The following is a 144,179-nucleotide window of genomic DNA, read 5'->3' as shown; positions in this document are numbered from 1 at the left end:
GAGAGTGCTATTGTCTCTGTTTTACGCCACTGCCGGTACATCACACAGAACCTGCGTACTTAATGAACACACAAAACGAAAATCTGTTTGTACACAGCAAGCCAACAACCTTTTCGATATCCAGACTCATGCCTGTAACACAGAGCATTTCATTATGATTCCCACACGTGCCTGTCGAGGAATAAAATAGGCAGAATTCTGCAGAAAATTCACTAATTTCCCAAAATCGTCTACAACAGTCATTTTACAAGATAAAATATTTCTTTAAGTATTGAAAACTATTTTATTTTATGCAGCAGACAACATACAAGGAAGTGTCAGAAGAATAAAGCCGATTAAGGAAATGGGACTACAGACGTGTCCGGTTTCTGGGGATGTTGGGCTGATAGGACTGCAAATTTATGCATATATGAAAGCTTGTAAAGGTTCTCGTGTAAACTTATATTACTTCCTGACTAAAAATTCCGATCCAAAATTAATTCAAACAGATAAGTTACATGCTGCATTTCGTACGGCGTTTGTAAGCTCTTCTTGCAATGCCCTTTAAGATAGGGGACATTTTCCTATTTCCAGTTTCATTGTCATGTTTACATTTCACGATATACTTTTCTTGAGAGAAACGTATTTGATGAAGGCGCAGTACCACAATGAGCAAAGATGCATCCCTCCTTCTGGGACTGTTTCACCAGTTCCCAGAGGTTCGTCGTGATTCTCATTAGATGGAATTTTTCTTGAAAAGGATAACTAAAAAACTGCACAACAAGCAAAGTTCAGTCTGGAGACAGACGTTATATAATAGCCCTCACAAATGGAATCAGGAAGCTCTGAAACTCAAGTTTCACACTACAAAAGAATTTAAAAACATTAATACACTCCTGGAAATGGAAAAAAGAACACATTGAAACCGGTGTGTCAGACTCACCACACTTGCTCCGGAACTCTGCGAGAGGGCTGTACAAGCAATGATCACACGCACGGCACAGCGGACACACCAGGAACCGCGGTGTTGGCCGTCGAATGGCGCTAGCTGCGCAGCATTTGTGCACCGCCGCCGTCAGTGTCAGCCAGTTTGCCGTGGCATACGGAGCTCCATCGCAGTCGTTAAGACTGGTAGCATGCCGCGACAGCGTGGACGTGAACCGTATGTACAGTTGACTGACTTTGAGCGAGGGCGTATAGTGGGCATGCGGGAGACCGGGTGGACGTACCGCCGAATTGCTCAACACGTGGGGCGTGAGGTCTCCACAGTACATCGATGTTGTCGCCAGTGGTCGGCGGAAGGTGCATGTGCCCGTCGACCTGGGACCGGACCGCAGCGACGCACGGATGCACGCCAAGACCGTAGGATCCTACGCAGTGCCGTAGGGGACCGCACCGCCACTTAACAGCAAATTAGGGACACTGTTGCTCCTGGGGTATCGGCGAGGACCATTCGCAACCGTCTCCATGAAGCTGGGCTACGGTCCCGCACACCGTTAGGCCGTCTTCCGCTCACGCCCCAACATCGTGCAGCCCGCCTCCAGTGGTGTCACGACAGGCGTGAATGGACGGACGAATGGAGACGTGTCGTCTTCAGCGATGAGAGTCGCTTCTGCCTTGGTGCCAATGATGGTCGTATGCGTGTTTGGCGCCGTGCAGGTGAGCGCCACAATCAGGACTGCATACGACCGAGGCACACAGGGCCAACACCCGGCATCATGGTGTGGGGAGCGATCTCCTACACTGGCCATACAGCTCTGGTGATCGTTGAGGGGACACTGAATAGTGCACGGTACATCCAAACCGTCATCGAACCCTTCGTTCTACCATTCCTAGAACGGCAAGGAAACTTGCTGTTCCAACAGGACAATGCACGTCCGCATGTATCCTGTGCCACACAACGTGCTCTAGAAGGTGTAAGTCAACTACCCTGGCCAGCAAGATCTCCGGATCTATCCCCCATTGAGCATGTTTGGGACTGGATGAAGCGTCGTCTCACGCGGTCTGCACATCCAGCACGAACGCTGGTCCAACTGAGGCGACAGGTGGAAATGGCATGGCAAGCCGTTCCACAGGACTACATCCAGCATCTGTACGATCGTCTCCATGGGAGAATAGCAGCCTGCATTGCTGCGAAAGGTGGATATACACTGTACTAGTGCCGACATTGTGCATGCTCTGTTGCCTGTGTCTATGTGCCTGTGTTTCTGTCAGTGTGATCATGTGATGTATCTGACCCCAGGAATGTGTCAATAAAGTTTCCCCTTCCTGGGACAATGAATTCACGGTGTTCTTATTTCAATTTCCAGGAGTGTATGTCTTTGACGCTAAAAAAAAGATTGATATCTGTTGTCCTAATCTTGACTGCGACGAGGAATTTCCTCAGATATTCAGATACTCTCCTAGAAGAGAGCAAAGCATGTGAGCATTTTTACATGTATTTTTACACCATGATTCATATTGCAAACGAAGATTCCTTACTCGTAGGTGTACTGGAATTTCTGGTATACGCTGCTCCCAAGTGAACTATGAAGCCCAAGAATCTAACACAGATGACGTGCAAAACAAGAAGTGATAATTAGCATACTTGGCTAATTTTAAGCTTTAATGTATTTCAGTATCATAATTTGATTAACACATCTCGACGTCCTATAGTTTCCTGATTTATACGCTTGTATTACAGCATATTGGAATAGTTTTAATTACGCCTAGACGAGACATGATCAAAGAATTTGAAACATTAATTATTGAATTCCCACTATACTTCGTCTTTAGTTGAAACTTTCCTTAATAAGACACATCTTTCTCAAAACAACAATTCCATTCACGATATCATTGATCCTTGTCAACAAACTCATTCACTCTGAACCGCAGTTATGTCCGGAAATCAGCAACACATATTTTTAATCACTTGCTAACAATCATAAAGTGTCTAGCTACTAGTGAAGCACCGTTAAAATGGAACCTGGTGGGTTTATTTATGAACTCCTGATACTTCATAGATAATTTTCTTAGAAATACGTTTTTTGCATATGTTGTTAATTATATTGCAGAACACGAAGACCATGTAACACATGAACTGGGATCAGCTTTCTACACTAATTCAGTCTTTCAATATACATTTTTAAACTGTTCTGGCTTCGAGGATCATTTGCTATGACACCATATGAAACTATTTTTCATAACTTTGTGTACGTGCGAGTATAGTTCATCAAGTCTTCAGTCCGAAGACCGGTTTGGCGCAACTGTCCACGTCCGCGTGTCCTGTGCGGGCCTTTTCATCTCCACAAGACTAATGCATACTGCAGACTACGTCCACTTGAACATGCTTACAGCATCACACTCCAAACCTCTCTCTACAAATTCTTTATCCTGACACTTTCCTTCGTTACCAAACTGCTATTCCTTGTTGTTTGGGGAGGTGACCTGTCAAGAAATCCATATTTAGTCACGTTGTGATACAAATTTCTTTTCTGACTAGACCCATTTAGTACGTCCTCCTTGGTTGTCCGATCCACCTATCTCTTCTACACAACTCATCTGTAGCACCACATTTCTAAAGCTTCTGTCCTCTTCTTATCTGAACTGCACATCGACCACGTTTCAGTACCAAACAAGGCTACATTCCAGACAAATACCTTCCGAGAATGATTTCCTAACCCTTAAATTTACATCCTGTACCAAAACTTATCTTTTTCGAGAATTTTTTATTTTATTTTTTTTTTTTTTTTTGCAATTGCCAGACTGTGTTGTATACCCCTTCCAACTAGTAACACTCCTCTACTCCATCTCATGACTCATTTACATCTAATTCCGTCAGCACTGACTGATTTAATTCGACTACATTCCAGCAGCCTTGTTTTCCATTTGTTTTTGTACATCTTCTAACCTTTTTCGAAACACGTCCATTGTGTTGAACCGCTCTTGGAAGGCCATTTCCGCCTCTGACAGAATTAAAATGTCATCAGCAAACGACAAAGAATATTTTTTGTTCTTTTCCTCAACTTCCTCTACTTGATTTCTCCTAGGTTTCCTTTACGGCTATCTCAAAATGCAGAATTGATAACGCTGGGGATAGGCTACAACACTGTCTCTCGCTCTTCTCGACCGTGGATTTCATTTCATTTTCTTTTATGACAGCAGTCTGTTTTCTACACTAGTTATAAATAACATTTGGCGTATTTCTGGTTCACAGCTTTTTCGGTATTCGTTCACTCGACCGAATCTGATGCACTACTGCTCTTGCACGCTCGCTACTAAGTATCGTTGAGTTCACGAAACGACAGTGCGTGGACCGCCAGAAAAGGCGGGAGACTGCAGAGAGTCCTAGAAGTTAAGGCTCGCCAGCTAGTGTCTGCTAGCAACGCTTTCGGTCACGATATGTTTCTCTTCTGTCTAAAGATCTCTTTAATATTCACACAGACGCCAACAACCTTTCACCAGCACCTCATTCGTCCTACAGCCATTTTATTCTATCTAACTTCGTGTTCATTTTCAGCTGCTTTATATGATGTCATGTTTAGTTTCTCCTATTTTATCTAGGAATTTCTACCAGGTTTTGGTTTTTTACCTATATGAGCCCCTACTGGTTTCAGTATTTCATGGTTAAAAGATTCTAGCTTGTCTTTTATTTGCATTCTATACGCAAGTTTCACTTCACCGTCTCGAATTTGTTTGTTTGTTTCAGAATAATCTTTTAAGTTCCCCACTTTTTCGACAGCTCTTCAGACTACCCGACTTTGTACCTGTTGGGGATGGTGAACATGTTACTTATTTTGTGTAAACACTTACATAAAAAATCGGAACACCGAAAATAGTTAATTTAGAGTAATAAAATTTTGTGAACGTACTTGTCTAGGTAACATATTTCAATGAATGGGGATATAGAAGTACTAAGGAGTGATGAGGTTAGCTAGAAGTTCCCTACGGCTATAGATACAGCAGTAGGCAGTACAGTTGAAGAGGAATGGACGTGTCTAAAAATGGCAATCACATAATTTGGAAAGAAAAGTAGAGGTACAAAGAAAGTAACTGCGAAGAAGCCGTGGATAACAGAAGAACTGCTACAGTTTTTCGAGGAAAGAAGGAAGCGTAAAATTGTTCCGGGACGTTAAGGACTAACGAAATAAATGTCACTGAGGAGTGAAATAAATAGGAAGTGCAGGGAAGCTAAGACGCAATGGCTGCATGAAAAAGGTGAAGAAATCGAAAACGAAATGATTGTCGGAAGGACTGATTGAGCGTATAGGAAAATCATAACAACGTACGGTGAAATTAAAAGCAAGGGTGGTAAGAGTGCAACGAGAATTCCACTGTTAAATGCAGAGGAGAGAGCGTATAGGTGGAAATAGTACGTAAGTACCTCTAAGGCCCTTTTAAGGGTGAGATTTGTCTGATTTGATTGAAGAAGAAACAGGAGTCGATTTAGAAGAGAGACGGTATCCGACGTATGGCTCTCGCGCATAACACTGCATCTGCATCAGCAGTTTCAAAAACAGTTGAGACCATAGTGACACAAAGAACTGTTACAAATGGGTTACTTCAAGGACAGCTCAGAGGTAGACGTCCGGATATGTGTATTCCACCGTCATTTGCGACTTCAGTGGGTCGTTGTGAGAGCTCATTTGAGGGCAGGGTGGAGACCAGCTGTGTTTTCTGATGAAAATTGGTTCTGCCTCGAGGCCAGATATTGCTGAGATTTTGTGTTGGTTAGAAGGCCAGTTGGGGGCACTGTAGCTGTACGTTTACCTGGAGTTACGTTCTGGGGTGCGACATCAGGAGCACTCTCGTGTTTATCTCTCGCACTGTGACTGCAAAATTGTATGTCAGTTAGGTGATTGAACGTGCCATTCATGAACAGAATTCCAACAGTTTCTTTTTCAACACGATAGCACTCGACCGTATACCCCAGTTATTACTCAACTTGCTCTACCGTGTGCCGACACACTTCGTTAGTCTACTCAATCACCAGATCTGCTTCCACATGTCTTCACTGGATGACAACTCCTGCGTCATCCACAATCAGCATTAACCGTCTCTTTACTGATCGACCAAATACAACAAGCAAACTGACTAACACCACCTGTACAACAAAATGTTTGCACGTTTGCATGCTTGTCTCCGACATTACACCGTTTGTTGATGCACCAGTATTTCATATTTCCGATGGGGTATTTCCTGCCTACATTAACTCTACAGTTTTTTTCCTCTATAGCCCCCTGTAGTGCAACGGATGTCATTCCCTGACGTCTTAACAGATGTCCTATCGTTGTGTCCCTTCTGCTTTCCATATATTCCTTTCCTCTCCGATTCTCCGCAGAACCTCCACATTCTTTACTTTATCAGCCCATCTAATCTTGAACGTTGACCGGTAGCACAAAGCATCAAATGCTTCGATTCTCTTCTGTTATGATTTTCCCATAGTCAACGGTTCACAACCATAGAATCCTGTGCTGAAAACGTACATTCTCAGAATTTTCTTCCTCGAATTAAGGCCTTTGTCTGATACTAGCAGACTTCTCTTGGTCAGGAAAGCCCTTTTGGCCAATGTTACTCAGCTTTTGATGCCCTCCTTGTTGCGTCCGACGTTGGTTATTTTTCTGCCTAGATAGTAGAATTCCTTAACTTCATCTACTTTATGACCGTCAATCCTGATGCTATGTTTCTCCCTGTTCTCATTTCTGCTATTTCTCTTTACCTTCATCTTCTTATATTTAATCTTAATCCATATTCATGCCCATTATACTATCCCCTAAGCAGATCATATAATTCTTCTTCACTTTCACTCAAGATAGCAATGTTATCAGTTAATCTTACCATTGATATCCTTTCACCTTGAATTTCAATCCTATATCGCAGAAGGAATATCAATCTTCTAGTAGCCCTGTGACACTACGTCGGTCAAGCTCAGGGAGATGTTGATAAACGCCTCTTTGTCACCATAAAGGCATACTTGACTAACATCAACTCACCAAGTCCATTCTCAAAGACAGCTAATTCTAAAATCCATTACAGAGTGTATTTAAAGCACACCTGATATGCATCCTGATAGCAGTGGCACTTTGTGCAACTAGCGCGAAATCTGAATCTGAATAGACATTTTCTTTGAGATGTAGAAACATGCTTCCATAAGTGTGTATGTTATACGTTGTTACTGTGGTGGTTATCCACTTAACATATTACTTTTCGACATTTTTTACATGCAATATGCAATAATATGCTTTTAAAACTAACAGTATCAATAAAGAACTAAGTTCTGTTCCGCGATGACTGTGAAATAAACCGAATTTTGAAATAACACAAAAATCAGTGACGGAGTGGGTGTGTTCTCAAACTTCAAGACAAATTACAGTTATCTGTCTGACCATAGCTTGAACCTAACACCTTTTGCTGAGAGGGCAGGTTGTGAGCTGCGCCCGGATAGCTCAACATGAAGGGTATTTTCAAGCTAGAAGCAAAGTTCAAAGGTTCGAGCCGCGGTCTAGTAGACAGTTTCCATCGGCCATGAAGTCTCAAATCAGCTCACATCCTCTGTGGACTGAAAATTCATTATGGGTCCGATCTTTTTGAAGAATCGTACCGACATTTCACTAAAGAGATGAACGGAAAAGACAGGACATATACGTGAAGGAACTCTCCTTCTGTAGGATTCAACTATCATAGCCAGTAAATGATCGAATTTGGTGCTAGGCTTGCTGACCTTCATATCTGCACAACATGTTTGCTGCAATTGTGATACCTCATTCTGCATGTAGAAGCAAACACTTCACCACTTCTGCAAAGCTTAAAAATAATGTAAATGATTTTTCCTTCGGCAGATCTTAGAAAAACACAGACTACACGTTGTGCGAGTCCCCAGCAAGTCCCTATAATAAACGTTCACAAGAAAATTGACTTATTAAAACAAAGTAAATGGAAAAAAGGCCAGTACACAAAGTTTATATTCTAAAATTCAGTTATGGACGGACTTAGAAATATCTTTCCATTCATTTAGTTGTTGTTTCGACTTATTATTTCAATTCGTGATGCAGGACAGCCCTCTAAAACCTGGAATAGGTACAGTCCTTGTGAACACTGCAGAAATGAAGGAAACTGGGGAATTACCGCCCCATACTTTGGTTGTCGTTAGAACCCTTACACTAGCGGTGGTGTTTGGACTGGTGCCGTGACGGGCATAGGTTGCTGATGCGTGGCGCCACATTTTTTTCAGCGATGTATCGCGGTTCAGCACTGCTCCGGGTAACCAGTGTCGCCTAGTATGGCGGCGATCTGGTGAGTGGTCTCATTCGTACAATGTTCTAGAGTTGCCAAGCGGTGTTACTGCTTACAAGTTTTACCAGCTCATCCAATTTGGGCTGATTCCAGTAGATTTGTATTCCTGGAATCTGTAAAAAGCTCTTCTCTTCCGATAGCAAAGAATCTAGCAGATTTGTCATCTGCCAGGAAGTTTCATATCAGTGCACACTCCGCTGCAGAGTGAAAATCTCATTCTGGAAGCATCCCCCAGGCCGTGGATAAGCCATATCTCCGCAATATCCTTTCTTTCAGGAGTCCTAGTTCTGCATGGTTCGCAGGAGAGCTCCTGTAAAGTTTGGAAGGTAGGAGACGAGGTACTGGCAGAAGTAAAGCTGTGAGGACGGGCCTTGAGTCGTGCTTGGGTAGCTCAGTTAGTCGCCGGCACGGAAGCTCAGCGTGTTCGGTAAGAGAAAAAAAACTGAGTAAAGGAACGAACGAACAGCTTGAACGGATGTCCTGTGACGTCCACCCAGAACAAACACAACGAACGATACCGAACAAAATGAAAAAAAAAAAAAAAAAAAACAAAGAAGTTGGTAGAGCACAAGCCCGCGAAAGGCAAAGGTCCCGAGTTCGAGTCTCGGTCCATCACACAGTTGTAATCTGCCAAGAAGTTTCAGATTTCTCATATTGTTGCATGTAAATAAAAAACAATCAAATAATTTAATTTACTTAATTCGCATTTTATTACAATATGAACGTCAGAAAAAGACATTCCATTGAGTTAATAATCGAATTAATAATTTGTAAGCACTTTCAGAATATGCAGCTTAATACGTTGTTCCATAGCATTTCGGGCCTGCAACCGCATAAATTTCATTTCTTCTGATATTTTAGCTTTATACCGTCGAGCCATCTTCAGAGGAAGCCTAGTTGACTGACGGTCCAGCACTTGATCTGGCCTTTTAAGCTCGCGGACCGCACCACTGCGCATTCGGGCACAGACACACAAGGTTCCAGACACGTTGATCGACGTCAAAGATGCACGAAATTAGATCTGTGGCGGTAAGGTCCACTCGGTGATTTCGATGTATCAGTGCGAACTGCACGGTTGTGACGTCTTTGTCGGTTAACAAGATGCCCGGTGAACGTGGCCGTTTTTACATAGGACAGACGACATGCAAGGTCCATGAGATATGAACAGGGAACCGTAGGTACAGCCAGCTCTTACAGCCTCATAAATCGCCTGTGGCAGAACACTGTACTGCCACTGGGTGCTCTATTATGTATTAAAACGTTGAAATTTTAGCCTCTACTTCATATTTCTTGGACTCTGTAGTGAAAGAAGCAACTGAAATCCGGTTGCAGACGAATTTCATTAATAAAGACGGAGGCTTCATTTTGGACATACAGAATCCGGCACTTCCCGTAACAAACTTGCAATGGCGTCGCAGCTGTGCAGCTCGCAGTAATACACTACTGACCATTAAAATTGCTACACCAAGAAGAAATGCAAATAATAAAAGGGTATTCATTGAACAAAGATATTATACTAGAACTGACATGGATTACATTTTCACGCAGTTTGGGTGCATAGATCCTGAGAAATCAGTGACCAGAACAACTACCTCTGGCAGTTCAAAAAAGGCTCTGAGCACTATGGGACTTTACATCTGTGGTCATTAGTCCTCTAGAACCTAGAACCTGCGACCGTAGCAGTCACACGGTTCCGGACTGAGCGCCTTAACCGCGAGACCACCGGCGGCCTGCCTCTGGCCGTAATAACGGCCTTGATACGCCTGGGCATTGAGTCAAACAGAGCTTGGATGGCGTGTACGGGTACAGCTGCCCATGCAGCTTCTACACGATACCACATTTCTTCAAGAGTAGTGACTGGCGTATTGTGACGAGCCAGTTGCTCGCCCACAATTGACCAGACATTTTCAATCGGTGAGAGACCTAGAGAATGTGCTGGCCAGGGTAGCAGGCAACAAGCGGTCGTGAGTTATCCTGCTGAAATGTAGGGTTGCTCAGGGATCGAATGAAGGGTAGAGCCACGGGTTGTAACACATCTGAAATGTAACGTCCTCTGTTCAAAGTGCCGTCAATGCGAACAAAAGATGACCGAGACGTGTAACCAATGGCACCCCATACCAGCACGCCCGGTGATACACCAGTACGATGATGACGAATGCACGCTTCCAATGTGCAGTCACCACGATGTCGCCAAACACGGATGCGACCATTGTGATGCTGTAAACAGAACGTGGATTCATCTGAAAAAATGACTTTTTGACATTCGTGCACCAAGGTTCGTCGCTGAGTAGACCATCGCTCCTGTCTGTGATGAAGAGTCAAGGGTAACTGCAGGCATGGTTTCCGAGCTGATAGTCCATGCTGCTACAAACGTCGTCGAACTGTTCGTGCAGATGGTTGTTGTCTTGCAAACATCCCGATCTGCTGACTCCGAGTCGTGGCTGCGCGATCCTCTACAGCCATGCTGATAAGATGCCTGTCATCTCGACTGCTAGTGATATGAGGCCGTTGGGATCCAGCACGGCGTTCCGTATTACCCTCCTGAACCCAGAGATTCCATATTCTGCTAACAGCCATTGGATCTTGACCAACGCGAGCAGCATTGTCGCGATACGATAAACCGCAATCGCGAAAGGCTACAATCTCACATTTATCAAAGTCGGAAACGTGATGGTACGCATTTCGCCTCCGTACACGAGGCATCACAACAACGTTTCACCAGTCAACGCCAGTCAGCTGCTGTTTGTTTATGAGAAATCGGTTCGAAACTCTCCCAATGTCAGCACGTTGTAGGGTGTCGTCACCGGCGCCAACCCTGTGTGAATGCTCTGCTAATCATTTCCATATCACAGCATCTTCTTCCTGTAGGTTAAATTTCGCGTCTGTAGCACGTCATCTTCTTTGTGTAGCAATTTTAATGGCCAGTAGTGTTCATCGATATCACCAGGGGGCTTGACTGTGGAGCCATAGAACTAATTTCTTGCATAGGTTGTACCTCTTTGCCACCTTTTCTTTCTGTGGCCGCATGGCATTGGCGCGGTACGCGGGTTTAAAGGGACAGATCAAGTGCTGGAGCGTCACTCACCGTGGCTAACTCTAAAGACGGCTGGTCACTATAGAGCTGCAATATCAGAAGAAGATGTGAAATTTATGTGGCTATATACCCGAAATGCTATGGAACAATCATCGCTCCGCGAAAATATGAAGATGCACAGCTTAATACGTTGTTTAACACTAAGTATTCTAATATTACTGCTGACTACATGACTTCCTACGAAGTAACAGGCAGCGGCGCGACCGCAGTGGGTTGCTTGCATAACAGTCGCACTTGCTACAATACGGCCTGCAGTGTCTTACGAACATCAATTAAGATGAACAGTACACTGGCAGCAGTCTCCAATGTTTTCAGTGCATTTACTTACTTCTTTTCACCTCGAATAAGAAGTCAGTGTTCTTACACATACGTACGTCTTGTTAAAATAATTACCAAAGAAACCTCTATACAAGCAATTATTTAGGAAACAGTAGTTAAATGACGAAGCGTTGAACGACTGGTTGAAACAGTGCGACAGATAACATGAAGGTGCGATGTCGTTTTTGTTAATGCTTTTTCAGCTTCAAATTTTAGGGCGTGGCAGATCTTTTTATATCTGACATGTATTAAAACTGGATAAGACATTTTGTTTTACTAGACAGTCTAAACTGAATTTTCTGCCTAAAATTCCTTCCATCAGTGGCAACCGCTATAGCCCAGACCGCAATGATGTTATTTATTAGTACTAATTGTGCTATAAAGTGTGTTGATCATCTTAGCAAGATGAGTAAATGGTGTTCCCTAATAAGTGATGTGAACATAAATGGCACGAAATGCAGTGAAGTTAAAAGAATGTAATACATTCCCACATAAGATTTTGTTGAATAATAATGTTGGTGATCGTTCCTACAGCAAAGTTGTAGGCTAGAGCACAGGCATTAGTATTACGAAATAGATTGGTGTTTGCTATTTTCTCTTCGCAGAAAACAAAGGCCGCTTTGTTTCAACATTTTTGAAAATATTGGACATTAACTTAGGTGATGCAGAAACAGCTGTTGAAGCTGTGAAGGGTGTATTATGAAATGGCACAATACGCGTCTTTTAAGCAGAAAAAATCATCTGTTACGGTCAGTTAAGGCAACGGAGTTTTTGCTCTCCTTAAGCGAGAAATTCCACACCTAAACTTGACACCATGTTCTTGTCTCTCGATCCAGCTGGCGATTTCTTTCTTGTTTCTTTTTCGGAAACACATTAATCTGTATAATTGGCGATGAGGATCCGTTGAAGATACAAGAAATTGCCGGAACAGCATGGGTCTCACCTGAGACCGTCTGTGAAATCGTATTTAATCACTGGGAAGCTCCAACAGACTACTTCAGAGAAGTGTCAGTGACTGAAATGTGCGGTGCATCTCAGACACTATATAAAAACGTATAAAAACAGTAACAACAGATTTTTTCACATTCCAACGACCAGTTTTGAGAGAGTGCAACGTAGTTAAAGCAGCAGAAGTCTAGATCTGCCGACCCCACGAAGCAGCTGCAAAATCTCTATATGTTATCAGGGACAAGTTTAAAAAGAACAACGGACATTACATCATTGACTTACTAAATATTTATCTGACCAGCAATCCTGTCTGATGTTTGGCTCCAGCTGCAGGAAAAACATCTTTGTGAAATGGAGAATTTGACTGACACGGTTAAATCTTTATCCAAAGTATCAAAATATGATGATGAAAGTAAACAGAAGCCTTTTAGAGTATTCTGAAACTAGTATAAGATATTCTTGGTGCGACCTTTGTCAAATGCAGAAGTGGAGAGGTGATCTAATGAAATGAATATTGTCAAAAATTCTGATAGAAAGTGCACTGGGAACGCCTTGCTGCGTTCTATTCTGACGATTCATGCTTGCCTTAGGTGCCTCTGAATGTGTTGTCACAAGTTCAAATTGGGATATGTGGTACTGCATAAAATATGTAAGGTTCGAAACAGTCTAATCTCCGCATACGTTTACAAATGTTTCTAATTTTTGTACCACCATGCTTACTGAAATAAATATTGTTTGTTTCATAGGTAACATCGTTGCCTACGGTGAGAGTTGTGGCGTTAGAAATGGCAGCTCAGGATCCTCAAGATTAATACATTTAGTGGAAGAAGAATTTATGATCCTGAAATACCTGCTTCTCATACGGGGTGAATTGATGTATTCCAAATTCATTTGTTATATTTTGGAATATTATTATCGTAATACGGAAGTATTAAGTTCAGGAGTCTGAAGAAATTAAGATTATGAAAATCAAATAACAAAGTAGCATTAATGTACCATATTTATACTGTGTAATGTTCCTCATACAAATATTTTTTTTCTGGCCGACTTCTAGACTATTTTGAAAGTTGGTTAGCCGAAATACCTGTGACAGAGTTAGCAACACCGCTGCTGACGTTATGGTTTAGGGAGCCATCAGGATTTACTTCAGGTCACAGCTGGAAATGATTAACGGATTTATGACCATACGAAAGTATGCCACGGAACTCTGTGTCGTCAGATGTAATCTCTTGTTCACTATTATGGCGGAGGTATTTCTCAACAAGTCTAAGCTCGTCTAAACATGAGACGTGCGTCTATGAACCCCATGCGTGATGTTAAGAACTCCTGGGGCTTAATAGCAAGGACCCCAGATCTATCCCCGACAGAACACGCTGGCCGAAGTGGCCGTGCGGTTCTGGGCGCTACAGTCTGGAGCCGAGCAACCGATACGGTCGCAGGTTCGAATCCAGCCTCGGGCATGGATGTGTGTGATATCCTTAGGTTAGTTAGGTTTAATTAGTTCTAAGTTCTAGGCGACTGATGACCTCAGCAGTTAAGTTGCATAGTGCTCAGCGCCATTTTTTGAACAGAACACGTGTTCAGTTGCCAGTCTCGAGAATATCAAGAACCAGTTAAACAGTAGGGGGCCAACTTTCATCAGGAGAGTATACAACTATTTTATGACACCCTTCCCCAACCGAAACAGTTCACGTACCCAGACCAGACCTGAAGCCTTGAATTTTCGTTTCCTCTTTCCATCCTGAGTTCTTCACTCTTTTTGTCAGGCTGTATATGTCGAATATTACTTTAATAATTACCTACCCACACTAATAAAACAAAAAATTTCATCAAAATGCTGCAACAACACAAAAGTGTTCAATTTAATACAGTTAAATGCAATAAGATATATTTTAAAGTACCCGTATATTACTCATCTATATAATTTTTCCTTTCCCTCTCTCGCTCACGAGATGACTTGTGGTGATCAGGAAAGCTTTATACTTCCGCAGTATCGTAAAGTTTCTACTGATTTCTCTATGAAACTCTCAGATTTGTAATCAACGTGTAAAGCTCACTTATGATGCATAAGTCATTTGAAGAAGCGGTGACTGTCGAGAGACATACGTAGAATCTCGGAGGGATAATTTACTGTTCCACTAATCACAGTCGATCTCGTATTTATTAACCGATACTGTGCATTTGGCGGCTATTGCTGCATTTTTGAAAAGCGAGGCAACAGCTGTTGCGCTGTTTGGCACCAGAGGAGCGATGTCGGCGGACAGCTGTGAGGTACACGAGGCCGTCCAGTCGGACAAGCGGCGGGCAGCGCCAAACAGTGCATACATATCACACGAGGCGCACGGCCGGCGATTTGCCAGCCGTTCAACATTTAGCGTCGCTTCTTCCGCGCTCCACTGATGTACACGGTAATTTGGCCTGCTGGTCCCGCCGAAAGGGTAGTCATTCATAAAATACTGCCTTCAACCTAGTCCACGAAACTCGTGATTCAGGAGTTACACTTCATGGTAAAATTGCCCCTACCAGGACATCCACCACCCCCCCCCCCCCCCCCCCAACCGCCGCCCACATTCCTCTTCAAATACTTGTCTGTAACCGTGTACAGGTCTTAATCTATCAGCAACACCTTCACAAATTAGCTAAGTTTAAAAACCGCAACAGCCCACTGAACCAACTCTCACTCCATGGGAGGGATGATTCGAGTACACAACGAAAAAGTGTGTTCGCGTTAGTGTATTAAGCAGCTGAATACTGACCTACATCTACATCTACATCTACATCCGTACTCCGCAAGCCACCTGACGGTGTGTGGCGGAGGGTACCCTGAGTACCTATATCGGTTCTCCCTTCTATTCCAGTCTCGTATTGTACATGGAAAGAAGGATTGTCGGTATGCTTCTGTGTGGGCTCTAATCTCTCTGATTTTATCCTCATGGTCTCTTGGCGAGATATACGTAGGAGGGAGCAATATACTGCTTGACTCTTCGGTGAAGGTATGTTCTCGAAACTTTAACAAAAGCCCGTACCGAGCTACTGAGCGTCTCTCCTGCAGAGTCTTCCACTGGAGTTTATCTATCATCTCCGTAACGCTTTCGCAATTACTAAATGATCCTGTAACGAAGCGCGCTGCTCTCCGTTGGATCTTCTCTATCTCTTCTATCAACCCTACCTGGTGCGGATCCCACACTGCTGAGCAGTATTCAAGCATTGGGCGAACAAGCGTACTGTAACCTACTTCCTTTGTTGTCGGATTGCATTTCCTTAGGATTCTTCCAATGAATCTCAGTCTGGCATCTGCTTTACCGACGATCAACTTTATATGATCATTCCATTTTAAATCACTCCTAATGCGTACTCCCAGATAATTTATGGAATTAACTGCTTCCAGTTGCTGACCTGCTATTTTGTAGCTAAATGATAAGGGACCTATCTTTCTATGTATTCGCATCACATTACACTTCGCTACATTGAGATTCAATTGCCATTCCGTGCACCATGCGTCAATTTTCTGCAGATCCTCCTGCATTTCAGTACAATTTTCCATTGTTGCAACCTCTCGATACACTACAGGATCATCTGCAAAAAGCCTCAGTGAACTTCCGATGTCATCCACCAGGTCATTTATGTATATTGTGAATAGCAACGGTCCTATGACACTCCCCTGCGGCACACCTGAAATCACTCTTACTTCGAAAGACTTCTCTCCATTGAGAATGACGTGCTGCGTTCTGTTATCTAGGAACTCCTCAATCCAATCACAGAATTGATCTGATAGTCCGTATGCTCTTACTTTGTTCATTAAACGACTGTGGGGAACTGTGTCAAACGCCTTGCGGAAGTCAAGAAACACGGCATCTACCTGTGAACCCGTGTCTAAGGCCCTCTGAGTCTCGTGGACGAATAGCGCGAGCTGGGTTTCACACGAACGTCTTTTTCGAAACCCATGCTGATTCCTACAGAGTAGATTTCTAGTCTCCAGAAAAGACATTATACTCGAACATAATACGTGTTCCAAAATTCTACAACTGATCGACGTTAGAGATATAGGTGTATAGTTCTGCACATCTGTTCGACGCCCCTTCTTGAGAACGGGGATGACCTGTGCCCTTTTCCAATCCTTTGGAACGCTTCGCTCTTCTAGAGACCTACGGTACACCGCTGCAAGAAGGGGGGCAAGTTCCTTCGCGTACTCTGTGTAAAATCGAACTGGTATCCCATCAGGACCAGCGGCCTTTCCTCTTTTGAGCGATTTTAATTGTTTCTCTATCCCTCTGTCGTCTACTTCGATATCTACCATTTTGTCAACTGTGCGACAATCTAGAGAAGGAAGCTCAGTGCAGTCTTCCTCTGTGAAACAGCTTTGGAAGAAGACATTTAGTAATTCGGCCTTTAGTCTGTCATCCTCTGTTTCAGTACCATTTTGGTCAGAGTGTCTGGACATTTTGTTTTGATCCACCTACCGCTTTGACATAGGACCAAAATTTCTTAGGATTTTCTGCCAAGTCAGTACATAGAACTTTACTTTCGAATTCATTGAAAGCCTCTCGCATAGCCCTCCTCACACTACATGTCTCTTCGCGTAATTTTTGTTTGTCTGCAAGGCTTTGGCTGTGTTTATGTTTGCTGTGAAGTTCCCTTTGCTTCCGCAGCAGTTTTCTAACTCGGTTGTTGTACCACGGTGGCTCTTTTCCATCTCTTACGATCTTGCTTGGCACATACTCATCTAACGCATATTGTACCATGGTTTTGAACTTTGTCCACTGATCCTCAACACTATCTGCACTTGAGACAAAACTTTTGTGTTGAGCCGTCAGGTACTCTGTAATCTGCTTTTTGTCACTTTTGCTAAACAGAAAAATCTTCCTACCTTTTTTAATATTTCTATTTACGGCTGAAATCATCGACGCAGTAACCGCTTTATGATCGCTGATTCCCTGTTCTGCATTAACTGATTCAAATAGTTCGGGTCTGTTTGTCACCAGAAGGTCTAATATATTATCGCCACGAGTCGGTTTTCTGTTTAACTGCTCAAGGTAGTTTTCAGATAAAGCACTTAAAAATATTTCACTGGATTCTTTGTCCCTGCCACCCGTTATGAACGTTTGAGTCTCCCAGTCTATATCCGGCAAATTAAAATCTCCACCCAGAACTATAACATGGTGGGGAAATCTACTCGAAATATTTTCCAAATTATTCTTCAGGTGCTGAGCCACAACAGCTGCTGAGGCCGGGGGCCTATAGAGACATCCAATTACCATGTCTGAGCCTGCTTTAACCATGACCTTCACCCAAATCATTTCACAATTCGAATCTCCGTCAATTTCCTTCGATACTATTGCACTTCTTATCACTATAAACACGCCTCCCCCTTCACTGTCCAGCCTATCTCTGCGGTATACATTCCAATCAGAGTTTAGGATTTCATTACTGTTTACGTCTGGTTTCAGCCAACTTTCTGTTCCTAGTACTATATGGGCGTTGTGACCGTTTATTAATGAGAGCAGTTCTGGGACCTTTCTATAGACGCTCCTGCAGTTTACTATTAGCACATTAATATTGTTATTCCTTGTTGCATTTTGCCTACTCCTGCCTTGCCGCGTCTCAGGAGGCGTCTTGTTGTAGGGTTAAATGAGTTCGGCAGTAGAATGATTTCTTGTGGAACTTCACCACACAAATTCACACCTCATAACCTCTGACCCATATCCAGAAACATCCAGTTCCTCAAGCAAGACCGCAAAACATTCTCTCCACATTACTCTCCTAACTATAGAAGAGCTACTCCCTTACCACACATCACGAGTCTTAAGAAACTGCTCCAGCCCCTTTGAAGGCTGTCAGTAAAAAAATGGTTCTAATGACACTGAGCAATATGGAGCTCGACATCTGTGGTCGTCAATCCCTACTACTTACAACTATTTAAACTGACTAACCTAAGGACATCACACACATGCATCCCCCAGGCTGGATTCGAACCTGCGACCGTAGCGGAACTTTTTTAACAGTAGGTGAAGTGAGGATACAAGAATGTTTTAAAGTACATCCGCACCGTCTTCTTAATATCCCTGATACTCGTGTAAAACGAAGATGCTGCTACCTCTCTCGCTCCAGCTGAGTAAAACGGGATAAACTAAGGTGGCGCGACAGGAGCTTCAGCTCCGTATCACTGGGTCTGGTTAGAGTCTCTCGCATGTGACTGTGGTACTAAACTGCGAACCGTCACGCTCAGTGCTAATAACTGCATCCCGTAAGTCTTTTTTTGGAGGACAGCAATATCTTTATTTATCATTCCATGAACTTTCTGAGACGTTGTAATGCTTAGTTCTTTTCACCCAAATTACAGATTTTCTGGTAGAGTTTCTTAACTGAGAATATTTGGGAAGCTATTAAAAACACTTACCTGCCACCAAAGCAAATAACAGAATGCATTGGTAAGAACCCAGTGGTGTGGGGATGTTTTAAAATAAATCTTGGATTAAATACGATGGCCACGTGCTTGGTTTCCATTAGATCACTCTTTCCTCGAGGAATATGTCAATCTCCTGTGACAATGCAACCGTCTATGTTCACGGTTCGTGACAAGCTCTACGACTTCGGACGCTATGGAGTGCTGACATAATCGTTACTGGATATATCTGCAAGCCCTATTTCGGATCTATGATAAAGAACAGGGCAACAGAGCAACGTGCTGGCTATAGCCGGTCTGTGGCCAGCGTAGCAGAACTGCTGTAGGGATTGGTAGTGGCTAAAACGGAGGAAACTGGTTAGCTTATCTGCACAGACCGAACTATGCAGTGAGGTTCCGGCAGAGCAGTTAAAACACCTCTGTAGAAATCAGAAACAGCTGACCCCTCCTGTTCCAATCCTGCCTCGGGCATGGTTGTGTGTGCTGTTCTTAGGTTAGTTAGGTTTAAGTAGTTCTAAGTTCTAGGGGACCGATGACCTCAGCAGTTAAGTCATATAGTACGCAGAACCATTGAACCACTTTTTTATTAGTGTTCCCTATGGTGACGATTCTTATGAAGCAAGCAATGCTGGATTTCTCATCCAACACTGGTGCCTGAAAGTTCGCAAGGACGCTTTAGAATTGTAGTTGATATCTATCTGCAGGTGTCTGCCAGTATTATCGTGACCCTCTCCCAGCGATCTAACCATAGGATCAGTATCTCCTGTTGCTTGGTCGCAGTAGTGCTCTGTAAGCAGTCTACTTTGTAGATGAACTGCGTTTTCCCAGTATGCCACCAGTGAACGGAAGACTGTCAGCTGTTTAAACTGTTTATGAGATTACTCCTTGTGGTGAAAGTGAATGTGATACTAAGCGATACACACAATAGTGCTGCCGGTAGAACTACAAAAATTGCTAAGAGGCGAATGTCACAGGATATGTTAGCAGTAAAGACGACGTCAGGGAGCCTGCTCCTTGTTTACGAACATTTTAACTCTGGAAGACAAGCAAATCATGATTTTTTAGAATGCAGGATGCTAAGGAATAAGAAATCTGACGGTAGTAGTAGTTTTGTTATTAAACAGAAATGACATTTTGCGTGCAGTTTTTTAGAGTTCGGCAACCCACAGTACTGGTGTACATCTCGTGTAAAATGATCTCTCCGATAATAAGGCTACCCCAAAGCATACATACGTTCTCAAAGGACCGAGAAGCCACAACGGGTTAGAACCCTATTTAATTTTTGATATATATTATTGATATACAAGGTATCCGTCAGCGACCTGGCTGTTAGAATTGTGCGGTAGGTTACATAGCGAACTGGTCTTAAATTCGCAAATAAAGGGGTGGGCCCTTCGAATATGCATTTCACATCCGGCGATACGATATGTAATGGAACAGCTACAAGGTGAAATATTTCCAACTTGATGGTCACGGACTGCTGGTGTATTCAGTTAACTTGATAGACTTTCCCATGAACACATACCCACTGCAAAAATTATGATGTGTTGCCCACCCATGATAAAACATCGAGCACAGATTAGTTGATCATACTAATGCTAATCCAGTTTCCACTACTCAATAGTCTCTCCTGCACTGCAAGTGTCATCCCCAACGTATTCCACATTTAAGGGCGAGAAAATTAGTACACCATCACCACCAGTGTCTCCATTTGTAACATACCATATGTTCAGAACTAGAGGGGCAGATGGAGTATCTTGATAGCGACCATTGTGCTTCCTTGGTGCTTAGGCGAATTAGCAGTGCTTGCACAACCCTGTAATCGCGAACATGGTGTTTATGTAGATGTTCTTGTCACCCGGTAGGAGTGACCAACAAATTCGCTTTAAAATTAGATGGAAGGTCAGCACTGGCGTTTCCTAGCTTCCTTTACTGCTAATAACTAGACACCAGTACCTACAAGTTTTAATTTTTACGTTAAAGCACTGAAGATTTTTCTGTTCATAAATCATCAAACTGACCTTCCTTCCTGACTCGATGGAGTCGCCAATCAACAAATTCGCTTGAGATTACCAGTAGTCGCGTAAGCACAAAACATCTTGGCATTGACTGCAAGGGCAAATCTCACTGACTGATCACGGTACATACAGAGGTTGGACAACTGTATGGTAACACCAGAAGCATTACTATGGCTAATACGATGTACGGAACCCGTTGGCGTTTCCAGTCATCTCGGAATGAGTTAGAAGGCAATCTTGTTCCACTCTTCTTCCAAAACAGTGAATAGTTCAGGTAACAATGATGAAGGTGGAAAGTTGTTACGTACCATTGTCTCCAAAGTAGACTATAAAAGCTAAATAATGTTGAGATTTGGTGACTGTCGTTGCCAGAAGAAATGCGACACTTCATCCTCGTACTCACAAAAACAGTCCTGGATGATCAGAGCTGTGTGAACAGGGGCTCTCTTGTGTTTGAAAACAGACTCACCGCTGTGGAATGACCTATTTACCCTCATAAGTATTTGATCAGCTAAAAAGGTCACATAAACCTTGGCAGGAATGCGACGTTGAGGAGTAGCTATGGGGTTTATGGAACACCACGATATGGCTACTCAAATATTCAACGAACCTTCATGTTTCATTCTGGGAATGTAAACTCTGCCAGATCTTGGTAACAGTGTGAAACAAGACTCATCCCACTGAACAGCTTTATTCAGTAGCTTCATAGAGTAGGTTTTATGGGTTGGGCACCATGTTTTCTAGTTGCAGACATTTGCATCAGTGATGAGCGGTTTTAGAATTGTAGCTTCCCTGATTACGGATCTCCCTCTGAGTCCGACATTCTCCACTATCGTCCTCTTACTTTTCGTCACAACCCTCTTCAATGACCGTCCTTGACGAGCACTCAACATATATTTTCGTCCGCGTTGCTATTTAGTGGACGATGTTTCCTCGCTTTTCCTGTATGCGATATGAATGTTCGATAGGATGCCTCTTGAAACGCCCAATACTTTGGCTTCAATGGTTACGGAAGCACACGTCATAGGAACACCTATTTTGCCGCGTTCGAATTCCCTTAGCTCCGACATTATACTCTCACAGCTACACAGAACAATGTTCTGACCAACGACTCACATATATATGCGACCTACTGACAGCATTGCAAAGATGCTGTACATGTTAAAATACAACAGAGCAACCTACAGGCTTGGCTAGCATCTTTATCTCTGCTGAAGCTCACATTTCTCAATTTTATCTAACACCTGTTCATTGTTACGACCACTTCCATCACTCTTCGTTTTAACATTGCAACCTTGTCTGCGTTATCTACTTGAACGTGACGACTTCTCCTTCTGCTGGCATTCGTGACGTACACCGGGAATGGCGGAACGCAGATGAAATGCTCTTGTGTTACATCGAGTCGGCTCTAGGACGCTCCCACAACCAGTACCAAACGTGTACACGACTTTCGTAAACACACGAACACACCAACGGTGCCACTCTTAATTGTTGCTTCCGAGGTCTACGTTTTGTACCCATCACAATGATCACTACCTGTGACCCACAGTTTTCTACGGCGGCTTCGCTGTGCGTCTGCGAATGAAGATTTTGTTGCTCTGTTGTTAATATACTATTACTACAGGTATAAAAAGCAAGACTTTATGTTTTCTGAAATGATTAATACACAAACCTACGACGATGGCCGTTAGGATCAATTATCTTCATAACCTTAGATTATATGAAACACGTCTCTCCTACTGCAAGTAGTAAACATGAGTTCCACAAAGTTTACCTTAAGAGCTATGAGCACTTCTTTCGTAGAAGAGATGCGTTACACACTACCGAAGATGAACAAGTACTCATAGGAAACTTCCTGGTAGATTGAAACTGTGTGCTCGACCGAAACTCGAACTCGGGACCTTTGCCTTTCGTGGGCAAGTGCTCTACCATCTGAGCAACCGAAGCACGACTCACGCCCGGTACTCACAGCTTCACTTCTGCCAGTATCTCGTCTCCTACCTTCCTAACTTTACAGAAACTCTTCTGCGTACCCTGCAGAACTAGCACTCCTGAAAGAAAGGATATAGCGGAGACATGGTGTAGCCACGGCCTGGGGGATGTTTCCAGAATGAGATTTTCACTCTGCAGCGGAGTGTGCGCTGATATGAAACTTCCTGCCAGATTAAAACTGTGTGCCCGACCGAGACTCGAATTCGGAACCTTTGCCTTTCGCGGGCAAGTGCTCTACCATCTGAGCTACCGAAGCACGACTCACGCCCGGTACTCACAGCTTCACTTCTGCCAGTATCTCGTCTCCTACCTTCCAAATTTTACACAAGCTCTTCTGCGAACCTTGCAGAACTAGCACTCCTGAAAGAAAGGATATAGCGGAGACATGGCTTAGCCACGGCCTGGGGGATGCTTCCAGAATGAGATTTTCACTCTGCAGCGGAGTGTGCACTGATATGATATGAGTTCGAGTCTCGGTCGGACACACAGTTTTAATCTGATAGGAAGTTTCATATCAGCGCACACTCCGCTGCAGACAGCCGGCACGGTAGCTCAGCGTGTTCGGTTAGAGGGTTAGCAGCCCTCTGTAATAAAAAAACTGGGTGAATAGATCACTAACGAACTTCAATGGGCGTCAGGTGACGTCCGCCACGAACAAATGAAACAAAAAAAAGGAGGTAGCGTCTTTGATTCATAATCTAAAACGTCTTCGGTCCCGGGTTAGATCCCCGCCACTGCCTAAATTTTGCCGGCATGGTAGCTCAGCGTGTTCGGTCAGAGGGTTAGCTGCCCTCTGTAATAAAAAAACTGAGTGACTGGATCAGTAACGAACTTCAATGGGCGTCAGGTGACGTCCGCCACGAACAATTGCAACGAACAATAACGAACAAAATGAGATTAAAGAAAAAAGATGGTACAACACTTCCCCTCAAAAGGCAAAGGTCCCGAGTTCGAGTCTCGGTCGGGCACATTGTTTTAATCAGCCAGAAAGTTTCATATCAGCGCACACTCCGCTGCAGAGTGAAAATCTCATTCTGGCTAAGCACTCACAGCTCTGAAAGTATACATTTAGGACTTTTGTTTACTAAACTTTTTTTCTCGTTTTGACCAATACCTCCTCCCCCAAGATATGGAAAGTAAACACATTACAAAAGAAGAGATGTTTCATAGCATCGAAGATGAACCAGTGTTCATACCTCTTACGGTATTCATCTTAGAATCCACGTTTACTACAGATTTTTTCACGTTTTTTTACAATGAACCTGTTCCTAAACTTGTCGGTGTGCGCTTAATACCCCTGTATATACATAGTAGACGAAGCTCACTTCTAGCAAGTTCTGTCTCTTAATATATTGAAGGGCAATATCTGAGATACTCAACGGACAACATACAACTTAGGCTTTCTTATGTGGCCCTTTCTACCGCTGCTTCTTTCACTCACGTTGATCTCCCGCATTGCTAAACGTGACGTGAGTCGATCTACGCAATGACATATGATACGTGCATGAGCGCGAACCAGCCTCATTAATTTAATCAGCAGTGCAGGACATTGATGCACGATTCCTATCGTGATTGATCGGGAGTGGCTAGGTTAGCGGGTCAGATAACCAAACTAAGTTTCAGGTGACCCTTACTTGTGGACGCATTTGAAGTCATAGGTGTAATTATTCGCAAACAACGAACTGAATATTAAGACTGTACCGTGTCACAACTGGGATATGTACAGAAACATTCGTTTTCATGTTACGGACTTTATGAGCGTCGGCTTTGCATGATTTCGTACATTTACGCAAGTGGTTGGCTCATACCAGTATGCATTCTGTGACTGACGTTACTTTCCAACTGTACTGTAGGTAAAGTAGACTAAGAGTACTGAAACCTAAAAACGAAGGTTGTAATTGACCAAATAAACAATTCAGGGGAAATCAGCATGAGGAAAGACTGCTCTAAATGAGATGGCGATTCTACGTCAGGAGGTTCACCCAGTCCAAATACAAGGAGGAACAAAAGTATGAGTGTAATGTCCTGTCGACATAAAGGTCAATGGAGATGAAGAACAAGTTCGGTTTAGGGGAAGACACGGAAGGGAACCGTCAGTGCCCTTTCCATGGAACAATTTCCCTAAACTACGGAAAACCTAAATCTTGATTCTAGGACTGAGGTTTTGAAGCATCGTTCATAAGCAAACTGATGTTCTGAAGGAAATAGCGAAAAGAGTTGGTCTCTTAAACTCATCAGTAAAAGAAGAATGTTTTCATCAACAATCTGACACCTGACATTCTATAAACTAAACTGCAGAAACATGGAGAGGTTTTCGCATACAAAATATTGTGCTGAATCCGATCAAGAGAGTGGAGTAGAAAATTCTGTTATGAAACTGATTACCACAGAACTGAAAAAAAGTCACACTTACAAAAGACATTTACAAGATGAAATTCATCTCGTTATACACTATAATGTGTTTAAACCATTCACTCACCCACCGTATGCAGGAAGAAAGATGTTGAAGATGTAAGAAAAAAACAACCGAAAAATAACGAGGAAAATTTTAGTTTCAAAATATATTCAACAGGAACCAAACTAAATAAGGGCGAATGAGGTCTGCCAAAATGTATTTTATTGTGCAGCAGAGAGCGTGCTGGTTTTAAACATTGTGGCACATTAATAGTGTGTGCCAGGTCGGGATTCTAACCTGGCAGCCTCATCTGGTTTGGAAGGTAGGACCTGAAGTTTTGGCGGAAGTAAATCTGTAAGGCTTGGACTTGAGTCTTGCTCCAGTAGCTTTGCCGTTAGAGCGCTTGACTATGAAAGGCAAACGTAAATATTAGAATCCCAGCTCGGTACACAGCCTTCAAATTACTCAGTAGATACATTAAAAGGATTAAATGAGAAATTCTTTAAAAGTTGCTGAAAAATCATAAATAAGGTTAGTTACTAAATCGCTGAAGTAATAGAAAGTCACACTGAAGTGGGATTAGACTAGAAATACTATAATATCATAATAAGTATATTATTTTCGGTAATTTATCGCATGGTGTTTGCAAATTATCATTCTATAACCCATTTATATTTGATGCCTTTTGGAGTCCTAGCTTCACCAAGCAGAGGGTGACAGTTATTGAAATTTATGATATAAAATCGTCTTAGGGTGTAGAAAACTTTCCGCCACCAGTAACAATAATATTTATTCGACACAAGACCGGCTTCGGGCTTGTGCCCATCCTCAAATGGTAGCGGAAATTTTTCTGCACCCAATAAAGGAACGTCAAGGAGTTCAACAGCATCCACTATGAATAAAATTCATGAAAATCGTCATAATTTCTGAATGATTTGTATTAGAAAGTTCAAATTGCAAGGTTGGCATCGGGGAATTATGGGAATTAGTGTGGTATGGTTTATCGACGAAGTCCACTTTCATTTGGATGGATTCATCAATAAGCAAAATAGGAGCATTTGGGGGACTGAGAACCCGCATTTTGCGATTGAGGAGTCTCTTCACCTTTAACGGATGGCTGTGTGTTGAGCAATCACCAGGCACGGAAAATCGCTGTGATATTCCCTGAAGTAAAGTTGACTACCGAACGGTGAGTGAAGGGTTTGGAAGATAATTTCACCCACTGATTTCGACCATATGTGGTTCAAGCAACACGCAGAACGACCCCCTCGAAGCAGGAGATTCCTGGAGGAGCACTTCGGGAACCCCATTGCGGCTCTGGGGTACCAAGAGGCCACTGTCATGGGCCTCAATTGGCCGCCATATTCTCTAGATGTGAACACATCGATTCCTTTTTTGTAGGGCTGTATTGAATATCACTATAGATGCGTTGAAAACAGCCATTCATGGGGTCATCGACAGCATCGATGTTCCGATACTTCAGCGGGTCATGCAGAATTTCGCTATTCGTCTGTGACACATCGTCGCCAATGATAGCAGGCATATCAAAATGTTATAACCAAAATCCGATATCAGTATTGTCGTTTACATGTTGCATAAAGTGTGTGTACGAGGTAGTTTGTAACTAATTTACGTTTTTCTTCATGTAGTTCAACAACTGCCACCCTGTATCTCTAAACAGCATACGACGTACGCATTTTTTCTTACTTATTGGTCCCACAAAAGCCACTCACGGGAGATTATCACCTCGTAACCGTATACCAGTATGCTGTGTAGGCATTTAGGATTTTTATTTGGTGTGAAGATGATTAGTATAAGTGGTAAGAATCACCTTTCGAGGAAGTTTTGTAACTGTGTCGGATAGTATTTATGAATATGAGTATAGTTCCGCTAAACGTAATGTGGTGTGAAAAAATATGTTTGTGTGTTTTCGTATTTAGCTTAGTTAGAGACGTGTCACAATCTCTGAATGGATGAGAATGGAGGAGAAAGTCACTTGCCTCGATCTTGAATGTGTCATTTGGGTATTTTCCCGAAAATAATTAGCTAAATGACAGAGAACCTATATGTTAAATGCCAGGATTGGGTTTTAAACTAACCCCCACTCCATATACACAAGAAAGTGTCTTTTATGCCTCAACCAATGAGCATCTCTCTCTATAATCTTTTCAACTTTTCATTTTGTTTGTTGTCTTTCTGAGTCCTAGGTTGGGTACCTGAAGGGTATTGTTCTAACAAGGCTTGGAACAATGTACAGACTTCTCCTAGTTTGGACAGTCCAATAAAAACGGCCCTACATTGATAGCTCTAGTTCGAGATACAGAGTGGTTCCGTGGCGATATTATAAACTTTGAGGAAATTTGGAGAAGGGAAAATGTGTCAGTCCGAGGTCCGGGACCCTCGTGTGGAAACGACAAAGTCGATCGTTATGAGCGAAAATCCTGCTCATACCTGTGTGTAATCGATACCTTCTACTGCCAGCTTCTTGCTATTAATATTTTGGGAGAATGTTGTATGGACCGAAACAAGAAAAAAATAGCCAACTAAAAATGGAGTTTATAATGTGTACTTTAAGTGTTATGAGCATTTTTTCAGGAGAAGAGATGTCTTTCACGGTAACAAAGATGATGAAGGACTCATAACTCTTAAAGTATGCACTTTAGGGCCCAAGTTTGTTGGGAATTTTTGTCTTGGGTTCGTCGATACTACCTCTTCCCACAATATTTAAAGCAAAGAGATAGCAGTAGAAAAGGCCCAGTGTCAGCGATGGCAGAACGATTTTCTCTTATAAATTTCGTCTCGGTCGTCTGCGGGGCATGGTCTGTTACCACAAATTGATACATTTTCCCTTCGGCATCATTTCTCAAAACATGTAACATCATCATGGCATCATCCTGTTGGTACAACTCGTCTACTTAATTTGAATATTAGCGTACACTGCATTACAATGCAACGAAAGATGGCCTTGACGAAAATTATTTCTTAATTATTTGAAAAGAATTCTTCGAAATATGTCGACTCAGAATTATTTATTCTCACAATCACTATGAAGGTGGTCAAATTCTATAATGTTAAAAAAATCACTAAGACGATTTTATACTACCATACATTTTAATTCATGCAGGGAAACAGACAGAATTTGCATTACAGTGCGAAGAAGAGAAGACCTACAATAGTGCTATCAGAAATAAAACTCTGGAACCTAACAACAGAAGATATCATCAAAATATTAATAAAATGTTAGCGAATTATTCCTGATTTCTTTTTAAACATCAGATTTCTGCTGTTGATAACACCTTTTCAGGCGAGGCAAAAATAATACAAAAAGTGAGAAAACAAGGATTTCACGTGTGTTGACACAGACGCCATCTACTTTTCAGAAATGTTTTAAAACTTTTGCCGAGGTAGTTACGTGATTCCCACACACATGACACCGAAATGTTTCAGGAGCTGCAGTACGTTGTTGTGCAATTAGAATTGAAAGCTGAAATAAATAGAAAATAGAAATTTTTTTGCGTTTTACGTACAATGGACTAATGCTGAGCTGTTTCAACTTAATGTCAATGTAAATACGAACACATGTTAAATGTCGTACGACATTAAACAAATTGATTCATGCTACCTGTGAAAGACAACGTTTCGTAGGTAAACATGCACGTTGTGGCGTAACCCCTCTTATTGACTGAAATGTGACAATGATTCTATCCATGGAGTGCAGCCTGAAGGTCTGCAAAATACCTATCTTCAAAATAAACTCGTAGATAACCATCACAGCTACTACTCTCGGGAATTATTTATTTCCATTACCAACTATGCTCTTACAACTAGTTAAGTTTATGACAAATATGGCAAAGCTTTCTATTGTATTCCAGTAAAGAGCAGCACATTTTTAAAAAAAACAGTGATTCACAAAAAAGGAATACTTAGCAAATTTTTTCAAAAAATCATTTAGATTTTCCATTAACTGATTATTTACTTCTCAATTCTTATTTATGTATAAGTATATCATACAACATAATAATACAGCTAGGGCTGCTACCCAAACGATCAGTATGTACTGTACGAAATGCAATTTCTTTTTTCTATAACGCTTACTTTACGCATTGAGGCTATCTATCGTCTGATTCGGAATTTTCATTTTATTAAAATATGAAATACATAATTCGCCTTATGCCATGAAATATATAAACCCACGGTGATTCTTATCTCGAGCAGACAATGTCCTTTTGCAAGTGTCACTGAGTGGAATGTCGTCTAAAGTCAGTAAGAGACTTTAATGAAATGTAGCCCGATAATTCATCTACAATTTGCGACGGAATGTAACTAAGCGGCTTCAGCATGACTAATCTTGGAATTCATTTCATTAATAACCTCAGAAGACTTAAGCAGGACAGTTGTTATTAGCAATCATAGGAGATGGAAGGGAGTGGTGAAAGGCATGTCGGGAGAAAAGATAAACAAACATTAATCCTAAAAAGAGAACATTTATTATCAGCAAAGTTTTTTCTTCCAGCTTTCAAAAACTTTTAATAAAACGAAGTCATCTCAGTAATTTATCTCAGTAATATGGTTTCTTGGGGGGGGGGGGGGGGGGCGGTGAGAGAGAAGAGAGGAGTGGTTTCCAGACAGATTCTCCTGACGTAATTCTCGCTGCAAGAGACCACGTGAACAGAAGAATGAGAAGTGAGTGCCATTTGTAACGCTTGAAATGCAAATCCCCCTATTTCCATCTATTGTACTATAATTTCCTTTCCTTGTTTTGTACCTGAAGATATAACATTTCTGTGTCTTTATATATTGTAACTGTTTTACTATTTGTATTTATGTCGATGTGGTTTGTTTTGTAAATACCATTTGTGTTTTAACGCTGGGTCTTGCCCAGCGAAAACTATGCTATCGAACGAATACATTTATAGGTCGTGTGGAGAACCAAAGGGTTTAGGATCTTGGGTAGTGTTAACTCTTCCGCGTGGAGCGCGGACAGACAAGAATCTGGCGGGAATAGGGCGGTGGAGCAGGTGTGACGCTATCGCGAGTTGCCGCGCTTTCAGGGTTCGGCAGCACGTAATTGCGCTCGACTTGCTATGTAAGTTTCTGACACGGTGTCGCGGACGGGAAGCGTTATCTGGCGCACATCAAGAGCCCGTTTCGGCTGGAGACCGTGTCGAGAAGAAGGCGCGCCAACATCCAGCTACAGCCGACAATGCGTGATTGTCGCCACCTCTTCGACCGACGACTTGAAACCTTCAAACAACCAACCAACAAGGAAGACTGGAAGCACGTAAAGTTTTAGAATTGTATGGCAGACCTCAGGTTTTAAAATTGTTCCATTTTCCTCACAAAATTACAGCAACTTAACATGAACCTTTGTTGCTCATTGTCCCAATTGCATTACCAAGCAGGGTCCCTTCCTTTTCCGGAATCAACCCGAGTGTCGTTGAAATTCACACGCCAGCTTTAAAGTAATATCATTCCATTTCACTGCTTTAATTTCAAAGTTCAGTTAAGGTATTCATAGCTGGCTACAACATTTAGATTACACAAGCACAGATTAAGAGTGCGAGTTTTATTACCATATTTTAGCTTACCTGTGGCTGCAGCCCAGCTTGGTACGTACTAAATTTCACTATTGTTAATTGTTCAGAATCATTTAATTCAAGTTCAAAGTTAAACATCTTATTTCTAATTTGCGTAGCTTCAAGTAGCTTTAGAAATGATTGTTAAGGTAGCCCAAGTCTAACCTCTTTTTATTGAATTTCGTAGTGCTTCAGAAACAAAGCTCACTATTAATTTCAGTCGCTAAATTAACTTTCAGTTTTCCGGTTTTATTAATTCTTTTGCTAAATTAAGTCAGAGTGTAGCGAAATTTATTACTTCTGACAAACATTCAGATTTCACACAACACGTGTCAACCTTCTGTTGCCACGCTTTTAAAGCCAATTATGTGTGTAATAACCTTTCTTTTTCAGTTATTATAGTAGTTGTCCATAGGACTGACGACCGTAATTTTCCTCAAATCTCAAATATCTAATTAACGCCAGTTAATTGTTAATGTAACGCACGCTCATTTACTTTCTTTATTAAGTTTACACATTTTCAAAATTAATTTCCACCAGTTTCATTTGAATTCTTCCTTTCATTTAGATGTAAACCTTTCCTCCCTCTTTACCGACAAATTAACTTTGGTGACGACTGTTTTTCCCAAATTTCCATTTGGTACACGCGGTTTAAATTTTACTGTCATTAAGGTCGATAATTGTGGGGGATGTTACACGTGGCGACCTGGTGACAGGACAATCTTCGGATTTGAGGTTGTTCTGGACACGAGTTTTGCATTGTGCAAATCTCGTAACAAAGTACTGGTTACGAACAGGTCGTTAGGTCAGCGAGAATAAGTAGTAGGAGGAATCCTAATTAGATTTGAGGTTTGTCATTTATGTTGAAAATTTGTAAATTGAGTGAACAATTACCAGAATTTGGTAGACTTGGGTACGGAACAATCGGTCGAACAGTGAGAAAGGCGCACGTGGAACCCATTGGTCAGGGGCAGGCGGCTATCATGAACGACGCGACCGCCGAAACGCAACAAAGAGCAGAAATGGAATTCTAAACTTTGGAAAATGTTTCGGAATCAGAAGTGGAAATCAAATCTGAACCCCTTGATGACGAATACAGGGGACAATTGAAGAGGAAGCCGCTACGGAAGTAAAACCGGTAGTTTCCGGGAATTTAACTGATTTATTGAATGTTTTGCTTAACGAAATCAAGAGTCAGTTGGCAGAAATTAATGCTCAGTATGAAAAAATTGGCTGGAAGCTCGACAATCAGAACAAAGCTATTAATGATGTTAACAACAATGTTGGAATTGTTAACACAAAAGTTGATAAAAATAAAGAAGGTATTGTGATTAATACTGAAATCGGTAATCTTAAACAGGAAATGATAGGCGTTCAGGCGGGAATTGCGAGCATAAATATTCGTTTTGATTCCGAAATTAGAAGAATCGAGAAAAGTGTACGGGAAGCAGTTGCTCCGATCATCGAGAATAAGGTGGCGGAAAAAATTCAATTAGTGAAAAAAGACGATCAACAGATGGTGGAAGCTTTAAAGGCTTTAGTGTCCGAAGTAGAAACTAAAGTGACGAAGCAGGCTAATACCAGCGAAGAGAAAAAGAGGGAAGTGGAAACGCATGCGACAACCACTTGTCAAGTAATTACGAGAGTGTCGGAAATAGAAAAGAAACTTAACGAAAAACAGAGCTATGTGCCAATCGTTGCGCATAGTTCGGAGTTGTTGACGAAGGAGCCCTTGAAAAAAGACGGTATACACGCGACGGATTTCATTAAAAATTGTGAAAGTTTTACCCGGATCATGGACTAATGAGAGAAAAATTAATGCGGTTATTGACGTGTTGACTAGTGATGCCAAGCGCTGGGGCTTAAACGTTAACATTACGAACCTGATTTTTGACGAGTTTAAAAATTTGTTTCTGGATGAATACTGTTCAGAGCAAAAACAACAAAGTGTCTGGCGCGAGTTTGCCGTATCGAGGCCCTTCGATGTGAATTCGCGTGGCTCCATGAAGGAGTTTTGTGAGGGCTGGATCCGCAAGTTGGAATATTTGCGTGATCGCCGAAATAGTCTGGGAACTATACAAGAAGCTTCCAGATGATACAAAACGCTACGTAGGAAGCAATTACAAGACACTCAATGATTTCCTGGCAAGAGTTGAGGACGAGGACAATTGGCGCAATAATCGCGACAGTAGTAGAGGCCCTGGTAACAACAACGGGTAGCACAACAACGATAACCATGGGAATAATGCATACCGCAACCATGGCAGCAACAACAATAATGGTTAGGACCGTAATAACAATCGGTACAATGCAAATAATAACAGGAATGACGGAAACCAGTATCATACTAACGTGATATGGGCTTCACAGAATAGTAATAACGCCAGAGGGTGTGATACGCCGCCTCAGCAGCATCCGGGGAGGGTATCTGCTGGGACGAGACGGGGAAACCATTAGCCGCGCCGGTGAGGGGCCGACCGGGCGTGGAGAAATTTTGGCTGCCCAATGACAGTAGAAAACCCAGGTGTCGTCGTTATGAAAATTCCGTATGGAATAATCAACGGCGGGAGTGTGTGCCAGTGTTAAGAGAAAGGAGTGCGCCCACAATTAGTAGACACGGCAGTAGAAAATACATTCACTGTCAGTGAGAAGAATTTAAGTGGTGTTCTGGAAATCGGTTATAAAGTGGCAGCTGCAACACCCACAGCGGAACTGGAGATTGAGTTTAAGAATGATACACAAGTGTTGAGAGAAGATAAGATGTCGGATAACACGTCCGTCATCGAGCGAGGGGATGCTGAGAGGGATGAGGTCTGGTTAAGAGAGATTATAGAGGCCTGCATGGAAGAAGTGTTTATGGGGAGCGCGGGCAGGATTTGCCGTGTCTCGTCCAGCAGGAAGATAGTGTTTGTGAAGAGAGAGAAAGTTCTGGCCCTAACCGGCAGACTTTACCAGAAATAGTTGATGTTAATGAGGAGCACGAGAAAGAATCGTCGTGTTTCTTCCCACGAGAGTTGGATGTTAAAGTAGTAACGGAAAGTTCTCGCCCTGACCGGCAGACTTTACCGAAAGTTATAGTGTTAGAAGTGACCGACCCATCCGACGCAAAACTCCAGCTTAAACATTGCGAAAGTATTAAGGAGAAAGATTACGAGAATTTTACTGACAGTCGGACACGATTGGTAGAAAAGCACGCAGATTACAGCGTGTACGAGGTTAGAGCTGACGTTGTACGGTAGGACGACAGCAGTGTGGGTTGTGCAGATCCAGAGGAAGTAATTGCAGATACTACTGGGCAAATTCCTCCAAGTAGAGTGGCAGATGAGATCAATCTGACCAAAGAGGAATCAACGAAGGTGACAATTAGTGAATTGATAGCAGAGGAACACTCACTAGTTGACGATTTACAGGAAAAGGTTTCGGTATTGGAGGCGAAGCTACAGACTAAACCTCAGGACGAACGCGTTGAAATTAAAATTGTATGTGAACAGAGGATGAAAAGGCCGCCAGATAAGCCGGATTTAGGATCAAAGCCGGATGGTTTTTTCTGGAATGACCTGGATATAGACGAGGATTTACTGTCGGAAAATAAAGTAACAGTCGAGGACAACTGTAGACAGATAGTAATGTCTGTTAATATGCACGACCTATACCTAAACGTGTTGATTGACACCGGTGCAGAATTGTGTGCTGTAGCTGGGAAAATATTTCAGTTACTGAAAGACAGACCTGGTATCGTAGTTATGCCAGTAACAGGAGTGAAAATTATCGGTGCTACTGGAAAGGCCAGTAAACCGGCAACAAAACAGATTTTTGTCAACTTCAAGATATGTGGGGCACAATTTGAAAAAAAGTTTGTCGTCGTGCCAGACTTAACTACGAAAGTAATTATCGGGTTAGATTGGCTATTAAAGTACAGTGCAGTGATTAATTGCGAAAGCAAAACGTTGACATGTACGTCACAACATAAAACAATAGTGGGTAGTTCTGACGAGGCAGGAGATGGTGTGCATAGGCAATACCAGCCTATACACAGGCTTAACTGGCCGGGTGCAATTGGCATAGGTATGAATTTTAACTATTGTAACGTGAGTAATCTCGGCATTGGAAAGTATTGTAGACGGTGTGTCAAACGTAACAGGAAGACGAGGCCTGTATGAAGTAATAATGAGGATTACGAGTGTGTTTTGAGTCAAACCGGGACTTATGGAATGATATAAATGTAAGTTGCATGTAATTCCGCACGAACCATTCTTCGTGAGACCGTATGCTATACCGCTGTCCAAAAAGGAAGCAGTGCAGCAGGAGATACACTCCTGGAAACGGAAAAAAGAACACATTGACACCGGTGTGTCAGACCCACCATACTTGCTCCGGACACTGCGAGAGGGCTGTACAAGCAATGACCACACACACGGCACAGCGGACACACCAGGAACCGCGGTGTTGGCCGTCGAATGGCTCTAGCTGCGCAGTATTTGTGGACGCCAACGTCAGTGTCAGCCAGTTGGCCGTGGCATACGGAGCTCCATCGCAGTCTTTAACACTGGTAGCATGCCGCGACAGCGTGGACGTGAACCGTATGTGCAGTTGACAGACTTTGAGCGAGGGCGTATAGTGGGCATGCGGGAGGCCGGGTGGACGTACCGCCGAATTGCTCAACACGTGGGGCGTGAGGTCTCCACAGTACATCGATGTTGTCGCCAGTGGTCGGCGGAAGGTGCACGTGCCCGTCGACCTGGGACCGGACCGCAGCGACACCCGGATGCACGCCAAGACCGTAGGATCCTACGCAGTGCCGTAGGGGACCGCACCGCCACTTCCCAGCAAATTAGGGACACTGTTGCTCCTGGGGTATCGGCTAGGACCATTCGCAATCGTCTCCATGAAGCTGGGCTACGGTCCCGCACACCGTTAGGCCGTCTTCCGCTCACGCCCCAACATCGTGCAGCCCGCCTCCAGTGGTGTCGCGACAGGCGTGAATGGAGGGACGAATGGAGACGTGTCGTTTTGAGCGATGAGAGTCGCTTCTGCCTTGGTGCCAATGATGGTCGTATGCGTGTTTGGCGCTGTGCAGGTGAGCGCCACAATCAGGACTGCATACGACCGAGGCACACAGGGCCAACACCCGGCATCATGGTGTGGGGAGCGATCTCCTACACTGGCCGTACACCACTGGTGATCGTCGAGGGGACACTGAATAATGCACGGTACATCCAAACCGTCATCGAACCCATCGTTCTACCATTCCTAGACCGGCAAGGGAACTTGCTGTTCCAACAGAACAATGCAAGTCCGCATGTATCCCGTGCCACCCAACGTGCTCTAGAAGGTGTAAGTCAACTACCCTGGCCAGCAAGATCTCCGGATCTGTCCCCCATTGAGCATGTTTGGGACTGGATGAAGCGTCGTCTCACGCGGTCTGCACGTCCAGCACGAACGCTGGTCCAACTGAGGCGCCAGGTGGCAATGGCATGGCAAGCCGTTCCACAGGACTACATCCAGCATCTCTACGATCGTCTCCATGGGAGAATAGCAGCCTGCATTACTGCGAAAGGTGGATATACACTGTACTAGTGCCAACATTGTGCATGCTCTGTTGCCTGTGTCTGTGTGCCTGTGGTTCTGTCAGTGTGATCATGTGATGTATCTGACCCCAGGAATGTGGCAATAAAGTTTCCCCTTCCTGGGACAATGAATTCACGGTGTTCTTATTTCAATTTCCAGGAGTGTACATAAGATGATCGAATGGGGAGTGATTGAAAGAAATACGAGTCCATACAATAACGGTTTGGTCATTATAGCAAAACGGGATGGTAGTGTGCGTATTGTGACTGACGCACGCAAGTTCAACGCGAAACAGGCAGACCAGAGAGTATCGAGGAGATTTTGCAACGGTTTCACGACGTTAAGTTCATGACTAGCCTCGATCTCACGGCTAGTTACTGGCAAATAGAACTCGAAGAAGAATCTAGGCCTTACACCGCCTTCTTGTTTGCGGGCAGGTGTTATCAGTATAGAGTATGTTGTGGTTGGCTGGAGAGCCAACACCGTGTTACAAGGGGAGGCCGAAAGGCAAGCGTTTTAGCTCACACAGGATGGCGTGAGGTCTGAAACAGGACAAGGAAATTACAATTTAGAAAAACGGACGTAGCTGGTGGAATACTTCACTTTTATCAATTAATGACGAACGTCGCTCTTGACGGTACATGATTGACAATATCAATAGAAGCTGATAATGGTGCCTTGCTAGGTCGTAGCAAATAACGTAGCTGAAGGCTATGCTAACTATCGTCTCGGCAAATGAGAGCATAGAAGTCAGTCAACCATCGCTAGCAAAGTCGGCCGTACAACTGGGCTGAGTGCTAGGAAGTCTCTCTAGACCTGCCGTGTGGCGGCGCTCGGTCTGCAATCATTGCTAGTGCCGACACGCGGGTCCGACGTATAGTAACGGACCGCGGCCGATTTATAGGCTACCACCTAGCAAGTGTGGTGTCTGGCGGTGACACCACATTCCTTCCCCGCAAATCGGCGTACGGTTGTGGATTAAGGCTTCAGCCCGCCGTGGGGAGGACTCCATACTGACGTATGCGACTTGGTGTGGAGCGTAACAACAGGCAAGGCTGTGTCACCCGCACCCTGCCATTCGGACCGCGGGGAGCTAGGACACCCCTGAATGCCTGCTCCAAGGTGCACGCCAACATGCGGTGTATGCCCCCGTAGAGAGACAGGAGGGGCTGAAGGTTCGACCTCCATCGGGCCAGGGCACCCGACGGGCGAAGACGACATATAGTCCGGAGCGGGCAAGAGTTCCATGTCGGAGGACAACTGGTCACGGGAAGCGATCGGCGGCGGGTGACCCAGGGAGGCGGCCGGCGATTGCAGTGACGCGTCCACTGCGGGCGTCCCCGGCGGGAGAACTGGCGGCGGCGGCGGCGGCGGCGGCGCGTCGCCATGGGACAAAATGGAAGGCAGCGTCGGTAACACCTGGGGCTGAGGCGAGCCAGTAGATGGTTCCCCGGGGCGCTGACCGGACGGCACCGTTGCTGAAAGCAGACGGCGAGCGGCAGATCACGTGCGACGACAGAGGCGCAGCTGATTGAGATGCCGACGCACCTCACCAGAGCCCCCCAAAACCAGATGCAGCGAAGAATGCGCCCTCTGAGCCAACACCGTGAACCTCGATAGTGGCCATAGTAGACAACGTCGCCTGGAGCAAAAGCAGGTGTCTGCCACTGCACTGGATCGTGATGCGGCGGATGTAACAAAGACATCTAGGTTCGATGATGACGACCGTGGAGCAACTCAGCCAGCGAGCCACCATCTCGTGGCTGAGAGCGATACGGGAGCAATAACGCGTCCTCCCGAGAATGTGACTCTTTCAACTTCAACATCTGTGACTTGAAATTCCTGACCAATCGTTTAGCGGTACCGTTTGACTGTGGCGAAAACGGCGCGGACGTCAGATGTTGAATACAACTGGCCTTGCAGAATGACTGAAATTCTGCGGACATGAATTGTGGTCCATTGTCGGAAACAATAGTCTGTGGAAGACCGTCAATGCAAAACATAGCAGATAACTCTTGGATGGTGTCAGATGACGTCGTGGACGACATCCGGACAACAAAAGGGAAATTACTGAATGAATATACCACAACCAACCATCGACCATTCCAGAAAGGACTAGCTAAATCGATGTGTAAGCGTTGCCAAGAGGAAGTGGCTTTCGGCCATGCAAAGAATTTCCGCGGTGGTGCTAATGGTTGTTCAACACACACCATGCAAGAAGAGCACATATTCGTAATCGCGGCATCGATTCCGAACCAAGTACAGTGCTGACGGGCAAGTTGTTTCGTTCTCACTATACCCCAATGTCCTTGGCGGAGAAACTGTAAGACAGAGGACTCTAACGAACGTGGTACCACGACCCTGGACTGATCATTATCAGAACTCAACAGCAAAACACCACGTCGTACAAAAAGTCTCTCTTTGTGAACTAAAAGTTGGCGAACCAACGGGTCCCCTATCCGTGACTTTCACAAGGGCCATTGCGTAGCAACAAAACGCAGAACGGTAGCAAGGACAGGGTCTGCAACTGCGGCTGTAGCTACAAGACGAAAATCAATTGCAAACGATTCGACCACGGCATCGGTTTCCGCATCAATGAACATGCAAGCAAGTTCGGAGAAATCAAATGCTCTATCCTCAGCAACAGGCAAGCGGGACAACGCATCGGCGTTTCCGTGCTTAGCAGTGGACCGATACAAGATATCGTAGCGGTACTGCGAGAGGAAAATAGACCAGTGAGTGAATTTCTGCGCTGTACGTGGAGGTACAGGCTTGGTCGGATGAAAAAGTGATGTCAAAGATTTGTCGTTAGTGATTATGGTAAAGTGACGTCCATACAAGACATCATGAAACTTTGTAACACCAAATACGAGAGCCAATCCTTCTTTCTCGATCTGTGAATAATGTCTTTGCGCAGACGAGAGGAATTTGGACACAAAGGCACTAGGGCGATCGTGAGATCCATCTTTGTGCGCAAGCACAGCACCGATCCCGAAATCCGATGCATCAGCCATCAACAAAAGGGGCTTCTGGGGATAGAATGGCGTAAAGCAAGTAATGGAAAGCAACGCCTATTTCAACTGGCAAAAGGCGTGTTCGCATTCCGTCGTCCAGACGAACGGAACACCCTTACGGCGTAAGCGATGAAGCGGAGCTGAAACGGAAGAGGCATGCGGAATATATTTATGATAATAGTTGATTTTTCCCGGAACACTGTGTAGCTGATTCAAATTCTGCGGCGATGGCAAGTCTTGTATGGCCCGAAGGTGCGTGGGACTGGGATGTATGCCTTGGGCATTGAGTACACGTCCCAAGTATAGCAAGTCCCGAGCAAAAAACACACATTTGTCCTTCCGCAAGCGAAGACCATTTTGTCACAAGACCTAAAATAATGTTCTGAGATTGGCCAAATGTTCTTCTTCCGTCTTTCCAGAGATCACAATATTATCCAGATAATTTGCTGCAGTAGGGACCGACGCACAAACAGTTTGTAGATGTTGCAGAAACAATGCAGGGGCGGATGCACACCCGAATGGCAGTCGTTTGAATCGATACAAACCAAGATGCGTTTAACCACCAAAACGCGCTGGGATTCTTCGTCCCCCGGTATTTGCAAGTACGCATCTGCGAGGTCCAACTTTGAAAAATATTTACCCGGGCACAGTTTGTCAAAAAGGTCATCCAGGCGGGGTAAAGGAAAAGTTGCAATCACTAGTTGTGGATTCACTGTTGCCTTGGAGTCCACACAACGTCTCAATTTGCCGGAAGGTTTTGGCAAAATTACTAAGGATGATGCCCAGAAAGAAGCCTGCATACGTTCAGTTCCACCTTGTGATTCCAAATCATGTAATGTTCTTGCGACCTCATCACGCAATGCGTGAGGAACATTGCGCGCTCTGATAAATTTTGCTTGAACGTTTACTTTCAGTTCCAAATGTGCTTTATAGTTCTTAGCGCAACCGAGGCCCGGTGTAAAAATGCCTCCAAATTCTTCACATAGACGAGAAACACTGTCTGAAGGCACAGTCTGGTTCACTGATAGGACCTGATTTACTATAGACAAGTTAAACAACTGAAAGAAATCGAAACCAAACAAGTTCACTGCAGAAGAAGAACGAAGGACGTAAAATTACACAAGTTTTGTTTGTCCTTTGTATTTTTCAAGGAGTCTGCACTGTCCTAACACAGGGATCTCTTGTCCTGAATAGCTAGTTAACTTAACAATTGCGGCACGCAACGGAGGTGTGCCCAGCAACATGTAAGTGTCTTGATTGATCAGTGAAACTGCAGCTCCGGTATCGAGCTGCAATGGTATCACTTTGCCGTTAATGTCCAAGTCTACGAAAAGTTTATTGTCCTGCTGACGACAAGAGCGACTGTCTCGTGCAACGTGAACTGACACTGGTACATAATCACTGGCGACTTGACGGGATTTCCGACGATGTCGACGCATACTATTTTTGGGACGAACACAGTCACTGTTAGAGAGGGTGGTACTGGGCGGAGTGGAATGAACTACATGAAATCCCATGGACGAAGTTTCGCGAGCCTGAGTGTCCTTGGTTCGATTCCGATTCCGGCGCGAAGCAAAGGGCCTGGAACGGTTTTGAGCTTCCGATCTGAGCTTTTTCTGGCAAACACTCTGAACATGGCCTTTTTTATTACAATAAAAGCAAATAGCGTGGCGTGACGGGCAATTCTCACGCGAATGTTTATCAGCACACCGCGGGCATGATTTGATCACTGCATGTGCCTGCCGGCGGGGCACACGAGGCTGAGAGCCTGGCGGCAGCGGCGCGGCCGGGCGCGAGGGCTGTTTGTTTACTGCTCCGTGCAGCTCGCCCGGCGGGCCGGTTAACCTGGCACACTGCTGGCGAAGTTTCAAATGATTTCTGAGCAAAGTCAAGTGTATCCTGCCGATCCAATATGTCCATCACTTGTTGAAGGGAGGGATTTACTAGTTTCAAAATCTGTCCCTTATACGAACATCAGAAACGTTCTGTGCAACAGTATCACGTACCATAGTATTTGAATAAGGGAGTCCACATTGACATTCAAAAGCACATTCCCTAGTAAGGCCTTGCAAGGTTGCAACCCACTCCCGATGAGTCTGACCTGCCGTACGTTTTGTACGAAAGAAGGTACACCTTTTCGCAACTGCATTGACTGAGTCTTTGAATTATGCTCTAAAGCAGACAAAATTTCGTCGTAGGACAGAGTTGCTACGTCGCGTCAGCGAAATAATTCGACTATCACACGGTACGTATTCATGCCGACTGAAGACAACAAAAATGGCTGCCGCTTGTTACCTTGAATTCTGTAGGCGGAGAGATGGAAACCAAATTGGCGTGACCATTCCGTCCAGCTTTCCAGTGCAGCATCAAAAGGGCGAAATGTGGGTGCAACAGCGTGTTGTGGCTGCAGGGAGCGGTGGAGCGGCGGCTGCCGCATCGTTTTGGATCGCTCGTTGTCCCTGGACGAGCTGTCCAAGGGCATCCAGTAAGGCCTGCGTCTGTTGATTCTGTAAGCGATAAAATTCGGACAGTACATCTGGAGATTGTGGCGAAGCCATTACACAAGTAAATCAGGGCAATTTAGGTAAGAACACCCTTACTCTCGTCGCCAATGTTGTGGTTGGCAAGGGAGCCAACACCGTGTTACTAGGGGAGGCCGCAAGGCACGCGTTTTAGCTCACGCAGGCTGTCGTGAGGTCTGGAACAGGACAAGGAAATTAGAATTTAGAAAAACGGACGTAGCTGGTGGAATACTTAACTTTAATCCATTAACGACGAACGTCACTCTTGACGGTACATGATTGACTATATCAATAGAAAATGGCGCCTTGCTAGGTCGTAGCAAATAACGTAGCTGAAGGCTATGCTAACTATCGTCTCGGCAAATGAGAGCGTAGAAGTCAGTGAACCATAGCTAGCAAAGTCGGCTGTACAACTGGGCTGAGTGCTAGGAAGTCTCTCTAGACCTGCCGTGTGGCGGCGCTCGGTCTGCAATCACTGATAGTGCCGACACGCGGGTCCGACGTATACTAACGGACCGCGGCCGATTTAGAGGCTACCACCAAGCAAGTGTGGTGTCTGGCGGTGACACTACAGAGTACTGTCGTTTGTACTTAATTTATCTGTGTCCGTATTCATCAGGGCCCTACATAAAGTGCTAGGCCCGGTTTTGAGTTCAAGATTAACTGTGTATGTAGACGAACTATTTTTGACCAATGCCACTTGGCATAACCATTGTGAATCGTTAGGTGAAATTTTTAGAGCATTGCGTCGTGACGGAATGACTCTTAAGCTAAAGAAATGCGAATTTGTTAAACAAGAACTGAAATTTTTAGGGCGTGTAATTACCACTGCTGGAATTACTAAAGACCCAGAGAAACTAGAGGCAATAAGCAATTGCCCTCCACCCAAGTCTAGGAAACATTTAAAAAGTTCTCTAGGGCTCACAGGATTTTACCGTTAATTTGTAAAAGGACAAGTGTTTACTGATGAAAATTTCAATAAACTTTTATGCAAAAATGTTCCGGTTGTGTGGACTGACGGATGTCAGGCCTCTTTGGAGAGATTAAAAGACGAGTTGTTAAGATCTAACATACTACTTCAACCTCATTTATTTCTACCCGTCCATCTGGGAACGGATTCTTCGAATTACGGGGTGGGGTTAGAACTGTTCCTAGAAGTTGGTAAAGGAGAGGGTAAGGAACACCGGTCGATAGCGTTCGCGAGTCTAACTTTATCAAAAAGTGAGCGAAACTACAGGATTTCTGAGAAGGAGTGTCTCTCTATCGTGTGGGGATTCAAGAAGTTCAAGGGTTACCTATGGGACCGTAAGGTGATTATTCATACTGACCATAAGGTGCTCACTTATCTGAAGGATTGTAAACTACTTCACAAAGACTGACTAGGTGGTCGCTGTATTTACAGCAGTTTAACTATGACATCTGTAACGTAAAAGAGACCGACAATTGCATAGCGGATGCGCGGTAACGATTGCCCGAGACCAATCAAGATGTATTGAAAGATGAGACAGATGGAGTGGTCAAATTGTACTATTGTAAAGAAGTTGATGGACGTAAATTAATACTTAACATCTGTAAGAATCTACGTCGTCATCAGAACGAGGACGGTTGTTTAAATATGGTGAAAACCCAATATGACGAAAGGAGTCCAGAAGGAGAGAAATTAAGGAAGTATTACAAGATATACTGTAAGAGGTCCATAATTAGAGAACTTGTTACTAGCGCACTCGAGCTGATGTAATTTCGATGTATTGCTCACGCGCTGCCTGCGATATGTAAGCTAGAAGAGAACCTGACCAAAGAGCAGTATTGACTGCAGTAGGAACTGTGTAGCAGTAGGAGTAAGTTGTTGCTTGCGAGCAGTCTGGTCTGGTGTATCGTGTTGGCTGGGCCGGTCGTGTGCAACGATGGCGGAGCCTGAGCGTTGTAGGATAAGGTAAAAGCAGCCTCGCGCATATGTAGTATTGTTACATCAAGTCACATGTAAATGTTTTAAAAAATGTTAATCATAATCTTCCTCATAAAAAGTAACTTTTGACATTTATCTCAATTTAAAGAATTCACTAATTTCTCCAATCCTTGGCAATCCCGATTATTGAAATGAAAAGCCAGATCTTTCCTTTTATATAAGACAAATCTATCGGGCAGCATTGCACTTAGCTGCGCCAGGAAATTTACTTATAGGAACAGATATATACGCGTTATCTGGCGATCTAATTAAGGTAAGATTTTTCAGTTTATTCAGAATGATGTATCAGGGCCATGACGCAGCATTGCTGACGTCCAAAATTTACCAGGTTAATTGACTGTCAATTATTGAAAGGTTATAGGTTTGTCACATTGTATTATATTTTCACTGTTGGGTAGTTATGCTAAATGAGAATATTATTCATATTATTTTATTTTTGTGGGGAGGTTACACTTAGCGACAACTGGCCAGGATCGTATTTTTGTGAATTTCTGAGAAGTGGTCAGCTATATATCTGCTCTTAATACTTAATATTAAAAGCAGTCTGCATCTGGCGCAACGCATTTAATAATTTGTCACTTTTTCTTTCACAGATCATCGGCATTTTATTGCTCTTTGTTGTAGCTGTATTTGTTCCATTTTTGCTTTGTCTTTGTTTGATTTTGTGCTTAACTTTGAGTTGTGAAAATGCCGCGCAAAACTGCTAACAGTGCATCGCGATGTGCAAGGAGTGAAAAAGCTGACTCGAATAATTTGACCGATTATACTAGCGACACTCAGTGTAATAGTGATAATCCTCTAATTACAGATAATCAGTGCGTACCGATCATCAGTAATGATTCTAATCTAATTGATGAACAAACTAATTCAATTGTGTTCAATGTAAATTTAACGACAATTGATGACGCAGCACTTTCCGTTACAATGAAAGCTGTCCAGTTTGACACGCCTGATTTGCAAAATTTACGTAGCGAACAGATAATTGTTTGTAACGAAGGTGAACAACATACACAAAACACGTCAGATTTATTTGATTCCGCTCCAGTGGCCAACAGTGCACATCCGATTAGCGAACCTTTTCGTGAATCAGACAATGACCAAATGGTTATTCAAAACGTGTCACATGCAGATACACCATCACACATCATAGAAAATAGAGTCGCTACCTTTGGCATGGATCAAGTTATGGCAGTATTGCTACAACCTGATGAAAAACTCAGACAGTCGAATGAAAAACAAGACAACAATTACAAACAACTTAATGAAACACTAGACAACAGTTTCAAACAGTGGAACGAAAAACTAGACAACAATTATAAAAACTTACTGAATCGTGCAAACAATTTAATGAAAGTTTCAAATAGTCGAAAGAAAAACACGACAACCTTAATGAACAGACCAAACAACTTAGTCAACAGATTTCAGACATTACCGTGCAAAGTCATGATACTAAAGAACAATTAAGTTAGGAAATTAATGGTTGTGCTAGGAACAGTAGTGAAGAAATTAGATCTGTTGCACAGGAATTAAGTAATACACATGCAGCCACAACAGAATCACTTAGAGATGAAATTAATGTGGTTAGCAAACAATGTTTAGAAAACGCAACACATTTACGCGACGAGTTTAAATTAATGTCAGCAGAACTTTCACGCACTCCGGATGCGAAAGTCGATGAGAAATTTTAAAAACAGAACAGCCAAATTGACGAACTTTTTAAAGTGACAGAAATTGAAAATGTTTCAGCCTCTAACATGGCTCAGCATACGCCACATTCCGAAAATTTCTCACACTCACACAGCCAGTATAATTTAGGTAATTTACAGAGAATACGTGACTTAGATTCCGAACAGTCACAGACCAATGGATTATCATACAATCCTGAACCAGTTCACACATTCAGAGACGATAAAGTTGATTATAAGCAATTTTTATCCGTGAAAAAATCTAAAGTATTTAAAAATGACAAAACACAAATACACCCTTTGGACTGGATACGACAATTTGCTTTTGTATTTTCACCAGCTTTGCCTGATATGCAGACACTAGAATAGGACTGGATGCAACAACTTCTTTTAGAATTTTCACCGGCATTGCCTGTAACGCAGAAACTACAATTTATTTGCAGTGCGTAAGAGACCTCAGGGGATTCATTACACTTCGATGAATATGTGCCGTAGCATGCACAGGGCCCCGAGCCGTAGTAGTGCTGTTTCATCTTTAGTTTTCTGCATTGCTGCCTTCTCTTCTAATATCCTTTATATCTATCAAAAAAGCTCTTCAACTATCGATCTACCTAGGATTAAGAATGAGTAATGAAAACCTGATATGACAAGTTTTATCGTAAGTGACAGTCATCATTGTACGCTCCAGAAATGACAACCACGAGAACTTTAATACCAGAGAAAAGTTTAATCATCAGTATGTACAAAATTTCCAGCAATCGCAAACACATTTTGGGAACAATACAGGGTTTTCTCCGCAACAGCATCAAAACCAGCCGGTTAGCATACCAAACAAACAATGTAGTCTGCAAGGTCAACCAAGCTTTAATGTTTCGCCGCCTACACGTATAGCGTCGGCTCCACCAAATAGTAACGCTCAGCAACAAGGAAATCACTACGTACAGAAAACACACCATTTCAACTCATATCGCAATGCACCGTATAGTAATGATAATCATGAAAGACGTAAGAGTAATGAGCACAGTTTTCAGCGTAACAGTCAGTCTTACCAGCAGCAGAATCATCCGCAACAACAGATTATCATGAAAGAACCAGGCAGTCGGTATCATCCCGAACCTAATACGTCAGGGAGAAATAACAGAACAGTACAATTAGTGGAAATGCCACAGCATCCTCCCGCAAATAACAGCACGACACGTTTAAAGCCAAACTTTATCCCATTCCGTATATTCACAGAGAATAAGTTAAGAAAGAATTGCAAACTATGCTTGACCAAGTTATTATTGAACCAGCAGTTATTCCGTACATAAACCCGCTCCATATTGTCAAGAAAAAGGATGCCTCACTTCGCCTCGTACATGATTCGCGTCACATCAATGACGTTATTATTAATGAAACAGATCGCCCACAAACACTAGAAGAACTTCTACAGATATTTCATGGTACTGCTATTTATTCCACATTAGATTTGAAATCGGGATTTTGGCAAATTAAGCGCCATCCGAACTGCAGAAAGTACACAGCATTTCTCTGTTTTGGTGACGGTTATCAATTTTGCAAATTACCGTTCGGTTTAACAATTTCTTCAGCAGCATTTATTCGTGGTTTGAATGCTATACTTCCGACAGAACTTAAAGACAGAATCACAACGTATGTAGACGACATTCTTATTGCAGAAGCTAACTGGTCTGAACATAATCTGATTCTTGAACAACTGCTGGAAACTTTTCGTGCACAAGGACTCACAGTTAATCTTAGCAAATCACACTTTGGCAAAACTGCTATGTAATTTCAGCAGAAGGCATCGCGCCTGACCCGGAAAAACTTCAAGCTTTACGTGACATTACTGTTCCAACGACGAAGAAACAACTACGCAGCTTTCTGGGGTTAATTAACTTTTTCGGTAAATTTATGTATTACTCTGCTTTAGACACCCCTAGATTGTGCCAACTGACGGGTAAAAACACTATCTGGACCTGGGATAGCCAAGCGCAGTCTGAATTTGTCAATCTGAAACCAGCTTTGTTGAATGCACCACTTTTATCACACCCAGATCTCACTAGAAATTTTTCCATTGCGACCGACAGTTCTAACACAGCTTTAGGCGTACACATTTTTCAGGAAATTGAAGAAGACGGTAATACAGTAATAAAAACATCGCTTTGGCAAGTCGCGTTCTGTCACCTGCTGAACGCAATTATTTTGTTACAGAACTTGAAACATTATGTGTTGTATGGGCATTTACCCGATTTAGGCATTTTCTTTATGGAAGACATACTACCGTTTACACAGACCATAGAGCTATCCTGTTTTTACTTTTGCTAAATTTACACATGACAGATTAAGCAGATGGAAACTGTATTTACAGGAATTTAATTTTACAATTGTTCACATTCCCCGTACACAAAATATTGTAGCAGACGCGCTATCCCGTTCTCTCTGCAACAATCACCAAGACATCGCAACCAACTTCTGCCAAGCAAATTCTAGCGTCATGTATATTCAACATGTCGCATTTGAAAATTTCATTTCATCGTCATTACGAGACATAGCACAAGAGCAGAGTAAAGACAACGTATGGGAAGAAATTAAACACCTTTGGCAAGATAAGAATAACGTTACCATTAGAAACCATTCCACGGTACGCAATAACATATTGTTCCGCCGCTCTCACCCTGACAGCAACAACTGGTTATTATGCATTCCTGACGAACTCGTTAACAAATTAATTTGGTATACTCATTTAAGTTACGGACATTATGGAGCCAGAAAATGATTTCTTATACTGAGACAGGACTGTTATTTTGCCAACATGGAGAAACGTATTCGACGAGTTTTAGCGTCATGTAAAATCTGCCAGAAAGCTAAATCAGACACGACTTCACATATTCCTCCGTTACATCCCATTGTACCTGTTAAATTGAGACACATAGCCGCTGTAGACATTTTTGGTCCGATTCCCAGAACTAATAGAGGTTTTTGCTACATCTTTGTCGCTGTTGAACTCACTTCGAAATTTGTTACCTTCACTCCATTGCGCAAAGCTGCTGCTAAATCTATTTCGAATGCTTTTGTAAAACATTTTTTATTTCATGTAGGGCATGTATTGAAAGTAATTTCCGACAATGGTCCCCAATTTCGATCTGCGATATGGACACGTATGTTACGAGCTAGAAACATTTCTCCGATCTATATATCCAAGTATCACGCTTCTTCGAACCCTTGTGAACGACTGATGAAAGAAATTGGTAAACTGTGTAGAATGTACTGCCATAAAACACATATTGATTGGGACGCACACATACTGTCATTCCAGGATGTAATTAACTCCATACCAAATGAATCTACTATGCTATCTCCGACTGTTATATTGAAAAATGTTGAACGATCTAACAAAATTAAAGAATTAGTATCCTTTCCTACATCTCGTCGACTACGCCACCATGAAATAATTGAGATTGCGCTCAACAACATGAAACGTGCCGCAGAGCGCCGGAGAAGACAGCAAAAACAGGTTTGTACACGCCGTGACTTTCACATTGGACAGAAGATATTAGTATGCACACACTATTTATCCAACAGAGGAAAGAGCAGATGCAGTAAATTTGAAATTCTATACGCAGGTCCATACAGAATTCGCAGCATTCCTCTTCCCAATGTGGTACATGTTGAATCTTTGAGAACCAGAGAAAGCAAAGGCAATCACCATGTCTCCAATATTAAACCCTTTATTGAATGAACATACTTTATGATTTATCACATTGTAATGCCTTTTCCGGTTATTGATATATACACTTACTGATGATTATTATATTTTTTCCTGGCAATTTCCTGGCAAGGTGAGGTTAGCAGGTCGCTTTTCTTGTCGTTATATATCAGACCTTGCACATTTTCGATTTTGTGTATGTATGATTGTTTTCCTATCGAAAGCAGAATTTTTGTTTGTATGCACTATGAAATGATTAAGATGTAACAAACACCAGTTGACGTTGACATTTTGCATTATGTTATCTCAACATCTTGACTATTTTACATTTTTTGCTTCTACATTATGATACTGTGTGTACATTTTTTGCACTTGAAAACTGTCTATGTTTTTGACCTAATACGTTATCTGTCGTGCTATGCTGTACGCTTAATTATATTACTGGAAACAAGTTTTTATTTAATGGGTATATGAACTAAATGCAAGATATTAATCCTTATTCATCATTTTTCAGAAAGCAATACCGTGTAAAAGAAATGAATGAAACAACCACACTGGTTTACTATGAAATGGAAATTTTACCATCAGAATGAAGGAAAGAAAATGCAATATATTGTCATGAAGAGTAAATGGATCCGAATTAACAAGCATTAACCAGAATATACTGTACACATCGTATGATAGCAGTCTTGACTAATTATTTTTCTTTCAGAATACAAGGCGATTGATGCAGACTGTCAGACAGAACTACAGATGTTAATTTTAGTGATGAAATATGCTAGAAATAAGAAACACTATACTATGAATAGTTGTATGAAGTAAATGGTAATATGAATATGAATAATGAAGTGTCTATTTTTTGCAGATGATAATAAATGATGATGAACAGTTATATGGAGAATATGCTAATTTGAATAATGAAGTTTTTCTTTGCAGATGACGATAATGATGAAGTTTATATATTTACTGTTAGTTAAGAAATGCTATGTAGTTATTTAAGTATTTGTTGCAGTTCCTTTTGACAGTATGTCTTATGGCGCATAGTATAATGACTGAATGTTTTGGAAAAGACAGCTAGAGTACATACATATTAAGTACACGTTTCATTACCTGTTAATTCGAAGTTCACTATTTTTCAGCATAATATGCATTTCTTCTTTCTGCCCAATAATCACTTTTGTATTTTTTTTCCAAAAGAAGCTTTTCGTGACAATATGCTATAAGTAGTTAGTTATTAAACCTATTCTAGTACTTTCACTTTTTTATCCAGTTGTGTCTATCATTTATGAATGTGATCACATATACTGTACTTGTTTCATAACCTTGCTACAGCTGACTCATGACGATTGACATTAATAATCCTTATTTCCTGCAATAAGTCAAAAGCAAATATTTTCATGCCCCAACAATTAATTATCGATCCCAGTACAATGCACTGCTAGCAAAAAAAAAAAAAAAAATATTACTAGTGTCAACTGTTACCAGTATACAACTAAATAATGCTACCAGTTTAAGATATATTTTTAGTCCTAAGGATAATGCAAATTTTCTGTGTATTGATTCCATTATGTCTATGTATTATTGGACTACCGACCTTGAGTAATAGTTCCAATGTCTTACATTTTAAATATGTTTTTTTGTCACTTATATGATATCATATATAAACACCAGTAGCTTGATGGTACACTCAATAGCTCCTGTTTTAAATGATGACTTGTGAATAACACTGAATAATGTTTTGTAACACTATATGAATACTTTGTGACTGGCCAATGAATGCCACTGATTGACTTGTGAATAACACTGGATAAGGTTTTGTAACACTATATGAATACTTTGTAACTGGCCAATGAATGCCACTGATTCAGTCAGATGAGTTATGAATAGTGTTTCGTAATACTCAATATTGTTCATATCGGTTGATACACTAGTGTAATTCTATGATGACTAACATAAGACTTAATGTGTCCTTCACCTTCTGACCTAATTACTGCAATATCCGTTTATCCTGTCCATCCTCATGATCATGGAGCACTATATTGGTTTTTGCACTAATTCTACGTTGCTGTAAGAGTATGGATTCTACAAGAATATGGTGTTGACATATCAAGCTGTCCACAACCTTGAACGATGGAGATCTTATTACGGTCCCACTGTTTGGTGTACCTAATGTACTATCAAAATGATAACATTGAATATTAATACAACATTTCAGTGTCTTGGCTACACTGATAAATACTTCAGGGAAGAGAACTTCAGATTCTCTCACTTGGTGTTGTGCTTCTGTAGAAAGATATGGACTTTCAGTGCAGCTACGTGCTACCTACTGTGCTACAACCATGATGCAATCCTTCCCATTCCTTTCCTAGTTTCTGTAAAATAGTAAAGGCTTATACAGTGCATTAAATTCTTGTAAAATGATAAAAACTTTTATTGTGCGTGTGCACACTATTTTGTTAATATATTTTGTACTCATTGCGTATATACTTTGTCATTTCTGAATATGTTTTGTACTCAGTGCGTGTGCACTCTATTTTGTTAATATATTTTGTACTCATTGCGTATGTACTTTGTCATTTCTGAATATGTTTTGTACTCAGTGCATGTGCACTCTATTTCATTTCTTAATATGTTCTGCACTTATCAATGATGTATATACTCTGTGATGGTAGCCTTAGTAAACTAAATAGATTATAGAAAAATTTGTTGCTCATGGCAAGTCCAATTGACTCACCATTGCTGCCAAATTTTTGCCCCCCCAGTGGAGGGTTATGTAAGAGGTCCATAATTAGAGAACTTGTTACTAGCGCACTCGAGCTGATGTAATTTCGATGTATTTCTCACGCGCTGCCTGCGATATGTAAGCTAGAAGAGAACCTGAGACCAAAGAGCAGTATTGACTGCAGTAGGAACTGTGTAGCAGTAGGAGTAAGTTGTTGCTTGCGAGCAGTCTGGTCTGGTGTATCGTGTTGGCTGGGCCGGTCGTGTGCAGCGATGGCGGAGCCTGAGCGTTGTAGGATAAGGTAAAAGCAGCCTCGCGCATATGTAGTATTGTTACATCAAGTCACATGTAAATGTTTTTAAAAAATCTGTTAATAATAATCTTCCTCATAAAAAGTAACTTTTGACATTTATCTCAATTTAAATAATTCACTAATTTCTCCAATCCTTGGCAATCCCGATTATTGAAAAGAAAAGCCAGTTCTTTCCTTTTTTATAAGACAAATCTATCGACCCACATTGCACTTAGCTGCGCCAGGAAAATTTCTTATAGGAGCAGATATATACGCGTTATCCGGCGATCTAATTAAGGTAAGATTTTTCAGTTTATTCAGAATTGTGTATCAGGGCCATGACGCAGCATTGGTGACATCCAGAATTTACCAGGTTAAATTGACTGTCAATTATTGAAAGGTTATAGGTTTGTCACATTGTATTATATTTTCACTGTTGGGTAGTTACGCTAAATGAGAGTATTATTCATATTATTTTTAATTTGTGGGGAGGTTACAATACGATCATATCTTAAACGTACGTAAGGGTGAAGATAGTAATATTTGGCGGGTTTGCTGGCCCACCAAATACGTCACGGAAATAATAAACTACTACCATTTGGCGTATGATCACTGTGGACCAAAGAAATGCACGGAAAAGCTGAGTGAAGTACTGCATTTTAACAACATGTTAACACGCATTACAGACAGAGTGAAAACTTGCGATTTATGTCAGAAGGTGAAGGTTACCAACTGAACGGGTCGTGGTCCTATGCAAAGTATAAGGCCTAAAGACACATATGAATTACTTTCCGTGGACTTGTACGGACCTTTGCCCAAGTCATCAGGAAACTTTGCCTACATTTTAGTAGTGCTAGAAGCTTTTTCGAAGTTCATTAAACTATACCCGATTAGGAAAGCTACAGCCAAAGCGATCTATAGCAAGCTTGTGAACGATTATTTTGTTCATATTGGTAAGCCCAAGGCGAGTCTATCAGACAATGGGGCACAGTTTACTTCTAGGTTGTGGAATGAAAGCATGGCAAGTAATGGGGTTGAAGTGATCCATATTTCAGCTTACTGTCTGGCTGGAAATCCTGCAGCGAGGTAAATGCGCGAGCTAGTCCGACTTTGCCGTACCCATGGCCTCCACAACCATAGGGCATGGGGCCAATATGTTGAAGAATTTGAGAGAATTATGAACACCTCGAGACAGCTCAGCTTCGTACGTACTAAACTTTACTATTGTTAATAGTTCAGAATCATTTAATACAAGCCGGCCGCGGTGGTCTCGCGATTCTAGGCGCGCAGTCCGGAACCGTGCGAGTGCTACGGTCGCAGGTTCGAATCCTGCCTCGGGCATGGATGTGTGTGATGTCCTTAGGTTAGTTAGGTTTAAGTAGTTATAAGTTCTAGGGTACTAATGACCACAGCAGTTGAGTCCCATAGCGCTCAGAGCCATTTAATACAAGTTCAAAGGTAAATCTCTTATTTCTAAATTTCGTAGCTTCAAGTAGCTTTAGAAATGATTGTTAAGGTAGCCCAAGACTAACCTTATTTTACTGAATTTCGTAGTACTTCATAAACAAAGCTCACTATTAATTTCAGTCACTAAATTAACTTTCAATTTTCCGGTTTTATTAATTCTGTTACTAAATGAAGTCAGAGTGTAGCGAAATTTATTACTTCTGACAAACATTCAGATTTCACACCACACTTGTCAACCTTCAGTTGCCACGATTTTAGTACCATTTATATGTGTAATAACCTTTCTTTTTCAGTTATTATAGTAGTAGTCTGATATTCCGTAACCTCTTACTTTGTTTATCAGGCAACAGTGCGGAACTGTATCGAACATCATGCGGAAGTCAAGGAAAATGGCATCTAATATTTTCTGGGTCTCATGAATAAATAAAGCGAGTTTGGTCCACACGATCCACGTTGATTCCTACACAGTAGATTCTGGATTTCCAGAAACGACATGATACGTGAGCAAAAAACGTATTCTAAAATTCTACAACAGGTCGATGTCAGAGATGTAAGACTATAGTTTTGCGCATCTGTTCGACGACCTTTCTTCAAGACTGGGAGTACCTGTGCTCCTTCCCAATATTTGGAAGCTTCTGTTTCTCTAGAGACTTGCGGTACACGGCTGTTAGAAGAGGGAAAGTTCTTTCGCGTACTCTGTGTGGAATGGAACTGGTATCCCGTCAGGTCCAGTGGACTATCCTCTGTTGAGTGACTTCAATTGCTTTTCTATTCCTTGGACACTTATTTCGATGTCAGCCATTTTTCGTCTGTGCGAGGATTTAGAGAAGGAACTGCAGTGCGGTCTTCCTCTGTGGAACAGTTTTGGAAAAAGGTGTTAAGTATTTCAGTTTTGCAGGTGTCATCCTCAGTTTCGTTGATGTTCATCTTATATTCTCCTTTTAAGACACTGTCCATTCCCTTCAACTGCTCTTCCAGATCCTTTGCTATCTCCGAGACAATTATTTAACTTCGTCGATAGTATGTTTCTCAGTTTTGATTTCAAGTAAGTAGATACGCTATAGACTGTTCTGTAACTGTTTCTAACTTCCCCACACGTTCCCTATAACGTCAATGATTCATGTTCTTGATATCCTCTCATCACCCTACTACATGTAAAAATAACATTCATCTTCGATACACAGTTATGAAAGATGACGATTAAAAGTGTACCCTGCCTTTCGTGTTTTTCAATCCGAGCTTATTCCCATTAGTCTTTCATTTCTGATTACTCTATTTCTTTGTTGTACACACTGTATGTTCTCCACCTTTATCTGCAGAACAAACATATTATTCTCAGGCTTCTGAACATCTTGTACCGATTTACATTGACGAACGCTTTCTGTAGGTCTGTGAATCCTATGAACGTGACTTCATTTTCCGTAAGTTTGAATTGCTTCTCCAGTGGCTATATCTTTCCGAAATCGCATGCAGTTGTGTTCTATTCAGTCCTATCTTTCATTATCCTGTGACTGGACATAATTTTCTTTGTCAGTAACGAAATCTAGACTGTCAAGACGATTGTATAAGAGCTCAGCGTTTATTTTTCCTTGTTATCTTTGTAACTGCTTCGAGGATATTCTGGCCGCGCGGGATTCGCTGAGCGGTCTCAGGCGCTGCAGTCACAGACTGTGCGGCTGGTCCCGGCGGTGGTTCGAGTCCTCCCTCGGGCATGAGTGTGTGTGTTCGTCCTTAGGATAATTTATGTTAAGTAGTGTGTAAGCTTAAAGACTGATAACCTTAGCAGTTAAGTCCCATTGGATTTCACACACATTTTAACATCTGATGATATTCTTCCGAAAGTTCATTGGTAAAGCACCGGTCCTATAGGACCTATTCCACTCGATGAAGATAGAGGAGAGTGACTTGGCAGTAGAAGTCTAGCTTCTTCTCGAAACGGGCCTTAAGCTGAAGGGAACTGTATGTATGGAAGGTATGGCCAGTGTACGCTGCAAAAGGAACAAAATAATTGTTACTGAAATGTCATCCACGCAACCTAAGGTTTGACCTTGAGTTTACTGTAAAGTCTTCGATTAATTACTGTTCGACCAGATGGGAAGCTATGTGTGTGAATAAAAGACGTAAAGGCAGTAAAGAAACCAAGTATTTTTCCGTTTCTAGCACCTACACATGCACGAAAGTTTCCAAGAGCATTCCCAGTCAGCAAATTAACCAGACACTAGAATTCAAAATGTGTGTCATTAAATTTTACATGACTGCAAACCCGACTCAAGGGGTAACATCATTACATATGCCGTTTCGCAGTAGGGAATCTAAGGTAATGACTGTAGCCGGCGTTCAACAGCCCCGCCTCTCTGCGGGCGACAGGTAGACTGGACTCTGTCGGCGTGCGCGCCGTGACCTGTGTACCTGTGCCTGTACTCCACGACAGCGTTAACGCGGCGCACGCTGCTGAGCGACCCGTGAAGGTAGCGCGGTAGACACGGACATCGACCGGCCCTTCCATGCGACTGGCTCAGCATGCGCCTCGCTGCCCGCGACGCGCCGCTCATAGCTGGCCGATGATTCTCTGTTCACCAAACGCTGACCGCTTGCCCAGTCGATCTGGTGACAGAGTGTGCCATGGAAGCTATTATCAACAACCATTGCCACGATTCGTGACTGTTAGTTGTTTCCATTAGCCGTTTATTTAATTACTTTCTGCAGTGTATCACACATCACTATTACTTCCTCATGGAATCAGCCACAGGATACTTTTGCTGGGAAGGACTCCTCATGTATTCGGCAAAGCTTGAACGAAAGACCATCGTGCTTTTTAAGGTATTATCTTGAATTTCTCATTTCAATTACTGCTCCCTAGATTTACTTTTTTTACTTTTTCGCCTCTGCTCTTTCCTGTAGATGTGAAATGCAGTCTACAATCGAACGAGGCACTTCAGAGGCTAGCACTGCACACATGCATATTTATAGTTAAATCTACTTGTAAGTACAGAGTTTAAACACACAATTCCGCATTTACTGTCGAAACGATTAAAAACAGTAGTTGACTTAGGCAGTTTCATTTTGGGTTTCAAAGTTATAAATACGCAAGTTCTTGCCTTTGTACGACCCTCCACCGACGTGTTTTCCACTTATCTCCCTGTGACCATTAATAGTGACCGAGCTCAGTGAGGCAAGCTACTGTGGATATTGTAAGTAGGCTGTTTAGGTTTTTTTATTGGTAACGCCGCCGCCACGTAGCGCTCTGTATAAAAATCACTGGCTGTGCCGTGTGCAGTCTGTGGCTGGTTTGCATTGTTGTCTGCCATTGTAGTGTCGGGCACCTGCAGCTGGATGCTAACACCGCGTAGCGTTGCGCAGTTGGAGGTGAGCCGCCAGCAGTGGTGGACGTGGGGAGAGAGATGGCGGAGTTTTGAAATTTGTGAGAATTGGTGTCATGAACTGATATATATATTATGACTATAAAGGTAAATACATTGTTTGTTCTCTATTAAAATCTTTCATTTGCTAACTGTGCCTATCAGTAGTTAGTGACTTCCGCAGTTTGAATCTCTTAGTTAGCTGGCGATAGTGGCGTTCGCGGTATTGCAGTAGTTCGAGTAACGAAGATTTTTGTGAGGTAAGTGATTTGTGAAACGTATAGGTTAATGTTAGTTAGGGCCGTTCTTTTGTAGGGATTTTTGAAAGTCAGATTGCGTTGCGCTAAAGCTATTGTGTGTCAGTTTAAGCACAGTCGTGTACAATTTTTCTAAGGGGACGCTTCATATGTCGACCCTTAGCCAAGGATAACTCACTGGAATCTTCTGATTTTTTCTTGTAGTTTGTGTAGTTAGTGTAGCCTTTGTTTACTGCTTGCGTGTAATCATAGAGAGAATTTCCTTTGTAGTTGCAGTCTTTCATTGTTGTACAGTAAAACAGTTGTGGCATGCATGTAGGTTTGCACCAAGTATTTCGCAGCTGCGCTTGCAATTAACTAGATATTATTTTCTATGTTAATATATTCTCTTATTTTTCCTCTTCAAATTGTTTTTTTCTGTGTTGTCGTGTGAAATATTGTGACAATAATGGCGTGTGAAAAACGTAATACTAGGCTCCAAAGTAAACTGAGAAATGACAGTGAAGACAAAAGCAATGTGTTAGCGCCACCGAGTAATGAATTAACTAATGTTCAAAGTAGTAATTTGGTAATTGTACATAGGGAAATGGAGCGGGCTGCAAACAATGGTGTAGACAGTGAAATAAGTAGTGAACAGGGAACAATTATCGATCGATCAGTCGGCAACAGCTCGTCTCAGGATTCCGAAATGACAGGACACATTCTTGCAAATACTGTAGATTCAGGTTTTGCATCCTCACCGCTTTCTCAAATAAGTCAAGACACGTTTTCTGTTTTTCAAACTGCGAATATTGCCGGTTCAAATGCATTGCCGAATAGCACTAAGGAACATGTTTCAGACACCAGTGCATTGTTATTACAATTAATGCAACAAATGGGACAAAAGCTTCAAAAGTTAGACACAATGGAACAAAATCAGAGACAAACACAGCAAAAGCTTCAAAAGTTAGACACAATGGAACAAAATCTTCAAAAGTTAGACACAATGGAACAAAATCAGAGACTAACACAGCAAATGTTAGACGCAGTGGAGCAAAAGCTTCAAAAGTTAGACTCAGTGGAGCATACGCTTGGACAAACACGTGAAGATTTAACTACTGAATTACATAAAATCGAATCGAAATGTCAAAAAGTCTGTAATGACGTAAAAACACAAATTGGTGAGCATTTCCAACATATTTTTTCGCGGCATGAAAATGCATTACAGAATCACGAAGCAGCCATAAAGGAACTGCAAACAATTGTTCATGAAAATCATGAGACCTTGCAAGCTAAAATTGACTCAGTTGCATCTACCGATTCGGTTACGCAACTTGCAAAAACATAAGAAAACTTAAAGGACACAGTAGATACTCTGAAAATTTGTTCAGAAAGACACATGGAGGACATTAGTTCATTATCAGAGAAAATAGTTGAACTTTCGGATCAGCTAAATAATTTATCTACGAAGGTAGATGATAATCTGAATGACACAAAACTGGTAGTGTTTAATGACACAGAATAGTTCGAACAAATTAGGAAACTCAAACAAAATCAAAATCAAATTAATACGCAACACCAAAGAGAAATCCGGGAAGTACAAGATCAGCTGACACAGGTAATACAAGAATTATGTATTTCAGAGGACACTCGCACTCCAATACGGGAAGAGGGACATAAAAATACGGAACTGCCACAAAATAACAATACAGGGCACTTTGGAGATTATGAAAGAAATTGGCAAAGTACACCGAATTTTGAGATGGAACCGCCGAAACGACGTAACAATGACCGATATGCGACCCGCCGACACGATAATTTTGACTATATGCTGTTCATTACTACACGTAAATTCAAAAAATTTAAGAATTCTGGCAAAGACATTCATCCACAAGCGTGGCTCCATCAATTCTCTCATTGTTTTCCTCCCAACTGGTCACTAGAGCACTGATTAGAATTTATGTGTGGCTACTTAGAGAATAATTCAGAATAAAATTCAAACAATTGAGAATTGTAATGACACTGATAGGCAGGACCTTTTTCAGAGTTTACAAGCACATTCCACAGTTTTTAATCACAAAACTGGAACAATCAAGGGATTTCAATACCAATTTCGTCTTCGTGAGCATACTCAATTTTGTGTTAGACCATACGTTATTCCAGCACATTATATGGACCGTGTTAGAACAGAAATACACTCTATGCTTGACGAGGGCATTATTGAGCCTGCAGTAAGCTCATACAACAATCCATTACATGTTGTTGAGAAGAAAAATGGATCGATCAGGCTTGTCTTAGATTCGAGACAAATCAATACTATCATTATTCCTGAAACAGACAGGCCGCAAACGCTGGAAGAACTTCTTCAAAATTTTAATGGTGTTAAAGTGTTGTCTTCCATTGATCTCAGATCCAGCTTTTATCAGATCGAACTTCATCCAGAATGTAGAAAATACACAGCTTTCCTTTGTTTCGGCGTTTGTTATCAGTTTCGGAAACTTCCTATTGGTTTGAACATTTCCTAGGCAGCATTCATTCGCGGGCTAAATTCCATATTACCTGAGCTCATAAAACGTCACATCACCTTATATGTGGACGATATTCTGATAGCAGAAGCCTCATGGGAACAACATAATCGCATCCTCAACAGCGTGTTACGTATTTTTGCAGAATCTGGAATTACAGTTAACTTGGAAAAGTCTGAATTCGGTAAGACAAAAGTGAAGTTTTTGGGACATATTATTTCTTCTGAAGGCATCCAGCCGGATCCTGAAAAGTTAGAAGCAATCAGAGCCATTCCAGATCAATCCACAAAAAAACAAGTCCGCAGTTTTCTAGGTCTCGTAAATTTTTACCGTTGTTTTCTGAATATGCAAATTCTAGTTACACCAAAACTTTGTTCTCTCACTGGAAAAAATATTATTTGGAACTGGGACGAACAAGCACAGTTGGAATTCAATTCTTTGAAAGAATCGTTACTTAACGCGCCAATACTAGCTCATCCAGATCTCTCACAAGATTTTTGCCTTAGCACAGATTCTTCTAAAGTCGGTCTTGGTGCCCATTTATTTCAAGAAGCCACAGAAAATAACATTACTGTTCAGAAAATCATTGCTTTTGCTAGCCGAGTGCTAACAAAATCTGAAAAAAATTATTCCGTTACTGAATTTGGGCATTTAACAAATTCCGTTTCTTTCTTTATGGTAAGCACGTAATAGTATACAGTGACCATCGTGCATTACAATTTCTTATGTCTTCAAAATTAACTCATGACAGGTTAAAACGTTGGGCATTGTTTCTGCAAGAATTCCACATCACAATAGTCTACATTCACGGCAAGGAGAACATTGTTGCGGACACATTGTCACGCGCATCGGCTGGGCTTGAGAAAAGTAACACAGAAAGCAACCTCGAGAGAAATTTCAGTATTCTTTACATTCAGAAAGTCGCCTTTGAAAACTTCATCACCACATCTTTAAAGGACATTGCTCATGAACAAGATAAAGATCCGATTTGGAAAGACATCAAAAGTAAATGGCATGAAAAGACACACACACAGATTCGGCATTATTATCTGGTTAGAAACAACATACTGTTCAAAACGATGCACTGTTGATGACAAGCTATGGGTACTTTGCATTCAAGACGATTTTGTTAATAAGCTCATTTGGTACATTCATTTCAGCTATGCACATTTTGGTCCACGAAAATGTTATCATATTCTTCGAACGACTTGTTATTTTAACAATATGGAAAAGAGAATTCGAAGAGTCTTGTCTATTTGTAAACTTTGTCAAAAGGCGAAACCATCTACTGTCTCTCATCGTGCTCCATTGTTTCCTATCATTCCTTCTAAATTATCTTCGGACCGCTTGTCAGAACATCTAATGGATTTTCGTACGTTCTAGTCGCTGTTGCACTTACTTCAAAATTTGTTTCTTTCACTCCGTTACGTAAAGCCACTGGACGGTCTGTATCCAACGCCTTTGTTAGGAATTTCTTACGTGAAGTTGGACACGTTAGTAAAGTAATTTCAGATAATGGACCGCAATTCAGATCTGCTGTTTGGTCACGCATGCTTCGTAACCATAAAATCAAATATGTTTTTATTTCATTGTACTCACCACATTGTAACCCGTCTGAACGGATTATGAAAGAATTCAATAAGCTTTGCAGACTTTATTGTCACAGATAGCATCAGCATTGGGACAGATATTTACACTTATTTCAAAACGTGCTGAATGAAATGCCTCATGACTCCACTGCTTTACCACCTGTTCTTGTACTGAAGAATAAAGAACCACCAAACAGAATCGGAGAGCTTGTACCTTTTCCGAATACACGTAACTTCGACACAAAGACATAATAGATTTGGCTATTAAAAATATAAATTCTGCTGCAGACAAAAGGAAAAAAATTACACGGTAAAGCAAATGCAAAGAAATTATATACTAGTCAGAAAGTTCTCATTAAAGCTCATCTATTGTCGCATAAGAAGAAACACTTGAGTCACAAATTCTTTCTAGTTTACAATGGACCTTACAGAATCCGACGTATACCACATGATAATTGTGTTGAAGTTGAAACTCTGCGTACTAGGAAGAGTAAAGGTTTACACCACATTTCACATGTAAAACCGTTTATTGAAAGATAATCTGCTTTTTAACTTTGTCTTTGCCTTAAGAAATTTCACTTCACATTTCTAGTATGCTTTGTCACACTGAGAAACTGTTAACATGCAACAATGTCTGAAGTTTACTATCCAGTCTAGAACCTACGGAACATATTTAGACAGTATTTACGGGTGCATTGTTATAGTGCACAGACATCACTGTGTTATTTCGTGTGTACATTCTTGCTTGTTAGTTGCACGATTACGTAACGACTATAAGGCTCACATACTTAGAACATTTACCAGTATTACTAATGAGATTTTAATGCAACATTTTGGTTTACTTGAAAATACATTCTGGATTTAAAGTACTTTCTGTGAGATACCAGATGACACAGTGGTTAGTTTATGTGACAGCTACACGATTTTATCACGATGCTACTAATGAGTGACAATTTACAATGTTGCTTTTGCAGTTTATCTGTTTTATATCTGCACAGTTTTTCTGAATTTTTCTGGAAAGTAAAACATGTTTTAGTAGTAACGTTTGTGGTATAGCTACAATGAGACAGTCTTTTCTGTAGCACAACAATATGTACAGTACAGTACTTAATTCATCACGGCAATAAGCGTAATAACTAAGATATCTGTACGCAAAGTATTTCAATTTCGTTTATCATGAGGTAAGTACATTGACTTCTGCAGAACTTAGCTTTCGGAGGACAATAACTACGACACTTCCACAGAGATTGTCTTACAGCAAGACGCACATTTAGCGCTACAGGACACGCAATAAGCTATTTATTTTTCAACATATTTGAATTACAAAGAAAGTTTTCCATGATACATTTCATTCCATTGCTGTAATCTGTAACACCTGAGGATATAATTACATTATTCCTCAGGGGGGTACACGCTTACTTTGTGTACCATGTGTTTGGCAAGCACAGGGAGCCCTAGCTAATATGGTATTTGTTTATACAACTTTACACATCGGTACCATATTTCTCTAACAAATAAATTACACAGCTATCTGATCATTTAACTGAGAGACAAACATTTACTTTACTACATCAGTGACAGATGTTTACGTCATTACACCATTGGATAACTTCACACTTACGAAGTTATATTTTGTCTGTACTTTGTGAACTGTTCATATTTTTTCAGAACCATTGTGATACTATGAGAGCTTTGAATGATGTATTTGGTATGGGGGTCATGATTTTTAAAGTATGTTTGAGGTAGATGACACTTTTGACATGAGCACAGATTTTTTTTTACGTTTTGAAATAGGAAGCAACGACGATTTTGAGATTCGGCTGAGGTTTTATGATATTACTATGACTATGTGTATTACGCTGTTGCGGTATGTTTACGATCAATAAGCTGATGCTATATGAGTTATTTGATTATGCTACGTATCTGTTATGATGAAATATTGAAGAAGTGTCGACGAATAAGGTAAGGAATAAAGAGTAGTGGTTAGGGACTCTGGTTTCTGAAAAAGGATGTTGGAAACCGAGAATCGTACTTTAAGAGTTATGAAATGTATGTATTACAATGTATTACAATGCCGATGAAAATTTTTTGGACACTATTATATTTAAAGGATTTTGTTTCTACAGATTTGTAGCGCAAATTCTCAACCTGTGAAAATATTTTTATATGTGACTGTCACTGTAGGGGAAACTGACGTCGTAAATTTTTCAGTAAGAAAGGTAAGTGACCACCTGCACGTAATGCGTCGTGGGCACCCAGCTGCGCGACAGACGCCTGGAAAAAAAGCCATTAGTGTGTGCCTGCCAGAGGAACAGGTGAAAAAAAAGAGGCCATTATCCTCGCTATTGACATTCCTTTGTAGAAAGCATCGTAAATACGACACGCTCAAACTTGAAAACAAGATTACACTGTAGAGTTCTTAATTTATGATATTTACTGAAATGAAATGATGAGAAATGTTTCATGTATATTGTCTTGCTAGCTGGAAGATTGTTTACTGCATTATAAAATGCCTTATGCCTAGCGAATGACGTTTCACGCCTTGCTTTGCCTATTTTGTTTAATATCTAGTTTCTTGTTGCAATGCAGCATTGTTTAAAGTAAAATTTAATACATGTACTAATATAACTACTTTCTGTCTACAGACCCAGTAAAGAATCATTTTATGATGAACTGCCTTAGAAAAGAGAGCACAAATAGATATTTCCCTTCACAGGACTTACAAAAATAATTTTTTTTTACGATTTGGTAACTTATCTGCTAGCGTATGTTCTAGTGATGCATCACTCTAGTGTTAAGATGTGACATAGGTATTACACATTTTTATTGTAATATTTTTTTCTGTTCCAGCTTTGTCATGTTTAGATATAAATTATTACATTTATTTTGCTCGCTATGCTTACTTGCATTTTTTTTGTCATTGCTGTTTGTATTACTTGTTTTGTGCCACTGCTTTGCCTCGTCCCTTAGTTTAGCATCTGAGCTCAGTAGATTTAAGTTAGCTTAAGATGGGGTAGGCTATATAAGAGAACGAGTTATGAATTGGAAGAAGTGCATTGAGAAGCTATAAGAAAATGATTTGGCCAAAAAAGTAGTGTACAGTGGAGAAAAACTATTTTTGAAAGAGGGTGTGAGCAAAATACAGAAAGCATGCTTGGATAGGATATTTTTGTTGGAAACAAATGTTGAGATATTACGAAAGATCTACAGAATGAAGTTTTGGGTTATACTGCAGTACCAAACGTTACACTGAAAACAAACCCTGTCCTTTCCTTTTGTGTTATCCCACTATGTGTTTGTGTACCCTTGTGTATTTATGTTCTTCCTGTCTTTATATGTTCATCTGATAAGACTTATGTTGTAGAATTTTCTAATATTAAGCTACATTCACTATGATGAGGAATACTGGTATCCTCAAATATAATTTGCATTAATAATATGTCGTTTTCTTTGTAAATATGTTTAGAAATTATTTATTCTGTTTTGTTTTAATGCTCATGTGTGAAGTTGATGTTTCAAAAGTTATTCTGATCTTTTATGTATGTACTTATGTCGTAATTTTGTAACACTGATGTATTTGCTATTTCGATTCTTTTGTAAAGCCTGTACTACTGCTAATGTTATCTGTATTGTTATGTTCTTTAATGATGTATTTTGTACCTTTGTTATTGTATTCTTATGTTATAAAATTGTAATTGACACCAGTTCATCAAATTAAGTAACTTGTAAATTACATTTCACTGCACACGATTCTGTTGGTCATAGTATATGGACAATATGTGAGAAGTAGGGACTGATAGTGTTTGCACGTGTGTTAATAATTCAGTAAGGGACTGGATAACAGCATTGCTGGTTGTAAGAACATTTCAAAAACAATTTTTGTGAGTGCACAAGTGGTGGATATGGACTTGTTATATTATCCGCAAGACTCTTCAATGGTGATTGTGCACCTGCACAGTCAAACAGATGGCTGCTGGCCATCTCTGCAAGGACTACAGTCGGTCTACACCTTTGACGACCCACCGATACCATTATTTCTACAAGGACTGCACTGGGTCTGCACCTCTGGTGGCCCACCAATACCGTAATCTGTACCAGGACTACAATGGGTCTACTCTGTGACGACCTACCTAACAATATTCTTGAAAACTTCGACTGACTCTGCTGTGGGTTTGCTCTGTTGTGCCCCATTACCTGTCTGCATGTCAAGAGTCAGCACTGCCTTTCCGTTGAAAGGACAACACTACTTCTTCAAGACTGCATGGAAATCCACTACTTCCGTGTGCATTTTATTTTACTACTCAGACTTTTAAAAAACACTGCAATTTTACTTTGATGAATGATCAGGACTGTCTTTATGGACTGTGAGAAAATTTTAGCTTTTGACCAACATTGTATCAATAAGTGTGTGCATTTCATTTCTTTGTCATTGTAATTATGAAAAAAAAATTTCAAATCTGTATTGGCCACTGCCCAAAACAATTTGTAAATTTTTTTGTGGGGAGCATGAGGGCTATGTAAGTAGTCTGTTTAGGTTTTTTTATTGGTAACGCCGCCGCCACGTAGCGCTCTGTATAAAAATCACTGGCTGTGCCGTGTGCAGTCTGTGGCTGGTTTGCATTGTTGTCTGCCATTGTAGTGTTGGACAGTGGGAGCTGGATGCTAACAGCGCGTAGCCTTGCTCAGTTGGAGGTGAGTCGCCAGCAGTGGTGGACGTGGGGAGAGAGATGGCGGAGTTTTGAAATTTGTGAGAATTGGTGTCATGAACTGATATATATATTATGACTATAAAGGTAAATACATTGTTTGTTCTCTAATAAAATCTTTCATTTGCTAACTGTGCCTATCAGTAGTTAGTGACTTCCGTAGTTTGAATCTCTTAGTTAGCTGGCGGTAGTGGCGCTCGCTGTATTGCAGTAGTTCGAGTAACGAAGATTTTTGTGAGGTAAGTGATTTGTGAAACGTATAGGTTAATGTTAGTTAGGGCCATTCTTTAGTAGGGATTTTTGGAAGTCGGATTGCGTTGCGCTAAAAATACTGTGTGTCAGTTTAAGCACAGTCGTGTACAATTTTTCTAAGGGGACGTTTCATATACTGTGGATATGCTCGTTCCACAAACCCCTCAGCTGAATTCTGATGCTGCTAAAATTGCGAACTGAATGCGGCTTGCTAGAGAAGGAATGTCATAGTGATTCATATTGGAAGACGGCTGGGTTGTAAACGGATACCTTTCATGGATAGCAGAATTGCTGCAAGGTCGCCTAAGCTACTAACATGCGCCGCCTCTTCCTGCTAGAACAAGCTACCGTTGCCAGATAGGGCAAGTGTTGGTCTGGAGTTATAGTGAAATCTAGACCTTTCGCTGGTTACATGGGTAGATAAATATCAACAGGGACTGATAAAAAATGTACGCCCCAACCGGGACCTCTTGCTAACATGGCAGACGCTCTTTCCGACTGAGCCACAGAGGACACAGCCGACTGTGCGATTGCAGAAATTTATCTTTGACACGATCCGCGTGACGCCCGCACTTTCCAACTTTCTGTCAGCACACTACAACTGCCGATAGTAATGAGTATAGTGGGCAGGGGCACTACAAACGTATTGCGTGGACAGAAAGTTGAAAAGTGTGGATGTAGATTACAGTATAACTTCATTCTTCCAGAGCTGCAAGATCACCAATAATATCTGTACAGATACCAGCTTCGTATAAGTGTTGGTCTATCTTAACGCGAGCAGATGGCCTGTCCAGCTTCGGCCAGTGAAAACCATACGCTGCAGAACTGCTATTTGTCTTCTGGGGCAGTATGTTGTAGCAAGCAGTTCTGCAGACATTTCTTGTACTGTGAAAATTAAGGCAATTCGCCAGGAAACAGCAATATTATAGTATGATAGTCAGCAGCCACTAACAGGTAATCGGAAACTATGATAGAAGTAAGGTTTGTTGAAGTTGTACCATTGGTTTTTGTGAGCATATTTCACAGCGTGATGATCTGAATCCTTATCCGTACTAGGCATCTACTGAGTCGGGCGACATAGAAATAGCCTATCTTACTGTTATTCACAGGTTTTCAATGGATCTGTAATATTCCTGCTTTTATGAAGCGAAAATGTTGTTCGGAATGACTCTTAGTTGTTCTAGTTTAATGTTTACCCATCCCCAACATCGTGACGTTGCGTGACTATTTCATTGGTAAATTAAAGTGTTTATCCACTGAATTTCGATTTCGTGGATTGATTAACTCAGACCTTTTCCCGGTATTACCCATTACAGCTCCCTGCCGCCGTTGGATAAGCAGCTGCAGCAGCAAGTCGTATAACCCTAGCTTACTTATTTGTTAGATAGTTTAATTAATTTCATTGCGTGTTTTTGGGTACTTGCATTGTTTAATTCATATATTTCGGGCGTATTATAGTATTTGAGGGTTGTAGCATCGCGCCTTAGTACCTGAATAGTGCAAATTTGCGTAGTCGTCTGTCTTCTGTTTTTGTTTTGAACGGCCAGTGTCGGTTGGTCACAGTCATTGTGCTCCCTGCCGCCGTTGGATAAGCAGCTGCAGCAGCAAGTCGTATAACCCTAGCTTACTTATTTGTTAGATAGTTTAATTAATTTCTATGCGTGTTTTTGGGTACTTGCATTGTTTAATTCATATATTTCGGGCGTATTATAGTATTTGACAGTTGTAGCATCGCGCTTCAGTGTTTACTTGGTAGATTCTTATTTAAATTGCGTATGAGTTTCGTACAGGAGGTGCAATTTCGAGTTTTAGTTACTGTAATCGTAAATTCAGCAGATTGTAGCGCAGTCGTTAGGCATTTGTACAGGTTAGTTGATACATTCTTTGCGTGTTCCGCTTGCGTTATCTAGGCACGGACTAGTGTTTCGGTAACTGTTGTTAAACATCGATTAGAATGGACAGGGACTGCGATTGCTGTGTTCGGATGAGGGCTGACTTGGCATCCCTTCGCTCACAGCTGCAATCGGCGCTGACTTCGGTCGCGCAGCTTGAGGCTGTTGCCAATGGGCACCACTGAGGGGAGCCGGACTCGGGTATCACGGGGATGTCAACCTCGTCCCGTCTGTCCCCAGATCGGTCTGCCGCTGTGGTTGCCCCGGTTGCTGCCCGCAGTGGGGCTGAGCCCTCGCCTGTGGTTGATTGGGAGGTCGTTCCAAGGCGTGGCAGGCAGCGAAAGGCGTCCCCGGAGGCTGATCAGAAAGCCTCCCCGGTGCGTCTGACAAACAGGTTTCAGGCACTGTCTCTGGCTGAGCCAGATGCAGCTGCCTGCCCTGTTTCAGAGGATCATTCTCAGCCTTCAAGGTCTGGGCAATCGCAGAGGGTGGGCTTACTGGTAGTTGGGAGCTCCAATGTTAGGCGCGTAATGGGGCCCCTTAGGGATACGGCGGCTAAGGAGGGGAAGAAATCCAGTGTGCACTCCGTGTGCATTCCGGGAGGAGTCATTCCTGATGTGGAAAGGGTCCTTCCGGATGCCATGGAGAGCACAGGGTGCAGCCAGCTGCAGGTGGTGGCACATGTCGGCACTAATGACGTGTGTCGCTTTGGATCTGAGGAAATTCTCTCTGGATTCCAGCGGATATCTGATTTGGTGAAGGCTGCCGGTCTTGCTTACGAGATGAAGGCAGAGCTCACCATCTGCAGCATCGTTGACAGAACCGACTGCGGACCTTTGGTGCAGAGCCGGGTGGAGGGTCTGAATCAGAGGCTCAGACGGTTTTGCGACCGTATTGGCTGCAGATTCCTTGACTGGCGCCCTAGGGTGGTGGGGTTTCGGGTTCCGCTGAATAGGTCAGGCGTTCACTACACTCAGCTGGCGGCTACACGGGTAGCGGAGGCTGTGTGGCGTGGACTGGGCGGTTTTTTAGGTTACAAGGCCTCGGGAAAGTGCGGGATGGGCTGCAATGTCAAAGGGTGCTTGGCAATTACAGGACGTGCTTGGATCAAGGAACAGTCGGAACTATAGTTGTAAATTGTTGTAGTTGCGCTGGAAAAGTCCCTGAGCTTCAAGCGCTAATAGAAAGCGCAGAAGCTGATATCGTTATAGGTACAGAAAGCTGGCTAAAGCCTGAAATAAGTTCTGCAGAAATTTTTACGAAGTCTCAGACGGTGTTCAGGAAAGATAGATTAGGCAGAATTGGTGGTGGAGCGTTTGTGTCTGTCAGTAGTGGTTTATCTTGTAGTGAAGTCGAAGTAGATACTCCGTGCGAATTGGTGTGGGTGGAGGTTATACTTAACAGCCGAATTAAGTTAATAATTGGCTCCTTCTACCTACCCCCAGACTCCGATGATACAGTTGCGGAACAGTTCAGAGAAAGTTTGAGTCTCGTAACAAATAAATACCCCACTCATACGGTTATAGTTGTGGGGACTTCAACCTACCCTCGGTATGTTTGCAAAAATACTTGTTCAAAACCGGTGGTAGGCAGAAAACATCTTCCGAGATTGTCCTAAATGCATTCTCCGAAAATTATTTCGAGCAGTTAGTCCACGAACCCACGCGAATTGTAAATGGTTGCGAAAACACACTTGATCTCTTAGCTACAAACAATCCAGAGCTGATAGAGAGCATCATGACTGATACAGGGATTAGTGATCACAAGGTCATTGTAGCTAGGCTCAATACCATTTCTTCCAAACCCATCAAAAACAAACGCAAAATAATTTTATTTAAAAAAGCGGATAAAGTGCCACTAGAAGCCTTCCTAAAAGACAATTTCCATTCCTTCCGAACTGACTATGCGAATGTAGACGAGATGTGGCTCAAATTCAAAGATATAGTAGCAACAGCAATTGAGAGATTCATACCTCATAAATTGGTAAGAGATGGAACGGATCCCCCGTGGTACACAAAAAAGGTCCGAACGCTGTTGCAGAGGCAACGGAAAAAGCTTGCGAAGTTCAGAAGAACGCGAAATCCCGAAGATGGGCTAAAATTTACAGACGCGCGAAATTGGGCACGTACTTCGATGCGAGATGCCTTTAATAGGTTCCACAACGAAACATTGTCTCGAAATTTGGTAGAAAATCTGAAGAAATTCTGGTCGTATGTAAAGTACACAAGCGGCAAGACGCAGTCAATACCTTCGCTGCGCAGTGCCGATGGTACTGTTATCGACGACTGTGCCGCTAAAGCGGAGTTATTGAACGCAGTTTTCCGAAATTCCTTCACCAGGGAAGACGAATGGAATATTCCAGAATTTGAAAGACGAACATCTGCTAGCATGAGTTTCTTAGAAGTATATACCTTAGGGGTTGCGAAGCAACTCAAATCGCTTGATACGGGCAAGTCTTCAGGTCCAGATTGTATACCGATTAGGTTCCTTTCAGATTACGCTGATACTATAGCTCCCTACTTAGCACTCATATACAACCGCTCGCTCACCGATAGATCTGTACCTACAGATTGGAAAATTGCGCAGGTCGCACCAGTGTTCAAGAAGGGTAGTAAGAGTAATCCATTTAACTACAGAGCTATATCATTGACGTCGGTTTGCAGTAGGGTTTTGGAGCATATACTGTATTCAAACATTATGAACCACCTCGAAGGGAACGATCTATTGACACGTAATCAGCATGGCTTCAGAAAACATCGCTCTTGTGCAACGCAGCTAGCTCTTTATTCGCACGAAGTAATGGCCGCTATCGACAGGGGATCTCAAATTGATTCCGTATTTCTAGATTTCCGGAAAGCTTTTGACACCGGTCCTCACAAGCGACTTCTAATCAAGTTGCGGAGCTATGGGGTATCGTCTCAGTTGTGCGACTGGATTCGTGATTTCCTGTCAGGAAGGTCGCAGTTCGTAGTAATAGACGGCAAATCATCGAGTAAAACTGAAGTGATATCAGGTGTTCCCCAGGGAAGCGTCCTGGGACCTCTACTGTTCCTGATCTATATAAATGACCTGGGTGACAATCTGAGCAGTTCTCTTAGACTGTTCGCAGATGATGCTGTAATTTACCGTCTAGTAAGGTCATCTGAAGACCAGTATCAGCTGCAAAGCGATTTAGAAAAGATAGCTGTATGGTGTGTCAGGTGGCAGTTGACGCTAAATAACGAAAAGTGTGAAATGATCCACATGAGTTCCAAAAGAAATCCGTTGGAATTCGATTACTCGATAAATAGTACAATTTCCAAGGCTGTCAATTCAACTAAGTACCTGGGTGTTAAAATTACGAACAACTTCAGTTGGAAGGACCACATAGATAATATTGTCGGGAAGGCGAGCCAAAGGTTGCGTTTCATTGGCAGGACACTTAGCAGATGCAACAAGTCCACTAAAGAGACAGCTTACACTACACTCGTTCGTCCTCTGTTAGAATATTGCTGCGCGGTGTGGGATCCTTATCAGGTGGGATTGACGGAGGACATCGAAAGGGTGCAAAAAAGGGCAGCTCGTTTTGTATTATCGCGTTATAGGGGAGACAGTGTGGCAGATATGATACACGAGTTGGGATGGAAGTCATTACAGCATAGACGTTTTTCGTCGCGGCGAGACCTTTTTACGAAATTTCAGTCACCAACTTTCTCTTCCGAATGCGAAAATATTTTGTTGAGCCCAACCTACATAGGTAGGAATGATCATCAAAATAAAATAAGAGAAATCAGAGCTCGAACAGAAAGGTTTAGGTGTTCGTTTTTCCCGCTCGCTGTTCGGGAGTGGAATAGTAGAGAGATAGTATGATTGTGGTTCGATGAACCCTCTGCCAAGCACTTAAATGTGAATTGCGGAGTAGTCATGTAGATGTAGATGTAGATGTAGACAGCCACATGTACTTGATCCTTGTTTCAATTCTTCCATTCTTTCAAGTTGTGGTGCACTTCTTCCTTTCTCTAGGATGTGATCTGAAGGTTACATTACACCTGCTGGAATTACGTAATTGCAGACCATTGCAGTCATTATACAACCAAAATGTTTATAGGTAATTAGGCAAGGTAGGTAACAGGAAAAGACGTTTGATAGTGGACACGTAAGGTGTGATCTAATAACAATGGAAGGTAGGATTGTACTTGTTAAAAGTCAGTGTTATTTTCCATTTTTTATGTATTAATTTTGCGTATGCACAACTAGTTTCAGCCTTCCAGGCATTGATCAAGAAATTTTGTAACTCTGTACAAATTAGAACACATTATATATTACATCCATTAATAAAAATGTACTGGAGTGAATGTAAATACTTTTACTTGCAATAAAAAACTATTCCTTATATACTGAAATCTCAAAAATTTGAATTTTGTGGTTTCTATCCGTTCACAAATGACGTCCTACTGGTTTTACAGCTTGCCTTTTACAAGGGTAATACTTGTTTCACAACAATTCCCACAAACGTGACGTCATATAGACGTCACGCGTAACATGGGAGACAGCATGATGGGCTGTCGACTTCCGTTAGCATTCGATAAGGTGCCTCTCACAAGATTAAACACGCACGTGAAGGAGAGTTACAAAAACACATCATCCTTGGAATAATTTATTATAATTATTGATGCAACAAAATTTTTCGACGGTTAGTACCTCCATGTAAGAGTGGTCTCTTACGAGTGAGCTGGTATCCTCAATACTTTACGAATTTAGAATGAAACACCCTTGTTTTATCATTTGCAGTTTGCAGTTTCAATGTAACGGAGAAATGAAAACTGATTACAAACAGATCACTATTATCATTTAGTATCAATAATGTATCAGCAATACAAGTCTTCAGCATAGAATACGATTACCAAGAACAGAGTTGCGCATCGCATAGTTAAGTGCTAGATCAATGAATTATGTAGTGTTTCGTGGAGTCGAAAGCTGTTATTTCGCATCACGTAACACGCTTTTTTTCACGTCAGCGTTGTTAAAACGTTCTGATAGCTTCTTAATAATGTAGTGCTGGTGTGTTGTGCAATATTGGAAGCTATTTACTCTAGTCTGATATGAGAACGAATGATGAAGTAAATATTGATGATTTCTGAATGTGTGGTTAGACAGGAACCTAAGAGGACAGCTTAAATTGCCGCGAATGATACGAGCAACAATGAAACTTATATTCTCTTTTCCCATAAATATTTGGGTCTTTGTTTTCGAATGTGTGCCGCCTTTCGAGTGAGTAGTTGGGCAGGAACCTAGGAGGACAGCTTAAATTGTTGCAAGTGAAACGAGGAGCATTAACATTCATATTCTTCCTCGTCATAAATATTTCGGTGTAAATTTACGAATTTGTGGAGTTTTCCGAGGGAGTGGCTAGACTGGAAAGTAAGAGTACAGCTTTAAATGCTGAAACTAAAGCCAGCTGCAATGAAATCTGAATTTTTTTTATCGGAAGTATTTGTCTCATTAATTCCGAGTATATAACGACTTACAAGTCTGTGGCTAGGCAGGAACCTAACAGGGCAGCTTAAATTGCTGCGAGTGAATCGAGGAGCAATGATATTCATATCCTTCCTTGTCACAAAGTCGATGGCTGATCATGCGTTCATCGATATTGTGCGCAATGTCAAAATGACGTCACGTTTCCGGCAATTGTTGTGTAACGAGCATTTCTCTAGTTACAAAGGAATCATGTTGATGAAACAGTAAAGCTAAGCGTAGAATAAGTGGAATATTAATTTCAAATACTATGCCTGTATATTTGTGTGCTTCGTTGATTTCAGAAACAATTGGAAGGAAATAATGGAAAGCAAAAATTATTAGTACAACATATGATAAGGTGACATTCGGTTTGCTATTTCATTTTCATTTCTGATAGGTCATTAGCAGAATGTGACTGTAGTTATCGAGCAATTTTTTTTCTGTAAATCGGTATGCTCGTTGACAAGTGCTGACATTTTAAATGACTGAAAATTTTGATTTGTTCTAAGAAATCCATTTGAATTCTGCTCCTTGTGTCATGTGGATTTGGAGATGATTGTTAATGTTTTTGGATGTATGAATGTTTTGGGGGAGAGTTAATTTAAAGACACTTTTATTATTATCTTTAAACTTTATGAGCTCCTTAAAATGTACTTGAATCCTAATGTCAACATTTTCACGATCGTCACATCCAGTTTTGTAGGTCCTTGCCTTATTAAACCAGTCTGGTGTTCTGGTGGTGTATGTTACAGTGTTGTTGTTTTGAGTACAAAATCCAGTTTTGATAATCGTGTTTTTGAAAGTTCAGATTATCTTATTAGACAAGCTTCTTCTAATAAGTTGTTTATTACAAACATTACATTGCTGGCACATTAATCCTGTGAGGTGATAGAGAGGAAGACATAGCCGCCACACATTCACAATTAAATAATATGTATGATAAATTTAAATTCACCCACGAAACTGAGATAAATATCTCTACTATGTTTTTAGTCATCACAATAGAGTAGGAAAATACAGATCACAAATTAAGAATTATTCGAATTCCAGACACAACAGGAACGTTAATCTATAACGAATCAGACCAAATATAAATAGCTAAAGGAAGCTACAGACACGGGCTGAAAGATAACCAAATGTCATACACTAATGAAAGTACTCTAAAAAGATAAGAAACAAAACAGAAACATAGTTTGTAGTTCTGCCCTATTATGAAAGCATGTTTAGTAAGATAGCCAAAACTTTTAACAATACGAGTATAAAAATTAGATTTTGTACTGAAAACTTTATAAGACTCACCACCAGCACAAAAGACCCATTTAATAATTCAGGGATCTGCCAAATTAGTTGTGACGATTAACACAAAGTATACATCACACAAATGGGTAGAACTTTTCGGGTATGTTCAAAGGACCTCACAAAGTGTAATGATAGCAATACAAGCGCCATTGCACTGTACTTCCCTAACAACAGACATATATCCCAAAACATTAACGATAAACTGCAGATTTTCAATTATACAAAGAAGGGGAGTCAAATGAACATCTTACAAGATACAGAAATTTTCAGTCACTTAAAATGTGAGCCTCATGAACTTGTTAAGAAGCAAACGGATCTACAGAACAAAATATTGTTCGAGAACTTTAGTCACGTTGTGCTAATAGCCAAACAGAAATCATCTATACAAAAAATCAAATTTCATACATAATTATATATCTCACTATTTATTTTTATTTTCTTTCTTTTTCTTACTGGTTTTTTTCTCAGTATTTTTTAATCAGTCTGACTTACGCACATAAACATACAGTCACTTATTTAAAACTAAAATTCTGTTTATTCCAGTCTTAGCTCTACTCTTTGATCAATATGGTTTCTTTCTAAATGTCAAGCTGTCAAACCTACAAGACAGCATTTGTGAACCAAAACGAACTGAAAACATAAATTTAAGGACGCTTTCATTTCTATATGTCTATCTATTGCGTTTAAATATATTAAAAAAGTTTACTCTCACATCATTACATTTCTATTCGTTGCAATATATAATATATTATATTTTGAAAAGAACCACGAAATTACTTCGGAATGGCATGGGATGCTAAAAATACTTGCAACGAAAATATTAATGCTACAAGAGTGGGAAATTCCACCTTATTTTAATAAATTAGTTAATATGGTACCCACTATGAAGAAAATCTGTAGTGTTTGTTTTAACAGTTCCATGTGCAAACATAATGTACAACGGTTTACTTTTTCAGTTTTTGCTGTAGTTTGAGTGCCGTTGCCACATTCTATCGTCAGTAAAGAAGTCGGGTCTTGTTATCATTGCGTCACTCTTGCTTCGTCTAAATTTCGGGGCACGATACGGAAGCGAAACAAGCTCTGTAATTAGTACAAAGGTGAGCGAGTGTGCTGGGATTACCTGTGTCCACTACTACCTCCACCACATCACCATAACGCAGCTGTGCTCAACATACAAAAGATTGCACCAAATTGAAGAGTGAAATTAAAAAATAAATATAAAAATTCCAAACTCCGTCAGTGCAAGCTGCAGTACAATAATGTTAACATTGTAAGGTCTCAGAAATGATCAGATGAATAAGTTCCGCGAAATATACGAACTTAAGAATAAGTAAGTGGCTATGAATAATAAAACTAGAAAGTTAAAAGCTGGCTAGAATGTGCAAAAGCAATTACAATTAAAACCTATAAGTTTCAGCTTGTTCAGAGCAGCATTTTCGTCGAAATCTATGTTTTTACGAAAAATTGAAGACGTTCAATATTAGACTCAGAAATTTGAAAATTCGTATGTAAACTGAGTTTGATGTAAAAACTGTGATTATGTTGCACCATTAAGCTTCCTCTATTACTTTTCAAATTATTACTGAAAACAATATTTGGACCAAAATCGTCTGTGTTCATTACAATAATTTTCACTTGTATTTGTAATAGAAATTTCTAATCACGGCACTCGAACATAATAATGCAATAATACAGCTGCACCAAGTTCCACGAATGTATTGTAAATAAAGATGGTTAAATTGAATCTTAAAGAGGCAGTGGAGAGGTCGTTTCCTACTGTTGGTTCTATCCTAAGAACTCTAGCCGCCAAGGTTTAAATGCACTTGCATTGAAGCTTTCTTAGTAACTAAAGCAAGCTCAACACTATTTATATGAAAACAGAAAAGATTGTAAATTGTTAAACGAGAGAGATATTAATTAACGTATGTCCGAGAAAGCGGCCATTTAGATACCGCCTGTGCCTAGGGTGGTTGATGGCGCATGTCACGTTTTGAGGTCCACTGCTTCTTTTCATAAATACAGCCAGAGAGGCAGATGGAGAGACACTTCGCACCGAGATATTAGTCTGCTCATGTGTTCGCGTCAGTCAAACGCCTGCGTGTGCTGTGTGTGGGACGACGTCAGAGCTGGTCAGCTAGCAAAGGATTTTTTGGCAAAAATAGGAAGTGACCTCGCGAGGACAGTACGGCATCCTCGATCGCTTAGCTTTCAAGGGAGTAGCCGTTTGTGTGCCGACTGTAATGCTGATAAAATCGAATGGCAAGTGGCGAGATTATTTTCCACTTTTACGGCTAGCAATTAATTTTGGTGATTATAATTCGAGGTGACAGATCATTTCACTTGGAACTTCCGGTAGAGGTGCCCTATGAACAGTTAACTTCACTGTTTATGATAGGAATGTTACTGTTATCATTAAGGATATTGTTATGTATTGTGCATGTGCAGTTTTAATGAATACGTCAATCAGTTACAACTCAAAACTTTTATTGATAGTCTAGTTCCTGATCACACTGAGTAAACAGCAAGTGTGAACATTTTCCTTCTGTGAGCTCAACCACTAATGTGGACTTGCTGACTGAAAATTATAGTCAGTGACTTTTCATAATGGCACCACTTAGTAGCGATTATTGATTATTTACTCGCCGCCCCACAAAATGAGTTCATCTCTTTGCACATACACACTGTATGTGCTGACGCAGGAGGAGGCTTACAATATCAGTAAACTGCTCAACAACGACCGGAATGAAACATTCATGTTTTCCACATTCTATGAGATTATATGATTCAAAACAGATGTCATTTCGTCTGAGGGGCGTGGGGTGTTTGGCGTAGCCTTTGATGCTCCTTGGTAGAATCGTACGTGCAAGTATCTCAATAACTTCCCTCCCTCTCCCTCTCTCTCTCTTTCTCTCTCTCTCTCTCTCTCTCTCTCTCTCTCTCTCTCTCTCTCTCTCACTCACTCTCTCTCTCTCTGTTTCTCCCCACATACTTCATCGTCGTTCACTTTGTTTATCAATTAGTCACACAAGAGTATTCATCCTTGCCATCAATATGATGTACAGCATTGCCTTTCGCACAGATAAGAGTGAGAAGTACTATTTCGATACAAATTTGAAGTATAAACTATTTACCCTAGACAATGTGTAAATATTCAGTTAATGAACTGTATGACAAATTAATACAGTTATTCAGAGAAGAAGAATGAATTCAGCCAACCACAGTGAACATCAGTGATATGTTTCAAGGATTGATTCAACGTTTTTGTCAGATATGACCTCCCAGTTCAGTGCTCCTTACAGTTGAAATACTTCGAAAGATATGCATTTTAGAATCACGTGTGTCACACACATCACTCGTTCAAGAAGTCGTTCCATCTAACAATGAAATTTTCAACCATTGGTACTTTGTGACAAATTTTTCTGTTTATGATCATCCGCTTTGGTGCTAACGTTTGGATGGTTGTGTGTAAAATAATGACAGTCATATTAAATGAATGTGTGGTGTCTGTTCTTTCCAACATGTCCTAGAGAACAGACATCACGCATTCATATTATTTATAAGCCGCGATGGCAATGAACCCACGAAGTTCACTGCGGATGCACAATATCGTGCCTCCTGCAGCGGGACTCTAAAAGTAGCGAGCAAGGCGGACATGGAGAGGGGGGACGGCTGATTTAGTGGCGCTAGGTGGAAATGTGCGTCGGCCGGGCTAAGTGCAGAGATAGTCAGTGCATTTCCTGAAAACGCTGGGTATAGATGATGTTAACAGCATGGTAAGCAGGAGATATCGGCTTCGAGTACTGCCTGGGGCACGTGGTCGCTTACCACCAACGATTCCACATAAAGACCCAATGCAGCTGATATCGCCAGCACCTTCAGTTTATTTCCTTTACCCCCTCTAGCTTCAGTTTGGAAGCAATGACAATCGTCGACTCAATGTTTAAAAAATTTTACAATTTCTCTGTCCAAAGATTCATACAAGAAGTGAACTGCTATCGAAACTATGTATGAAATCTCAGAAATCTCAATGTTTTATCTGTGGTTTTTATCGTTTGAGCGGGATCGTAGTAGATATTACAATTCCAGCTGAAGGCGACGAGAAGACTACTGGGCGGCACGCAAAAATTGGCGACCGCACTCAGTCATACGGCTGGCAGGGTCAGTGCGTCTGAAGCGGGATACTCGCGTCGGGCGGTGCGACGATTGGCGACGGATGGCTGCTGAAGCGCCAGGCGGCAGCCAGTGGCTCGGAACAGCGAACGGCATCTCCCGTTACCTGCGACACACTGCGCAGCTGAGCGGCCAAGCGGGCCACGGAGCTCCGAGCCAAACAGGGGCCAGGCAGCTGCGCCGGGGACGACAGAGCCTGCCTCGTGCAAGGGCGCTACAGTCGAAACTGATACGTGTTTTGAGTCATATGTTCCGTTCCATTCCAATCCATGTCAATGTCAACTTCCATCGACCACTACGTTTTATTTTTTAAAGGAATTTGACTGAATTTCATTTTATATCTCTAACATATATTACTGGACGCTTAACATGTTGTCAAGCATTAAATACCGAAACTTGGGTCTACTTACATGAAGAGTAATCAGTCAAATACCGTTGTGTTCCTTTAAAAAATATTGCATGACTGTTCCTCAGCAACATCAAAAACTGTTCTCTACGTTTTAGATCAATTTAGGTTCAAATTATTCCGCAAGATTTCGTTTCGTAAAGGGCAAAATTCTTTCACTTCTCTATAGACTTACCTTACTATTTCCTATAGTTGTTCTTTGTACTTCTCATTACTTTTCTCTTCGTTGCAGTATCTTTATAGCAGATAATGTTTTAAGCAATGAGGCCCTTCCACTCAAAACACTGCTCAAATTCCTCTCTTACCTCTTTGACACAGCACTCACGTAATTATTCGAAAACTGTAGTTTATTACCCACATTTCAGTTTTCACTATCGTGAGCTACGAATTGCGTGCTACATTCAGTTTCTTCTCTTTCCATATTATCTTATTTTCCGCTATGTACTATCTTTCATTCTCCAGACCACTTCACACATATTTTCCTTATTATTTTGGAATTCTTAGAACTTAAAAATTTTCCTCCTAAATATCTAGCCTATTTTTGGTCCTTTAATGGTTTATTGTTGAAAATCTCCTTTTACTTTACGAATCTATCTAGTTCAATTTTTAACACAGAGATACTCGATGGCTGTTTTGCTTCTCCGTTGTCGTTCCTCCCTATACATGATAGGATGTCTCGGCCGAGTGACTCGTTCACTCACCAAACCTCTAAGAATAGAATTTTGAAATTTGCAGAGCTTGTTGACAGGGTATACCCATCATTTAACAACGGATTTTTCGTAATTCCCCCCTTAAGTGGGTGAAATATGGAATGAGAGGCTTTTTGAAAATACGCTAACATAAAGACAATTTTGAAACTGGTCCCACGAAAACTGGTATCCGATTTCTTGTTCAGAAATAAATACGTGTTTTAGCATATCTGGAAATTTAACCCCTACTGTGTGAAATACTAGGTAAATTTTTGAAAAATGAATCATTGCTAAAGAACTACAGAAATAAGTGTAAAGCTAAATATATGATAATTGAAATTTCACTTCTCGGCTACAAATAACAGAAAAATACATGTTTCACCCCCCAGCGGGTGGAACAGGCGATGAAATATTTTATGAAATGTTCCATTGTGAAAACATTTTTGAAGCTAACTCTATAAAACTTTCTATTAGGTTTCTCTGTTGTAAATAGAAAAATAAGCATTTCACTGTTTATGAAAGTTCCACACGTAAGGGGATGAAATAGGGTTTCAAAAGTTTCATGAAAATATTTCATTGCAAAGTCTATAAAAATTTGTGTTAGGATTCTCGGTTATAGTCGTAAAAATATTTGTTTCAGTGTATCTCGAAATCAACCCCTAAATGGGTGAAATAGGGTCAGACTTATTCACTGACTCATGGTCGTACAGTTCTAGCAGTTAACGATAGAAACCTGAAAACTGGAGAGCAAGAGGATCTTATACTACACGCATCGCTTAAGAAAGGACTGGTTGAAATTGCAGGGCTAAGGGGTGATACAGGGGATGAAAGGCGTTTTGAAACAATGTCGCTCTTAAGAAATCTTCGTAGTTACAACTTCGAAAGCTGTTATTTGGTTTCTCAATCAGGAAGAAAATAATACGTGTCTCAGGATTTTACCAAATTCACCCACTAACGGGGTAGTATAGATGGTGAACGTTTTTTTGACAACAAATCATTATTATAGAACTACTAAAGGCTTTTTAAAGCTACATCAATGAAAATTGGTATATGACCTCTCGGTTACAAATAAAAGAAGTATATGTTTCTGTGTGTTTGTAGCCGGATGGAGTGGTTGAGCGGTTCTAGGCGCTTCAGTCTGGAACCGCGCGACCGCTACGGTCGCAGGTTAGAATCCTGCCTCGGGCTTGGATGTGTCTGATGTCATTAGGTAAGTTAGGTTCAACTAGTTCTAAGTTCTAGGGAACTGATGACCTCAGCTGTTAAGTCCCATAGTGCTCAGAGCCATTTGAACCATCTCTGTGTTTGTAAATACAATCCCCTAAAAATGTAACGTAGAGGATGGCACGTCTTATGAAATTATTCTATTATGAAAGCATCCTCTAAACTAACTCTATTAAAATACGTACTTGGCTTCTACGTTGAAAAAAAAAAGTACTTCACTCTTTCCTCTTTCTGGAAATTCAACCTGAAAGGGGTCAAGTAGGGGATGAAAATTTTTAATTAAATATATCGTTACATTAACAGATTTTTAAAGCCAAACCTACGAAAATTTGTATTTTACTTTTTATTACTTCTATTGAAATAGCGTAACAAGAACGCAAAAGGGACATTTAACAAAACCTTGGTCTCCAGTCACCAGAATCGCTTTTAGTCAGAAGTACGTTCCGGGAAGACAATGCTTCTGTTGCCTTCACTAGCGTTAAGAGTTTAGCTGGTATTGCAGTTTGTGAACAAAACAAATATTCGGTTAAGTGAAACAAAACAGAACAATCCATGGAGACCACACAGTCTAAGTAAACAAGGCAACGGGCGCTAGGCTAGTTCTTTGTAAACGTCAGAAATACCACTTTTCTTTTTGTTACTGCTCCTATCATTTTTCTTATGTCATGGTTACGTTCCGTCTACTTAATAATGAATTTTATATCTAGTTGCAATGCAAACTTTTTTCATATTGTATCTTGGTTTAATGGAGATTGTATCCAAAGTAGCAAGAAATCACTTTATTTAATAAGGTGTGCACAGTGTCAAGGCAAGTGTAGCACCTCACGGTTGCTGTTGGGGGATGAAGCAGCTGCTGCCTTGAGAAATGATGAGGAAACTATCGACACGGAAATATCACACTTATAAAATTACAAATGAAGTGACCTATAACTCAAAAATGAAATTACAATAATGAGGGAAACATCCGACCAGTGAAGTGGCTTCGAGTCCTCAGCCAGCTCGCCTATCCCCTCTCACAAATGAAAAACAGAATTTGTAACTACCGTTCTCATGTAATATGTGTGATGAGCACTCTGGGCTCACCACCACTAAAGTGAAACTGTGCGCCGTAAGAATAATTTCACCACAACTTCCCGACTCAACCTCTATACAGCTGGAGTAACGTAAATCAGAGGTATCTACGTCAGATAATCTGCACGACATAAGCCACTATACGATGTGTGCTACACGATACTGCATGTACCACTGTGAATGGTGCAATGAGGGAACGGTTGTTGATATCCACATGTTTAAGCCTGAATACCTCTCACTTCAAACGTCGTTAGGTATTTGTGGAGGGAATCGTATGCTCTCAGAGTAGTAACTGCTTTATCCTCACTCGCCGGCCATAACGAATCTGACAACCTTTACTAAAACCGTTTTATAGCAGTGACTAGAATTGATTGGCGTAGGCCGATGTGATGTTTCACTGCAACACGGTGGTGCAGGGCTTGTTTTACAAAGGCTAGGAAAGGGTGAGTTGCTGCAATAACGACCACATGCACAGGTACTTCAGGTCTTGATGAACCACCTTCAAGCTGACAAGTGCTGCCATCAGACGGTAAGTCAGTGACAGAACTGCAGAATGGGTGAAACCGTAATTATAAAGATATGGGCAAACTGCAGCCTAAACGAAAGATGATGGAACGTTGGGGAACCAAGATGCCATCTGGTGAGTATGAAACCTGTATCACAAGAGCGGGACTCCACTGTAATCCCCAAAGCATTGCTAGCAGCCGGTGGTCTATGGAGGCGTGTAGCTGGTTGATTCAGTACAAAGAATGGTGTGATGAAGATTCGGTAAACAACAGGAAACGTGGGTACTGTAACGCTTACAGCTTCCCTCAAGATCAGACGCCAGTGTGAGAATACATATTGCTAGCTTGGTCGCAGCATCGAACGTGAAAGAAAGTTTAGATGTCTAGTAGAATATTAACTCAGAGTGGTTAGGCGTACTATACATTGTACAGTACATTCTACCTAAGAAATAATTTTCGAGTATGTGAAAGTGTTCCATGCAGAGTGCATTGCAGATTCATCCCTATCGCAGTACCCTTTTCAGCATGAAAGGTGGAGGAAGTACTTATTGGTCATTGGCATTCTAATTAATGCAAGGAGTACCGGATGTAACATCCACTATTTACACCAGCCTTTATGAAACACCATTATAAACTCCTGGAAATGGAAAAAAGAACACATTGACACCGGTGTGTCAGACCCACCATACTTGCTCCGGACACTGCGAGAGGGCTGTACAAGCAATGATAACACGCACGGCACAGCGGACACACCAGGAACCGCGGTGTTGGCCGTCGAATGGCGCTAGCTGCCCAGCATTTGTGCACCGCCGCCGTCAGTGTCAGCCAGTTTGCCGTGGCACACGGAGCTCCATCGCAGTCTTTAACACTGGTAGCATGCCGCGACAGCGTGGACGTGAACCGTATGTGCAGTTGACGGACTTTGAGCGAGGGCGTAAAGTGGGCATGCGGGAGGCCGGGTGGACGTACCGCCGAATTGCTCAACACGTGGGGCGTGAGGTCTCCACATTACATCGATGTTGTCGCCAGTGGTCGGCGGAAGGTGCACGTGCCTGTCGACCTGGTACCGGACCGCAGCGACGCACGGACGCACGCCAAGACCGTAGGATCCTACGCAGTGCCGTAGGGGACCGCACCGCCACTTCCCAGCAAATTAGGGACACTGTTGCTCCTGGGGTATCGGCGAGGACCATTCGCAACCGTCTCCATGATGCTGGGCTACGGTCCCGCACACCGTTAGGCCGTCTTCCGCTCACGCCCCAATATCGTGCAGCCCGCCTCCAGTGGTGTCGCGACAGGCGTGAATGGAGGGACGAATGGAGACGTGTCGTCTTCAGCGATGAGAGTCGCTTTTGCCTTGGTGCCAATGATGGTCGTATGCGTGTTTGGCGCCGTGCAGGTGAGCGCCACAATCAGGACTGCATACGACCGAGGCGCACAGGGCCAACACCCGGCATCATGATGTGGGGAGCGATCTCCTACACTGGCCGTACACCTCTGGTGATCGTCGAGGGGACCCTGAATAGTGCACAGTACATCCAAACCGTCATCGAACCCATCGAATACCATTCCTAGACCGGCAGGGGAACTTGCTGTTCCAACAGGACAATGCACGTCCGCATGTATCCCGTGCCACCCAACGTGCTCTAGAAGGTGTAAGTCAACTACCCTGGCCAGCAAGATCTCCGGATCTGTCCCCTATTGAGCATGTTTGGGACTGGATGAAGCGTCTTCTCACATGTTCTGCACGTCCAGCACGAACGCTGGTCCAACGGAGGCGCCAGGTGGAAATGGCATGGCAAGCCGTTCCACAGGACTACATAAAGCATCTCTACGATCGCCTCCATGGGAGAATAGCAGGCTGCATTGCTGCGAAAGGTGGATATACATTGTACTAGTGCCGACATTGTGCATGCTCTGTTGCCTGTGTCTATGTTCCTGTGGTTCTGTCAGTGTGATTATGTGATGTATCTGACCCCAGGAATGTGTCAATAAAGTTTCCCCTTCCTGGGACAATGAATTCACGGTGTTCGTATTTCAATTTCCAGGAATATATCTAATATAGCTATGATCTTTTGGACACATTCGCCATCGGAGGATATCTGCCGTCCGTGCTAGATTTCCATGTACAACACACTAGAGATTAGTGTCCCCTGTCCAGTACCCCTCCACGCTCGCAGCCCTACTGCATTTTTGTGAGATGTGTGACACAACTGTGGTTTTGGGATCGATATGTCGTCAAGAGCATACATGGCATAGTTATTGTGTCTGTTCTTGCAAGCATAAGAAATATCCTACATTTGCAGCAATGGCTCAGTGAGGATAGAAAAAAAATTGTGTCGTACTGGGATTCGAACTCAGATTCCCCGGCGTACGCGAGTGTTGGCCTTAAACTCTTCGGCTATCCGCTCGCTTCTCCCGTCCAACTCAAATCTGCATATTGCGGACACTACAGATTAGTATCTTACTTCCATTATTCCTCTTCGCTCGCAGCCATACCATATTTCACTGAGAAGACTAACACATTTTGTGCATCTGCACTGAATGAGGTACCTGCTGTCAGGCGCCATATATTACACTTATAAGCGAAAACATTATGACGACTGTCCATCGCGATGATGGAAAGCGCCTGGTCAGTTGCGGGCACATGTCACAATAGCAGAAGAATGTAAGTGGAGGAGACACGGACGGAGCTCCACCCCAGCGAAGATATGTGTCAGAAATGAAGACATCCATTGAGATAAGCCACTTCGACAAAGGACATATCATTACTGCAGAGAGTGTGTGAACTACTATCTCATGAACCTCGTGAAATTTTTACGAGCTACAGTCGTGAGCATCTATGGAAAGAGATAGCACGATAATGAAACTACAACTAGGCGCTAAATAGTAGGACTTCCACGACCCTTCACAGAAGGTGAGGCTAACAGGCTTGTCTGCTGTGTAAAGTAGGATAGATGTTGATCTGTGGCATCTCTGCTGAAGGAGAGCACTGATAGTGCCCACACAAGTGTTTCGGAGCATCGTACATTTCTGAACACGGAGCTCCGCAGCAGACCACCCACGCGCGTTCACATGTTGACCCTACAACATCATCAATTATGATTGTCGTAGGCATTGTGCCATAGAGATTCGACATGAACATTGGAAACCTGTCAAGTTTTCGGGTGAACCACAATTGTTCTACAATAGGTCGATGGTTATCTCCACAAACGCCGTCATAGTGATAAACGGCGGTTCAAAACGTGCAGCGCGCCAAGGATGCAGGCTGGTGGGAGCGGTATTATGCTATGGGAGACATACTACTGCGTTTGCATCGGACCTGTGGTAGTAATCGAAGACATCTTGACACCTGCGAACCACCTGTGTCCCTTCATGCTCTACTTTTTACCCGATTGCGATGTCATCGATCAGCAGTATAGCTCTCCGTGTCTAGGAACCAGGATCCGTGCTACAGTGATTTGAGGAGCATTGAATGAACTCGCGTTGATGCCACGCCACCACTCGCGTGATGTAAATCCTGAGGAACCCATCTGGCCGCTACCGGGAACCATCAACGAGTACACATTCTAGCGAATTCCGTGACCTGAGCGTAGACATCGAAAGCCACATTCGTCCACAAACCTACTAAGAAATTGTCGGATCCCTGATACGCAGAATCAGTGATGTATTTCGTTGCGAAGCCAGATGAACAAGTTATCAAGCATGTGGTCATAATGTTTTGGCTCATCAGTGTATATGGTATTGTTCCCGGTTCCGTCTGCAACTTACACAGAATGAATCACATGAATGTTGCACCGCTGATATTGAGGATATGGAAACGGCTATCGATGTGCGTCTTTCAAAGGATAGTTTGGCAGTCAGGAGGTCGCACTTTTACCCAATTAACAGACTGCAATAATAAAAGCCACCCCCCCCCCCCATGAACCATGGACCTTGCTGTTGGTGGGGAGGCTTGCGTGCCTCAGCGATACAGATAGCCGTACCGTAGGTACAACCACAACGGAGGGGTATCTGTTGAGAGGCCAACAAACGTGTGGTTCCTGAAGAGGGGCAGCAGCCTTTTCAGTAGGTGCAAGGGCAACAGTTTGGATGATTGAGTGATCTGGACTTCTAACAATAACCAAAACGGCCTTGCTGTGCTGGTACTGCGAACGGCTGAAAGTAAGGGGAAACTACGGCCGTAATTTTTCCCGAGGGCATGCAGCTTTACTGTATGATTAAATGATGATGGCGTCCTCTTGGGTAAAATATTCCGGAGGTAAAATAGTCCCCCATTCGGATCTCCGGGCGGGGACTACTCAAGAGGATGACGTTATCAGGAGAGAGAAAACTGAAGTTCTACGGATCGGAGCGTGGAATGTCAGATCCCTTAATCGGGCAGGTAGGTTTGAAATTTAAAAAGGGAAATGGATAGGTTAAAGTTAGACATAGTGGGAATTAGTGAAGTTCAGTGGCAGGAGGAACAAGACTTCTGGTCAGGTGACTACAGGTCAACAAACACAAAATCAAATAGGGGTAACGCAGGAGTAGGTTCAATAATGAATAGGAAAATAGGAATACGGGTAAGCTACTACAAAAAGCATAGTGAAGGCATTATTGTGGTCAAGACAGATACGAAGCCCACACCTACTACAGTAGTGCAAGTTTATATGCCAAATAGCTCTGCAGATGAAGAAGAAATCGAAGAAATGTATGATGAAATAAAAGAAATTATTCAGATAGGGAAGGGAGACGAAAATGGGTGACTGGAATTCGAGTGTAGGAAAAGAGAGAGAAGGAAACGTAGTAGGTGAATATGGATTGGGGCTAAGAAATGAAAGAGGAAGCAGCCTGGTAGAATTTTGCACAGAGCACAACTTAATCATAGCTTACACTTGGTTTCAGAATCATGAAAGAAGGTTGTATACATGGAAGAACCCTGGAGACACTAAAAGGTATCAGATAGATTATATAATGGTAAGACAGAGATTTAGGAACCGGGTTTTAAATTGTAAGACATTTACAGGGGCTGATGTGGACTCTGACCACAATCTATTGGTTATGACCTGTAGATGAAAACTGAAGAAACTGCAAAAAGGTGGAAATCTAAGGAGATGGGACCTGGATAAACTGACTAAACCAAAGGTTGTACAGAGTTTCAGGGACAGCATAAGGAAACATCTGACAGGAATGGGGGAAAGAAATACAGTAGAAGAAGAATGGGTAGCTTTGAGGGATGAAGTAGTGAACAAAGCAGAGGAACAAGTAGGTAAAAAGATGAGGGCTAGTAGAAATCCTTGGGTAACAGAAGAAATATTCAATGTTATTGATGAAAGGAGAAAATATAAAAATTAAGTAAATGAAGCAGGCAAAAAGGAATACAAACGTCTCAAAAATGAGATAGACACGAAATGCAAAATATCTAAGCAGGCATGGCTAGAGGACAAATGTGAGGATGTAGAGGCTTGTCTCACAAGGGGCAAGATAGATACTGCCTACAGGAAAATTAAAGAGACCTTTGGAGAAAAGAGAACCACTTGTATGAACATCAAGAGCTCAGATGGAAACCCAGTTCTAAGCAAAGAAGGGAAAGCAGAAAGGTGGAGGGAGTATATACAGGACCTATACAAGGGCGATGTAGTTGAGGACAATATTATGGAAATGAAAGAGGATGTAGATGAAGATGAAATGGGAGATACGATACCATCTGGTGAGCAAGATGTATGAGACAGGCCAAATACCTTCAGACTTCAAGAATATAATAATTCCAATCCCAAAGGAAGCAGGTGCTGACAGATGTGAAAATTACCGAACCATCAGTTTAATGAGCCACAGCTGCAAAATACTAACACGAATTCCTTACAGACGAATGGATAAACTAGTAGAAGCCGACCACGGTGGGTATCAGTTTGGATTCCGTAAATATACTGGAACACCTGAGGCAATACTGACCTTACGACTTATCTTAGAAGAAAGATTAAGGAAAGGCAAACCTACGTTTCTAGCATTTGTAGACTTAGAGAAAGCTTTTGACAATGTTGACTGGAATATTCTCGTTCAAATTCTAAAGGTGGCAGGGGTAAAATACAGGGAGCGAAAGGCTATTTACAATTGGTACAGAGGCCGGATGGCAGTTATCAGAGTGGAGGGGCATGAAAGGGGGGCAGTGGTTGTGAAGGTAGTGAGACAGGGTTGTAGCCTATCCCCGATGTTATTCAATCTGTGTATTGAGCAAGCAGTAAAGGAAACAAAAGAAAATTTCGGAGTAGGTATTAAAGGGCAAGGAGAAGAAATAAAAACATTTAGGTTCGCCGATGACATTGTAATTCTGTCAGAGACCGCAAAGGACTTGGAAGAGCAGTTGAATGGAATGGACAGTGTCTTGAAAGGGGGATATAAGATGAACATAGACAAAAGCGAAACGAGGATATTGGAATGTAGTCGCATTAAGTCGGGTGATGCTGAGGGAATTATATTAGGAAATGAAACCCTTAAAGTAGTAAAGGAGTTTTGCTATTTGGGGAGCAAAATAACTGATGATGGTCGAAGTAGAGAGGATATAATATGTAGACTGGCAATGGCAAGGAAGGCGTTTCTGAAGAAGAGAAATTTGTTAACAATGAGTATTGATTTAAGTGTGAGGAAGTCATTTCTGAAAGTGTTTGTATGGAGTGTAGCCATGTATGGAAGTGAAACATGGACGATAAATAGTTTGGACAAGAAGAGAATAGAAGCTTTCGAAATGTGGTGCTACAGAAGGATGCTGAAGATTAGATGGGTAGATCACATAACTAATGAGGAAGTATTGAATAGGATTGAGGAGAAGAGAAGTTTGTGGTACAACTTGACCAGAAGAAGGGATCGGTTGGTAGGACATGTTCTGAGGCGCGAAGGGATCACCAATTTACTATTGTAGGGCAGCGTGGAGGTAAAAATCGTAGAGGGAGACCAAGAGATGAATACACTAAGCAGATACAGGAGGATATAGGTTGCAGTAGGTACTGGGAGATGAAGAAGCTTGCACAGGATAGATTAGCATGGAGAGCTGCATCAAACCAGTCTCAGGACTGAAGACCACAACAACAACAACAACAACAACAATAATAATAAAAGGTAAACTTTTTGTACTGCACACACATTTTAAATGGAACAATCCCTATTGAAGTAAGTGGTGTTCGTTTCTGAATTGTAGTGTGAGTCCTTTGAAGACATTATATTTTGAAAAGATTCCACGCCGACCCCTTTTTGTGCCATTTATGCTGCATAGTTGCGATGTTATCTTTGCTACAGTGTGCCCAGTGAGCACTGAGAGTGTAGGAAGAATGCAGTTCTCTCTTGTACACCGTATAACCCAAAACCCAATAGAAGTGATGCATTCTGGCGATTATTTATCAATCTCTTTAACCAGTCAAGTGAAAGTGATGCTGTAACACATAGATAACGTAAGAGAAGGAAACAAATGACGGAAGAAGAAGGGGAAATTTATGTTCTTACTGCAGTTGCAGCTGATGCACACGTTAGCTCTTGGTTGTTTGGTTGGTTTGAGGATTAAAGGAGCCAAACTGCATAGGTCATCGGTCCCTTCTTTCATAAACACACAAAGCACAGTGAAACCATCCATTTGTCATTCGAAGCACAAGATAAATATTCCAAGGGAAGAAAATCCCCAAGGTCAATAATAAAGAAACATGGAAAACGGAGCACAGCAACAAAAACAACATAGAGAAGAAAGGCAGAAAGAATTAAAGCTGTACAGCAGAGGATCGTGGCTGGCTGATCACGAAAATAATAGGATGAGCCAGCCACTCTGCAACACGTTAAAACCTCCAGCCTAAAAGATTAGGATGGAGTCGAATTACAACACAAAACTAATTAAAAGATACAGCTCAAAAGAGGGTGATGTAAGAAAATTAAATGGACCTATAAAAGCCGCTTGTGAGAATAAGACGTAAAACCCGATCTGCCATAGAGACATTGTCACCTACAAGAGATGATAAATCACCCTGGAGATTAAAAGCACCCCTGAGAGCGGTTAAAAGAGGACATTCGAACAACCGTCATGGTTGCACCACAGCGACAATGAAGGGGGTCCTCTCGACGCAGCAGATGACCAAGCGTCAGCCAAGAGTGACCAATGCGGAGCCTACACAGAACAACAGAATCCCTGCGAGAGTCCCGCATGGAGGAACCCCACACGGTCGTGGTCTCCTTGACTCGCCGCAGCTTGTTGGGTGCAGACAGAGTGCGCCATTCGTCTCCCCACATCCCAAAGACCCGATGGAGCAACACCGATCGGAGATCAATTGCCGGTAGGCCGATCTCCAGCGTCTGTTTGCGGGTTGCCTCTTTGGCTAACTCGTCGGCGAGTTCGTTTCCTGCGATTGCACCGTGTCGCGGGGTCCATATGAACACCACCGAACTACCACGCTGTTCAAGAGCGTGAATAGACCCCTGGATGGTACCAACAATGGGATGGTATGGGTAGCACTGGTCAAGAGGCTGCAGACTACTGAGCGAGTCACTGCAAATGACGATGGACTCTCCAGTGCTGGTACGAATATGCTGAAGGGCACGAAAAATGGCTGTCAGTTCTGCGGTGTAAACACTGCAGCCTTCTGGCGAGGAGCGCTGGTCGACATAGTCCGCATGAGCATAAGCGTACCCCACACGGCCATCAACCACCGAGCCATCGGTATAGATAACCTCCGAGTCATGGTATGCGCCTAGGAGAGCAAGGAATTGGCGGCGCAAGACTGCAGGAGCAACATAATCCTTTGGCCATCGGGAAAGTTCCAGCCGAAGCTGCGGCCGACGAATACACCAAGGTGGTGTATGTGGGCGGACCTGGTAAGCAGACGGAAGAGGAAAACACTCGAGTTCACGAAGGAACGACCAAACACGGATCCCAATTCTATGGCCTATTCGCGGCCGCTGGTGTGGGATATGGACTGCCGCATTAATGAAAAGGAGGGAACAACGGATGTGGGCAGCATAGTTCGCTAACAGTTGTTGACGCCGAATACGAAGCGGAAGAACCCCAGACTCAACAAGGAGGCTATGAACAGGGCTGGTGCGGAATGCTCCTGTCGCCTGTCGAAACCCACAATGGTGAACGGGGTCCAGCAGTTGCAACGCTGAGGGCGACGCTGAGCCATACGCCACACTCCCATAATCCAGTCGGGACAGCAAGAGGGCTTTGTAGAGTTGCAGCAGCGTGTTGCGATCTGCACCCCAAGTTATGTTGCTGAGGCAGCGGAGGGCATTCAGATGCTGCCAGCACTGACGCTTGAGCTGACGAATATGTGGAAGCCACGTAAGCCTGGCATCGAACAGCAATCCCAGAAAACGGTAAGTGTCAACAACCCTGAGCATGGCACCCTGAAGATAGAGCTCAGGGTGGGGATGGGCAGTTCGACGCCGACAAAAGTGCATGACACAAGTCTTCGCAGGAGAAAATTGAAACCCATGGGCTAGGGCCCACGCCTGCACCTTGCGTACGGCTCCCTGCAACCTACTTTCTGCAACACCAATGGTGGAGGACCTGAAAAAGATGCAGAAATCGTCAGCATTTAACGTGGGTAAGACAGACGACCCTACTGCTGCTGCTGCAAGGCCATTAATGGCCACAAGGAAAAGGGGCACGCTCAATACAGGGCCCTGTGGAACGCCGTTCTCTTGGATATGAAGTGAACTATGGGATGTGCCACTTAAACAGGGGAATGTCTGAACAGATAAAAAATTCTGAATAAAGATGGGGAGAGAGCCCCGGAGAACCCGCCCGTGGAACGTGGCGAGAATATGGTGCCGCCACGTAGTGTCATATACTCTGGAGAGGCCGAAAAAGACGGAGACGAGGTGTTGGCGCCTGGAAACGGCAGTGCGGATTGCAGACTTAAGGAAGACCAAAGTATCGGCGGTGGAACGGCCCTGATGGAAGCCGCTCTGGCACGGAGCCAGGAGACACCGTGACTCGAGCAGACAACACAGCCATCGACTCACCATACGTTCCAGTAGCTTGCGCAGAGTGTTTGTCAAGTTGATGGGCCTATAGCTATCCACATGAAGCGGGTCCTTACCAGGCTTCAGCACCGGAATGATGGTACTCTCTCGCCACTGCGACGGAAAGACACCATCGCCCCAGAGGCGGTTGAAGATGGCAAGAACACACCGCTGACAGTCCGGGGACAGGTGTTTGAGCATCTGATTGTGGATGTCATCTGGCCCAGAGGCTGTATCGGGGCACTGTGCCAGGGCGCTTTGGAGTTCCTACAAACTAAACGGGGCGTTATACGCCTCAGGGTGCGGAGAAGCAAAAGAAAGCCGTTTACATTCCTCTTGGCGTTTTAGCGCACGAAAAGCGGGCGGGTAATTCCCTGATGCAGAGGCCGAACATAGTGCTGTGCGAAATGCTCGGAGATTGCATCGGCATCGGTGGATAGCGCCCCATTGATGGTAAGCCCTGGGACACCTGTAGAGTGCTGCAATCCAAAGATGCGCCGAATCTTCATCCACACCTGGGAGGGTGAAGCACGGAAGCCAATGGTGGAAACGTACCTCTCCCAGCACTCCTGTTTCCGCCCCTTGATGAGCCGCCGTGACTGAGCACAGAGACGTTTGAAGAAAATGAGGTTCTCCAAAGACAGGTGCCGCTTATGTCGCTGAAGAGCCCGCCGACATTCTTTAATGGCTTCAGCGACCTCCAGAGACCACCAAGGCACTGACTTTCGCCGGGGACACCCTAACGAAAGAGGGATGGTACGTTCCACAGCGGAAACAATCGCTGCAGTCAGTGTCTCAACCGCCACATCGATGGTACCGTGGGGGAGAGAGTCAACAGTGGCAGCAGAGGAGAACGTTTCCCAGTTGGCCTTGCTAAATACCCATCTAGGCCAGCGGCCAATGGCGCGACGCTGGGGTAGTGAAAGGAGGATGGGAAAATGGTCACTACCACACAAGTCGTCATGGACTCTCCAGTGGATCGATGGTACAAGCCCTGGGCTGCGCAACGACATATGTATGTCGGAGAACGTGCCATACGCCACACTGATATGTGTGGAAGCGCCAGTGTTTAAGAGGCAGAGGTCGAGTTGGGAGATGAGATTGTCGACATCTATGCCTCGTCCAGTAATCTTCGTTCCACCCCACAGGGGATTGTGGGCGTTAAAATCCTCCAGGAGGAGAAAAGGCGTGGGAAGTAGGGTGACAAGTGCAGCAAAATAGGTCAGGGAGACTGTACCACCTGGAGTAAGATAGACACTGCAGACGATTATGTCCTGGGCAGTCCTTACTCTGACAGCCACAGCTTCCAATGATATTTGAAGGGGCACAGGAGCACTACATACAGAGGTAAGGACATACACGCAGGCTCCACCTGACACACAATTGTAAGTGCTACGGTTGCAGTAATAACCCCTGTACCCATGAAGGACAGGGGTCTGCATTGCCCGGAACCAGGTTTCCTGGAGGGCAATGCACAAAGCAGGTGTCGTTCTTAGAAGCTGACGCAACTCAGGTAGATGACTAAAATAACCGCCACAATTCCACTGGAGGATTGTACAAAGCGTGTCCTGTAGGGGCATGCAGGCATGGAAAAGGTAAATTACTTCGCAGGGTCACATGCTACCATCGACTGAGTGACAGACGTCGCTAGGGCCATCGTTTCCGAGGAGACGGCGAGATGGAGGTCATCAGGGGACTCAAAGAGCTCGACCTCATCCTCAGAGGCTGAGCTGACAGGAAGTGGTGGTGCGGGAACCACTGGGTCCTTATCTTTCCTTTTCTCTCTCTTGACTTTCAGAGGAGGGCTGGGAGGGCTTTTCTGACGCATCATCAGGAACAGACAAAGAACGTGAAGCCCTTCGACCAGCAGCTGGTGGCTTCTTCAGCCACTGGCTAGTGTCTTGTGAGACACTGGGGAAGTCCTTGGAAGAGACCCCCGTGGGATCCCTTCCGAACAAGTGAGGCCGGAGGAGTCTGTTGCGTCCCCAGCTGAGCAGCCAGAAAGGGCTGTCGCTTCTCCGGCTGAGTAGCCAGAGAGGGCTGTCGCCTCTCCGGCTCAGAGGTGGGGACTGACGTCCCCGGTTGTTCAGGGCGCACTGCTCCCAAACTGGGTGTTTTGGGAGCAGTGGAAGAGAGAGTGGTCCCCACCTGTGGTGGGGCAGGCGTAACGTGAATGTTTGGTGGGCTAACTGTGAAAGGAGTCTTTGCAGGAACTGGTGGCGGCAGTGTTGCAGCAGCATAACTCCTCAACATAGGTATGGGGTTGAGCCGTTCTAATTTCTTTCTGGCCTCTTGCTGAGTTAAACGGTCCAGGGTCTTAATTTCTTGTATCTTCCTCTCTCGTTGGTAGACTGCACAGCCTGGCGAGCAGGGAGAATGATGCTCCCCACAGTTAACGCAGGTGGGAGACGGTGCACACGGAGCATTGGGATGCGAAGGTCGTCCACAATCTCGACACGTGGGGCTGGCAGTGCATCTGGAGGATATGTGTCCGAATTTCCAGCACTGGAAGCATCACATAGGAGGCGGGACATAGGGCTTGACATCGCACTGGTAGATCATGACCATGACCTTCTCGGACAAGCAGTCGCCCGCAAAGGTCAGGATGAAAGCACCGCTAACGATCCTTTTATCCTTGGGTCTCCTCAAGACACGAAGAACGAAGTGTACACCTCGTCGTGGCGTGTTCTCCCGTAGCTCGTCATCAGACTGTAGCAGAAGATATTCATGAAAGATAATCCCCTGGACCAAATTTAGTGACTTATCGGGAGTGACGTTGACGGGGATGTCACCAAGCTTGTCACAGGTGAGTAATGCCCTTGACTGTGGAGCTGAAGCCGCTTGTATCATAATGGCCCCGCTCTGCATTTTGGAAAGAGACGCCACTTCCCCAAACTTAAGATGGGTCACAAAGAACAGAGGCTTAGTTCCCAAAAATGAATCCCCATCAGTTCTGCTGCATACAAGGTATCGTGGCGAATATGGCTCTTGTCTGTCTGCAGCCCTACGTTCCTCCCGTGGTGTGGCTAGGGAAGGGAACGATTTGGGGTTATATGCAACAGCATTAAAGTCTACTTTACCGCGCTTACAGACGTTGGTGGTCGTGCGACCACCAGATTGAGACTTTACCCGCTTCATTGCGGGGTGTCCGCCCCAATGCCACCCACTCCGACCAGGGGCTCTCCCCACGGGCGCCACAGCAAAGGCCACTTGGCAGGATGGCCGTTGCCGGGGGTCCTGATGCCCCAGAGAGAAGGGCATCTACTCCTTGTCTTACGTGGGGAGGTGTCAGCTCAGGCATCGGCAGTACGATCCCTGTGTTGTCAGGGGCCTAAAACCTAGAGGGTACATGACGACCCCACAACAACGGGCTGGCAACCGTGCGGGACTTCGTGTGCCGTGGGAAGTCCATAGGTATCGTGGGTGCAGGTAGTGACCCACTAATGATGTAACTTACACAATCCATCAGGGGTGCATACCCAAAATAAGGGATGGAATGTGTAGGTACGACGCCAAGACGATAAAGGGTGCCAAGGTCTTAGGGCACATAGGACTGATGGTGCACCACGTAAGGCATTGTTCTCCAAAAGGCTCGTACTTCTGTTGAATTTGGAAAAATGGAGGTCAAACCCCAATGGGGTTAAAGGCCGAAACAGTTGAGACTCCTTTTAGTCGCCTCTTACGACAGGCAGGAATACCGCAGGCCTAGTCTTACCCCCGAACCCGCAGGGGGGCACGTTAGCTCTTGCGAGATCGCACGAGGAAATGGCATAAATCAGCCAAGTTCTCTACTCATTCCCCATCAGCATATGTTCCATCCCTGCATGTGTATGATGTATCTTGTTTAGTTGCGAAGCCAAATGTACCAATCATGGTCAGGTAAACCACCGAAACACGAGCTATTGCTCTGCTGAAATTCTCCATTGGCTTCGTGAGGTGGAACGTCAGCAAACATGGAGAGTAAACGTGTGGTCTGGGATAGTGAACCATCAACTCATAGGCCCGTTATTCATAAATGGTGTACTGAAAGCGTACAGTTATTGCAGATTCCTAACACGCCATCTTCCATGGGTGCTAGAAGACGTTCACCTGAACCTATGGTATCAACATCACGGAACTACAGGCCAGAGTGCACGAAGTATTACGGAATGTCTCCACGAATTGTTTCAAAGTTGTTGGGTTGGACGCTGGTAACCCGTCTCTGGGCCGACCTGTTCGCAGGATTTGACCACTTTATACTTTCTTCCAGTGTGGACAGCTGAAAGACACTGCCTATAAGGACATACCATCTACATCCTATCATAAGCAACTATGTACTACTGCAGCCTGCTCGCGTTTCTCCTCTGAAATGTTGGCAGTTGAGCAGGAGTCACCCCTTACTGGACTGGAAGCGTGTGCTGCCGCTGCCGGTGGTCATTTTGAACACAACCTGTGACGGTCAATTGTTTCATTAGTGGTCAGAATCCAAATAACTAATGTTTGCACCTGTGTTGTTCTTAAGTGTGTGCTACCACAGGTATTGTGCAACTGTCGGTGTCCGAACTATTGAAAGCACACTATCTCGTAAAAGACTCGCACTGCAAGCAGCACTGACATTCCAATTTACCAAACTTTAGTTTTTTAATATCATTAGGCATTGTCCCATTTAAAAATGTTATGTTTGAACAATAAACACGCTTTGTCAGTATTACTACAATCTGTCGATTGGCTAACAATACGAACCCCTAACTAGCACTCCATTCTGTGGAAACCACACATAAAAACACTTTTCATTTCTGAAATGTTTGGGGTGCAAGTTATAGATGATTAAACCTGTACATGCTTGAAGAAAGGAATTACCGAGTTTTCCTGCAATGGGACAATAGGGGCAGATGAAATTCGTACCGGACGGGGATTCGCACACGGATTTTCTGCGTGATGCGAGTCACGAGTGGTCGCCTTAACCGATCTTCTATCCAAGCACGTCTTCTGTCAAACCCATATCTCCGTGCACCGAACACTATAGAGTAGTGTCCCCTGTCCGTTGTTCCTCTTCGCTCGCAGCCATACCGTACTTCTGCAAGAGATGCGACTCTAGTGCGCTTTTGCACTAATGATCAACAGACCGCCAGGTATGTTTCCTGTTTTTTCAGAGGTGCATGTCCGAGAGAATAGACATCGTTGTCTTGAGCCACAGCCAGATATATGCGCACACGCACGTGAGTGTCCGACCTCTCGCGGGAATGCAGTAGGCCTGCGATCGGAGTGGAAAACATGAGAGGGGAACTCCTATGAACTCTCCTGCTATACCCGCAGGACAGGACGGATAGTTTAATTTGTGGAAAGGGGCCAAAATGAGTGGCTGTCAGTTGCATTCGAACATACTACTTTATTCATTTGACAAACTATACCAGAGGAAAGAAAACATTAGAAACAGAGCCAGTGAAACATTAATTTTAGAACATAATTCCTGGCTAAATGTTCCACTGAATCTCACGCCTCAAGTGCAAAACAACTTTAAAACCGGCTGAAGGTCAATCATTTAAGACTCAAAAACAGACAATTGAATTCAAAAGGCAGAAGGCCTTATCTTAAAACATTTCTCTAAATATGGCTGAAGACCCAAAGAATCTCACGCCCTAAGGGCAAATAAAATTTAATTTAAAACCGGCTGAAGGCCAGTCACTTAAGACTCAAAACAAGAATTTGAGTTTTAAAAGGCAGAAGGCTTCATCTTAAAACATTTATCTAGATTAGGCTGAAGGCCCAAACAACCTCACGCCTTAAGGGCACAACAACTTTAACTTAAAATCAGCTAGAAGCCGTACATAAACAAACAATAATGACAAACAAGAAAAGGCAGCACACTAAACGGCGCTCAGAGGTTCCTGAAATTCAAACACTAACGCTTGCTTTGGTGAGACAGGAAGTCGGTCCAACAATTTTCAATCCGACGGCAACCCAACCGGCAGACAGTCAATGGACCAAGCAACAGGATAACTTCCGCTCCACCCGACCAGCACACAATAGGAAGTTCAATGTAATAACGTAGAAGGTCTCGGCGCCCACAAAGAATGACACATTCGGCTGTCAAACTACATACCGTGCTGGACAGCCACAATATGATGAGGAAATTACAATGCCAGAATTTACGTCAACGGCCAGGGCAGGTAACCGGAACGTTAACGGCCACAAGGCAGAAGATTCCGCTTGTGCACTTCAATTCTAAAATAGGCAAGTTAAGTTATACTCCACAGGAGGGCTGCTAGAAATTCGCCAACTTGAAAACACAGGTTGTTGCTCGCGGGAATGCCCCAACAGCCCACAACGAAATTCAAATGACACAACGTGAGCAGTCGAGGCTGGCTGGTAGATTAAGTAAAGACTCAATTGTCGTGTCCGGGATCGGTGAGCCACGGACCTCGTAGCAATGGGATCAGCACCACACACTCCGACCACGCCATCAGCGGGCCCGGCCAGACACACGCCACGGAAACTTCCTTACTGTTCCACGCCAACTGACCAACTGCCCGCACTCGGCACAGCCTGAAACTAACAGCACGAGGCCAAAGATAGTACAAGGCTACGAATATCGATAGACGCTGCTGCTGCCACTCACGGAGCGAGAGGATAACAGCATAATCGCGATAACCGCGGGAGACTAATCACAGAGTGGCACCCAAGGTTTAATGCAAAGCATAACACGAGCCAGACACTCCTTGGCGTGCGCCATATGGAAATTTATGTCGGAGAGGAAATTGCTCGGACAGCCAAAACGGATAAAGTTCACCTGACACGTAAAGCGTGAAATCCGGGTTCGAATTCCTCCCCGGAATGTGTTTTCATGGGTTGAGTTATTTCAATATTCCAATGCAGGAAAATTCGGAAATGTCTTATCTCATCCGTTATGTTTATTTGTATACTCGTTAGAGAAAAGTCATGGAAGGCCACTGTGTCATGGAAAGATGACTGGCTTCTGAAATCTAAGCCTGCCATTTCTCCGCGTATGGTCCTGGTGGAAACAGATTCCTGACACGCCACACTTACGTCAGTGGCGATCTGAATAACAGTGAATGTCCGAGTTGCCAGTGCTGCTCTTCGTTGGTCGCGTGACATCCGTTATGCAAGCTCTGGTGGTCTTGTGTGTGCGGCGACTTACGGTGTGCCAGTACATGACTTTGTGACATTTAAGATTGAGGTTGGACCATTGTAAATTCAAGTTCTTATGAAATCTCGTGTTTTGAACAATATAAAGAGACATTATTGTTCACTTTATAGATGCATGTACTTGTATAGTGCATTAGGAATTCTGCTCTTAAATGCAGAGAAGACTGCGGAGAGGTGGAAAGAGTATACTGAGGGAAACTATAGAGAGAGGACTTACTGATGTAGTGAAACAGGAGTCAATAGGGCAGAGAGAGGGGATCCACGATTAGAGATTCAAATGGCTTTGGCAGTTTTAAAATGAAATAAAGCAGAAAGGATAGATAACATTCCATTGGGATTTCTAAAATAATTCCGGCAATTGGCAACAAAATTGTTATTCTTGTTGCTGTGTAGAATGTAGGAGACTGCCGATATGCCACCTGACTTTAGGAAAAACATCTTTTACACAATTCTGAAGATAGCAAGAGTCAACAAGTGCGAGAATTATCGCACATTCAGGTTAACAGCTCAAGCATCCACGATGCTGACAAGAATAACACAGGAAAGAATGGCAAAGGAAACTGAGAATCTTTTAGATAACGATCGGTTTGGGAACACTTTGGAAACATCAGGACACGTCCATAGGATTTGTCGACCTGGAAGAGAGTTCTACAATAGAAACTGGTGAAATTTGTCCGCAATTCTGAGAAAAATAGGGCTAAGCTGTAGGTAAAGTTGGGCAATATATAACATCTCCAAGAGGAAACCAACACGAAGTGCACGGATTAAAAAGGGTGTAAGACAGAAATTTAGTGGTTCACCCATGTAGTTCAATCTATACGTCGAAGGAGCTCTGATGGAAATAAAAGAAGGTTTCTAGAGTGGGCTTAAGATTCAAAGAGAAAGGACACCAATGTTAAGATCAGCTAATGATATTGCTTACCCAGTGAAAGAAAGCAAGGAAGAATTACAGAAAGCGTTGACCAGAATTTAAAGTCTAATGAATACAGAATATAGACTAAGAGTAAATCGAAGTAGTAGGAATGAGAACAACGAGAACCTTATCATGATAATTTCTCTTGAAATAGATGAATTTGACGAGTTGTCCAACCTATCTAGCAAAATAATCCATGAAGGACGGGTCAAGGTGGACGCAAAAAGCAGACTTGCACCAGCTGAAAGAGTATTTCTAGCCAAGAGAAGTCCAGTAGTATGAAAGGTAAGTCTTAATGTGAAGAAGTAAATTGTGAGAATATGCGTTTGGAGGATCGCATTGTATGGCAGTGAGACATGGACTGTGGGAAAAACCGGAGGGAATACAAGCATCTGAGATATGGTCCTACCAGGAATGTTGAAAATTAGGTTGATTGGCAAGGTAAGGAACGAGGAGGTTCGCTACAAGATCGATGTGGGAAGAAATGTGTGAAAAACACTGACAAGAAGAAGGGACAGGATGACAGGACAGGAAATAACTTCCATGAAACCAGAGGGAGCTGTAGAGTGTAAAAGCTGTATGGAAAGCCATGTAGATACGTAAGACTACCGGAAAAATATTTCGCACCCTCACTCAGACCTACTAAAAAATGGTTCAAATTGCTCTGAGCACTATGGGACTTAACATCTGTGGTCATCAGTCGCCTAGAACTTAGAACTAATTAAACCTAAGTAACCTAAGGACATCACGCATATCTATGCCCGAGGCAGGATTCGAACCTGCGACCGTAGCAGTCGCGCGGTACCGGACTGAGCGCCTAGAACCGCGAGGCCACCGCGGCCGGCAGACCTACTAAACTACTCTGAAACTGATCAGTACATGTCGACTACTTTTCCAAAGACCCCATGTAGCTTCAGTTGAGAGATTGTTGAGGTGCGATAGAATGGTTGTGCATTCGTAAAGAATGGGAACGTATGCATCACCTAGGAAGACGGAAGTGTTTGTATCATTATGAGAGAGACGGCAATAATGGGTCGCTGAATATGCTCAAATAATAGTCCAAGTTCATATTCATGGCCACATGAATGAGTTTGTGTAAATTATTCAGAGATGACAAGCTTCTCTCTAATCTATTTTTCGCATAGGGAAAATTATCACAGATTTGACTACAATCTGACGCACCTCGAGCGAGACTCTAGAAAGTTAACAGCGTGGGCACACGTTGATGAACCTGGTAGGGCGCTAAAAGCATGGGGTATTTTTATGATTCTTAGCTCGTGGAAACGGCTTGTTGGAAGTCGAAAGCAATTGGCGGCGATCCCATCCCTCTTGCCGGATAGGCCCACAGCCGTGCAAGGCGGACAGGGCAGCCCCTTGTCGAGACAGGGCTCCAGCAGAACAATGCCTTGGTACCTGCTGCAGCGCCAGCAGAAGCCTGCGCTGCGGTGATGGTCTAAAGGAACGCATCTACAGAGTGGAGTCGTCAACTGGGCGTTGTGTGCAAAGCCACACGAAATAAAAATTCACATGTTTCCGTGTTCGCCGACAGTTCAAGAAGGCGAGTGAACCACTGCCCTCAGCCACCTCTCTTGTATAGTAAAACTCCCGCATCTGAGGAACGTCTAGAGATAGAACCTTTATCACACGTCGTAGTTAGGACTGACCAACTACAAGGCACAAGCGATTTAGATGAAGATCTTTGAGATTGTGTCTGTTGCCATGGGAAGAGACATGACTTCGGAAAAATTGCCCTCGGTACGACCTGCGAACGGATGTGCCACACACTGAAATCTCCGGTGATTTCAGGGATCTCGTAGAGAGCAAATTGCGATCTGTCGGCTTGATCGCTACAGCGTCAGATTCTTGCATTTCTTTCACGGCCGCAATCGATTCACAGGTGCCGCCTCCACGTCTCACCTCCCCTGCCGCACACATCTCGCCAGCTGCAAGTCACGTGACCACACAAAGCGAACAGGGAGCATTTTGCCGATCCGGCATTGTCTGGGCGTACAGATCTCAATTGCCATTTTCTCTCAGCTGCAACTATGTAGAGAAACTTCAGTAGATTTGACCAATCATACTCTGCTCAGTGTCAGATCAATTCGGCTTGCGTTATCCACATTTTTATTACCAGAGTACAACTCACTGATCACCTCGTTAAACTGTTTTTGCCAAGTGTTGAAGCATCTGTTAGTTGTGTAGCTTGTTTAGTATAATTTATGTCTGCTTTGAAAAAATAAATCAAATAGTCCCAACAAGATACCTTTCATCATGATGTGGAAAATACACCCAAAACACCACAGTACGACCTTTGGCCTGAACTACATACTCAGCCGATTTTTGATCAAGCTTCAAGTGGCCTGTCCGAGCACTATTGCATTATTTGAAAAGAAGCAAAAATCGTGCCCCGTCAGGGCACACAACACGTCTTTGTTTAGCTATCGTCACTTTTCTGTGTTAAATAGAGCATTGAAGATGTGCATTATTTTGTGCCATTGTGATGAGTAATGTCTTGTGAAGCGACTGACACAAAATGAGATGGACCTCCATTCGGTGATAGCGGCAGTTCTGTCGGATTTAAAACAGATTTTTGTCGTCACTACTGTGCTTACTTGTGCCACATGGCTGCAACTGAGGCACCATTATTCTAAATACTCTTACATAAATACGCTTCATACAACAAAGTATTTGCTAACGTCACTCGCTCTGCGGTCATATAAACGCCCAAGCACCACAGTAGCTCAAGTTTGCTATTCTGTAATGTCTCGACATCCACCCAACTGCCGGCCGTAGTGGCTGAGCGGTTCTAGACGCTACAGTCTGGGACTGCGCGACCTCTACGGTCGCAGGTTCGAATCCTGCCTCGGACATGATTGTGTGTGATGTCCTTAGGTTAGTTAGGATTAAGTAGTTCTAAGCTCTAGGGGACTGATGACTCAGAAGTTAAGTCCCATAGTGCTCAGAGCCATTTGAACCATTGTTTTCCACCCAACTTCCTGCGGTCATTCAGTGCAACCAATTGGATCATACACTCTAATACGCTGCCATTACTTGAGGCAGCAGTAGGTGGATACAGGATACCTGGTACCAGTTGTACACCATTCACAGTGCTACAAACTGACCATCGGATTCTTTTAATGGGTTGATAATGTTTTGTAGGCTAAGCTTACATTTAATGTTCTGTTTTTGTTTCATGTATCAACATTGTACTAAATATTATCTTTACGTAACTACTTTGTACTCTATGTAATGAAATTTCTACACTGTCGTCTGGTTATCATAAGTTAAATATGCTGTACTTCTGATCATGGTAGAGTTGTGTTCCTGCATGAGGAAACTGCTTTGTTTTGTAGTTCATTAAAATTTATCTTGGGTACCGTGCTTCATTTGTGAGCGCGTACTGAAATCTAACTCCTCCAAATTTTTCGTGCGAAAACACAAGACTTTTAAATAAAACAAACGCTGTTAACATTCCACATATTTGTTGTTAGTGTCTACATATTTTCAGAAGACATTTTAGGCAAGATAATTCCGAATTTTAGTGTATAACATGGTGGTGTGTAACGAAACTATGGTGGTGCTTGGGAATCAGCGTGCTCCGATCGAGTTTCGTATCAGAAGAGTTCACACATGCAACATTATTTCAGCTTGAAAATGCCGCACCACACACCAGCATTACGAAATCTGCAACAATCTGACGCCTCGAGTTCACTGCCATTCATCATCACAGTCCCAATTTGGCCCGCTCCACCAGCTGCAGGCTCAGCAGTGTGCCATGCTGCAGTAATACTTTGATATGTCCATGGCATTCTCTTGTCTGGTAAGTGAAAACATTTGAGAACAGTGCAACGTCTCTGAAAAACATATGAGCTGGACAGGGAGGCGGTATTGATTATGGTAAATTATTAACAGTTACTTTTTTAATGATATTATATTCCACGTCAAGATTGGATTTTCAAGATATATGACATTTGCAATTACATTACTCAAAAAAATTAAACCCTTTTTACTAATTGATTAGCAAACAATGGTATTATTACAGCGAATATTACCTAACCTCACTGAAAAAGCGTAAATACATATCATAAAATTACATGTGGCTGTGTTAACAAATCTTAGAAACATTACAAAAGGGAAATATTTCATTAGGCTTTACAGCAAATCAGCTTACATACATTCTAGGGTTACTCAACAATTTATAATTATCAGCCAGCTCATCAACACCAACGGACTTGCAAAAAGTGAAACATTAATACTGAACTTCTTTACCTTGCTTGCATGAAGACTTGTGCTTCCACGTTTCTATTTCCAATAATACATGTACTCGTAATTCCTACATTATAATCTAACACTCGGTGGCTTCACAGAGCACACCACAAAGACTGCCTACTCCATCTTCTTTCGTTCAGAGACAGCTACCCACAACTGTGCACCAAGCGCTCTCTTACTCCAACGCTACAACCTCAGACCAGAAGCAGTATCCTTGGCTCTGCGGTCCTACACAGTCAGCGATCCGATTTATAAAACCCATCAGAGACATACATAGTTTATAATATATTATCATACTCGTGTGCCACACAATATGTACCTCAGTAGACTCCTTTCGAGAGATAATCACATTTTTATTTACATTTTCGGATAATTTAGCAGTTTTTCTTTTAAATAGTATTACTTATTTATTTACATTGACCATGAGTCACTGTTGCAGCGCCGGAGACAGAGTGGGTTGATGACCTGGCTCTGAGGGTTGAGATGTTGGGGAAATGTTTTTGGTCTGATAATCGTGATTATATTTGAAAATTTAGCAGGAAGGAGGTTAACTGGTGTCGCTTAAGGTGCATTCACTGTCCAATTCCCACCCACCCCCACCCCCACCCCCACCCTCCCACCCCTAATCACGCTTTCACGATACGCGTCAACAATATCGTTACTTAATATTTTACTGTCCAACCGTGAACACAGACGTAATCTATAAAGATTGCGATTCACCTTACTCGTATAACTCTACGTTTCACGCTAAGTTCTGACCACCATGCTGAAGGTTACGCATCGAAAAGGTACAGTGGCAGCAACTTGACTAGGAAAATGTTTAAAAATTGAACAACAGAAATCTTTGTGTTCGTCACAACCATGAAGTGTCTAGTGACTCTACCTGCTATGTTGTGAGTTCACCTAAGTACCATTCCGCCGTCACAAGTCCCCTCACACACACTGTGGGAACACATCAGTCCAGCTGCTGTTCGTTGAACGGGTCCCGTGCGCCACGGCGTGAGAGTTCGCTTGGCAAAATCCGACCGGACGCTCTCTCAGATTTCAGCACTAATGCTGGGCTCACGCCAGCACTGCGTGCCAGCAGATAATATCGATACAGCCCGACTGAGGATAAGCGAGCTACCGGTTCACCAACAACCCACACAGTTCATAACTGTTTACTGTATTACACTAAATATTTTGATTACTCCACTTCGAATTAATCATTGTCTTTAGCAGCACTATTTTTCCTCATATAGTTAATTTTGGAATGTCTACTGCTGTTGCAGCGTTCATCAGGTTATATTTGGGCCTTCTGGTTTGTTCACAACTAAGGGAATGTGGGGGAATTTGGCTCATCTAAGACATATTGACTATAATATTTTTTTCTATAATACTAAAGGTCTCCTATTTTCGTATAGCATTAGCACCATATGTATACTGTAACATATCCTAAAATCATAAATATACAGCTACACGTTGTAGAAAAACACTGATAATTATTACAGCACTGGACTGCATCATTTTACCCTACGTACCGTATAAAAATTTCGCTGTAAGTGGGGTAAATTGGCCAAGGAACGGTATAAGGTATTTAATCCACACGTCTTACCGTACAAAACACATGTACTGAATGTTATATTCATTAAAAAAAACAATGAGCAACATAGTTTACAAAGAGAAAATAGAGAAAACATCAACTTCATTAACTAATGAATAGATACAAGACAATACTAATATTTTTCTTAGAAAATATATGTATAAATGAAGAAGATGTATTGAGTACATTCGTATTCAGTAATTGATCTCTTTCGTATCTCTAAAGTAACTGATGTTTCTCCAGACAGTAGTCACAGTTATAGATTTTGGACTGACTCACCCACTGCGTTCAGAATAACACCAAAAGAAACAAGAAATACACGGGTACCATTTCTCACCGTCTTTGCCGAATTCACGACGTACTAAGCACAGGTCATTGCCACCGGTATATTGCGCCAGGTATATCTCTGTGCAATGGGAATCTCATTATGAACAACACTGATTGCAGTACTTAATGCACTCGCTGTCCAATAAGCTCTCTCTGTTTTACAGGTGTTCGTCCTCGGTATCTGAACACATTCTTATAAAAATTATACACAAGCTAACTTTGACTTTTATTAATTATGCGTTAACGTATGTCATTTAGCTACCTACATTCATTAGAGTGAAATTGAAGCGGGGCGAATTGATGCACTCGCCCTATGTGCGTAAAATTACACCAGCAAGCATGGCTTTTATAAAACTATCGTTCCACAATTGTGCTTTGATTACTTATATAATCGTGATTTTTTATGTCTAGAGAGAGGCATAATATGAAAAGCTTGTATTTTAACATAAAATAAGACGGCTTATCTCTCAGAAACTGGAGATCTAGTATTATAAGGAACAGAGACTCTCTTGCATCTTGCGCCGACAACTAGCAAGTATAGGTTGAAGCTTTCCGTGCGCTTATTCGTATAACTGAGCAACAGATGGCAGTCTCGATCCGATACGACTAGGTGTCACAGACATACTGAGATGCGTCGTTCTACTCTCTGTGCGAAATTCCCTTATTCCTCCCTAATACGCCCCGTCGGGAGTAACCTTTTGATCTAGTCCTGAAAACTTTGGCACTTTGAAAAACTCTGGCCAGGATGATAAATGAAACACACGGAAAAGCACAGGCAGAGTACGAATACACATTATTTGAAATAAAAGTTTGTATTAGGTTTTATTTAAAGGAGGGGAAAATTTGTCTCTCTGGTATAGTCCAAAGGTACAAGCGATAATAACACAAAATATGTATATACCTGAGCTTCTGCCTGTCAGAGTACTTCGCAAACTCCCGTGCTGATTAGCTATTCTTAAATATGTCGCCTATTAACAAAGATGAAGCATCGTAGAGAACTTAAAACTGCGCACCGTACATCATGTTCACCTAAAAACTAAATAGAAATGGAAAATAAAATCCTAATAAATATAGCTCGTATTTTCCGAAGGAATGTGTATATTTAACCTGCTCCTAATTTCATTTACAGTTGTAACGAGGATTCCCTAAAAAAGTAACAGCTGGTAGTATTGTCAGCGGCTTGGATTCAAAATAATACAATGAAGCAATATAAATTGGAGTTTGTGACGGCGAGGGTGACGTGTTAGGGTATTCCGCGCAGTTCTGGTCGCCATACTGCAGTGGATAGCATATCTATCTTTATCGTAGATATCTACATCTATAGCTTCATGGACGCTCTTCAAAATTTGGAAATTTTTGCTAAGGTCTTATGGGACCAAAATGATGAGGTCATCGGTACCTAAGCCTACACACTACTTAATCTAACTTAAAACTAAACGCCCATGCCCGAGGGAGGACTCGAACCTCCGACGGGTTTAGCCGCAAGGCATGTCACGAGGCGCCTATGACCGCCTGGCTACCCCGTGCGGCTTATACTATGCAGATCACGTTGAAGTGCCTGGCAGATAGTTGATCGAACCATATTCACAATTCTCTATTATTCCTATCTCGTATAGCACGTGGAAAGAACGAACATATATATGTTTTCGTACGAGCTCTGATTTCCCTTATTTTATCATGGCGATCGTTTCTCACTATGGAGGTCGTAGTCAACAAAGTAATCTCGCATTCGGAGGAGAAATATGGTGAGTGGAATTTCGTGAGAAAATTCCTCCTCAACGAAAAACACCTCTGTTTTAATTATGTCCATCCCAAACCGTGTGTCAATTAAGTGACGTTCTCTCCCCTATTTCGCGATAATACAAAGCGTGCTGCCCTTCTACGAACTTTTTCGCTGTACTCAGTGAATCCTATCTGTTAAGGATCCCACACCGCGCAGCGTAATTCCAAAGAGGATAAAGATGAGATCCAATATGTATCAGGAACATCAACTATATATGAAAATACATACCATGTATACTTAAGGTACAGGCAGAATTTATCCCATTTCACTTACTGCTATTTCGATATTGGACTACCTTTGCAGTGCTGATCCAAGATTCGAAAAGAAATGGCAGGCGGTTGTGGTGTCAATTGCAATTTGTATTGGCGAGACCGACTAGGGTATGTGCTGTTGGAGTAGGCGTAGCACCAGTGTGGAGCAGTGGTTAACGCATCTATCTAGTCACCAGCAGACATGGCATCGAATCCCAACTTCGGTACAAATTTTATTTCTTTGCTTCAGCCTACATAATTGTTGTATTTCTTGGTTGTCGTTCGCATTGGCTAGCAACACGGTAAAAATAAATACAAAACGTATAGTAAAATAATTTCCTTTCCACCGCATATTTACTGAATTCATATATGGCTCCCTGTCAATAGACCAGGAATGAGAAATGGACTTTTATTGATAATCCTGTTCATTCTCTCTGTTACAGATGAACAACGCAGAAAAACTGCAGTTGGATAGTTGCACTCTATCACAATGCAAAATCATATTTCTTCCTTTAGAATTAGGTTCCTGACTATTATCTAATAGTAAATACTGACAACCTACGTTATTAAGAAGCTCAATATATAGCATTCGAAATAGACAAAGACTGTTTTCTTTGAAAGAGACTGATACTAAAGATATTCTTTCACACAGTTTGCTTCATTGTACACAATGTTATCCTTAATTTCTCTCAATACGAGGCTGATAACCTATTTGTATCTGTGCCATTCCACATTGTGTGTTCCTGGTCGCAGTGAACTCTGATTATGAACAACACGCAACGTTTATGTCCCTCACTCTGTCTCATAAACAGCATGTATTAGTGTCTTGCAGATAGTACAAATGATCAAAATGTGTTACTATCTTTTAGACAGTTCAAATGATTTTAGTGGAACGACACACCTGACATAACGTCTCCTTTTGATATTGCATGGGGGCTTAATTAATAAGAAAGGAGTTATATTAATTAATAAATGTAATAATTTTAGTAGCTGTATGAACGGTTACAGAGTCTCGTAACCCGTTGGCCCTGACTAGTATTAGCACGCAATCTGACTCCATCAAGTAAAAATAAAGAATGACAAGGAATTTCCATTAACACAATTGATTAAATAAGTCCCCTGCAACTATAAAAGCTACGAAAGAACAATGCACATAGTAACTGTTCTGTGTGTGGTAGTGTGACTCAACACACATGTATCTGGCTCGGTTCTTTCTCAACACGACAAAATATTTTAAACACCACTTACAATGAACTAGTTGAAAATCCAGAAATAAAATAATTACACATTGAAAAGAGAATTACAAGTCCAATAATGAATACGAGCCAGATGCTTTGTTGACTGTACCTGTGAGCAAGAGGGATTGTCATTAAAGAAAACTGTAATTCCTTTTTACCTCATTATATATTTACGAAAATAATCCATTACACCAGCATCATAAATCGAAGTCCCATCTCCTTTCTCAATATATTCCGACAATAGCAACTTCTTCCATCTATACATTACACAAACCGAACAGCGTCTACTCTCTCGCCCAACAGAACAACAACTGCCCTCGACATCCTCTGGAATATTACTGCCAAGTGGAATAATAATCTTCGGCGCAATCTCTGACCCTGTGGCTCAGTGTAGCCACGTTTCATATGCCCCTCCTCCATGGGATAGAATTTGGTGGTATTTTTGCCAGAATTGTGGTGAAAATACCACCAAATTCGTCCAAAAAACACAGACAAAAATAAAAGATGATATTCATAAGTAAATATCACATAACTAAATACATTTTGGCTTTGCACTGACACTTCAGTAACCTAATATTTAAAATACAGTAAGGAATACAAATGCTTGCGTACATGTGATTTTACATAACAGTTTACGCGAGTATCACTTGTCAGAGTAGTTAAACAGTTCAATCAATGGCACCAGCAATGACAAATAGGTGCAGATGAGAGTCTCATAACATTTCATAAACAGTAAATACCCAATGAATCAGTTTACACAAATATTCACATTAAATGTTTTCAGTAGTTCAATAAAAAGGTACCACTCCTCAGAGTAGTTGACAGTTCCAACAGAAGCTTCCAGTAATGGTCAACAGGTGCAAATAGCAGTCCCATAACATTTCATAAGCAGTATTTAGACAGCTCCAATAGTGGTACCCATCAATGGTATGCAGGTGCAGGCAGGAATGAGTGACATCACATCAATAGTAGCAGTTCCAACACTGGCACCCAGCAATGTTGAACAGCTGCAGACATCAACACGTTATATCATCTCAGTGGCAGCAGTTCCAACAGTGGCACCCAGCAATCTTGTACAAGTACAGGTAACAGCCCTTAATATTCACCAGCAATAATTAAACAGCCCATCAAATTTCATCAGCAGAAATTAAACAGTTCTTCACATTTCGTCAGCAAAAATTAAACAGTTCATCACATTTCTTCAGCAGAAGTTAAACAGTCCATCACATCTCATCAGCAGAAACTGAACAGTCTATCACATTTCATCAGCAGAAATTAAACAGTCCATCACATTTCATCAGCAGAAATTAAACATTTCCAAATGGCACCCACCAGTGATAACAGGAGTAAGCACGAACAACAGTTTGAATGCACACACAATTGCTTTAACAAAATTATTATCAATGGTCTTACACTAAACATGCAAATTATAATAAACACACAAATGATATCCAGTAATTATCATCTTAACTATTAAAAATAAACAAATATCAGTAAACTTATAATATTTAGGGGCGCCAGGCCAAGCCACAACAAATAAGTAAAATAATAATATTTAGGAGGTAGGTTGGTACCAACTGTTTGCGATTAGGAAACGAAAACACACAAAACACACTCACTCGTCTTTCATCCATATACTAAGTACTATTATGTAATTGAATAGTGTTAACTGTGTAAACGCAATTCTGCCAAAATTTTGTGTTCAACATTTTTTATACAATTAGTAGTGACAGGAGTGTATAATAGTCTATAGTAGTTAGTCAACGTCATAGTTATCATGTCAGGACCAATGTTTGCAAAGCCACATAAAAATATACGGTTGTTGAACAGTTGTCAGTTTTCCAACATACACAAATAATTCTTTCCCAAATTTTAAACTCGTTATTGTTTTAACAATGTGTGTGTGTGTGTAGACAATCATCCATCCACTGGAGTGTTCTAGTCTGCCATCTTCATATTCCTTGTTCTATATAAAAAAAATATGCTACTAACTTTCCTTACCTCCTACCCACGAAAACTTCAATAATCATCAGCATCACACAATCTCAATACTTCATTAATGTTGTTGTTGTTGTGGTCTTCAGTGCTGAGATTGGTTTGATGCAGCTCTCCATGCTACTCTATCCTGTGCAAGCTTCTTCATCTCCCAGTACCTACTGCAACCTACATCCTTCTGAATCTGCTTGGTGTAGTCATCTCTTGGTCTCCCTCTACGATTGTTAACCTACACGCTTTCTTCCAATACTAAATTGGTGATCCCATGATAACTCAGAGCATGTCCTACCACCGATCCCATCTTCTGGTCAAGTTGTGCCACAAACTTCTCTTCTCCCCAGTCCTATTCAGTACTTCCTCATTAGTTATATGATCTACCCATCTAATCTTCAGCATTCGTCTGTAGCACCCGATTTCAAAAGCTTCTATTCTGTTCTTGTCCAAACTATTTATCGTCCATGTTTCACTTCCATACATGGCTACACTCCATATAAATACTTTCAGAACTGCCTTCCTGACACTTAAATCTATACTCGATTTTAACAAATTTCTCTTCTTCAGAAACTCTTTCCTTGCCATTGCCAGTCTACATTTCATATCCTCTCTACTTCGAATATCATCAGTTATTTTGCTCCCCAAATAGCAAAACTCCTTTACTACTTTAAGTGTCTCGTTTCCTAATCTAATTCCCTCAGCAACACCCAACTTAATTCGACTACATTGCATTTTCCTCGTTTTGCTTTTGTTGATGTTCATTTTACATCCTCCTTTCAAGAGACTATCCTTTCCATTCAACATTTCTTCCAAGTCCTTTGCTGTCTCTGACAGAATTACGATGTCATCGGTGAACCTCAAAGTTTTTAGTTATTCTCCATGGATTTTAATACCTCCTTCGAATTTTTCTTTTGTTTCCTTTACTGCATGCTCAATATACAGATTGAATAACATCGGGGAGAGACTACAACCCTGTCTCACTCCTTTCCCAACCACTGCCTCCCTTTCATGCCCCTCGACTCTGATAACTGCCATCCGGCCTCTGTATCAATTGTAAATAGCCTTTCGCTCCCTGTATTTTACCCCTGCCACCTTCAGAATTTGAAAGAGAGTATTCCAGTCAAAATTGTCGAAAGATTTATCTAGGTCTACAAATGCTAGAAACGTAGGTTTGCCCTTCCTTAATCTAGCTTCTAAGATAAGTCGTAAGGTCAGTATTGCCTCACGTGTTCCAACACTTCTACGGAATCCAACCTGATCTTCCCCGAAGTCGGGCTATACTAGTTTTTCCATTCATCTGTAAAGAATTCGCGTTAGTAGTTTGCAGCTGTGACTAATGAAACTGATAGTTCGCTAATTTTCACATCTGTCACCACCTGCTTTGTTTGGTATTGGAATTATTATATTCTTCTTAAAGACTGAGGGTATTTCGACTGTCTCATACATCTTGCTCACCAGATGGTAGAGTTTTGTCTGGACTGGCTGTCCCAAGGCCGTCAGTATTTCCAATGGAATGTTGTCTACTCTGGGGCCTTGTTTCGACTCAGGTCTTTCAGTGCTCAGTCAAACTCTTCACGCTGTATCGTATCTCCCATTTCATCTTCATCTTCATCCTCCATATACTCCTTCCATCTTTCTGCTTTTCCTTCTTTGCTTAGAACTGGGTTTCCATATGAGCTCTTGATGTTCATACAAGTGGTTCTCTTATCTCCAAAGGTCTCTTTAATTTTCTGTAGGCAGTACCTATCTTAGCCATAGTGAGATAACCCTCTACATCCTTACATTTGTCCTCTAGCCATTCCTGCTTAGCCATTTTGCACTTCCTGTCTATCTCATTTTTGAGACGTCTGTATTCCTTTTTGCCTGCTTGATTTACTGCATTTTTATATTTTCGCCTTTCATCAATTAAATTCAATATTTCTTCTGTTACCCAAGGATTTCTAGCATCCCTCGTCTTTTTACCTACTTCATACTCTGCTGCCTTCACTACTTCATCCCTCAAAGCTACTCATTCTTCTTCTACTTTATTTCTTTCCCCCATTCCTGTCAATTGCTCCCTTATGCTCTCCCTGAAATTATGTACAACCTCTCTTTCGTTTAGTTTATCCAGGTCCCATCTCCTTAAATTCCCACCTTTTTGCAGTTTCTTCAGTTTTAATCTACATGTCAAAACCAATAGAGTGTGGTCAGAGTTCACATCTGCCCCAGGAAATGTCTTACAATTTAAAACCTGGTTCCTAAATCTCTATCTTACCATTATGTAATCTATCTGAAACCTGTCAGTATCTCCAGGCCTCTTCCATGTATACAGCCTTCTCTTATGAATCTTGAACCAAGTGTTAGCCATGATTAAGTTGCGCTCTGCGCAAAATTCTGTCAGGCGGCTTCCTCTTTCATTTCTGTGCCCCAGTCCATATTCACCTACCACGTTTCCTTCTCTCCCTTTTCCTACTACCGAATTCGCGTCATCCATGACTATTAAATTGTCGTCAACCTTCACTATGTGAATAATTTCTTTTATTTGATCATACATTTCTTCAATTTCTTCGTCATCTGCAGAGCTAGTTGGTATATAAACTTGTACTATTGTAGTAGGTGTGGGATTCGTATCTATCTCTGCCACAATAATGCGTTCACAATGCTGTTTGTAGTAGCTTACCCGCATTCCTATTTTCCTATTCATTATTAAACCCACTCCTGCATTACCCCTATTTGATTTGTTTGTAATCCTGTAGTCACCTGACCAGAAGCCTTGTTCCTCCTGTCACTGAATTTCACTAATTCCCACTATATCTAACTTTAACCTATCCATTTCCCTTTTTAAATTTTCTAACCTACCGGCCCTATTAAGGGATCTGACAGTCCACGCTCCGATCCGTAGAACGCCAGTTTTCTTTCTCCTGATAACGACATCCTCTTGAGTAGTCCCCGCCCGATGATCGGAACGGGGGACTATTTTACCTCCGGAATATTTTACCCAAGATGACGCCATCATCATTTAATTATACAGTAAAGCTGCATACCCTCAGGAGATATTACGGCCGTAGTTTCCCCTTGCTTTGAACCGTTCGCAGTACCAGCACACCAAGTTCCATTTGGTTATTGTTACAAGGCCAGATCAGTCAATCATCCAGACTGTTGCCCCTGCAACTACTGAAAAGGCTGCTGCCCCTCTTCTTCAGGAACCACCCGTTTGTCTGGCCTCTCAACAGATACCTCTTCGTTGTGGTTGCACCTACGGTACGGGTATCTGTATCGCTGAGGCACGCAAGCCTCCCCACCGACTGCAAGGTCCATGGTTCATTGGAGGAGGGCTTCAATAATACCTCTTAAATTTTTTTGATACATATAAACCTTATCACCAATATCATTTCACTTCCATGACAACTCTTTCCTCTTGTCACTTTCCTTGAACAAGTACCGATAAAATCCTAGTGCAAACTTCAGCTCATCGTTCCATACAATCCTAAGACATAATGTCCACACACAACCTCTGTGTAATCCACCTGAGTTAAATCTTCAACTCACCATGAATTATAAAATACATTTTGGTTACCTTATCCACCATAAAATAAAAGAAATCCAAACATGACCTGTAACAGCCTTCAGTTTGAATAACTTTCAGTACGTAGGTGCGAGTATTCAGTGTTAATGATCACATAAGAATTTGAATGAATAAATATTTCACAGTGTGTACTCCACTTCGAGAATCATGGCAAAACAGAAGCAAACATGTGGAGTATTTCTTTGTGCCAAGTGTCACTTGTTATTGCAATTCCTCACGAAGAATGCATTGTAATAAATGACAACGGTCTACAGCTAGTGTTGGTATTTCATGTTGTCACCTTACTTTCTATAATAATGAATTTATACAGCCACCAAAAACGTCCAGAACATGTGACTTTAATGAAGTTTCTTGTACCCATGTAGTTCGTAGAATTATAGCAGTTCTTTTTCTTATCTTAAAATGTAAAACACTGAGTGTAAGCAAAAGATGCAATAGATAGTAAATACACCAGTAGAGAACAGAATGTCAACAAGTGGCTGCAGCACAATCCCAAAACGCGGCTCTGCCAAGCGAACAGTCTATATTTAATACCCTAGTGTAACCTAAGCTCTATGTTAATACACAGTATATGAGCATTTCTATATACTAAATTAAAGAGTAGTTATGACAAAAAACAGAGATGTGTAAATATGCAATCCATACACAAAGCAGCGAGTATATATCTTACATAATAAATAAGTCATTAGCATCATATCAGCATAAGCAAATATATGTTCATATGTAAGCTTAATAAGTAAACATGAAGACGCAAGCAAATAAATCACATAGTATGACTTACATACATAGCCATATCAGCACAAGTAATCAGGTGACAAATATAATTGAAATAAATAGGAGCAGCAGTCACATAATGAAAAATATGACATCAGTGAAAAAGTATAGCAGCCAAATAACAACCCACTTCATTAATAAAACATTGTCAAAGTCAGCAAATCTACGCAAGCATGTCGCTTCACAAGTAAATTCATACTGAATAAAATCTAACGCAAAGTATAAATCACCTAATCACGCGCAGCAAACTATGTATAAAGTACAAACCTAAGTAGAAATATGTTACCTGAAAAACAAACTCAATTAATAGTTACCTTTTTCGTTTATTACATTCTTTCTTTAAATTACATTCCTCCTGAAATATTCTCGATAGCAAGTCTTCTTAATGTCGGAGACGCAGAGAATTTACCTGTAGTTCTTAAAAATATTTTACAACGGTATCCTGGAAAAACCGAACATTAATAACATATGTTATCAAGTCACTATAACGTTATACTGAATTTAACCGGAGAGATTAGACTGTGTATTTGTCTACGGCTGTCAGTGCATCTGCACTGAGCGTACGATCAGCTGTAGGTAAGCGTGACGTAGGAAGTAATTGTTTGCGGTCAACGGCTCCCTTGTTCGGCGCGCGGACTGACTGCCGCTTTGTGTTTGTGCTGCCGCTAGAACACGGCGCGGTATCCCTGTGTTCTCTGTATGTTTACGTGTAACTGTTAATTTCTCAAAAGCATGTCATTCCACAAAAATTTTAACGTTCGATATATGATGTATTCCCTCAGAGCGTCGTTATTTAAGAGTTTCAACTTCAGCAGTGTTATCATGAATAATTTTGCGAACTCTATATGGACCGTTATAAAGCACAAAAAATTTGCGACACAAGCCTTTTCCACTGTGAGACAAACAATGAGACTTAATTAACACCTTTTGACACACTGACAGAGTTTTTAAGCGACCAGGAGGTTTAGATGATATCTCTCTTCTAGCAGCCGGAGATGCAATATATTATAAAGCCAGGATGAAAGCTGCAGACTGCCGCAGTTTCCTTGTAGGCGGAAAAGGAACGATTTCAGAAATACGATTTCTCGGTGCTTTATTTTTTAGTATCAATATAAGCGGTAAAGAATTTGAATCATTAGGGAGTTCGTTCAGAAAGTTTTGAAAAATGTGATGATACTGATCCCACGTTCTGGGATTCTGATGACAATAAAGACGACACAGTTTATTAATTTCCTTCATACATCTCTCTGACGCATTAGCTTGAGGGTTGAAAAGTGAAATTAAACTTGGCTTAACCTTACGACGCCGTAGAGTACGAAGCCAAATTTTACAGCGAAACTGTGATCCATTATCTGATATAACTTTATCAACATGACCCACGTCTTTAAGAAAATGTGTGATGAAAGCATTAGATACTGAACGAGCTGTTGCTTTGCGTAAAAGTGTAAAACACACATATTTTGATGTCCCACTACTACCATAATGTATGCAAAACCATTAGTAGAACGAACCACTGGACCAAAGAAATCGACTGCAGCCATCTCATTTAATCTCGCTGAAATGATAAGAAACAACGGTGGTCTGTGAGAAATAGTTAGCGGCTTATCCTTTTGACATAATTTGCATTTAGCAAGATCAAACCGAATATGTTTTTTCATATTACTGAAGTAGCATTATTCTCGTAATTTATGAAAGAATTTTCTGGGACCAAAGTGTGCGTGGCTGAAATGTGTATACCAAATCAGTTTACTAACCCACTCATTAAGAATGCACACTAACTAAACAGAGCCTTTAACCGATTTTCGTTTAAAAAGAATATCATTACGAACTAAATAATACAGTCTAATCACTATGCTTTCCTTTCTCCTCCACTTCTCCTTAATATCCTTCCACATTGGATCCTTGGTTTGCTCCTTAGCGATGTACTGGAGCGAAGACGAAATGAAATTTTCAAACGCAACACCTTGAATATACATCGAACAATAAATGTTCTCTTTGCAGTCTTCCTGAGCACTTTGTTTCAAACCAATAGGTGAACGTGATAAAGCATCAGCAATAATATTAGAATAACCCTGGATGTAAACAACACTAAAATCAAATTCCTGTAGATACAGTGACCATCTTGATAATCTTCCATAGCTTGGTGATCGGTGTAAACCTTAGTATGTCTGCCATACAAAAGGAAGCGAAATTTTGTGAGAGCCCAAACAACAGCCAAAGCTTCCAATTCTATGACCGAATAATTCTTTTCTGATTTAGATAGAACACGACTTCCAAATGCAACAGTTTTCTGTACTACAACGCCGTTTTCTTATATCTCTTGAAATAAGTGTGCACCTAGGCTTTTGTGTGACGAGTCCGTCGCGAAACAAAAATCTTTAGATATATGCTGGTGTGAAAGAAGTGGAGGAGCCACTAAAGCATCTGTTGTTCAAATTCTAATTGAGCTTCCACATCCCAACACCAATTAGAATTATTTCCAGAAAGTTCACATAAATGAGGTGTGGCCAAATTGTCCAATCCAACAAAGTGTCTAAGAAAATTACAGACACCAAGGAAACTACGAACATAACGTTTAGTAGTAGTAACAGCATAATAATGAATAGAATCTAGTTTTTCTGGATCAGGAAGACTACCTTCTGTAGAAATAATATGGCCAACAAGTTGCACCTGAGATCGACCAAATTAAGATTGTTCCAAGTTCCTAAGACTTGCAAAAACACGTAAGAATGAATCCTAAATTCTGTTATGCTCACTCCAAGAACATTTAGCAATAAGAGTATCATCAACATATGAAGTAATGCTGTTACTGAGATAAACAGGTAACATTTCATTTAAACCACGAATGAATGTTGCTGAAGATACAGTAAGTCCAAACGGTAATTTCCAAAATTGATAACATACCAAAGGCTAAAAAAGCAGTGTATTTTCTACAATCAGAGTGGAGTTCAATTTGCCAAAAACTTGCATGGAGATCAATTGTGGATAAAACTTTAATGCCATGGAAATGTTGAAGAAGTTCGTCTAAATCTTCTGGACGGTCAGTTTCAGTAATTATGATATTATTTACCTGCCTGGAATCCAGAACCAAACCAATTGACCCATCCTTTTTAAGAACGACATGTAATGGGCTGGTATAAGGATTGACTACTGGCTCAATAATGCCTAGATCTAACATGTATTGAGGTTCATTCTTAACCTTGTCTCTATAAGCCATCGGAATAGCGTACGTTTTTCCTCGAAATAGTGTGTGTGCTTTTACTTTAAATAAATTTTGTAAGCATGTGTGATGACTAAATGCTGTAGCATGTGAAGAAAAATTTGGTGTAATTCTTATCTAGCAACGTCATCTGTCACTTCAGCTTCGTTAACCTTTTCATTAATTAATTCTTCACTATTAATCATATCATTTACCGTGTCTCTGTCTGTAATGTCGTTGTCATGAATGAACACATTGTCGTCATAAACATCAGAAGTAAGGAACCTTAAACAATTTGTGTCTGATTCAGATTTCGTTACACACTCGAAAAATTTCAAACATCTCGGCATTCCGGCAACGGTCAAGTTCACACTTCCTTCCTTAAAGTTTAAAACTGCTTTATATGTGTTAAGAAACTCCATACCTAACATTATTTGTGTATAGAGTAATGGAACAATAATGAAACTAGCAGAGAATTCATATCGTTGACAGATGAAATTTAAGTTGGTCTGTTGTTTGACTTCCACACTTTTTCCAGAAATAACTCCTCGATTTGTGATTTTAGAATCAGGTAACACAGGACAATCAATAGTTCTTACACAATTAAAAAAACGGATTGTTTAATAACATTCAATAGGCTCCCATAATGTAAAACCGCAGTCAACGTATTCTTACTCACATATACTTCAATAACAGGACGTAAAAATGCGTCAAAATTTTTTTTCCATTTCGTCTATCAAAATATCTCTCATGTCTTCCAAGCGTATGTAGTGTAAGGTCGTAGTGTCATTACTTTCTGAACCGTCTATATTGCTGCCAGAAGCCGTAGCTACTTGTTGATTGTTTGCGTCACGTCTTTGATTATTCGTGTGACTTCGCGGATCAGTTTCTACGATTTGCTCTTGTCTCTATGAATTTCTGTCACGTGGAGGATGGCTATTAGGTCCCTCCTGTCTGTTAGATGTAAATTCTTGGTTGTGTCTGTTATTAGAATTTCTATTTTACTGGCTACCTGCATGACTACTTCATGTGTAATTTCGACTGTCACTTCTGAAATTATTGCTAGGTCTGCTACCCTGGTTATTTCTGCAGTAAGAATTTCTGTTACTGTATGAATATTTCTGTTTTGATGATACCGATTACTGTTTCGTATGACTGATCGTTCCGGTAAGAATTTCTGTTATTGTAATTGTTTGTGTAGTTTCTGTTAGAACGTCTGTTATTGTCGTAAGGCTGGTATCTGTTGTCCCCTCCGTTTCGTCTGTCATTTTCAAAATTAGCGCTACAACGTCCGTTCCGATCATTATCCCTTTTCCCTGAAAATCTATTGTGATTACCGTTACTGAAAATATTACAATAAGTTCCGTCGTCGTTGTTTTTCTCAAGTTCTTGTAGCAAAGTCTTAAAGTTACAATGTCGTCTTTACGTCTTCCGGCTAAAGCAATGTGTCTTATCGATTGGGACAGCTTAGTTAAGCAAATGCGAATTAATTCAGTTGAGCTATAAGGGTTGGAAAGGAATTAATTCTTTCGAATCTTGTCTTCTTAGAATTCTACCAGCGTGTGGAACTCAGATTGTTTGATTAAAAAAAATGTTCAAATGTGTGTGTAATCTTATGGGACTTAACTGCTAAGGCCATCAGTCCCTAAGCTTACACACTACGTTACCTAAATTATCCTAAGGACAAACACACACACACCCATGCCCGAGGGGGGATTCGAACTTCCGCCGGGACCAGCCGCACAGTCCATGACTGCAGCAGCCCAGACCACTCGGCTAGTCCCGCGAGGCGACTGTTTAAAATCACACTGCATGATAAGACTCTGTCTTGCGTGTTTTCGGACCAATATGCCGATAGAAATGCATAATAAAAATCACCTAAATTATTACATCCTCTAATTAGTGCGCGCATGCGTGTCGGCGTTTCGTTTTCTAAACATCGACACATTAATTCCTGTTTGTGACATAGGTGCCAATTTGGCGGAAGTGCGTACATAAATTGATCTAACCATAAACATGGATGTATGTCATTATTAGAATTGCGAAAGATCTTAAATTTCTGAACAGTTAAAAAGTGTTTATAGTCACAGTTTTCGTGTCATGGCGACAAAGACTCACCGCGTCCCAATGTCGATTATTGCAAGTTCGCGCGCCTGGCGCTCTCTTGTTGCATCTCGTAAATGAAATAAATTGTTTTCTTCAAAACCGTCCGCTTTCGGTGATAGTAAATTTCTTCACTTCTTTTTTTCCTACAGTTTCGCTTTCAATTTGTTTTACTTGGTATCGTAAAGCCTCAAATTCCCTTTTAACGCGTTGATTAAAATTTCCCTGATTTTCAAAATGTATATCTATATTCTGGTACTCTTCAGTTTCTGCAAATGGCAATGGATCTGTATCATCTGAATCTCTGTCCCCGGTTAAACTAAGACTTGTCAGTTTATTTGAAATCTCCTCAACTTTTTCCGATAAGTCACCTATTTGTTCTTTCTGTTTATTTACGTCTTCCGTAAGTGTCGCGACTTGGGTTTCAGTATTGACACATTTAGTAGTTAACTGTTCATATTGTAGTGTTAGGTTATTTATTCTGTCATTTGGTACAGATTCCTCGTTTCCTTCAAATATTTCTTCCTTACCGTGTGCACGTTGTAAATTTATTTCTGAAAATTTTTGTACTGTTACGCGATCTCGCTCTTCCTGTTCTCTATCCTGTTCCTTCTGGTTAATTTCTATTGAAGTTAATCTATTATTGTGACCATTCAAAAAAGACTGTTCTTCTTCCTTAATTTCTTTAATTAATTTATCTTTCATATTTTTAAACATGTCCCTATTCGTGAGTCTAACCGTGTTTCCATTGTGCCCATATCAGTTTTAATTGTTCCTATTTGTAATACCAAATTTAATATTGCACTCATCAACTGTTCCATATTAACTGGTTCGAATTCTTTTAGCCCCTAACATTTCCCGTAAAAGTAACTTCCTTCGTCATAGCTGTAAAGCTATATGAGTTCGATACTATTCCAGAATCTTCTATCGTTTATCTCGTATTCTGAAAATATTTCGATTGTGAAAAATTTTGAACTGGATCCACACAATTTTACCGGCTTATTAAACTGTTTTCTACTTCATTATTTACCATATTGTTCTCCTGTGTTGGCGAGTTCGCTATATTGACAATTTCGTTATCCTGACTATCCATCATTCATCATCGATCACGTAATCGTTTACAAAACATACAAAACTCGTCACTATACGTAAAATTACCCACAATATAACACTTTATCACCAACATTACCATTGACACGAAATGCTTCCCGACAAACACGATTAACGAACAATTAAAACGTTGACAATTGCACAAAATCGTCAAACCCGTATACGACACATCAAAAATTTAATTCTACAAAAATACCATCAGAAAAATGACAAGACAACTACAAATGTTCAATTTCAAAAAGAGAGCCATTTGTATCAATATTAGATGGAAACCCAGTTCTAAGCAAAGAAGAGAAAGCAGAAAGGTGGAAGTAGTATATAGAGGATCTTTACAAGGGCGATGTACTTAAGGACAATATTATGGATATGGAAGAGGATGTAAATGAAGATGAAATGGGAGATACGATACTGCGTGAAGAGTTTGACTGAGCACTGAAAGACCTGAGTCGAAACAAGGCCCCCAGAGTAGACAACATTCCATTGGAACTACTGACGGCCTTGGTAGAGCCTGTCCTGACAAAACTCTACCATCTGGCGAGCAAGATATATGAGACACGCGAAATACCCTCAGACTTTAAGAAGAATATAATAATTCCAATCCCAAACAAAGCAGGGGGTGACAGATGTGAAAATTACCGGAAAATCAGTTCAATAAGTCACAGATGCAAAATACTAACGCGAATTCTTTACAGACGAATGAAAAGAACTAGTAGAAGCCGACCTCGGTGAAGATCAGTTTGGATTCCTTTGAAATGTTGGAACACGTGAGGCATTACTGACCTTACGACTTATCTTAGAAGAAAGATTAAGGAAAGGCAAACTTATGTTTCTAGCATTTGTATACTTAGAGAAAGCTTTTGACAATGTTGAGTGGAATACTCCTTTCAAATTCTAAAGGTGGCAGAGGTAAAATAGAGGGAGCGAAAGGCTATTTACAGTTTGTACACAAACCAGATGGCAGTTATGAGTCTAGGGGCACGAAAGGGAAGCAGTGGTTGGGAAGTGAGTGAGACAGGTTTGTAGCCTCTCCCCGATGTTATTCAATCTCTATATTGAGCAAGCAGTAAAAGAAACAAAAGAAAAAAATCAGTGTAGGTATTAAAATCCATGGAGAAGAAATAGAAATTTTCAGGTTTGACGATGACATTTTATTTCTGTCAGAGACAGCAAAGGACTTGGAAGAAATGTTGAATGGAATGGACAGTGTCTTGAAAGGAAGGATATACGATGAACATCAACAAAAGCAAAACGAGGATAAGGGAACGTAGCCGAATTAAGTCGGGAAGAGAAGTTTGTGGCACAACTTTTGACAAGATGAAGGGAGCACTTTGTAGGACATGTTCTGAGGCATCATGGGATCACAAATTTAGCATTGGAGGGCAGCGTGGAGGGTAAAAATCGTAGAGGGATCCAAGAGATCAATACACTAAGCAGATTCAGAAGGATGTAGGTTGCAGTAAATACTGGGAGATGAAAAAGCTTGCACAGGATAGAGTTGCATGGAGAGCTGCATCAAATCCAGCCTCAGGACTGTAGACCACAACAACAACAACAACACTTAGAGTTGCGGATCATCAACATGTGGTTCCACTTTGCTCACAAAGTAGTGAAAAAGCAACTACTGGAAGATATTCTGAACCTGACGCTCGAATTACACTGTGTTGCAATTTAAGATATTTTAGATCTAAAAGTGAAACAATGGTGATAAAATTTTCAGTTAGCCTGAACTTAAGAAATCCAATGTCCTACAGACTTAGCATAGACGCGCTTAACCTGAGATCTTACCACTTCAGACGCTCGCCGTGGACAGACTGGCGTGGGCCCCTATTGTGGCTGCCTCACAGATACAGTCGGAAGTGACCAGAGAGGTAGCTTCCTATACCAAGACGACAAGGGATGAACAGGACCATACCAAGAATATAAATCTCTTTGCTTTTAGAAATCGTAGCTACCTGTTCTGACATTGGGCCTACTATCCTCTAGCAGACAGGCTTGTCCGTTACCATCGAGCATGCAACTAGAAATACATTTGCTCATTCATCCATTCACACGGAAGGTAAGGCGGTATGACAGTATCTTATCATATACACTATACAAAGGAAAGCAGATGTAGGTTCCATCCGAGATTGTGTGACATGAATTACATATAAAATGTGTTTTAAAGTGTAGTAGTGTGACAGATCGGTCTTCCTTATGTGCAAAAGTAACACATTCCACTGCTCAGTCTCCTCCCAGATAGAGTCAGAAACACCACAGTAAATTTAGAAGTGGAATGTATGCCGTAAATGACAACATATTTAAGAAATTAACATGAAAGTGTAAGTGATTTATCATTGTAGCAAGGCTAAACGTATGGTCCATGGCCTTCGTATTTGGAAGCAGGCTTGGGAACCAGATCGCTTGTTCTCGTTTGTCACTATCTTTTCATTTATTGGACTTCATTTCATTAACAGGACCTTGTTGTCCGCGAGAGATCACTTAATACGTCTTTGTATTTACATAGTATGACATTACTAATACTACTTAAGGAGATTATTGTAGTCTGTTTTTGAGAGCTATCTCATCTTCGTTATTAGCATGATCATCATGGGTGCGTTTTATAGACAGTGACCCTGTCCCACTCTTCTCTGCCTTGTATCTCCTTTTACTGTATGTCGTATCTCTATTATCTTTATCTGCTATCACTAGAGCATCCATTATTACATGACCAGTTCTTACTGAATTCTACCTGTACCTTTTCCACCCAAAAGGACATGTGAAACTGTATAAAAATCCATCAACCAAAATAGCTATTATGTGTGTATGATGTGCTGAATATTATGCGTGATCGAAAATTACTTGGCGTTCTTAATATTAGAGACTCTTTTCTACAAAAATAGTAATAATCATTACTTTATGAGGCAGCAGAGAATAAAACATTCACCGCTGTTATGTTAATCGCAAAAAGAGCAATTTGTTAATGTTATCTGATATCTTAATGCTAGTCCTGTTACTAAGAGCGCCTTTAAAAACATTCCATCCCTTTTTTAGTAGCTGCTTCTGTGATCGATCGAATATATAATTATTAAAGACTGCTGTAGAACGAAAGGTGTGTAAAAGTGATTGATATTTTCAGTAACAAATTAAAAGTACACGTTAGAGCTATTTAACACATATTGGTAACATTCAGCGTCAAATAATGCACACATTTTCAGAATTTACCTCCGTTTGCAACAACACAAGGTACATCGCTGGATAGCTGCAGCAGCCTCCATTATGTGGTCCATTTGAAATTATTTCAACTGCGCGAAAGACACACAGCTTGGAGCGACGTAATTTAAACTTTTTATCTTGCAGCACTCCAGCGGACTAGAATATTATCTTTCCAGATTACGTGTTTTAGTTGACTGATTAAAAATAGCAAACATAGGCTTGGCCTGAGCTGACGTAGGAACATGGAATTCCTTGTTTTTGAGCTTATTTAAGAAGCGTAAGAATTATTAATAAACGATTATATGACAAAATTTATTCTTACCTCCAATGTACGTATGTTGTGCACCACATAAAAAATCTCTCAATAAAGGAAATACATTATTTCCACTTCAAGAATTAGCAATAATGATTATTTTAATTATTTTTAAAGATGCTTTTTGAAACTGTGAATTAACCTAGCAAGGATGTTTTAGGGTCACTTTGACCCTGCTCATTTAGTTTTGTTGGCAGTTCTTTGTTGTACAGTTGCATATTGTAGAAGCTATTAGTAGTCGAAATTATTGAACTTCACAATGCGTGCACGCGCTCAGGCGACTGCCTACCGTAAAAGGAGGTAAATTACTGCAAGCGGTAAGAGGGTATTTTTGATCCTTCCACAACTGCGAAGTAATATTTCTGTGCCTTTCTCAGTTTGTCTTTTTTCATGAATGTTTCGTGTTTTTTGGTGATTTTAATCAAAATGGACAACGAAGAAAGTGAGGCTGAGCGTATACGTCTTTCGCTGTTGGTATTAACAGACAGTGAAAACTATCTTACGACAGATGACAGTGAAAATAATGATTTAGTAAAGGAGCGCAGTGGCAGTAGTGGTACCGAGCAAGATGCAAGTGAAGGCAGTGACAAAGAAGATAATACACCTCTAAATGAGTTACAAAATACCGTCCACAACGCTGTGTAACGAGAATTGGTCGAGCGATCAGAAAATGAGGTGCGCAGTTCTTTTTATTTTGGTAAACAACAATTTCGGAACCGTTCTTGAAAATATCATCAGGCAGGTTCCTGGCGTGAGTTTAGTGGTGACATTAGCGAAGACAGAGCTTGAGCGCTGGAGTATGTTTTGCAATAAAAATATGCGTAGTATTATGTTGAAGCACATGAACTTGCCAATTAAAGAAAGGAAAGCACCTTGTGAAGTGTTGCATATCCCTTTTTTTATGAAGGAAATGACCGTGAGTGAGCTGAACCTTTATATTGGATTGCTGTACATTGCTGGATTTCGCCGATGTGGGAGGTATAACACCGGTGCCAGAATGGAATTTTCTCTCTGCAGCAGAGTGTTCGCTGATATGAAACTTCTTGGCAGACTGAAAATTTCATTCTGGAAACAACACCCAGACTGTGACTAAACCATGTCTCCGCAATATCCTTTCTTTAAGGAGTTCTAGTTCTGCAAGGTTCCTAGAAGAGTTTCTGTTAAAGTTGGAAGGTAGGAGACGAGGTACTGGCAGAATTGAAGTTGTGAGGACGGATCCTGAGCCGTGCTTGAGTAGCTCAGTTCGTAGAACACTCGCTTGTGAAAGGCAAACGTTCCGGGTTCGAGTCTTGGTCCGGCTCGCTGTTTTAATCTGCTAGGAAGTTTTCGAACATCGTTGAACTTTGGACTTCAGATGGAACACAAAATGAAATATTTCGGCTGACAATGACACTTAAATATTTTCATTTTATTCAAATCCACGTGTGAAGAGATAAAACAGTGAATAACATAGCACCAATACATCAGATATTTGAAATATTCGTTTAAAACTGAAGGAAAGCCTATGTACTAGTAGAATATATAACCACAGGTGAAATACTGCTAGCGTTCAGCGGTAGATGCAAATTTAGGCAATACGGTCCATGAAAGCGGGCCAAATATGGCATAAAAATATTTGCCTTGGTCGACGCAAAGAATTTCTATATTTTCAGCCTCGAAATATTTGCTAGGAAGCAGCCAGAGGGACTGTTTTCACTGAGTAATAAACCATATCATGTGGTGAAACGGCTGGTGCAACCCATTTAAAAAACAACCTGTAATGTGACTTCTGATAACTGGCTTACGAGCTACAAACTAGTGTCACTTCTGTGGCAGCAGGGCGCAACAACAGGAGGCAAATACCTCCTGAATTTTGCAAAACTCGTGGTTGAGAAATCTACTCTTCTAAGTTAGGTTTCCAAAAAGATATTACACTTGTTTCTCATATAACAAAGGAAAAGAAAAAAAAGTTGTTTTGTTCATGTCTAGTCTTCATCACATTGCTGAAATTGACGAATCGACAGGAAATAAAGAAAAACACAGTTAAACATATCTGATGATTCTAGCATAGGTGGAGTTTACGTTGCAGCGACTCATGGTGTAAGCCGCTACTCAAAAAATAGCCTCAGACTGTCTTCTAGCCAATAATAAATATGGTCAGCGTAATGCTGCTGCTGTTCAGCGATCAAGTAACAATAAAAACCAAAAGCGTCCAAAGTTTATAAAAACACCAGGCCGTATGCTCGTCAGCGAACACGAGAAATACCTCCACTGCCAAACACTTTGCGTTAGAGAATCATATAATTTAGTGGAGAATCTTCACAAGAATCAACTGACGTAGTCCAGGGTGTACAAGAAACATGTTAAGAGTGTCTCTGTGCTATGCATCGCAAGACACCTCACGTTTGTGAAGGTTGTCATAAGTACATTTTTCAGGATCACATTGTTCCATTTTGCCAGAATTGTGCTATGGCAAGAATTGATTAACAGTTTATGTCAAAAATTTATTGTTCATTTTGTGTACGAAGAAGAGTTATCCCATTAATACTTAGCAAAAATTCTGAATTACTGGTGAGAATGTATTGTTTTGTAGAGCTGACGTGGATTGCGTATTGAAAAGGGATTTGAAGAAGAAATCACAAAAATTATTGAAAGGGTAATGGGCAGTAATGGAACAAAATTAGGCGATGCTAAGGGAATTCGATTAGGAAATGAGAATCTAATAGTAGTAGATGAGTTTCACTAGTTTGGGTAGAAAAATACCTGTTGAAGGCCGAAGCAGAAATGATGTAAAATAGAGACTGGCAATAGCAGAAAAAGCATGTCTCTAAAAGAGTTTAGTATTAACTTAAACGTTTAGCTTCTCTTCTTAGGGCGTTGTTCTGGAGTGTAGCCATGTACGGAAGCGAAACGCGGACGATGAGTAGATCAGGCATGAAGCGATTAGAAGTTTTGTAAATGTGATGGAGTGGTTGAATTCTGAGGAGATATACGATTAGCTGGTTATCTTTGTTTGTGTTGACACTTGTTCTGTGTGTGGTATCTTCCTTGTTTCTCCTCTGTGAAGCGAGATATTAAATTCCCTTGCACATTTGTTCCTCCTTGCAGTTGTGCGTTGAGAATGGCAGGGTGTGCTCCGTCGAAATATCGGCGGTGGTCGACGACGTCATCCGGCAGCAAATCCGTAAGTTATTTGAACAATCAATTCGCCGGGAAAAGTTAAGATCTCAAATTTAGCAAGCATCTTTGGTCATTTCTTATATTGCATAACACATTTGAATACAAGTAAAATTAGTGTTTTAATAAATTAATCATTCGATTACATAGACAACACAAGAACATTTCTTCCGACGGTTAAAGTTTCACACGTTTAGAGTCGCTGAAGATGGCAGTAATCTGAAAGAGAGCAACTGATAAAAGTGTTCCGAATGATTCTGACTTTCAACGATCATTAGCTGGAACATATAGCTAGTATGTTTGGAGCCACAAACGTACGTAGGTGACCATTTTAATAGTAAGATCGGCACATATGCGACCCGAGCTGCAACCTCCCGATGTCAGACTTCGCTCTTGGGCAAAAGTGTCTAACGACCAATGCGTCGGAGTGTTACACGAACGACAAGAGTGTGCCTGTTGCGCATTGATGCTACTATGTGAATATCAATAAGTGAAGGTAAATAGAAAAGAGTGATCAAACTGTAATGCAAGCGACAGAGTATACTAAAGCAGTAGTTTACATGTTAAAATCATAACCTTACCTTCAACTTGGTTCAATGTTGGGTTTACGACAAAATCTTCTTACAGAAAGGATACAGCATTCGTCCTAATTTATGCTGTGACCACTACGCAAACTAATAAGGGTTTTCGAGTAGTGTGATCTCGTACCGGTGAAGTCTGGAATCGGAATGACGAGCAGCTCCGTCCAGCACTGATACTCAGCAAAAGTCCCGTGCGCACTGTGTTGGATCTTTCTTCGGTAATAGCAACCAACCCCTCATAGACACATAGAGGTACTTCGCGAAAGTTCTGTAACCTGCTTCCCGGACATGACGCATATTTCTTTTTCGGTTATCAACGCTAAAATAGGTTTTCCTCTTTGTTAGGTACCCTTCCCAATGACTCATTGGATGGCGTCTTCATTTCCTACCCTATCAGTTCTTCCCATCTCCAGGAGCCACCTTTAACAATATGCTTCATGTTTTAAACACTTGTAGTCGTTGCATTATCTTCTTAAATGCGGTAAATGATTCGCACCAAGGATTACGCTCCACCAAAACTAGGGTTTAGTAGTTGCCAGACAGTACATAAATGACGTAGCAAATAGTAATGTAACCGTTAGTACTGGTAGCTGTGGTAGGGAAAGAAGATTAATGAATGTGTGAGACAGAAAAAGCGAGGTGACGACTTCTCTTTGTTTATTGTTTGTTTCTTTTGCACTTAACTAGAAAAAGAGATAGTTCACTGTTATTCCATTGTGTATCTCATATCCTTACGAGATATAGATTGGATTTTGTAGCAACGAAAATGATCGCGTCGCTTCTGCTCTTTTATGTACCCAAAGCAATTGCTTTCGATACAAGTACAGTTTATATGTACATACATAAAAAATAATTTTTGTAATTCAGTTCGCATTTTGTTCAAAAGCAAGAGTTTCCTGTTATAACTGGTACGTGGGAAAATTGGGATAACAGAAAACGTTTTATCTATGTTCGACGAAATACTGAAGTGGTGTTTGATGTGATTTCTCCACGTGTTTTTTTCTTTATTTTACGATTTTTTGAGAACGTTGTGTTTCCTATCACCTGTGAGCGTGGGGATCTGCGATTCTGTAATTCTGCACAAAGGATTAATCTGAGATGTACCCTCTACCCTGTGGCTCCTGCAAGATGCAATTTCCACTCCCACACTACTACAGAAGTCAGACAGACGCTCCTAACGTTCTAAAGAGAAAAGCCTGAAAAAAGTTCAGCAATAAATATCTTCTGGAGTCGTTCGCTGTATGGAAATGACACAAAAATTCACAAAATTTCTTACATAAATAGTGCGATACTTGAGTACTGGAGTAGTGCTGGTTAGTGTAAGAAAAACATGAAACTAACGAAAGTTATTATTTATTTTGCAAAAATTCTGAGAAATCACAATGGCACTTTTAGTTATGAATTGAACAAGTTATATCCTGGTTCTTTTCGTAATGTGAAGTTACCTTTCTAGGATAGGACTTGCTAAAGAAATGTCTATACAAATTTTAAGATTATTGTTGACTTGGCATAATGGCTGCTAGTTACGGTTGAGGCTGTCGCGTGTGAAATGCAGTGAAGTGTACAGTTGTGGAGGAAATATGGGGCTCACAATAGCTGTAGCGCACAATGCTATAAGCTGCGTGACTGTTGTCTGCGCCACTCTCTGCTGTCAAATAAGGTAACTCTCGTTCTACCTGGATTGACCTTCGCCAATCAAATACTCACTACGCCTTGATGAAGTCAAGGATTCCTATTTGCCTATAGTCTATTGGCATGCTGCACAAGTCAGACAACCAATCCACCGCGATGCCAGTCAAAAATTCGCTCACAGGAATTTAACTATAACTCTGTCCGTTCACACTGCACAGTAAGTGTGCCGGCCAACACAGTTAACAACGCTTAATCGCAAGGACTCAATATAGAGAGGCGCACACTTTGATTCGCTCTCGACAGAGGTGCTCTCCCAGTGAAGTACTGAGGAGAGACTTGTTCCTCACTCCAAGAGCGACAACGTAACGGCGCCTCTCCACACCAGACGTGAAGGGGTATACCTTCCAGTCTCTTCCATTACTCCTTCAACTCAAGGCTTCAAAAATATCGTCTGCCAATCAGCATTGCTCTTCTGAAACGGGAGGATGACGTTTCGTTTAAGGCGACCAATCCGGAAACCTATAGTATCGGCGATTGGCGTTTGCTGTCTCCTGTGAAAATCTCTGAAACTGCGTGCTATGTGTAAAGACAGCGTAGGCGTGCCGCTCCCACACAATGTAGCGGGTTTTTGCTTTTAAGCCGAACACAGGATAGGTCCCCCTTTCGTCAGATGAATGCTGTCTGCTCCACGGGCGTCCACCGGCCGATGTAGATGGGTTAGGACTGGCCTCCTGGCATGAAGTTGCCTGTCTCGAACTAAAAGCTCCTGTGACGGTCGTGTATGGAATGTATGTGTGTATGCCAGCCTCAAGTAATTCAACCACTTGCAATTATTTAGTTATTTGTATATCGTTTACATGAATTCATAGAACATTGACTTTATCTTATCGAGTTCGGGTTCGAATGAAGCACCTGGATGTGTGGAATATGATTGTGAGGGCGGAATATGTAAAAAATTAACATCAGGAGACCACGACGTCTTACATACCTCCCTCCTTAGGACAAAATTTTTGTCTGGGGTTTGTCGATGCCGAGGAAAACATCGAAAAAGTCAGGCAAAAGATGTACTTTTAGATTTTCCAATAAACTTTTCTTACCCAATCTTAATAATTTTCTTCTAATTATTTCTTTACAGGTATTGTTTCTATTTTTTTGTACAATTTATGTTGTGTTGCTAGGCAAATATATACTTTACAAAGGTTGTTAGTCTTTGTTGTTACCAGTACGTATCTCTGTTTCTCTTTTTCATTTCCAAAAATTTGTTTTTACAATATTAATGTTTCTAAACTCGTAAGTGTACAGTGTATAACTTTTTAGTGTGGTTATATCTTTTCTTTAGTTAATCTTGTGTAAATGTTCGCAAAAGCTCTGGTTACTTTGTTTTATTTATTTAGGCATTAGTTTTTTCTTTATGTGTCACTGTTTTTTTTCTTTTTTTTGTACGAATGAAGGAGTGTTTCCTCTGAATTCTACCCTCGGTATTAATATTATTACTCCAAAAAGGTGTTTTTGAATGTTACTTAAACAAGAAAATTCCTGCATAAATCCTTCTAATTATACATATAAAAGAAGTAAATAGACTTTCCATGAGTTTGTGAGATTATATAACTATACTAAGTAAGTTTCTTTACAAAAGGTTTAAGGTATCTATAAATTGTGAACTTTACATACACAAAAAATAATTACTTTTACAAGACAGGAAAAAGGTACTTTTACAAATATATCATTTCTTCAACTCTACATTTGTGTTACATCAGTCTTTTCCTTTTTTGCTGCGTCAGTTTCTATGCTCAATGATCCCTACTGAAATAATGGAATGTATGGGTGTCACAAATCATGAGGGAAGCACTCTGGCATGCGATGCCGGGTCTGACTTGTTGACTTGTCATCATGGAGTGGTACTTTTAACAGATGATGATGACTCTAGTTTACTGTATAAACAGTGATGTCTTGGTACTCCTTTGCTGTCACACCAGGGACAGTATGGCAGTTCGATGATTGTAGTTGACTACCGACGATCGTCACCCAATATTGTGCTGTGATGTCTTGGTACTTCACACCTGGTTCGTTATGGTGATTTGATGATGTGGTAGAGAGAATACTGTTCATTTTGCTGAATCTATTTGTAGATAATGTTGGTTGGTACTACTTAATATTCCGTTTGCCGTTCGCTTGTATTTGTTTGACTATTCAAGGTTTATTTGTGGAGAGGTGGTTGTAGTAACTGTCATGCCTCAAAGTTCATGGAACGACGTTTGTAGCAATTTGCTTTGTAGGATAGGAGAGAAAGGTATCTTGCTGTCTTCTGTCCTTCATCATCTTGCATCTTCTGTTCTTCTCTTCTTTCTTGCATTCTTCTGTTCTTCTTGGGCTAGTAATATGTGAATTTTAGTGTAGGAATGATATAGGATTTGGAGGATCTGACTGCCTTTCCAACTGTTACTTGATGAGTTTATAAATCATAGAAATTCTTTGCACCTGCTTTGCCGTCTCGTCATATTATGATTCTCCCCACTTTTTTCTGTTGTGTGGCAGTGTCGTGACATATGAAATGTTCGTGCTGCACGTTGTCCTCCTGAATTCCAACCTGGTTGCAACCTGCATTTACAGTGTGGCGTTCGTCTTCATGTTGTTGTTGCCGGCCGCGGTGGACGAGCGGTTCTAGGTGCTCAGTCCGGAACCGCGCGACTGCTCCGGTCACATGTTCGAATCCTGCCTCGGGCATGGATGTGTGTGATGTCCTTAGGTTAGTTAGGTTTAAGTAGTTCTAAGTTCTAGTGGACTGAGGACCACAGATGTTAAGTCCCATAGTACTCAAAGCCATTTGAACCATTAGAAGCAAGTTGTTGTTATTGCCCTAAGTACTTTCTCAACATGTTTGTACCCTCTTCGTCACTATCTCAAAGCATTTGGTGTTAAGGGAGCTGGTGATCGGTGTTGGTGGCGGTGTCCCTCTGACGCGTGGAAATATTTACAATTTCTGTTTTACATATATTAGTTATTCACAAAACAAACTCTAATTTTATATATCGCAAAAATTTTCTGATAGTAGCAAACATTATTGTATATATATATATACACTCCTGGAAATTGAAATAAGAACACCGTGAATTCATTGTCCCAGGAAGGGGAAACTTTATTCGCACATTCCTGGGGTCAGATACATCACATGATCACACTGACAGAACCACAGGAACATAGACACAGGCAACAGAGCATGCACAATGTCGGCACTAGTACAGTGTATATCCACCTTTCGCAGCAATGCAGGCTGCTTTTCTCCCATGTAGACGATCGTAGAGATGCTGGATGTAGTCCTGTGGAACAGCTTGCCATGCCATTTCCACCTGGCGCCTCAGTTGGACCAGCGTTCGTGCTGGACGTGCAGACCGCGTGAGACGACGCTTCATCCAGTCCCAAACATGCTCAATGGGGGACAGATCCGGAGATCTTGCTGGCCAGGGTAGTTGACTTACACCTTCTAGAGCACGTTGAGAGGCACGGGATACATGCGGACGTGCATTGTCCTGTTGGAACAGCAAGTTCCCTTGCCGGTCTAGGAACGGTAGAACGATGGGTTCGATGACGGTTTGGATGTACCGTGCACTATTCAGTGTCCCCTCGACGATCACCAGAGGTGTACGGCCAGTGTAGGAGATCGCTCCCCACACCATGATGCCGGGTGTTGGCCCTGTGTGCCTCGGTCGTATGCAGTCCGGATTGTGGCGCTCACCTGCACGGCGCCAAACACGCATACGACCATCATTGGCACCAAGGCAGAAGCGACTCTCATCGCTGAAGACCACACGTCTCCATTCGTCCCTCCATTCACGCCTGTCGCGACACCACTGGACGCGGGCTGCACGATGTTGGGGCGTGAGCGGAAGATGGCCTAACGGTGTGCGGGACCGTAGCCCAGCTTCATGGAGACGGTTGCGAATGGTCCTCGCCGATACCCCCGGAGCAACAGTGTCCCTAATTTGCTGGGAAGTGGCGGTTAGGTCCCCTACGGAACTGCGTAGGATCCTACGGTCTTGGCGTGCATCCGTGCGTCGCTGCGGTCCGGTCCCAGGTCGACGGGCACGTGCACCTTCCGCCGACCACTGGCGACAACATCAATGTACTGTGGAGACCTCACGCCCCACGTGTTGAGCAATTCGGCGGTACGTCCACCCAGCCTCCCGCATGCCCACTATACGCCCTCGCTCAAAGTCCGTCAACTGCACATACGGTTCACGTCCACGCTGTCGCGGCATGCTACCAGTGTTAAAGACTGCGATGGAGCTCCGTATGCCACGGCCAACTGGCTGACACTGACGGCGGCGGTGCACAAATGCTGCGCAGCTAGCGCCATTCGACGGCCAACACCGCGGTTCCTGGTGTGTCCGCTGTGCCGTGCGTGTGATCATTGCTTGTACAGCCCTCTCGCAGTGTCCGGAGCAAGTATGGTGGGTCTGACACACCGGTGTCAATGTGTTCTTTTTTCCATTTCCAGGCGTGTATATTTCTAACATCGTGACCTCTTTCAAAGTAACCTTGACCATTGGCATTTTGATTCCTAAACCCATATCCGCCACTCTGTGAGTGTCCATTACCGTTCCTATTTCCGTACCAATTATTCTGATTATCGTTTCTATGCCAGTTGTCTCCATTGTGCCACTGTCCTTGTCTGTTAAATTGCCTGAAATTATTGGTGTTAGGGTTACGATTATTATTATTGTGATATTCGTTCATAGCCTTCTCCTTTTGCTGTTCCCTTTCCTTTCTTTTTTCTTTCACCTCGTCTTTTTAAACATAAATTCAAGTTCCCCTAAAACCTCTTTTAATTCTTTGGTATTTTCATTTTTTCCTACAGTCGCCTGTTGATACTTTACCGGTAATTTCATTCTACACAGACGTATCAGCTATCCGTTACTGTATGGTTTCTCTAGGCATTGTATCAAAGAATTTTACCACGCTTTTCTCTCCTGAGTTTTCAGATGGTCTCCTCTGAACTAACTCGTATTTAATTTTGTTTTGCCTTTCCTAGGACCAATATCTTTCGGAAAATGCTATTCTGAACTGTAGGTAAGACGTACAGGTAGCCGTCATCTTTTGCTTCACCTCTGCTACTCTCCCTGACATGTGTGCACAAATGAAGTCACGTTTGTGAGCTACGCTCCAGTGGTTTGGTAAGCCTACTTGAAACTGGTTGATGAACGTGCGTGTATGCAAGCTACCGCCTTCTTCCTTGAAACGTTGAAATTTTCTAACTGTAAGGAAGTGGTCTCTATCATATCTACTCATAAATCCGGTTTGTGGCTGAGTCATGGACGCAAATAAACTGCCACTGCTTGTGTCGTCGTGTTTATTCTCTGGTAATCTACTGCCTGTCTGTCTATTCTCAATTTCTTGACTCATATCCGCGTCATATCGTATCATTGCTGAAAAAAAGTGTTGTTCGTGTGTTTCTACTCTCGTCCTTCGTGGTATAGTACCTGTGCTGCTATTAAGTTGTGTCGTTGAATTTACTGGTTTAGTTGCCTGTCTTTCGATTAGTGTCGGCTGAATGAATGTGTTCCGTTCTTGTAGGTACTGGGCCTGGTCCTGTGGCATGTCATGTATTACTTTAATCGGGGTTTTCTGTTTCGATTTCTCACGAGTGTTACGTCTGTCCTTGGTTCTGTTTGAACTTTCTTAGACTGCGCGTGTTCGTGTACTGAATTAATGCTTGACGCGTCAGCTGTTTCGCTACAGGTGTAATCGGTTTTATTTCATTGATCCAATGATCATATTTTTTCAGTGCAACCTTTGCGACCTTGCCTTTAATTGCTTGTTCTTCCGAGATTTGTATTGCTATTCGAGTGCTTTTTCGTAAAACGTTCCACCCTTTTGTCAACGTTTACGAAGTCCAATTGGACCTTGTTCACGTCAGTGCGTAATTGCTGCTGACGTTATGTTAGTACCTGAATTCTTTCTCTAGCTTCTTTCGCCTATTTGTTTATCTGAGTGATCTGACTATCAATTATGGCGAGTCTTTCTTCCATCTGGATTTTAACCTGGTAGATCTGTGTCTTAATCTCTTGTCTCAAGTTCTGATTATTCTGTTGGATCTGTGTCTTAATAGCCTGATTCTGTTTCGTCATACTAGTTTTAATTTTTTGTAACATCTCCATGATCGCGTCCTGTCCTGTAACACAACCTTCTGCTGAACTATGTGTTCTCGATATATTGTTTTCCTGAGCTCGTTTCGTTTCTAATCTTTGCCATTTCCTACGTGGGCTGTCTATTTCTGGCTCAGAATGTGCTCTACCTGGAATTTCATATTCTGGAAATTCTATGTTCTTGTGCCTTCGATTTCCATCCGATTGATATGTCTCAGTTTTATCCCAGTCTAACTGAGCCAGCTGATTCTGCAGCTCCCCGATTGTCCTATTCTCTGATTCACCGTCTGTCATATTCTCAGGTTCACCTTCTGTCATATTCTCAATAAGCTCGCTTACTTGCTGTGTATGTGGTTGATTCTCACCCATCTTGTCTACTTGCTGTCTCTCACGTGCCCTTTAGGCTTGTGCTCACGTTAACATGGAAATTCTTTCAACACACCACAACCCTATGTACAAAACTGTACGACCACTTACCAGTTGGTTGAACCAACAACAACAACGACGTCGTGACTTCTCGGCTAATGTTCTCTCTGCTCTGCCACAGTCTCCAATCTCTACCTGTGCGCTTGCCAGGGAGAAAAATGTTATTTCTTAATTCAAATTTATATGATGCTGCGTCACACTGCGTCACTGCGCCACTCTGTCTCTGTGCCTATCATCTGAAAATTCTATGTTCTAACACCTACACAAAAATAGTAAAAACTGCAAAACGTTAAGACACAACGACACAAGCCCTTTTCCCTACAATTCTGCTTTCTTCACTACATGTATCTATTCTGATCCCAATCTTTGCAAATAGCTATTTAATACATGAAAGAAAGTTCTTCAAAATGCTACTGCTGCGACCTGCCATACCTAACTATCCTGACACTTTCCTATCCTGGTAGCTTACCTATTTTATCTATCCTGGAAGGGTCGCTATTTTCTGTGCCTGACAGATTAATCTGAGTTGTACCCCTTACCCTGTGCCTCCTGCAAGATGCAATTTCCACCCCCACACTACTACAGAACTCAGACAGACGCTCCTAACGTTCTAAAGAGAAATACCTGACAAACGTTCAGCAATAAATATCTACTGGTGTCCTCCGCTGTAAGGAAATGACACAAAATTTCAAAACTAGTGGGATACATGTGTAATGGAGTAGTGCTAGTTAGTGTAAGAAAAACATGAAAATAACGAAAGTTATTATTTATTTTGCAAAAATTCTGAGAAATCACAATGGCACTTTTAGTTATGAATTGAACAAGTTACATCCTGGTTCTTTTCGTAATGTGAAGTTACCTCTCTAGGATAGGACTTGCTAAAGAAATTTCTATACAAATTTTAAGATTATTGTTGACTTGGCATAATGGCTGAGAGGCACTCCTACTCAACTTGGATAATCATCCTTTGGAATGTTGCTAGGTGCGGTCGAGGCTGTCGCATGTGAAATGCAGTGAAGTGTACTGTTGTGGAGGAAATATAGGGCTCACAATAGCTGTAGCGCACAATGCCATAAGCTGCGATGACTGTTGTCTGCGCCACTCTCTGCTGACAAATAAGATAACTCTCGTTCTACCTGGATTGACCTTCGCCAATGAAACTCTCACTACAGCGTGATGATGTCAAGGATTCCTATTTGCCTATGGTCTATTGGCATGCTACACAGGTAAGATAACCAGTCCACTGCGATACCAGTCAAAAATTTGCTCGCAGCAGTTTAACTTTAACTCTGTCCGTTCACACCGCACAGTAAGTGTGTCGGCCAACACAGTGAACAACGCTTAATAGCAAGGACTCAATATAGAGAGGCGCACACTTTGATTCGCTCTCAACAGAGGTGCTCTCCCAGTGAAGTACTGAGGAGAGACTTGTTCCTCGCTCCAAGAGCGACAACGGAATGGCGCCTCTCCACACCAGATGTGAAAGAGTATATCTTTCGGTCTCTTCCATTACTCCTTCAGCTCAAGGCGTCAGAAATATCGTCTGCCTATCAGCATTGCGCTTCTGAAACGGGAGGATGACGTTTCGTTTAAGGCGATCAATCCGGAAACCTGTAGTATCGGCGTTTGGCCTTAGCTGTCTCCCTGTGAAAATCTCTGAAACTGCGTGCTATGTGTAAAGAATGTGTAGGCTGGCCGCTCTCACACAATGTAGCGGGTTTTTAGTTTTAAGTCGAACACGGGGTCGTTCCTCCTTTCCCTCGGGCGAATGCTGTCTGCTGCACGGGCGTCCACCGGCTGATGTAGATGGGTTAGGACTGGCCTCCTGGCATGCATTTGCCTGTCTCGAACTAAAACTCCTGTGACTGTCGTGTGTGGAATGTATGTGTGTATGCCAGCTTCGAGTATTTCAACCACAGTGCGCACTTGCGATTTATTAGTTTTTTGCATATCGTTTACATGAATTCATACAACATTGACTTTGTCTTATCGAGTTCGGGTTCGAATGAAGCGTCTTGATGTGCAGAATATGATTGTGAGGGCGGAATATGTAAGCAATGAACATCAGGAGACCACGACGTCTTACACACTATATGAAAAGTCTATAACTTTTTAAATTTTTACTACATTGTCCTTTTGCTGTGCGCTACAAATCAACAATTTTCATATAAAATCTTAAGTAAACATCGACAATTACAAATTTGTCACAAATACTTTTGATTATTAATTAACAGAGGGGAGCAAAACCATGTAGTACAAAAATGTTATGCAGGTTATGGAACTCTCTATGTATCCTGACATAATTTCTAAATGATGCATCTATAAGGATTTCTCGGAAATTCTGGTAATACAGTGATCGAATTAGCCAAGAAAGGGGTTGAAATGAGGGTACGGAACACACTGAATGTACTGGTAATGCAGTTATGGTTTTAATTGACCAATGCTGCTAGGAAAACTTCCGCATTCTACACTTGATGAGGTTTGTCTACCGCTCACAGGTATGTTAAAAAAGCAATTTCCTAACACATTTTCTAGACTTGAGATTTTTATATCAATTTCTTAGAACACTATTCTCTTCTGGCTCAAAAAGGTGTGAGCTTTTATCGACTGCTTTACCAGTGGCTAGCCTCTTCAGCTAATGTTCGTTACAAATAGTGAATAAATCTTCAGCTGCCATATTACTAAAATCATTTATTCGTGTAGATTACCGGATTCGACAATTCTCTGTTAGCATTTTGGGATCTGCAGAAGATAGGACCAGAAATACTAAGCTACAGCAATTTACAGCACACAAAATTATATCCAAGTTCTAAAATACATAGAATAATCAAATACATAAGTTTACATCATTACAGTCCACCTTGGTATAGTGAGCTATACTATAAGTCGGCATGTCAATAGTAGAGAAATTTTAATAGCTTGTGTGCTGCATTGGAAAGCATTTATGTACACTACAAGGTATAAAAACATATTTTGACACTCGTTGTTGTTGTTGCGGTCTTCTGTCCTGAGACTGGTTTGATGCAGCTCTCGATGCTAATCTATCCTGTGCAAGTTTTTCATCTCCCAGTACCTACTGCAGCCTACATCCTTCTGAATCTGCTTAGTGTATTCATGTCTTGGTCTCCCTCTTCAATTTTTACCCTCCACGCTGCCCTCCAATACTAAATTGGTGATCCCTTGATGTCTCAGAATATGTCCTACCAACCGACCCCTTCTTCTAGTCAAGTTGTGCCACAAGCTCCTCTTCTCCCCAATTCTATTCAATACCTCCACGTTAGTTATGTGATCTACCCATCTAATTTTCAGCATTCTTCTGTAGCACCACATTTCGAAAGCTACTACTCTCTTCTTGTCTAAACTGTTTCTCGTCCACGTTTCACTCTCATACATGGCTAAACTACATAAAAATACTTTGAGAAACGACTTCCTGACATTTAAATCTATACTCTATGTTCACAAATTTTTCTTCTATAGAAACACTTTCCTTGCCATTGCCAGTCTACATTTTATATCCTCTCTACTTCGACCATCGTGAGTTGTTTTGCTGCCCAAATAGCAAAACTCCTTTACTACTTTAAGTGTCTCATTTTCTAATCTAATTCCCTCGGCGTCATCCGAGTTAATTCGACAACATTCCATTATCTTCCTTTTGCAGTTATTGACGTTCATCTTATGCCCTCCTTTCAAGACAGTGTCCATTTCGTTCAACTGCTCTTCCAAGTCCTTTGCTGTGTATGACATAATTACAATGTCATCTGCAAACCTCAAAGTTTTTATTTCTTCTCCATGGATTTTAATACCTACTCCGAATTTTTCTTTTGTTTCCTTTACTGTTTGTTCAATATACAGATTGAATAACATCGCGGAGAGGATACAATCCTGTGTCACTCCCTTCCCAACCACTGCTTCCCTTTCATACCCCATGACTCTTATAACTGGCATCTGCTATCTGTAAAAATTGTAAATAGCCCTTCGCTCCCAATATTTTACCCCGGCCACCTTCAGAATTTAAAAGAGAGTATTACAATGAACATTGTCAAAAGCTTTCGGTGGTGTCACCGCCAGACACCACACTTGCTAGGTGGTAGCCTTTAAATCGGCCGCGGTCCGGTATTATACGTCGGACCCGCGTGTCGCCACTGTCAGTGATTGCAGACCGAGCGCCGCCACACGGCAGGTCTAGAGAGACGTCCTAGCACTCGCCCCAATTGTACAGCAAACTTTGCTTGCGATGGTTCACTAACTAAATACGCTCTCGTTTGCTGAGACAATAGTTAGCATAGCCTTCAGCTACGTCATTTGCTACGACCTAGCAAGGCTCCATTATCAGTTACTATTGATACTGTGAATCATGTAATGTCAAGAGCGACGTTCACCATTAATGGATTAAAGTTAAGTATTCCACCAGCAACGTCCGTTTTTCTGAAGTCTAATTCCCTTGTCATGTTCCAGACCTCACGCCAGCCTGCGTGAGCTAAAACGCGTGCCTTTCGGCTTCCTCTAGTAACTCGGTGTTGGCTCTCCTGCCAACCACAACACTTTCTCTAAGTATACAAATGCTAGAAACATAGGTTTGCCTTTCCTTAATCTTTCTTCTAAGATAAGTGGTAGGGTCAGTATTGCCTCACGTGTTCCAACATTTCTACGAATTCCAAACGGATCTTCCCCGAGGTCGGCCTCTACCAGTTTTTTCATTCGTCTGTAAAGAATTTGCGTTAGTAGTTTGCATCTATGATTTATTAAACTGATAGTTTTGTAATTTTCACATCTGTCAACACCTGCTTTGTTTGGGATTGGAATTATTATATTCTTCTTGAAGTCTGAGGGTATTTTGACAGCCTCGTACATCTTGCTCACCAGATGGTAGAGTTTTGTCAGGACTGGCTCTCCCAAAGCCGTCAGTAGTTCTAATGGAATGTAATCTACTCCGTGGGCCTTGTTTCGACTCAAGTTTTTCAGTGCTCTGTCAAACTCTTCACGCAGTATTGTATGACCCACTTAATCATCATGCACATACTCATCTATTTCCATAATATTGTCTTCAAGTACATCGCTCTTGTATAGACCTTCTATATACTCCTTCCACCTTTCTGCTTTACCTTCTTTGCTTAGAACTGGGTTTCCATCTGAGCTCTTGATAACCATAT

The sequence above is a fragment of the Schistocerca gregaria genome, chromosome 7 (assembly GCF_023897955.1).
Source record: "Schistocerca gregaria isolate iqSchGreg1 chromosome 7, iqSchGreg1.2, whole genome shotgun sequence".
Taxonomy (NCBI): domain Eukaryota; kingdom Metazoa; phylum Arthropoda; class Insecta; order Orthoptera; family Acrididae; genus Schistocerca; species Schistocerca gregaria.
Note: the sequence above shows the minus strand (reverse complement) of the source record.